The 144,179-nt window shown below is 43.9% G+C and overlaps 3 protein-coding genes across 3 annotated transcripts in view; 2 read left to right on the forward strand and 1 right to left on the reverse strand.

Annotated features, from left to right (window-relative positions):
• Positions 1–1,875: 1,875 nt before the first annotated feature.
• On the reverse strand, positions 1,876–100,255 carry LOC128300727 (ankyrin repeat domain-containing protein SOWAHC). Its single transcript, XM_053036898.1, has 13 exons — positions 100,000–100,255; positions 99,092–99,858; positions 84,020–84,052; positions 83,831–83,935; positions 45,946–45,957; positions 38,252–38,254; positions 28,676–28,765; positions 28,527–28,532; positions 19,333–19,405; positions 14,874–14,963; positions 2,571–2,597; positions 2,299–2,498; positions 1,876–2,206 (listed from the first exon to the last, which is right to left on the reverse strand). Exons 1-13 carry the CDS (start codon positions 100,127–100,129, stop codon positions 1,967–1,969), a joined length of 1,776 nt encoding a protein of 591 aa, XP_052892858.1. The 5' UTR covers positions 100,130–100,255; the 3' UTR covers positions 1,876–1,966.
• On the forward strand, positions 79,611–81,223 carry LOC128300729 (uncharacterized). The gene is made up of 4 exons (XM_053036899.1): positions 79,611–79,748; positions 80,147–80,394; positions 80,531–80,948; positions 81,020–81,223. The coding sequence occupies exons 1-4, from the start codon at positions 79,670–79,672 to the stop codon at positions 81,088–81,090; spliced, it is 816 nt and encodes a 271-aa protein (XP_052892859.1). The 5' UTR covers positions 79,611–79,669; the 3' UTR covers positions 81,091–81,223.
• Positions 100,256–138,183: 37,928 nt separating the features above from the next.
• Positions 138,184–144,179, forward strand: part of LOC128300666 (homeobox protein araucan-like) — a 74,769-nt gene continuing 68,773 nt past the window's right edge. Inside the window, exon 1 of the mRNA XM_053036816.1 lies at positions 138,184–139,393. Within this exon, the coding sequence (XP_052892776.1) occupies positions 139,346–139,393 (48 nt within the window). The 5' untranslated portion in view covers positions 138,184–139,345. The remainder of the gene's footprint in view (positions 139,394–144,179) is intronic.

Below are 144,179 nucleotides of genomic sequence, written 5' to 3' on the forward strand. Positions count from 1 at the left end.
CATCCAAAACAGGAGGTAACATTCATTCCTCTCCATTCTGATACAACCCAAAATGCAAAAGACAGCCGGACGGACTAACATTGTGGATTTACGCTACAGAGTTCAAGAGTGCACGTGTTTTTAAGGCATTTTTACTGCATTATGGTCAGCAATTTTATCTTATATGACTTTAAAAAGATTTTAACTAATTTTACAATTACGTTTTATTAACATTCAGACGATTTTTCAACATTTTGCAAGTTTTAGCCCACCTTCGGGGGCATTGCTATTGTTGATGTTGGTACCTTGGGCAGCATATTGGTTGTCACACCTTCACCAAGAAGAAGAAGAAGAAGCTCACGAAAACAACATGAGAGAAGCCGCTGCAGAAACGAACGAGTTTTATCTGCATTTATATGAAATGCAGTTGTTTACATGTTGAAAATAACAGTGAGGAGTCTTCTGCATCTTCTGCCATTGCGAATAAAGCCTTATTCGCTTCTTTATCACCGTCATGTTCGTGCAACCGGTACCACCGTCATGATCATGCTGCCGGCAGAACCAAAGGAATGAAAGAAATGAATGTGCTTTTTTACCATGATACAGGTCCATCTTGTACTAGAAGAGGGTCCTTAACCTTTAGATGATCCTTTTACATCGCACAACAGCTCCAGTGCCATCTCGCAGTGGTTAAAATAGGTTACAATTTTCATCACCGCATCCGACCTATGAATGTGCATGTGATATTCTTCGTCGTGAAAGTTAAATTATTATCGCACGTTTGGTTGCAAGCAGAGCTCTTGTTACATTATATTTGCCCCTCTAATATATTGACAATAGTTTACGTTACAATCCCAGGAAAACAAGACGAGACAAACTCATGATGGTTTGATGACGGTAATGATGATGCTGTTCCACTGGAATCAGTGTCCGAAAATGCATGTAAAATAGAGACTATTTATACCTCCATTCAATTCAGGAAACACTTTTCGCTGAGGCCGAGGCTTCAACGAAACCAAAATACATACCGACCTTTAACTGCACCATCAATTTGGTGCATCTAGCGCAAATTCATGACGAAGATATACACAGCAGTGCATATTTCGCTTGACTCCATCATGGGTGCTTTTATAGCCCTATATTAGCCCCCAATTCAACACAGACGTAAAAGACAAATACATAACATACTGAAGATTGAGACACACGCAATACGAGTTCGATTCTAAATATAGACGGTAAAATGATTGAGGGATGCATAGAAGAAAAAAAGAACCAAGAGAGAGGGAAGGGTGAGAGGGCAAAAGGGGGATGAAGCTGAAAATTTTGTTTTTGGCAGCGTTGCCAATTTTTTGGCTGCGGCAAATGTCAAAATCGGTCTAAACCCTCGTTAAAAAGACGTCTTTCGGCGGTCTAACGGCGGGCGGTAAGACCGCCAAAAGACGTCTTTTCAGTGACATTTGCGATCTGGGAAGGGCCAACACTATCGCAAATATTCTGCTACATGGGCCTCTAGCAAATATTCTGCTGCATGGGATGAACTGTCAATTTGACAACCTGGTGAAAAAACTATGCTACGAACCGGGCTGGTTTGAAAATTCAAAATCTTTAAATTGCTCGTTAATTATGTAATGTTTCACAACCAAGTTGAGCACCTTTCGTACGTGTTATGAGTAAAACGCAACAGTTTTGTTTAGATTATAAAGTTCGGAAATATTTTTCCAATTTCTCAAAGACATTATTCCTCTTGGCCGTACCGTACCATCGAAGTTAGATTGATCGTCCTCATCAAGTGTATTTCAGCCCAGATTTGCTTCATTGTGGCGAAAAAATAAAGCTCTCGCGTCGTAGTCCACTAATGTAATATGATTTATTGAGTCCACAATTTGACTTGTTTGTTTGAGTCGTTTGATTACAAAATGCTTTAAATGATTAGTAATACATTTCCTTGCGAATGTACCAAAAAGCGTAAAATTGAAGGAGAAATCGTTCAAATGTAGGTTGGTCTCCAGTTGGAATCGAACCCGCAGGCCGTATCGGAATCGGAATCACCCATCGATTCACCGTCGGGATTTTCCGACAGCGTACCGACCGGTGCCCGTATCTGGCTCGGTGTGGTCGGCATACTCTGACTAAAGTGCTCACTGCTAGGATCGTACTCGATGTCCCGCTTCTGACGTCGCTTCTTCACCGGTCCATACTTCGGCGGTGGCATGGCCGAATCTTCCTTCTGTGAAAAATAAGCACAATTGTGGCCATGAGAAAATTGTTAGCAAATACTATGTGCGTCACGGGTCTGCTTTCGGTCTTTGCACCCCTTACCGGTATGTTATCGGCCGAGCCCCAGGTTTTGTGCAGTTTATCGATGAAAAGCGTATCCGGTGGGGCGCTGGATCTAATCGCTGTCGGCGGCGGAATGCGCGTTTGGTTGGTGCCCACTCCCAGAAAGTTGCTGAACGCTTCGGTGGTTTTCTTCACCCGCACGTTCAGGGAACCAATCCTCAGGAAGCCGGAGTCTTTTTCTACATGGTACATGGACGTTAATACACGATGGCAGGCTAAAATGGGATAAAGTTGTGACAAGTTGCTCTTACCTGAATGCTTTTTCCGGGCCTTGATTTCTGCATAGAATAAAACATAATTAGTACGACGCAGGACAACAAGGGCAGAGTTTTTTTTGGGCCGGTAAGTTTAGGGTTTAATACAACGTATAAAGCGTTAAACGGGAACATGCAGACGTGTTTCAACACACTCTTTACAACAAAAAGTTTCCTGCAGACGCTGCACATTGGAAGCAAGTGGGAGAAAGATAATTAGGAAAGCAATCGCTACTAACTACTAACAAGCGTACCCGCGCCCTTAAAGTACTGCCAAAAAGATAGTTTTAGAGTGTAGAAAAAAAGTAAGAAAAGCTTTTAGATAGTCAAAAAGACGCGGACAAACTTCTAACAACTAATTACACATAAAGTGTGATATTGTAATGCGGATACTCACTTACGTTATTGCCGCCACATAATTAAATTTAGATTAAGTAGATTATACAAAGCGATAAAATGATATTTCTAAGTAGGTAGCTCGTATAGGAAGCGCTTTAACTCAACTGTTGATTGTTAAGATGCTTTTTAATTAGTCCTTAAGTATTGTGAAGTCAATCTATTCGCATAGATTTATACAATAATAAATTAGCGCAGCAATATGGCCATCCAAAGTTGTTGGTTTCGGAAGTTGTTGTTGAAGAATTTTGGAGGCATTTGGACTTTTTCTTGTTGAGAATAAACGGGTACTGGGTATATGAGATTTTGAGGTACTTGCGAACATTAAAGAGATTAGTTAAGATTCAAGATTCTTTAAAGATTGAAATTGAATCTTTGCATGATCGTTTAGTCATGATCGGTTCGACTAGCTATTGTGAGTTCTTCGTATATCTTGTAGGGCTCGTAGTGACTCTTGCGCTATCCTAAAACCCGTTGGATCATTCCGATCTTGAATCCTTGATGATTTATGAATCTTAAAGTCACTCAGAGTTGAAGTGAGAAGACTCATGTAGAATTATGAATTTACATCAGTTTCTCACAATATTAGGCATTACTCCATGAGACTACAATATGTTAGCTGGATATCAGCTGGATTTCTGAGCAAACAGCGAAACACATAGCATGAGGATCAAATGATGAATTTTGTTACTGATAGCCTGTGTGGAAAATTCAGAGTAAATTGTGGAATTTCCAATTGTCGATTGAATCGTAACGCCATAATTGGGCTCTAGCACGTGCTCTGCTATCACAGTACGGTTAACTTCCACCCTATTTGCTGCAAGATTAGACGTAGCAATGTGTGGCAGATTAATGATCGCACGGTGCGTTACTCCTCACGCAGCAGCCCGTAGAGGAAATTCTCTCCATTCCTGTCCTGGCCACCCGGGGCAGAAGAGCAGCAGCAGCAGATACTATTATCGATGATTGGATGTGTAAAGATGGAATGTAAATGCTCTTCTTTCAGTGCATTCAATCCCATTCGCAGGTGAATATTTCACGTTTTACGGTTGTTAAAGATATCCAATACAGCTCTTGTCCGTAGATGAGTACGGACTCACTGGGAGGGCATATTCATTCCCACACACCGTCCAACGTCCACAACGGAGAGTGCAACAGAGAGGCGATCTGTGCAAAAACAACAATAGAGATCACCTCGCGAGCCTTCCAACAACCAGCGAAACAGGGGTGCGGATTAAATGCTTCACGATCACCACTACGATCACCTTGCCGTGGAAATTATATACGCTGCCAACCAACCAACCAACCAACCAGTCGTTACAATCACCGCGCAATAGAGACCGGTGTGGAAGGGAACAACAACAACAAGAAAAAAACCTCCCTCTCCACCACACAGTGATTGGGTGCGTGTGCGAATCAGTGTGCAGATATTATCCGGGCTTTAATCTACTTATTAATAACCCCCCTTCCATGGCTATCATTACTACCGAACCATCGCTGCATCAGCAAGAGCGAGTAGGGCGCAGGCACGCGTGGAACCATTAAGATGGCCGCCTTTAAAAGCTTCACACTTGCCGAGGATTGTCGAATGCAGGCCAGTGGTGGGGCTTAGAGAGATCGAATTAAAGCTGTGCGTGTGTGTGTGTGTGTTTTTTTTGTATTAAAGCTCCTCCACCACACACCAATGTCAATCTGAAATGCAATAATTAAGAAAAAAAAACGCTTCACCGGTCTCATTGGAAGAAGGGTTTCTGTGGGAGACGCGTGGTTTTTTTGTTTGCGTGGATTAGCGGTTTTTTTTTGTTAGCTAGTGCTGTTTCAATTTCCTGCGTACACACTGGCACCACCGCACAGTTCTTCACACACACACACCCGTGTTTCGGTTTTGTTTTTGAATGTGTTTTTTTGTTGTTTGCTTTGCTTTGCTTTGTTTTGTGTGTGTTTTTGTAAACGAGTACAAATGTTACCGATTTGTCCAACATCCAAGATGCCTTCATCGCCACCGTGTGTACCACCGTGTGTGTTGATATTAACAGGGGATGAAGTGGGGGTGGAAAACAGCAGGGGGGGGAAAATGGTTTCAGGTGTTGTGGTTTTGTTTTTTTTTTGGTGCCCCAATTGTCTATGAACTTCGACAAATCGATGGGGTGGAGTGAAGAATTGCAATTAACTACCGTACGCAGTGGCGGATCAAACGGTAGGCGGGCCTCGCCTTGTTGAGGGTCCCAAAAAATTTGGAAATTTAACAACAGAGTTAATGAATAGCATAAAGTCTAATTAAAAAGGTAAAGAATTGGTCGAAAATATCCTTAGTGTTGTATCTTCGAATACAATATATTTTCTTAATGATTATGCAACACGTCTTAAGCCTGAGCCTACTAGTCTGGAAAAGGTGCGCGCCTACTGGCGTCACCACGGAACTCTATTGCGCTAACTGTTGCTAAGCAACCGCGTTTATCCGTGTGGCGTTCACGTCTCCAACACTTAGTATTTCGAAAATATCCTTGGATTTTATATATCCTTGGTTATATAAAACATTTGTTTCTATTCGATTAGCTATAGCGACCCGGTTACTCGGCTACGCAAGAGAAGTATGTAGTGTACTCAAACTCCTTCTTCTTTATCGGCACGACATCCTCAGGATGTTGAAGCCTACCATTTCTTCACTTGTACAAGTTTGTTGCATGTAGCGTGGTGCATGCAAGTTTTGTTGCATCGGCTGGTACTAGGTGTCACCTCTTGAAAAAACATGCTTTCCTGGTTTCGCAAATCTGAAAACAATTGTGTTGTTCATCGGCTAAAACATCAACATGAGCGAAACAGGTTGTTCAGAAGTTTCGCTGATTGTAAACCGATTGAAAACTGTACCTTGGGCGAAAAAATCGTAGAAGGCGTTGGACTAATCAGGAATCATAAATTTACGTAAATCGTAGAAAACTTGATTCAAGTAGTGGCGTTATGGTTCTCCTAAGCGCATACAAACGCATATATAACAGGTTGGCTGATAAGTCCCCGGTCTAACAAAGAAAAACACATTTTTTTGTCAAAATTCGTTTTTATTACTCAACATAGTTCCCTTCAAGAGCGATACAACGATTATAACGACCTTCCAATTTTTTGATACCATTTTGGTAGTACTCCTTCGGTTTTGCCTCAAAATAGGCCTCAGTTTCGGCGACCACCTCATCATTGCAGCCAAATTTTTTCCCTGCGAGCATCCTTTTGAGGTCTGAGAACAAGAAAAAGTCGCTGGGGGCCAGATCTGGAGAATACGGTGGGTGGGGAAGCAATTCGAAGCCCAATTCATGAATTTTTGCCATCGTTCTCAATGACTTGTGGCACGGTGCGTTGTTGTCAAATGTGAGCTCGCGCGGCACCCATTTTGCACAGAGCTTCCGCATATTCAAATATTGATGAATGATATGACCAACACGTACCTTTGATATCTTTAAGGCCTCTGCTATCTCGATCAACTTCATTTTACGGTCATTCAAAATCATTTTGTGGATTTTTTTGATGTTTTCGTCGGTAACCACCTCTTTCGGGCGTCCACTGCGTTCACCGTCCTCCGTGCTCATTTCACCACGCTTGAATTTTGCATGCCAATCAATTATTGTTGATTTCCCTGGGGCAGAGTCCGGAAACTCATTATCAAGCCAAAATTTTGCTTGTACTGTATTTTTTCCCTTCAGGAAACAGTGTTTCATCAAAACACGAAATTCCTTTTTTCCATTTTTTTCACAATAACAAAAGTTGCTTGACAAAAGACGCTCTGTCTCTCAAACTAATTGACATACAGACGTCAAATTTTGACATGAATCATTTGAAGGTTGGTGCTATATAAAAATAATATGCACTTAATACTAGCGGCGCCATCTATGTGTTGGACCGGGGACTTATCAGCCAACCTGTTAGGATAGCTTAACGGCCCAGTTACAGGGCTACGCAACAGAACTTTTTCAACACAACAATTTGACCTAGCATTTTAGTTTTCAAATGCTAAAAGCTATGCAAATCTAACCGACTGTGCATAACACAAATTATTATTACTATATAAAATTTACGTTGTTTGCTTAATGAGATACACAATGTTAAACAATCCACTAAATAAATAAAAGAATAAATAAAAAAAAATAAATCCACAAATTAATAAAAGAATCGTTCATTCGCTTATACGCCTTTTAAGTCTTTGCCGGGTAATGCATGTGAACGATTTGAGATTAGTGATTGATGTCCCGAAATACTTTCTGCCAATTTCCAGCCACCTCTTCTGCGATTGTAACGGGAATAGTTTACAAAATTAAGAAAGCACATCTTACAACTGGAAATTAACACAAGAATCCTAAAATTCATTTAAGAAACAATAAACATAAGACAATGATTGGTTGATAAATAGGGAAACAAATATTTAGAACCATCTCCAGATTGAATTAAATCACTTGTAAAAAGCAGTCAGGACTAAGCGCAAAGGGTTTGGCAAGATTGTAACAAACCGAAAGCAGCACAACTTGCAATTATCGCATTAATTATACTCATAGCAATACGATCGATTAAATCGTACAGCTGATCGGTACAGCAACGTCACGGGGACATGGTTTTACACTCGCGCAACAAATGTATCGTTTTGCAGGCAATGCCTTCGACAATAATTGCATTAAGCGTGCATTTTCCGAGCTGGTCATTGCAAATGTAAGTTGTCATAACGCTGTGCTGCTGGTTAATAATGCGTGTCACCGGGTCGATTGTTTCCGGATTGTTTTCAGCTTTCCCCTTCTCGTCCACTCGTCCACGGTGGAAACTTACCGTTCGTCTAAAGATCGAACGTACAGCGACACATCATCTTGGCGCACCGGTATCCGTGTTGTCGGCGCGTCTGTCTCCATCTCGTCGACATCGGTTAGCCGTCGATCAGCCACGGTTGTGCATCATCACACGGAGTGGATGTAAAGTGTGGCTGTGTTAAGATGACATTCACCATTTACCACTCCGTACTTGGTTCCTGGTTGCTCAACCTCAACATTAATAGAGATATGTTTGGTTTTACATTAATTTCTGCACGTGCCCATTACCCGCGGTAAGTGTAATCGGCATTCGAATCGATCATTTGCCGGAATAACAGCGTGAACCGTGGCCACGATCGTGCCAACGATAAGCAGGGGGGGGAGGGGGGTCTGCCACTGATATGCTCCATATCCAATTGACCATAAAATTACCCGTACTCCGGACTCCGTTTGCGCACTAGAGAGTCCACCGTTGGTTGGTTGGGTTTGAGATTGTTTTTATCGTTTTCCTGTGGCGCTGTTGATTTTTTTGTTTGCCGATGTGCTTTCGCATCCAGCAGGGAAGCTTTTGGGAAGGATTTGCTGGAGGTGTGTAGCGCCCGGGGGATAGTGAGAGGGACAAAAAAAAAACAAACGAAGAAACATAACTAGGAATTAAGACCTTACCCCGTTCGCCTTCGCCGTTCCATCCCTGGAACCCCCGCACATTCGTAGCTAAATGTGTGCTGGTTAAGTGTTTTTGCGTCGTCAACATGAACTTTGCTGTTCGAAGTATGCACACACGAATGCATTTCTGCAAGGGGGAGGTGGGGGGTGATGCAAAAAGTTTAAACGGACCGGAAAAGCATTAATTGCATATGCAAGCGATCCACCAAACTTGGCATGGAAAGAACCGCCGAGAAACAGAGAGGGAGAGAGACAGTAAGAAAGCATCACAAAAAAAAGCAGGGTATGAAATGTCAGAAGGCTTGCGTATTGGGGCGTAATTGGGCGTCCACGAATGTGGAGTACGTCCCTTGCCTGCACGCGGTTCGGTACATCATTCCCAAAAGGCATGCTGTGGAGCTGGACTCTCACTGGACATATTTACATATTCGTCGTTACGTCCTGCCGTCTGTTTTACGCTTGGTTGTTGTTAAATTGTTTCTCTTATTGCAAATTATTATCAAGCCACCCGGTCTGCAACTTGGTGCTTGGTGGTGATAACGTTTCAAATAAAAAAAGATAAGATACTGGCAGGAATGCGTAAATTGGAAGTTGGGAATGATCCATTTCGCACGTCTTTCAACGGCGTAACTATCGAGTGGTGAGGTGAAATCGGGAGCAATTGCATATCCTTGTCGGTTTCTGCCGGTTTGCATCCTTCAAGGATCAGGTGACGATCACAGGAAGCGATGGTTCTTCCATACGATCGTTAATGTGTCATATGTCTTCTTGATGGTAAACAACGCGGCCTTTGCAGTGTACGCCGGGTAAATTGATAATGGATATATTCATATAAATTAAGCCTTGACACGCACCCAACACACCAGAAACCCTTCCCATCCAGCTGACGTCCCAGTTGGGGAAGATGATCGATGGAAAAGATAGAAACGATCATGCACGCGCACTTCGGTTCCACTCCAAACCGGACCAACCATTCGACGCGGTGTCACAACTGTCAATCATTAAAAACAGACCAAGAGAAAGCCGCATGCTGCCGCATGGAGCAGCCGCGTGTGTGTTGTTCCGGGCAGAGGGGAGCTTTTTTTGTTGTTGTAGGGTTTCCGCGACGAAAAACTGATAAGCATAACAACACCAGCCGCGAAATTTCGAACCACGCACACCGCAAGATTGTGTTTTTATCCAACCGTCCCGCAATGTCCCGTACGGGGCCCATCAATTAAGACGGTTGGCCATCGTGTTGATCTTCCCCCCCCCATGGGGTCGAAGACACCTTTCGCGGGCTGGCAAGCTGGCGCGCAGCCCGACATGTGGTCATCATTGTTGCGGAACAAGGTGGCACTATTTGAATACGTGACAAGCTGGTATGACACGCGCGAAGCGCGATAAAGTCACATCGTTCGGGTAATTGGGGTTCCGCGGTGGCTGCAGCCGGAACGCGTCCACCTTTTGTGTGTGAAATATAGTCATCGGTGTTTATGTTCATCTGTTCTGTTGGGTAAATTGCTAAATTTAATCATGCTTATGATGCGTGCTGTCAATGCCGGTTAATGCCCATTTTGGCGACCAGATGAAATGGAAGTGGCTTTGGTGGCGCGTGTGAGGAGTGGAAAAACCGAAATGACATGGTTCAGCGAAGGATAGGGTGGCGTATAGGAGAGTAGAAGAATTATGAGTGCAATTGCACAGCTGGATCGCTGGAATCAGGTGCACTCGTCTATATGATGGGGATTTTTAGTGCTCTGCCTCTGCCTAGGACACAGTGCCTCCCATTAATCCAAAGTCTCGAATGATAGAAGTCTTTGGTTAAATTAAGTCATCGGGAATTATCGAATGTCTTGGACCAAAACGTGTCTAAACAATACTGTAAATAACTTCTGCAATTATCAACGCTTTTCTTTTTGTAGCCAGATTCTTCAGATAAACCCTAGTTGTCTTTAATGAGCTGTTAACTTCTGCTGACTCCTTTTCTATTGGACGATGTTTAGGTATCAAGTTTAGCTACAATTTACTTTTTAGATTCGTGTTTTGAATGACGTTCTTTAAGGACTTTAAAGAGAGTGATTCGTGAGAGATTCATTTGAATATTGGCTCTAATGCCAAAGTTACTATGATTCATTTGGGTAGTTCTAGCTTTTTTAGAAGGCGTTACGAGGCGTGTTCGAGAGTACTTTTAAAGTATCAATATTCTTCTGCTTTATCGGCACAACAACCAACCTCAAGAGGTCTTCATAGAGAACCCACTTCTTGCAACAGAAGCCCGCTCATATGCAGGAATCACCGCACCCAGGGATCTATGGCGATTTGCTGAAGCGCCTACGGATTAACAACTCCTCAAGCCTCGGAGCCTATGCCGGATGATTTCTGGTTTTCTGTGACTTTGTTTACTCGTAGCTGGATAGTCAGTAATGCGTACGTATCGATATTAACATCTTCAATCCTTCTCTTTTTAAGATCTTCGCCTCTTTTCTCTGTATTGACGGCACTAAAAGACTATTCGCGTTGGATCTTCCAGTGTCCTTTGAATGACATTACCAGTTGAAACTAATTCGTTACAGGATAGTGAAATATTCGCGCAATACGTGGAGGAGTTGTCAGTTGTCACCTTTTCTAGGCAAACAGACACAAAATCATCTCTGTGACACCTCGTAAACGCAAGTGTTCTCGGCAGCTTTGAAACAAGTCCTTGTGTCTGGTGATGTCGAGAGGTGCTCAAGGGTCTTTCTAATGTACTTGTGACTCAACTTTTGCTACTGCTTTGCTAAGTTTAGGAAAGAATCGATCAACGACCTTCGAATGTTAGAAGTGAATTCGTTAAAGTCTTCGGTGAAGGTGAGTAATGGGGAGTGTTGGACCCAAAGGTGTCCAAACAGTTCCGAAAATAACTTCTATAACCATTAATGGTTACTTTTTGCAGCCAGATTCTTCAGATAATCCTTCATTGTCTTTAACGAGCTGTTGCTGACGTGAGCCTTATGCTGACTCCTGTCTATTGGACGATTCGATTTAAATCCATCACATCTCAAAGAGTTCAAGAGACTGAATCACCTCACCTCATGACGAGTTTCTACCGCCTACATGAAACTAGATGTATTGTATAGAATTATCCATAGCTCGGGGCTGGTCTTAATAGCAAATTTTTAAAATTTTCAGGTTGTAATAAGAATATCTGATGTTCCGAATTTGGATCTTTGTTGTTGATCTTTCACAGAGGTTTTCATCTTTAATTCAAAAAACCTTTTTGAACATTAACCTAATGTCTTCGATTATATCGTGGTGTGTTATAATTGGCAATTAGAACAGTGCTAAGAAATAAGAAAGGATCCCGGGTTTGAGTAACAATGGTGACAATAAAATGCTTGATATTAAGACACTGTAGCTAGTAAATAAGTGTTCAAAGTAATAAAAGTGTAGATGATGGAGACACGAAGTAGAAAGTAGAAACAAAAGCACAGCAAATCACTGTTTAATCCGGTGCAGTACAAGGCGTTAAAGGCGGAAAGCGTGCAACGTTTAACTACCCTAAGCGGGAGAGTATGGGAGCTTGTAGAAGCATGTTGTTGAAAAAGTAAAAATTAAATTAAAAAACATCGAGAACACATAATATCAACTTGTGCCATTCGCAGCAAACAAAAGGGAACACCAAGTCACAAAAACACACACGCACACACAGAGTGAAACAAACATACAAACATATGGACAGATCAACACTTGCCTCCAGGAGGACGATAGGGCGTGCCAGGTGGAGAAACCGCTGTTAACCGCCTGTAATCGCATGGCTTGAATTTCTTCGCGAAAATGCAAACGATTCGTACGGGACCGGTGTGTGACATCGACGTGGTTGGGTGAGGGGGGCGAAAGATGAAAGGAAAAACACACACACACGTACATCGGTGGAGGTTTATGCGCGAGTTTGTAAGATTATAAGCATTATCCGCGTCCCAACCAGCCAACAACCGGTAAGAAATTGTTTCCCGATGGCGAAGAAGAAGAAGGCGAGGGGGGTGAGGGCAATGCCGGTTCCGGAAGTGCCACCGCGCATCCCGCGGATTACACGCGCGTGGTCGTAGCGTGCCACGGACAAAAGTCGTGGGTCCGCGGGTAGGACGCGCGTACGAAAACCCCCGGAACGTAACGATCGTTGCGCGTGACCGTGACAGAAAAGGTGTGTGTGTGGCGGGCGGCGAGAAGTTGATAAGGTTGGCAAGATCGTTCCGTTGTTGGCGCGTAAAGGTGATTAGAATGCAAATAAGAAAGAAAATAGAGAGGCGTATGAATTTTAATTAAACATTACTTGCGGGCCCCCATATTCTGGCCCCCGTGCCTTCCGATGCCCTCTCTCGCGTAGAGAACCTGAAAGGATTTAGATGGTTTTTTTTTGTGTTACTGATGTTGTTGTTAAGGGGGGCCCCTCCCTGTGTAATGGCCAATATCGGCGGGATTAGGTGTTGTAATGCCGATCGGGAATACCCGGGGGCCATACACGCACGTTTGGGGATTAAAATCAAGTACTTGAAGCGTAACCGTAGCGTGAAAAATGTGAATGTGTTGTGTGTGCGAACTGTGGCAGCAATAAGTTGCGAATAGAGCACATCCAAAGGTGGATAAAAGGTGGAATCGGCATAAAGGTAAATGTTGCAACCTTTTCTGTACACAACAGCACTAAACACATTTCGTTACTATCAACTTAAACCCCAACCTCCAGGTATTAAGGACAAAAGCTCCACAACAAAATATTTAATCGAGTTAACAACTCGATTAAGTGGTACCCGAAATCGACCGTAAAAGGCTACTGAACTGCGTATATAATAAAACGAAGCCAATAATTGAGAGTAACGACGTGACGCAATGTGTACCACACGGCGCTTTACCGTAACCGCCGATCCAGCCCACTCCCCGGGTTCAGTAGGACCCCGTTTTACGTTCGAAACAAATTGCACAAACGAGACCTTCTTCTCGTTTCGCACACCGCAATGTAAACTTGCGCTAAAAAGTAACGCACTATCGCCAAAGAGAGCAAAAAAGGGAGGGCAAAATGATGGACAAGATTGTACCAAAAACGTTATCATCGCGATAGCGGCAGCTGCTTAGTATGCATATTTTAAGTGCCTTTTTCACCGGTCATTTCTTGTCCTGGGTCTTGGTTCTGGTTCAAACAAATAAAAGCCAAGGGGGAAATTGTTGGAAAATGACCACCCCAACTCCAAACTTCCCTTCCACCCAAAGGTGGAGGTGTTAAAAAAATGAATTAAAACCATTGCCCCGTTTCGTTGTTGCAGCCTTTTGCCCTAATGATTGCCCCCTCCATAGGCACACACGCACGCACAGGAACGCTAGAATGCAATTAAAGTGCAGCCACCAGGTATTGCAATGAGTAGGTGTATTTTTTTTTTGTTGCTGTGCAGTGTATTCCCGATCGCTAGCCTATTCGTTTTGCTGGTTTATGGAACGATTTTAATTACAAAAAAATTGATAAAGACACCCCTGTTTTCCCGCGGGATGTGTGCATGCGTTACCCCGGTCATCATGCGGTCAAGACGCGTGAGTGCAACTGCGATGCAACGCGCGCGTAGTGCATTCTGACAAGTAACAGCCCGAGGAAGCAGAGGTCCGGATGGTTGTGGAGTGGTAAAAGTGATCGTAATGCTAAAAAAAAGGACAGCCAAGTAACAGCTGATTTTTACTAGAGAGAGAGTGAGTGAGAGATGGGATATTAAAGGGAAAGTTATACAATGAGGAAATTCAAACGTAAGAAAATGGCATGATTAACGTAGTAGTAATGTAAATAGGGCGGAAAAAAAGCTTCAAATATCCGAATTAAATAAAAGTAAGTAAGGCATGCAATTAATACTTTATTTTTAGATAAATATATAAAGAAAACAGGAAGTGATAAACAGGGATAGGATGCAGCATGCAGCGTGAGAGAATAATTCGTACCAACACTCGACGTTACCGGACGTTATCATCCCCGAATAAAATGCATTAAAATACTAAATACAAATCAACCACTTTGGGCACGAAAGGTTGAAAAAGCAAGGTTAGTTGGCATGGTAGGCATTGTTCGATTAGAAGATATTCGTCGCATTTCGCTTCTTCCGGAAGAAGCTCTGATTGGACCGATTGCGCCGTTCGAGCGCGCCCGCCGGTGGGCTCGCCGTAGCGGAAGAAGCGTTAGCAGCGTTACTGTTGGGGGGTTGGGTTGGTGGGGGTTTACTACGGTCGCTACTGCTGCCGGGGCTGTTGTTATTGGTATCGGCGGTGGCACCCGCCGGTGACCGCGGACCGGCCGGTGGGAGTGGGAAACTTTCTACAAAATTTCGCAGCGTCATTTGGTCGGTGGTGGCCGGCCGCTGGCGGCGCTTGCGGCGCATAAACGTGCCACCGCGGGCCAGCGGCGACAGTGTCTTCGTGGGAAGGGTGAAGAATTTCTCATGCTTAGACACTTTGCGTTCATACTCACTGCTGAATGTTGAGTCGGACACGCTGGTCATCTGTTTCTGGTACTCCAGCGGTTTCTTGCCGCTCCAGTCGTGCAGGTCACGGTCGGCTTCTGCAAGGGCGGGGGGGTGAAGAATAGTAATAAGAACGTTTAGTGTGGTGGGTTTGGGAAGTTGGAACAAGTACATGGATGATTATCAGTTCTGAGCCTTTTACATTGTACCTCAGGAGTGTAAGACAGCAAGGACTCTTTTCAGTTAGTGTAACATCTCATGGGATAATCAGAATTTTGACAAGGATTAGTTGAGACAACAACCAACTAAATAAAAACATTACAATGTTTGGAAATTTTTGGACTTTTTTGGACTAATGTAAAGTCGAATCTGATAAAATCTTAAATGGAATTTTATAATAAGTTAGAAATATTTATAGCTTGATGAGTAAAAATTCTACATATAAGCTACTTAAATTAAAGAAAAAATCGCAAGTAAATTCGAATTTCACGACACTATAAATTACCACGAATTAGTCTGCAGCGTTAGAATATCGATTCGAATCGAATTGTGTAAGTGGTTTAAGAGTAAAAGTAGTAAGCAATATAAGTAATATGAAGGTGCGTCAAATAATAATGTTGTTGCTTGACGAACTTCTATTTAGACAAAGTAGATTATTGATTTAGTAGATATTATTATAAAGACATTTCCTAAGGTTTAAGTCCTCGATATATCCTAGTAACAATAATTACAGGCAGTCCCCGAGATACGCTATTATAGCGGAAAAATCAGCGTATCTCGAATTTCCGCGTAAGTCGAATTCTGGTCCAATTTCGTTTATACTTCATAGTCACAGAGTCCATGTCCTTCTCTGCACTTAATTTATTCAGTGATCCGGGCGATTTTTAGAAAGATTACATTAAAATAAGTTAGAAAGAACTGTTTTCTGAATTGAAATAAGTATAAAAGAATCGCAAAGAAAGGTAATTTCCTCCAAATTTTCATCTATTTGCCTAGATTTTGTGCTATAAACTAGCTCAGCTGTCAAATTTCCAAAAACCGCGTATAGCGGTGTTCAGACGTACGTAGAAACAGGCGTGATCGAGCGTGAACGCTGTCAGATTTCACGCTAGCGCGACGTCGCGCCATATCCTGCAATGCAGGAAAAATGAAGCGCGACGCTGCCATCGAACCGTAAACGGCCAACTTTAAAATTAAATAACTTTTTAATGCGTGATCCAAATTGAATGAAATATTCTAGTGAAAATTAAGAAAAAAATATATCTTTTTAAATCTATAAATAGTTTTCCTCAACTCGTTTAAAATTATAAAAGAAAAACAGTGTTAATGGTTGTTTTTTCAAATATAATAGTGTTTTAATATTGAAGGTGTTCACACGTACGTTGAACGATTCGGAGCGTGAACGGCCCGTTTGACAGCGTTCGCGCCTAGTTCACGCCTGTTTCTACATACGTCTGAACACCACTTATCTCAGAATCCGCGTATAAGAGGAACCGCGTATCTCGAGGACTGCCTGCATTTTTCAATCAAATGTCATAGTAACTTAAAAGTATCTGAGTTAAATATAGTGGATTAATGATATGAAATATGCTGAACCGTTTACTACACTCGAATGAATACGAAAGAATCCTCAATTTAAAAATGGTACTTGATCGCTTCATTTTAAGTTCAACAAGAAAAACATGCAAAAGGTATTTAACGTAACAGATATATTGAAACCAACGAACACCAACAAATACTGGCCCGAGCCTCATTCAGCACACACCAAAACGTTCGGCCACACATCGTCTACTGTACTGGCATAAATCGGGACATAAACAGTTGGGTGTTGGTTGCAACGAAAGCTGACAGATCCGTCTCCATTGGAGACACTAATTAATTCATCACCTAAGCCAAAAATAATTAACCCACCACCGGAGCGGCCACAGCAAACATTGTCCGAACCGGATCATCTCCGGGTTTCTATTCGCTCGCTACCACCACTTGGTGACCAATCTCGGGCATCCGAAACGCAAACCGGCGAGATTTTTGGAAGATAATTTCACGCAACCTCCCCCCGGAGCTTCCCATTGCCTTCTGTGTGTTGCGGGCGATAATATTTATTGATGATAAATTTGTGGCTCAACGCTTTATTAGAACGTGCCCGAGAATCGGCGACAGGAGGGGGGACGAAATGTTTTGCGATGCCGCGACACCGACGCGAGATCTGTCACAAGCTGTCGGGGATCTGGCCGGTTCGGTTTCGGTTGGACCCATGTCCCAAGATGGGAGGGCAGCACCACCGAAAGCACACGCGATGCGAGATGAGGCACACGTTAGTCGAGGCGATTAGACACTTTTGCCGCGTGTGTGTGTGTGATTTTTTGTTATGCTCTCGTTGTCATTCGCATCAGTCCGGCCGTCCGGTACGGAGTTTTGAGCTAATGACGAAGGAAAGGCGTTTGGTTTTTGAAAATACCTCCAACAAACCGAAAGGAAATAGCATTGCCACGGCACTGTTGCCGCCCTCTTCAACCAAACGCGGGCCAGATTCAGGCGGCCGCAATTTGTGGATGTCAAGGCGCGCGGTTTCGGGGTTATCGTCTGTCAATCAAAACTTATCGATCAATTTATTTTCCTTATCGTCAGTGGCGGTTAGGTAACCTTTTTTTTTCAACGTGAAACGCGGTTCGTTTGCTCCTTTTTTACTCCACTCCTCGTCGTGTACAATGTAGGGGAAAAGGGAAGTATGTGGCAGTGGACTGGGTGCAGAAAGTTGAAGTTGAGTTCTGGCATGGGGGTGAGTGATGAAAGGCGAGTGACAAACGACATGGGGAAGAAATTGGGTGCACGTCCACACGATTTGGTAATTCGGACTGTTTGGTGCGGGGTCTGCCGAAGAGTGGAGTTGGAGGAATGAAGGGCTCTGCCACTTTCGCCCTTGAGAAAGGATAGAAAATGGATAGCCTTCGAACCAAAACCCCGGTGTCCCCACATTGGATGTCCGTATTTTAAAGCTAACGATCTATTCCAACGAACAGGTCACGATACATGATTCTATGCGTGTTCTACGCCATCAAACTCGTTCTTTTACGGAGTGTGCTTTAAATATTCACCTTCTGCATGGGATTCCCCCGCTAGAATGAATGAATTTTTATTTCGACCGCATTGCCCCTGGTCGGCTACCGATCATCTAGTTTTTCGCCGGAAACGATCGATGTCACGACGATCGGTTGTCGTATTAAGCATCTGCCGAAACCCATCCGCGAGCTGTCCATTGATACAGTTGGCTCATACCAATCGGTGGTATGTTTACCCCGGGCACAGTCAAACAAGAATGATTTATCGATCGTTCTCGCTTGCTGTCACGCGCGTTTCATAAATGCCGCGGTTGGTGAAAGGCGCGGTTCTTTGATGCCTTTCTCATTGATTTTTCTCAATCGACTGGAAAGTGGATTGATTAAATCGTTCGAAAAAAGTCACATCAATGTCAACCAACGCGACGAACGCTAATGAATGAGTGCATGGTTGGATACAAAAGTAGAATAAAGAAAAACACAATGTAAATCACAAAGCATTAGGAAATTGGACAGATTTGGAGAGGCGATGAAGAAAATTAAAAGAAAAGCAAATAGAATGAAAAACAATTTGTTTGAATGCTGTGGTTGTAACCTTGCTAGAAATATTTATTGAATACCCTGCCGAGGCTTAGACCAGAACCTTGGCAAAAGGAGAAGAAACATTAATTGTCACTTTTTGGTTCATTTTTTTTCGAAATCTTGACGATGAACTGGACCTGACCTGTGTTGGTCTAGAAATTGTGGAGTAGATCTGTTACCATACAATATCCGTTGGTCACTTCTGAGGCCCATTTGGGGAGTTCATAATCCAGAAGATCGTGTAGTACTTTTAAAACGGCAATTTCCGGAAGACAATTGGTGCTCATATCCCCTGAAGATCACACAAAGTACTCTTGATTTTTTATGCTCTTCAACATCAGATGGATGTGGCTGAGCTTCTTTGGGAACAAGGTCTGAGCAAGTCAGAGTTAGAGTCAGAGTGAGTCTTGGTATGGAACTTCAAGAACCTTTCATCCATGAAGATAGCAACTTCATCCATGTCTATCTTGCCTAGCAACTTCTTCACATTTGTCTCAGTTGTTCCGACCGGCAGAACGATAAAGCGACAATCTTAACTAGTGCTGAACTTTAAGGTCTTGTTGGGTATTGGAGGTTTGAACTAGACTTCTGTTTTACACAGTGACTTTTCATTGAAAGAGAAAATATATTAATAATCGACAATATCCTGGGTGAAGCATGATCCTGCCTGATCCTGTAGTAGCTATTTGAGATTAATTGATATCGTTATCGAACGAATTCAATCCTATATGTAATGCTAATGTCTGTTCTTATGTTTAATGCATACGTTACTAAGGCAAACCTTACAACTATAGGAATAATTATGCAGAAAGTGCCCTTTGATACTCACTGTACACGTTACACAGAAGCTCAAAAATGTCGTTCCGGCCGAACTGTGTGGCAATGTGAAGAGCCGTGTAGCCCTGCGAAATAAAGTAAAACCGTAAAGGAAATTAGAACGATATAATTAGAGTTAAATTGATCCTGCACAATCGTGCCAATCCCCGGCGCATGGGTAATTGATTTGTTACACCGTCCCGGGAAAAGGAAAAGCATAAAACCTCAGAGCAGCACGTGAAACAAATACTGAGCACCGGGGAAATGAGCGACACTTTAAAGATGAAGTTTTGAAGAGTTGAAATTAACAACCGTAGCGCGGATGTCAACCGAACCGGGACAGCCCCGGGACACGGGACACGAAGGGTTCACACAACAGCGGCGTTGTGTGAGTACTGTGTGTTTTGGGAACTTTGACTGACAGATGACAAAAGTTGCTCGGATAAATTTCACAGCCCAAGCCCAATTTATGCTGCCGTTTCGCAGGAAGAGCCAAAAACCAAAAAAAAAAAAGCGTAATTATTATTCCAACACACCGGGAAAGCAGCTCCACCTTGTGGGATGGAGGGGGAGCGCAGTGAGTTCCACAAAAAGAAGCGAATGGAAAACAACAAGCCGAGGGATGAGCAAAAAACAGAAAAAAAAAACATTAAATTTGTATGCATGAAAACATGCAACACTCGATGGAATTCCGGTTATCCCGGCGAATTCTGGCGAATAAAAGCGAATGCACACCGTCCAGCACACCAGCAGCGGGGGCCAGCCAGCAAACATACTGCCTACTAGCCCGTGGCCCTTGTTTCTATCGTCCTGAAAGGCAGGCAGTGAACAGGGAAAACTTTCACGTGAATTACCACGGTTAAATCGATCGCAGAAGTAGTATTAATAAAATAAAGTTTCAAATAAAAAAAAAACCTCCCATCATCACTAACGAACTTCCATACACCGTCATATTCCGGGGCACCAGGTTTCGTTCGTTTCGCATCCGCTGTAAACATCCAACATATGCATCAAATGTTTATAATGTTGTCACGTATCCTTTGATAAGCGGAACTGATCGCTTTCTGCTTTCCATTTTTTTTGTTGCCTGGCGGCCCCTGGTAGTGCGCGTCCTCTTGCTCCTGTGAACTACCCAATTTTACTGCGCCCGGGTGTGTTTTTTTTCCTCTCTCTATATTTCTGTCCAAACTGTCCCTCTGCTAACCCTTCTCCCGAGGTGCCATCGTGCGTGTGTGTGGTGCTTGTCCTTTTCGCGTTTCGCGCTTCCTGGCACTCTTTTCCGTTTGTTGTGTTATTATTTTATTCCACTTTAATGCGAACGCGTCGGTATTTTCTCACCCAGCTCGGTATCCGGCGGCGGCGGCGTGCTGGGGTGACCGAAGATTGGCTGCCGTTGTAGCACGGCGAAATTAAAAACTTTAAACCGGCAGGCCCGTGCAAGAAAAAAAGGGGTTCGCCTAGGTTTCCATTGTGCGCACAATGGAAAAAGGGTGTGGTTGGTACGGGGCGAATCCTTGTTCCAATCAACGTGGAGCAGTGAGGTTGAAACACATTTTCACAAGCACATGTGATGTACGGTGGATATGGAGTTGTGTAGAGTTGCTTTAGATTCGTTTCGTTCGCTGACAAACGGAACCACCGATATGGGTTTTTTTGCGTGCCCCCGGGTGTTACGATGTGTGTTACGATTTATTGAACTAATGTCAGGGAAAGGATGCGCACGGTACACTGAATCCATATTCAATAAGACGCATTACGGTTGGCTAATGCGGTGTGAAAACATATTGGCAATTTATTTCTTTTCATCATCTGCGAGTTCAATCTCGTCCTGATGCTGACATAAAGCCAAGGTACATGTAGGCTGTTGATATGTGACCGATTGTCCAGTGACTCGGCGTTTGGTCTAATATAGCGAAGCTGGAAAAACAGCAAGGGCTTTGAACCCCCAAGTAGAAGGAAATAAAGCCAAGAAAAAGTAGACTACTTCAAAGCAAATAGACAACCCATCTTAGCAACTATTCAACCATAAAAAACCCCAAGAATATTGAAGGCACATAACGATGGTATAGGCACTCTGGATCTCTACTCTGAATAAGCAACCACGTCCTAGCCTAAACATTGTCGCCCGGACCGGACTGTGGACAATCGAATGAAAAATGATACATCTAACATTGTACAGCAATTAGCGGCAATGTCTTGGGTTTAAATTATAATGAAATCTTAAATTTCAAATCGATTGCCGGGTCGCCGGTCATGTCCACACATGTTCGCCCACGGAAGGGTACTGGTGCTTGCACTTTCGGGCTCTCGGACAAGATTGTGGAAAGCCGATACCGTATACATAATACACCGGTTTACGTGTTTGAAGCAATCCGGGCCCTTCCCCCCCCCCCCCCCCCACGAACCGTTCTTAGGCCCTCAGGTGCCCTCAACGGATATTTCAATCGTCTCTCGCCACGGTGTGTCGGAGCAAGAAATCGTACATCTTGGTAAGCTCCACATTCAACTCCAAGATCTTGGCCATCATTAAAAGATGAGGATGCTTTTTGCTGTGCGATAAATGATGCCCTCCCCAAACCCACGCATTTGCTCTTTGACTCGCTCGAACAGTCACCGATCGTCGCCGACGGAAGAAGACCATGCTCCTTCCGAAGACTATCTAGGACCCATCCAATGGTTCCACTGTCGGCAAACAGAAGGGGGCGAACTATCGAGAATAGATTTATCTAAACAGAGTTCTTCATCAACCGTTTCGTCAACAAGCGGCAGCGAACCGCAAACGTGGCGCTTCCACACACTGTGTGTCGGCACGTTTCGTACGTTGTCGCTTCAAAACATAAATAAATAAACTCCAACAATCAATTGAATCGCTTTCGGAATGTTTCCTTCCGATTGTGGGACCACCGCGATGACCGCCAACAACCACCTCCACACCATGTGACGGCATGCGGCACAGGACTTTCTCTCACTCGTTTTCATCAGTTCCGTCATGTTTACGAGCAGCCCGCGTAAACAACCCACTTTCTGCCCCGTGTCCTCGCTGCGAAGTTGTTTCCACCCCGTTTGTGCCCTTTTTGATTTGACCCAACACTTTCACCTAAGCTACACCGTGCCCCACACCTTTGTCACCTTCGGCACAGCATCATCAGCGTGCGGATAGAGTGATCCTGCGGAGTACACCTCCGTCTAGCGCCATCGGCTTCGAAACTTCTGCAAATGGCAAAACACAGCGTCAGTGTCAGTCCGTCCATGATGGTTGTTCTTGTTGGTTGTTGGCAAACAAATTCATCTAACCGTAGATTTACATGCGAGTATTCCATTCCGAGGTAGGGGGTTCCTTTTAAACCCAACCCGTCACCTTCATTCCCATCTGCCGCCCTGTCACCGCTTTCGCTTATAATAAATGAAATATTTTACGTACGTATGTACCACCCACAACACTATTTGCATTTGCAGTGTGTGTGTGTCGGGTTGTAGAGCGGAGCAGGACGAGCTGTATCCAGGCGTTGACAAAACCTGGGCAAATGAAAATTTCCAATCAAAAAGCTTCACGTCTGCAGCAACGTCTGCGTGCCTTTGATGAGCGTGCTGGTCGTAAAACAGGTTACTACACACACAGACACACACCCCATATATTGGCCGGTGGAAAAAGCTTCGGTATGTTTACCCTTGCTTGATGCTACGAAACAGATTGGTTTACTCAGCAAACAACACCAGCCAATGCCAGAAAGCAAACGTTCAATTTATAGAGTGTCGCAACAGTACAATGTTTAATAAAATTGTCTTCCCGTGTAGTACGGTGTCCGCCGGTGTGCCGGTATGGTACCGTAGTCGTGCCGACATTTGACCGACAGTTGCGCTCTGGGCATGCAAACCACAGTCGAGAAGCAGCGATTGCAATCGAGAATTGTCTAAAACAAGAGCAAATAAAAGAAATTGATTAGTGAACGCATCGAAATGTATTAATAAAAATGAAACCACACCACCCATACGAGTCTTTAGATTCGTTTGATTAGACTAAAATTCCTTTTGCAAGATGCCTTTTCATGCTTGGTATTGATAAAAAAACCTAAAAACATAAAAAAATGAACCATCTTTTAGCAGTAAGTGGACAAAAGTAATAAAAACTTGGTAAAAAAAAACCTAAAAATATAAAAAATGAACCATCTTTTAGCAGTAAGTGGACAAAAGTAATAAAAACATGGTAAAAAAAACCTAAAAATATAAAAAATGAACCATCTTTTAGCAGCAAGTGGACAAAAGTAATAAAAACTTGGTAAAAATAAACTAAAACTATAAAAAATGAACCATCTTTTAGCTGTAAGTGGACAAAAGTAATAAAAATTTGGTAAAAAAACCTTAAAATATAAAAAATGAACCATCTTTTAGCAGTCAGTGGACAAAAGTAATAAAAACTTGGTAAAAAAAAACTAAAAATATAAAAAATGAACCATCTTTCAGCAGTCAGTGGACAAAAGTAATAAAAACTTGGTAAAAAAAACTAAAAATATAAAAAATGAACCATCTTTTAGCAGTAAGTGGACAAAAGTAATAAAAACTTGATAAAACTAAACAAAAAATATAATAAAATTGAACCATCTTTCAGCAGTCAGTGAACAAAACTAATAAAAACTTCAAAAAACTAAACTAAAAACATAATAAACATAATAAAATTGAATAAGTAATAAAAACTTGATAAAACCAAACTAAAAACATAATAAACATAATAGAATTGAACCATCTTTCAGCAGTCAGTGGACAAAACTAATTGAAATCCAGTATACGAGTATTGTCCCTGCCGGCCTGTGCCCCTCCAGGATGCTGTTACGTTTATTGCTCATCGACCAAACACTAGCGAGCTCGCGCCGGAATCGCTTGCCTTGTGGGCACCGGTGGAAAGTGAAAAACGCGAATTGTTGTTGTGCCATTTCCAGCCCACGAGATTTTGTTTTTCATCCCTCTTTGGCCACACTCACCGTCGGATGTGTGTTCCTGGGTTGCTTGTTTTGTTCGTGTGTGGCAATCTTGTAAAATGTAAACCAACAATGAACTACAGCAGCAGGGTCACACACACGCACGCACGCCCGTTCGTTATGAGATCGCGAAAACAGAATCGTGCCTACGGTCGGTTACAGTTATGAAACTTTGTGGTAGGTAAAATAGTATGGCGCTGTCAGTGTCAGTTTTTTTTGTTTTCTTGTTTGCCTACACTGGACACTTTGGGAAGGACTCGCCTCGCGGACGCTCTGTACAGACGGACGAGTGCCACCTAGTAGCCCATGAGGGTTACCGAACGGGGGCGGTTTTAAGAGAGAGATAAAATGAAATTGTCCTTCAGGATGAGCAGCCAGTGGGCGAATTATGTGTGCCGCCGTGTGCTCGACTCTTCCACGATCACTTGTGCCACATTGTGCCTGTTTATATTTATTTCTTTCTCCACTCTATTGGACACGATCGTTTTTTGTTTCTTTTTGTTTTTGTTTGAGTGGCTTTTTCAGTGGTTGTCAAATCGGGCAAAGTTGGAAGTTGGTTGGAAAAGAAGGTAAACTTTCCTCCTGACGTGATCGTTGCATCGTCCGGCTATAAACAAAAAAACAACCTCCCCATCGCTATCAGATAGATATTGGAATTATTTGGTCACGACTTTACCACCGACTACCGAAGCCGGTGTGGTACAGGCGCGGTGTCCCACTGGAAAGCTGCACCCAAAGCTGGACAACGACGTTGTCTCCGGGGTGGGATATGCGGGCATCGGAAATTGAGATTCTACTGCATGCTAACTGGATATAATTAAACAATTTTATTCAACAAATTAGTTTTTAATTCCATCTGTCCTCTCCCAGGGGGAAGGTGGTTGAGACTCGAAAGAAAGTAATATTATGCGAACGAATTCGCCAACATATCGGCGGTACCGTACGGTACACACGGTCGGTATTCGATTCGGTTTGCGGACGGACAAAACATAAGCTCATAAACAATAGTTTTACATGACCCATCGGTCCCCCGTTTCGTCTTCGGTTCGCGCGTTCACCGGTTGTTCGGTTAAACGGTTTTCCATGCATACATGCAGAAATGCATACTCGAAGGTCACGCGGTTTGCATTTTCCCGCGCAGAAAATAAAGAATGCTAGCCCGGTTTGAACCCATTCAGCTGATCTTGCTGATGCCGTGGAAGGTAGAATGTAGCGCAAAGCCTGCTGCATAGAGCATAAGCATAAACCTGTCCCTTGTGTCCCGCTCTCTAAAGCGCCCGTTTGGAGACGTTTGGTGGTAATCGTTTTCTAGCGCCAACAGCTACTTTGGCTGGCAAAATATTAGCGTAACATCATGTCGACTATACACTCCGTCCGGAATGCCCGGAACACTGAAGCCGATCGTTTCCACTCGCGCGTAATGGATAGTGAGTGAGAGCAATAAAAAATTATTAATATGCATGCATAATTTTTCACTGCCATTCAAATTAGTCGCACATAAACAATTAAGGTAAGGTGAGCCCATCTGTGTGCGTGTGCGCTTGTCTACGGCAGTAGCCGGTGGCACATACTGGTAGGCTTTGTACACACTGTACGCACCACCAGCAGGGGCCAGCACCACTACTTGTGGTACCATCTGTGTGGAAGTGCCTCCCGTGGGCCCAGGCAGCGCCGGTGCATTTTGTCGTGTAGCACACACATCGTCGGGACCAATCGTAAAGATGGTGAAGATGTTGATGGGACGACGGATGGAGTAAACAATAGTGCCGCAAAAAAGAAAAGAAACTCCATTATTTAGCGCGAAACATTATGTGTGTGAACCGGGTTCAAACTTATTGCACTGTTCTGTTATGACAAGACAAACGAGCGGTTCACTAACCTATGCTCTAGTGCAGCAAAGTTATGCGCGTTAATGCTGGTTGAGTGAATATTATTTGGTTTTACTAATTGCTGGTTTACTAATATCGTGGTATTAAACAATATTATTACGAGGGGTTATTTTGTTATATGTTAAATGACATTTGTTCGCTTCTTGCTTTACAACTATTGGCTCCATTCAAGAAGAATGGACAAGAAGTCCATTCTAACAATGACATTGAAATAGTCACAAGTAATCCTATGCTTGAGTCTTCAAGAATATCATCTGGACATTTGTAAACATAACCTAGATCTATGCAACTCCCTACGGAAAGAACATTTTCCATTTTACCTTTTAAAAAGGTGTGAGAACCATCTTGATAAAAGACGTAAAGTACTTGCATCGCGTGTCAGTCGTTGCCTTCCAAATGCTAAGTAGGTCGAGTCATTTATTAAGATCAAGTAGCTAGACTTTGTCGGACATTTTTTAATCCATGAGAACCTTCACCCATATCTTCTGGGTGGTTAGCACTGACCATATACAGCTGGCCACATATCACAATTATTCATATAACTATAGTTCATCCCTGAAAATACGGCATTGCCGTCATATTAGAAATTAAATAAATATACTTCATCCCCGGATGACTGGTTGAGCTGACGTCCTCCTGCGAGAACGTTGAGGTCACGTTCTCCTCAATTTTCTTCTTTGGGTTCTGCAGTGTTAAAACTGTAATAAGTCTTCTTCAAACACTCGCCATTCTCCGGAAGTATAAGGATATAATAGACTCGGGATCAGCTATATCAGGTGCACACAATGTCAGACGTCTTCACTGCAATGTGAAGCCTGCAGTTCGATCGCCGTTGTTTGACTAGTTACGCGTTGGCAATTCCAAATTAACTGATAATTTTATCAAAATGGCTGTTCGCCTTTGGGTAGCTAAAAATATATCGAAGAATGGTGACGAGGTGACAGGGAGCTCGAATTAAAAAATCGTATTTGCATACGTTTAATCAGGTTGACCAAAGTATAAACAGGGCTGTGCGGAAGCTCTCGTACGCTGCGCTGTTTAAATTTATCATTCTCGGTTACGATCGTCACAGGATAGTTAAAAAGAACTAGCCCACCAACGGACATAACAAGCTCCGAACGGCCATACGAAGGAACCACAAGCACCCCTTGAGCTTGAAAAGGGGGTTTTTATATCATTAAGCTTCGTCGTAGGGATATAAATAATCCCGACCGTTTGCCCCAAACAAACGGTAGGCGGATTGATGAATGAAGCTTTGATTTCCTAACGCAGCAATCCAACGTCCCCGAGTGCCGGGGCCGAACCAGTTCATCAAGCATTCGCGTTATCGTACGCAAAGGATCTTCTCCACCGGTCCACCGCATATCAAATGTTTATGATTTGACAAGAGAATAAAAAAAAAGCCCCCCAAAAATCAACACAGCAGACAGCGGCGGCCTTTTTGTGGTGTTGCGCTTATCTTGCGCTCCCTCACCTCGACGATAAACGCTTCCTGCTTTCCGACCGAACATTATCTAGGAAGGGACGCACCTTAAACGATAGGAAAAAAAAACCTGCTCTATTTAATGCGATCGCTTTTTTTTCTATCGATGCTTTTTCTCGTTTGGTTTGTTTGTTTGTTTGTCGCGTGTGTTTTGGTTTGTTCTCTTTCCCGCTAGAAAGCGATACATTTTGGGGGGAGGGTTGTGCGTTCGACTAATTAAAGCAAATGTCTTTTATACAGTTCTGTTAATGAAATTATAAAAACTAATTAGCGCTCCTGCACGAGGTGTGCTTCGCTCGACGGTAGGAGTTTCGGGTTGGTTTGACAAAGGCTTCCAAACTTTCATGCTTCCCGGGACCAGATGCCCGAAGAAAATAATGATATGAAGAAAAACCTTTCCTTCAGCATAGGGCGTTCGCTGGTGTTCTTTTCACCTTCAGTCCATCCATCCAAACGCACGGATGATACTTTCCAACTTCATCAAACAAACTGCCACTGTAAAACACAGCCATTCGACATGTAAAAACCGATGCCTTTTCCCCGATATTCGTCGCCCATCGACGACGAATCGCAAATTAAGCCCGGCTAGCCTAGCTCTACCGCATTTTATTCCTTCCTTAATGGTTGGGCTTCTGGCAAATAAGGGGACCAAAACAAGAGCCACCCAAAGCTGTTGGAAAGCTGAGCATAACATAATTGCTCGTTGCCTCATGATCACGGAGGTTAGATTATCACGTCCGCGTACCGCGAGCCGGCGGCAACGGGCAATAAAAATTTAAATATTGCTGATGAATGTGCGCTCCCGCCGCTTATCTCGTTATAGCCGCTGCTCGTGAAACAATTTTCGGCCTGATTCACTTACCCCGTTCTGATGGAGTTCGATCGAGCGGTCGAGCGGTCGTCGATGGTGTCAGGACATAAAACGAAAGGGGGAAAAGAAAAGGTAGTAGAACATTAGAAAAATACATGCGCTACATGCAGTTACAGGCTACCGTACTACGCACTACATACCGTTCTGGCGTTGACATCGGCCTTCAGTTTACCGGCCACCAGCTTCACCACGTCCTCGTTGCCATGCTTTGCCGCCCAGTGCAGTGCCGTCTGTATGGATGGAAGCAACAGAAACAAAACCAAAAAAAAATGTAAATATAAATATGTAAAAGTTACAATATGGCGAACAAACAAAAAATCGATTTAAAAAAAAAAATGGTTCCGCCATGTTGATAAGATTAATTTCAACGATAGGCGCAAGTAGAGTGGGTATTTCATTTCAATTTAGATACGATCTGGGAACCAACCATAGAGTGTTGCGATTTCATCATCGCTGATAGCTGTATCACGCTCACAAGATAAACGCCCATACATCGCGTTCACGCTTGCCATGTTTGATGATGGGAAGATGGGGCTAACAGTACCGATAGCGACGGTACGCTGCTTCTGGGTCATTAAAATGTATAAGATCTACGGTCGGTCGGCTGAAATTATCCTAACCACCACACATGCGTGCGTGTGTGGCGGCTTGGCGTCTTTCGTGATGATGATGTTTGCGACCGTTCTTCAAAAAAAAAAAACCGTGCGAGATTATAAATTCGTATTATTTACCAAACACCAATTATGGTTACACTTGTTCGTACGCCCGGAAACACGTGTACTGCGTAAACGGTTAGCCCCAAAATGCCGCCGGTGTCGGCGAATGTGTGCCGCCAGTGGTAAATGTTTCAGAATTATTCTTATGCACCTCTTGACTAAATCCTTCCGGCCGGACGGAATGATCCGCACCGTTCCGGTGTTAGCAGATATCAATCAAAGGTTTTGAGCACATGTTGCGCCAACCACTGTTAGCGAATGTTAGCGTGCCGGGACGTCATAAATCCTTCACAGCGAATCACCCTAAAATCGGTTGGCCAAACTAGGGCACTCTGCCCCTTCTGCGAGGAATAACCTCTTCGAGAGTAACGCATTCAGGTGGAGAAGTATGCGCAGAATGGAGTCACTGCCGAAAACATAACGCAACGAACCCAAACCTGATCACACGATCGACGCTATCGACAGGTGTATTAACAGATGGTTGTGCAACTTCAAAATTTCTAAACTCACTTCCCGTCATATCTAACCGAGCCGGCAGCGCGATCGCGCAGCGGATGTATCCGGCACCGATGGCAGTTTCGCAGATGCAACACCACGACGACGGTTATGGGCGGCATAAATTATCGACATTAGCGGATAAATTGTGCGCCAAAAACAAAAAAAAAAGTAGAGTGGTCCATTCCAAACAGCTTTTTACACACCTCACAGCTCGTAAATAGCCGTTGGCGTACCCGGTTTGCGGTAGCATAATTTTAGTTTATCTTTTCGCAAACCTCACCAGCTGCTGGCAGGTAAGGTGGTGGGGACATACAGGCACAGCGCTTGTGTGCCATAAACTCATAATTTATCATACGCAGATCACGTTACGCTCCTTTATTGGATGAGATTTTAAATGATTCTTTCACAAATGTGTTTATCTATATTTAAGTAAGATTTTATCAAATATGTTCAGTGATGTGGTAGAGATCTATTTTATCTTTAATGAAAATCAAACTAAATCTTAAGAGGATCAGATAATTTGACCTAAAAACAGGGAACAGAATAACTGAAGGATTGGTTTAAATTCTTGATATTATGTAATAATAAAAGCCCGTACTGGGGAAAGTGTTTGAGGAATTTTAATTGAAAACATCTTGCAAAATAAAACAATAAAAATCCAAAAATATAAATCAATAAATAACAAATAAAATTAAACAACAAATAACAAATAACAAATAAAATAAAACATTAAATAACAAATAACACATAAAATAAAACATTAAAATAAAAAATAAACAATAAATAATTCAATCAATATTAAACCAATTGTGAAACAAAGATTTATGACACTTTTGTTTACTTTTGCTGGTTTTACATGCAAAATTTAGTTACTTATTTGTCTAGGAGTAGGTAGAATATTTTATTACAATTTGAGCTTAAATTTCGAAGTACAAATTTAAGCTTTCAAAAGTCAAAACGCACACAAAAAAAGTATATTTTAAGGTACTCTAGATTCTTTAATTAGAATGTGATGTACATTCTCCACCTTTGAGCTGATAGACGTGATGTGAAGTCAATAAAATAATTACCCATAACGGGTTGTTGTTTAAGATGCTACATGCGTAATTCTTGCCATGCGTTTGGATTGGATCATTGGAGCACGATTACGATTTTCTTATTTTCACCACGTCTTTTGACGTCACGGATGGTACCAGTTAAACGCTCACGAAAAGAAACCATTCCCATTTCGTGACAAACGTGCGAGAGTCGTGTGTACTAAGAGAAGTTAAATTTTACATCTATTTTAGGACCGTTTCGTTGCTATTAATGTACTGAATTTGGTTTTCGAAAATACGAACAATTAGACACTACTTATATTCGACAGCATATTTTCCAAGTGTTTGATTTATCGGTGTATCATATTTTGAAACACAGCACAAATTAATTCAAATGAATCGTTATTTGCTGCCTTCCTCCAATCAAATACCATATTTAAACGAAATTTCATTAGGTAATCTAGAATCACGGAATTAAGCGAAATTAGAATGTCATGCCGCGCACAGCGAAGCGATTCCCTTTCTGGTGCACCAATTTACAGCGTTCGTTTGGAGGCTAAAGCCACCACTTTTATTCCACCTTTTTTTGTTCTGCTTTGCCCAAAGCAAAGAACGAACTGCCCCGGAGAACCACGGACGTCGTCACCAGGGCAGGCTAACAACAATAATGACGGCAATTATGGGACGCGATAAAAATCACTTCCAGGGCAACATATAAAATGTTAAATAGCTTCGCTTTGCGTGCTATCCTGCGCGATCACACACTGGCAACAACAACAAACTGAGGCGAAGTGAGGCTTCTGCATACGAAACATGGTTTGCTGTTTTTGCAAACGAAATGCTACAGTCTGCTGCTGCTCCACACGACGGTACACACACTCCCGGTTGGCTCGGTTGGCCCCGGGCGAGGCAAATGAGCCGTGGTGGGCAAGCAAATGCCACCGGTAGACATATAAAAAGCGTGACCACGTGAATCCACGCACAAGCGAGTGGATTTGGGTTTGGTAAGCAAATAAAACCCGCGCAAACACACAACAGAGCGAACAATCCTCGACGGACGGAGTGAAAAATATTTATGCTCTCTCGCACCGGTAGACGGACGCGATGGCTCGTGGATTGGCAAGTGTATCGTTCACAGATTTTCGGTACTGTAATGTTTGTTTTTTGAGGTTTTTTGCAAGAAATTGGAACAATTTTTTTTTGTGAAATACATATTTAGAGGTAAAAGTATGCGGGGCCGGTGCAACTTCACCCGACGCCATATGATTAATGTCTGGTGCGAGCAAGCTCGAGGTCTAACGACTGCACTTCCACTACAGCCAGCATAATGTTGAAGAACCGGCAGGAAGGCCGAACCCCACGTTGCAATGCTCTGTTGCGGTGAAGGGGGAGGACCACAAAAGTATGGCTGGCTCCATTATGCTGCGACAGATCTACTCGTGGTTACACCGCGCGCGACTCCTCTTTGCAGAACGTTGGAGGTAAATATGTTTGAAAAAAAAAAAAAAAAACAACGTTATTCATCTCTGACCGTTGATCCACGATTATCCAACATTAACAGCCCCCAAAAGCTGGGCAACAATCAGGCATCAGGGACCAAAAAACCCGTGCGTCCCTGGCGCTTGGTGTGGCGTGGTTACCCACGAGCAGTTCGCAGTCCGGGAGCTTCTGGCGACATCGGTGGAATGTGGCTGCCACCATTGTAAGACTGTCTCATTCGATTTTTGCGATTGCACATCAAGGTGCTCGCCCGAGACAGCGATCTGGCGACGTGCAGGGGACACGAACGCGGCCGAAGGTGGGAAAATGTGTGCGACGGAAAACGTTCGCGTGTGGGAGGTTTGGGAAAAGGGGGGGAGGAGGGGGGGGGGAGTAGCAAAATTTTGCAATTGAAATTGAAGTTACACGATGGCGATGGCGCCAGCGGTTCAACAGTAGCACTAGTAGCAACCATCCGACTTGGATGCTGGGACGGACAACAGCTTGCCACTGCACCGTGGCAACCCCGTGGTTTTCGGCTTTCCCAGCGAAGGACAGACGGTGACTCTCGATCGGTGATTTTGCCAATGGGAAAATAAAATGAAAATAAAATCTCACCACACGAAAACGACGTCGTTGGTGGCTGTTCGGGTGCATTTGGCGTCAGGCATTGTGCTGTTGTCTTTTTGTTATTTTTCAAGGATATGTTGCTATGCTAGCATAGCTGAATTCTAGCTGATATTGTTAGTGGAGAATTGAGATTAAATCATTTTGAGGAATATTATAATAAACTAATAACAAAGTAAGCAATATAATTAATTTTATGATGCAAGAAATATCAAGATTTGAAATAAGAATAAAATGTTTCGAATTGAACCAGGGAACTCTTATTTGTTCTAGTTTTTTTAAATATATAATTGGCTTTAATATATCAAATTAATGCTGTTTCTCGTACAGCCTGAGTTAAATCCAGTACAAACTTATTACATTATTAAGAATAATAGTTAAATAAGAAAAATGCTAATTATTCATTTTTGGATTTGATTTCAAAAATACCACGACTTCTTGGAGAAATGTTAAACAACCAACATGTTTAGCAACATGTGATGTTTGTTGCATAAAAAAAAACAAAACACACGACACGTCGATCGGTTTGATAAATGAACGCGCGTTGAACGCGCCAAGTGGTGATTTGTACAAAAATTAATATTACAACAAATGATAACATATTGTTTGCTCTTCTACCGGGGTTTTGTACGACGCTCCATACCATGCCGTACGGCACTACGCAAAACTGGCGCGCAAGAGCGCGAACAGGGTAACATCATTTTTTTTTCCTCACGGCCGGTTGAATAGAAACGTTATTTTGTCGTCGAAGACATAATTTATGTTTATTAGCGAAAAATCTGTTCGGAATCGTGTATTGTTGTCTCAATCTCGATGATGCCCTGCCGAAGATGGAGGTGGTTTGGATTGGCTTTTTCTTTTTCCGGGTCTACTGTGAACGTGAAACATTGCGCGTGGTGGTGGTGGTTGTGCTTAGAGCAGAACTTATGCTGCCGCGACGCTACTTTCCCTAGCACACACACGCGCGGGTTGCTGTGTTTCGGAAAGTTTTGGGTAAGACAACGCGTTCTTCAACCTACACCGAGGAGAAAAAAAACTGGAGTAGATAAAGAAGCAACCCAAATACGACAACAACCCCCGCGACAGCGGCAGCAGGAACGCAGCAAACCAGGCGACATCATGTTCCGCCGGAGATGTGTGCGCTGCTGCGCGAGCATAAAAGATGCTATCAAGATTTGTATTCAAATTGCACCGATGGGCACAAGACCCGGGTAGCAGCCACACAAGCGGTTCTAGCGGTCTTTGATGGTGGTGTTGTGCTTCTTTTTTTTTTGCCCCCCAACTCCCCATCGGGACGAGTTTGCTATTCCCTGGGCAGCAAGCGCTTCTTGAACGCAGCATTTTTGGCCACAAAACAACCGCAGCGTGTAACTCCGGTGGTGTTGGTGGTTGCTAGCTGGGCCGGGCTGCCACGCCGGTTCGATGCGTCCGTGTCGGGGATGGAAACGGAAATCAATTTGTTTGCTGTAAGTTTTACTCTTCATCAACATGCCGCTTCCATCTGGGAGCAGGAGATGTGTCACTATTCGACTCGGAATACACATGTTTTTGCCATTTCTGTGAGACCCTTTTTGTGAGCTTTTGGTTCGAACTGGTCGGTTTGTTTGTTTCGTTGTTGAGACACTTTACAAAAAAAAGCGTAACAAATATTGATGGCTTATTCAACGATTGATTTTTGAAAGCGGATAGGAATGTACTTATTAGGTGCGCAAGTAAGTAGCGACATTCTCTTTTCTTCAAAGTTTCAAATATTACTAATGATTAAGTTAATGTTGTTGGAAACAATGAGTCTGAGACATTACATTCCCTAAATCCAAGATTTATTGACGAAAAATAGCCTCTTCTTTTGGAACACGCTAGGATTAAACTGTTTTTCGATGTCATATGACTGCAACGGTAGAAGGATGATTCAACATCTGGAAAATACAATGCCACACATCAATCTTCAAACATTTGGAGAAGATCTTCAAACATTTTGGACTTCCTTTACGTCGAAATAACCGCTCGTCCTCGTCGAATTTCCACCAATGTCGAAATCACCGCTTTTAAAGTGACGAACCCGCGCGCAACATCTTCGCGCGCAACAACATCGCAACATCGCAACACCAGGGTAGTACAGAACCACATCATACAGACATCTTGGACAATTTTAAACCAAAAAGTCCTCCGAAAAAGGACAATTAATACGCGTGAACTTAGCCATACACTGATGCAACCAAATTGTTTGTTCAGCTTGATTTATGTGTTTTTAATTTAGTAAGTATCTCACAACAATTTGTGCGGACTACGATACCTTCTAACCAGTTTTTTGTATGCATTTTGAATATTGTAAGCTTAAGCCTGACAGCTTTCTAAATAAACTGGTAAGTTATTCCAAGTTAAATTTTGTTGTTTCTTCTCAAGCACAATTAAAAACTTGGCACGATCGTTCAACCTAACACCAGATCAAAACTATCGACACTATCCAAACAAAGTGTTCAATGTTTGACAGATACATGATGACAGTTTTGACAGTGTTTGACAGACAGATGATGAGTCCCAATTATATAGTCCTGTACAAGGTCTGTGTAGGATAGAGGTCGAGTAATATAGAGCAATTTGACAAGTAGCCAAAAGTTTGTTACACGTGATTTGACGTTTGGACGCCCTTTTCCATTCAAATGATTTGTGTGAAGTTGTGTTGATTAATCGGGATATAGTAAACAAGTAGGCTAGACGCAAGTAATCTTACACGGGCGACGAAATGTCAAATGAAATCCAAAATGGCGAACCTCTATCTTGGCTATTACTCGACCTCTATCCTACACAGACCTTGGTCCTGTATCTGGAGATATCCTCGCCTACTAAGCAGGGATGCTTAATTGTGGCAATTGTTTTAATGTTTATAAAACGATCTAACTGTTAGGACAACATGACTAAGCTTGCATCACAAACTTAGATAACTTGAACTTAATTAATTGTATTAAAAAAATAAAATTAAATCTCAGATATCAAATTACAGCTAAAGTTCAAAAATTTTACTTGAAAAAGTATTACAGTTTAGAAAGTTTTATATACAGTATCCGTGAAATAATGAATAGCTTTTCCATACATTTCTGAATGCAATCTTTTCCGTCACCATTCGCGTGTGTGTAATCGAAGAGTCGCGAAACTATCCGAACCGACCGAAGTTATGGAAGCACAATGTTATTCGATCCGCCTGTGAATCACACCGCACCGGTCCCGTGTGTGTTTTATGCTATGCCCCGTACAAAGCCGTAAGGATCTGTTGCGCGTCTTAAAGAGTAACGATCGAAATGTCATTGTTTACCATACTATACGCGGCAGGTCGGTGGCTTAAGTATTAAAGCTGCCTTACGCGCTTTTTTTTCATTATTCGCGCGTTAACGAGAAACGCAGAGAGAGCAAGAGCGAAAAAAAATGCACCCGGTAAGGTGTTGACCCGTTGCAAAAGGTGGCTGAATGGGTGTTGGGATGCAGTTTTTTCGGTTGCCCCCCCCCCATCGCACGGGTTGGTGGTGGTGGTTTTTGGCCAGGGTGGTGTGACGTATTTGTTATTTATTTGTTTTATTTTTCACAGAAGCACAGGACACAGTTTTAAATATTCTCCACGGAAGAAGAAAAAAAAACAACTTTTCAGCGCAGTTTTTGTTTGTAGCGCAAATATTCCGAATGCGTGTGGAGAATTCTTTCCTGTTTTTTTTGTGGTTTGTTTGTTTCGTTCGTCCAAGATTCCGCCGAAAGGATGCGAAAAATATTTCTTTTGTGTCGTTGTGTGTGCTGCTCTGCACCTATTTACGCTGTCCTGTCCTGTTCTGTATTTACGCTGTCAGACAAGGAGGGGGGATCCATTTGGGACCAAGGGCGTGCGTGCGTGTGTGTGCCGAGTTATTTATTTGACTCCATTTGCCGGAGAAAATGAGACGAAAATTGCCACCAAAAATTATGGAGAGTATCCATTCGGTCGCTAAAATGCCCGATCGCCCAACGCTACGGCAACTTCAAGGCACCCAAGTGACCGGATCGATCGGGGGGCAGATGATGCGGGGTTTCGGAATTTAAAGATAATCGATTTCCAAAACCGCTCCGGCTAGTGAAGATTGCACACTATGCAAAACGAGTACATTTCATTCGCGGAAGAAACCATCCTGGCGGGGTGACGACGCATCCCATTTTGCGCTTAATGTCCTGTTGCTGCTGCTGCTGCTGCTAGGGTGAAGCTTTAGCCGTAAAGGGAACCAAATTCTTGCCGTTCGGCGGAAGGATTCGGCAACCCGGGAGTCAAGAAATGAATTAACAAAGCGACAAAAAATGTTTATACACATAAGGCATTATCATCCGTATCAGTGGCTACCTTACTTTTCGGAAACCGTTCCACAGTATCGTGCTGCAAAATGGGACGATTTTTTTGTGCGCTCTTTCTTCCAGCTTTTCTTCACTTCCACCCTTTTGCCCGTGTGACCATGGTTCGCGTGAGCGACATTCTGCGTGAGCGTGGTGCTGCGTAAATACTGTTCCCGAGATGCCCGGGAATGCAATTGGTGCGGAAAGAAAAAAAGGGGAACCACGGGAAAGCAAAACGAAAGCAAAAACAAAAAAAAATCGAAATTATGCTCCCGTTTTATCAAAATTTGTATCTACAAGCAATTTATTATCAGTGCAGTAAAAACTGTTCACTGTGTAAGTTTGCGTTACAAAACCCGCCGTACGGCAGAATGCAGAAAAACCTGCCCAGACAGTTTCCATTGGCCGTGTGGTGGATCGCTGGCTTTGGCGATCGCAAAACAGCTTGGGAAAACAATAAGTTCTTCCACCCGGGGTTCCTCGGGTGGGAACACTGTTGTTTATGCTCGGTTCCCCTGATGCAGGATCGTGGAAACCGGTGGAACCTGGTAACCTGGCCGGTCGGTGCCGGTTCCTTCATCACCGATAGCTACCCCGCAATGGTCAAGACCATAGAGAGGCTTGATGAGAGCGTCGTGGTTTGCTGGAGCACAGAAGTGACCACATCGTTCTGCCCACTGAAGATGGCAATTCCACTCACGATCGTAATGCACCCGCGTTCGTTCGATAGGTGAACGAAGCAAAAAAAAAGCCCCCTACAAATACAACACTCTATGGAGGAGAATTAAAAAAAAACAAACGTTGCAAAGGATGGGAGGAAAGTGGCAAGGGCAAACCAGATTATTGATAGAGATCTGCGAATCGTAATAGGGATCGGGAGGAATCTTTTTTTTGTTTTGCTCCTCTGCGATCACCACACGCGGACGGACGCTTTCCCACCGGCAACCGAGCGTCGTTCGATGTTCGATGATAGTTTTATAGCATGAAAATGAAATCAAATAAACTAAATACTCACATACTACACATCTCACCATCGATGAAGACCCCGGGAAAGTGAGCCGGGGGATTGTTGCGATGTTTCGGACGCCCGTATCGGCAGCCGTATCGATTTCCAGGTTCATCAGATTTATGATCGGTACGAATCGGAAAACACACGTACCGGGAATGATCGGGATGGTCGGGATGTTCCACCAGCAGCATGCAGGGCGGATGGGCAGCGAAGCGAGAAGAAAAAGGGTAAAATATAAGTTTTAATAATTTATTCCATCATACATGCATTCGTTTAGGGTTATGCGTTTGCGCCATGGTTTTATGCTGCGTTTCGCAAAGGCGCATACGTTTCCTGTTTCCTGTTGTTTAGTGGTTGCGAGCCTGGGTTTCGCATGTGGGCACTGCAATTGGCGCCGGCCCATTGCAAAGCTCAATCCGATGCTAAAACACTCGCCAAGTCTGACCATCGCGTATTAGCAAAATGAGCGAGCGTTAAATTTATTTCAACTACAGCATTTGATTTATGGTGCGTATGATAACATGTTGTGATAGCGGAGGAATAAAAAAAAACACAATCAAATAAATACAAAACCTTTGCCTATTGCGTGTAGATTTTTTACCTATATGAGCCTAATACTGAGGAAGAAAAAAAAAGGATTTCTGTCGAGTTAAGCTACTTTAAAGAACTGTAAGCTTATAAGCTTATATAGAGAAAAAGATGGTACCTCTTTATTAAAAGAATGCGTTAGAAAATGTAGAAAATTTTCCCAACATTACGAAAGCTTATTCGACTAATGTTAAATCAGTTATAAGAGTAGTAATTAGACAAATCATCAATCTAACAAAACCGTCCGTCATGAGATTTTAAAAGTGGCAAATGCAAATGATAAGTTTAAATCAAATTTAAAAAACCAAAAGAAAATAAAAAAATAAAAATAGAAAAGAAGAATATTTGAAGAAATAACGAAAGGAATAAATAAAACGATGGCACAAAAAAAGTAAAATACATGAAAACATTAGAAAACCTTCAAGAATTACAATTAAGAACTTTAGAACAAACAAAAATTTTAGAATAAATATAGCAATAATGCAAACTACAAGCTACATAAACTGAGCTAAAACAATTAAAAACCTATTATAAAAACACTCTGATAAATCATCAAAAATTAGTTTCTTGGGAAAAATGTAAGATTCAGCTCTCAGCTCAGCTCTGGTATTATTATGCACTTCTGGTCTAAAATGAATGCGGTCGCTCTCACGATTGATCCGGCAAGGTGCATTTCCCCAATAAAAACAAAAAAAACCAACAAACATCCAAACACACGATTCCGTGCCGAACTGTATGCTTCTGGGCTGTCTAGCAGGTATGGCGGGCATTGGTATGTAACGATCGCCCAAATGTTAACATCCATTTCGTGGCTAAGCAGAATGTCTCAATTTCAAAACCAATTTCGCCTTCATTCGCTTGTCCAATAGAAAGCCGCCCTTCGGCATCGGCGGCGATTCTTGGGAAGCGACCGGGGCCCGAGTCGTGCGCTTTTGCGACCGTCGATCCTCGGAACCCGATCGCGGCGATGCGATTCCTTGCCTGCGGTCCTTGCTCACGACGATTAGCCCGGCGACGAGTTCCAACGGTTGCATCGCGATATCGTTCCAGCTACGACAATTTCAGCAGCACGAGATGTGACAATGCTGCCGGACGCTACTGCTGCCGCCAGGGAGCCGGAACGATTCTTTAATTTGGCATTGTCCGGTACCACCCCGTCGATCTTCACGAGTACGCCCAGAATGCCCGGCCGGGCCCGGCCGTGTGCCGTTCCGCGGGAACCGATTGTCTGTGTGTGGCGTTAGCGAAAGTTTTGGGCCGCAGTACCACAGTTTTGCTTTATTTAGATCTCTCGTCGAGCAGGTCTATGCCGTATTGTTCAAGGACCAATTTATTTGTGACCTTACTCGAAAACAAATAAGGGGCACGTTTGATTATAAGTCCTGTTGCAAATCGTGATCTTGGTATGCGATCCACCCCGATTCGGTAGGAGCTCGGATACAAGGAGGAGACCGTGAGATGATTGAGTGAGGACGGTGGAAAAAGTACTTTTTGACATAAATCATGTGTCCCTCAGCTGAAACTTTGGGACCTATGGAAGCTTTAGTTCCGTTTGTTCAGATTAATTCTTGTATAAATTCATTTTAATTCACAGTAAGAATCGATAAAGGTACAGATATGTGCACTTTACTTTCAGGAATATCTGGTTTTTCTTATGTTTCAATAAAAAAATATGATCTCCAACTCGTTAAATATTAGATTGTAGAGGCTTCTTTTGTCTAATATTGTCAATTCCATAACTGAGGAAGTAACCTTTCTAAAAACTCATAAATTTGACCTTTTTGTGTAAATCTCCTATTAAGAAATTCATATGTTAATTGGCACTAAACCTCTAGGCTAGTCATCATCGAAGTGCTTGATGCCTGCCACCATGTTTTACAATTTATTTAATCTAAACAGTGAGAAATCGATTCCACTACCACTAAACCACTCAGCAGCCCAAGAAATGATTTGTTTCATCCTGTTAGAAGATCGTCTTCGAACGTTAGCTGAAAAACATATTACACCAAAAAATTATGCCATTTCGATGCTTTTGCTTCGATCGGGTTTGATTGCAGTACCGATAGCGCGACAGGGGAACTGCGAAATTTTACTTTCATTCCAGACAGTTTTACATTGCCCAAAAATGTTATGCTCGCTATCCGTATCCGCATCGCAACTTCATCTTCGTTGACGTTTCGCCAGGAACGTGCTGTTTGGGGCCAACATACGTTCATTCATTCAATCGTATCGTTGTGCTTTTTTTTGTTTGTTTGTTCCTGTTGTCCAGCTTTGCTTACTTCATTCGGCTCGATGTAGCGAACTTTGTCTGCAGATGAGATATCACCTTCGTTCCAAATCGTCGAGAAGCCTGCCCAATCCCTACGGTGGACTTGTCAATATATCATACGTAGAGTGTGTTGGGGAGCTGTCTATGTGTGTGTGTGTGTGACTCCGTGGTTGTAAGCGATTGGTGTCCTCCGGTACCTCAATCCTGTGTCCAACCCCGTTGCCCAGTAGATTCAGCGTGAAGCATGTCGATTTGGCGTCTCAGATAGGGACAAGTATTCAGTTCGATTTCGGCAATTTGTTTCAATCATAATTCTTGAACAACAAAACGAAAAACAAAAGCAAAAAGGAACCCAAAACCACCGAGCCCAAAACCAGCCGATGATCGGACAGATTCTCTATCACTGTCCGGGAGACTCCAACGGTGGGGCCAAGAGAGACTGCCGAGAGACTTATGCTGTGCTGTGTAGTTTCGACAACACACCATGCCGTGCTGTATGTGCTTTATCTTCGCCAGCGCTCCGGTGCGTCCTTCCGCAAGACGGTGTCGTTTCACTCACTCGCTGGGGCGCACTTTGCCCATTTTGCACCACCCCCGAGCAAAGCATTTGTGAATGAATGAAAATGTTTCCTTTTTTACATTCGTTAGTGCCAGCGAGTATACGCACTGTTGATAACAACACGCAAAGAAGCAGATCAAGCAAGTCAACACAAGGTACTGGCATGATTGAAGATAGAAGCTTTGCGGGATGCAGCATGGGCGAAGAACGAAGAAGGCGAGATATAGAGCCGTAGGGACAAGATAAGCTCGGTGGATACGAAGCGCTACAGCCCCACGATCGGGAAAGCGCTGGATGCGCGGATGGCAGCGACTTTCTTCTGCAATAAATTTGAAATTTTGGGTTGGTAGAAAACGGCAGGTGGCGACTAGTAGGTGGTTTGACCCCATGCCACCACCCGAAGCCGGAATGACATTTTTAACTCTATCTCTGCCCTGCCCGTGCACGGGGTTCCAGTTTGGCCGTGGCATACCACAGCCGTGGCTACGAAGGAGTTAAGAAGCGAAACACACCGAACGTCGAAAACGATCGAACGAACCAGATACGCGTACAGGCCTGCCAGCATCCACCAAGGTTTGCCGTGGATGCAGCACAAGCGAAGGTGGAATGGAATATTTCGCGCCAGACGGTAAGATATGTTTCTTCAACTCGTTTATGATTTCCTAAAACAAAGTCATTTTCTGTACAATTCCAGACCGACCCGGCGTCGGTCGTCGTCCGTTCCCGATCCGCCCGAACGTCACACTTGCACTAATGCCCCATCCACGTGCCACCGCAGGTGAGCTGTGGTTTTTTCGTTCTGCTTTGGAAGTGGAATACCCAACGTACACATATCCGATCGTTCGCTTATTTCGGGCTGTCATATTTCTCGGCACGGAGGGAGTGAAAAATCCGTCCCGTTTCGAGCCGCGGGAGATTAATTCACAAACATGTTTTAGGTATTTTTAAACGACCGAAATCGAAGCGACCGAACGGTGGATACGTTTTAATACGATTAATTAGATTGGATTAAAAATTAGTATAATTTATTCGGATTATGCAGCAGGCATGGTCGAGTGGCTAGTGGCATGAATGTTGGTGCGGATCAGCTGCTGCAGTTAGAGATATGATTAGCGTGTACGATCGTATTCGAGCAATGGACAAACGGAAGCCAAATTGGATTGATTACAAAAGGGTATTATAGAAAACAAAAAAGGGCAATGATTTACTGTGGCTATTATCTGGAGACCCTAGGCCCTCCGGACTTTACAGATAGGTAAGGTGAAATGTTGGGTGAGTTTTGATTCATGAATGAAGCTTCAAATCGAATGAATGATTTTGAGCACCCATTAAGAAGGTTTACCAATCATTGAAGGTTCATTACAACAAAATCTAAAAGAGGTATAAAATAAGAACCTTAAGAAAATCGTGTGAGAGTCCTCACATTATTTAAAAAACTCAAAAGATTCGTTAAGCACAACAACAGGGAAATCATTTTCTTAAATGTTTCAAAGGATTGTAAAGATCAATTTAAATTAATATAGTTTCATTAGAATAATTTGTTAACCCAGCGAGTACGCAAATGAATAAAAATAAAGAAAGAAAACATATAAAAGTAAATAAAAAACTAGTAAGTACAATAATTAATGCGTTAATACATCAATACATAGAATAAAGTTATTGAAAGTTATTACAGCAAATAGTAGAAACCCTGAAATAAGTAGCAATAACACGAAAGGGCTAAGAATTCAATTGTTCATTACTTACTCAAGTAAAGAAAAACAACAAGTACCTTGTGTAATACTCTAAAAAAATGGTTTTGTTCTAAACCTTGCATTACGCACACTTCCGGTTACCAGCTGTTGTTTTGTGTGCAATCATTAGTAATTTATCTCCCATCCCCATTCTCTGTTTGTTGTAACGAGTAATACCCCTAATTTGGTCCTATTAGCTTAAATTGAGCCTCCTAACGCTCCCATTCTTTAAGGCTTGTTAGAAATGGCGAGAAGGTGTAAAGAAGAGGAAAAAATACTTACGCCCTTTTGTCGTAGAATTTACACATTGTTAACATTGTCAACGGCCATTCAGGACGGTAAATGGTCGCATTCATCCAGGTTTCGGGGATCGACATTTTTTTTGTTGTCCGGGTTGTTGTCGTTGTTGACGGGGTTGATATTTTCGTCGGCATTCATCGGCAGCAAAAGCACCCATTAGAAGACGTAGCGTAGTGGTAAGGATTATTGTTGGTCGTCGATGATACCGTCCGCAACAGGCAAAAGAGCCACAAAAAAGTGTTTGCGTCAGATCAGATGGAGCATCCGTCAAATGGGACGTGTCCGCAAAGTACACCAGCAAGAAGTTGTTGTTTGATTGTTCGCGTTAGATAGAATGTAAAATTATAGGGTTTTGTGAAATCGGGCCGATTTGATATTGCGGAAGTGCACCAAAACAACCAGATCGTACGATTGCATTCACAAATAGAGGGAAAGGCACAAGTGATAAGGCACAAGTGGAAAAAGGGAATTAGAAAAAAAAGAAGCCAGCCAGCAAACCCGAAAGGTGATGACAAAGTACCAATTTGAACGGTGGTTTTTGTCCATTTGTTGTGTGTTGAGAAGGATACACATCAATATTAACATCAAACGTTGTTCGGGCGAACAGTATTCAAGATGCAACCCCCATCGGCGAGCCGTTCCATTCGGGTGTGTCGGGGACACAGCGGCGCACGATGCCGACGATGGCAAAGATATTGCAAACAAGGCAATTTATGTTACCGAAAATGAGAGCGCCACCAATCGGTAGGTGTTTTTGTCATGTCGAAAAGTTTGATGATGCGGATGTAATATTGTGGGGTTGGTGAGTGTGAGTGAGTGTGTACATTTTTTGTGGTCATTCAACCATTAGATGACGATGATGTGTGCCAGGGGCCAGGACGAATGTGGACAGTTGTGGGAAGCGAACACGGTGTGCACAGCACGGGAACCAGTTGGGTATTTGTCGATGAATTTGTTTTACATGAAACGAGAAGAAAATGTTGTACAAAAAAAAACGAGAACATAAATGATGTTTCATTAAACGTATATAGAACATGTGCTCCAATTAGAATGAGCAAATAACAGTCGCTATCTGTGTTGTTGGAAGAAGTGGTATTCTAACACCGCCACAGAGCTGTCATAAATAGCTCGTGGCAATAAAATTATCTGCCAATAACATGCAATAAAACTAGTCTATCTTATACCAATATTTAAAAAAACTTAATACAACATATATCCGATATAAATGAAGTCTATATGAAAAACAGCATTGCAATAATAAATAAATTTAGCAAACGAATATGATAACCCGGCTTGCATACGTTAAATTTAATGCAAAACAGAAATAAAAAACTAAATTCCGCAAATGAGATTTTAATGAGCATCTCAAAATAATGTTTTACACCCTGTCAAGAAGCTTTCAAGCATAAAACACGAGATTGTACTGGATACCGGTAATTTAGTTTCGCCCGTGCTTGACAATGTGCACCTATCATTTACGCAAAACCGTCACGAAAAGGTAACATGAAAACAGGAACGAAAGTGCATAACCTAAGAAAGTATCGTTAACGACTCTGTTCGGTGCTAATTCGTTTTAAATTAATTATATCCAGCTAAGCCAACGTCCCTTACCCCAACCACGGGGCGCTCGCTCGAGGCCTGGGTGTCAGCCGGCGTCTCGTGTGCTGTTCTGCACCATGACCGACTTTATCCTGCCGTTCCTATCTTCGTCATTTATTTATTTGTTTTGTGAACTGGGCTAGGGGACCACTCATCCACTTATGAGATATGGCTAATTTGTAGTTATCTAAATGGGAAGCCTTTTTTCAAGCGGCGCATCGGCGCATACGAGGGAAGCATCGCATAAAATAAAGGTTAAGACATGGTTAAACACATGATAGTGCGGTAGGTGAGACCTTAGGCTTCCGTACGATAAAAACTGAAAAGCTCCCTGGAAAGGATAATGGAAACCGATTATGCTGGTCAAAGTGATGGCTTTATACGGGGTTTCGCGCCAAAAAGAATCAAGCGTTATTTACGATGCCTAAGAATTATGAAACTCTAGTAGAATTTTGCCTGAGAATATCTTAATAAATGACTTTCCTAAAAAGGACAACGGTATGTATGGTGGCATAAATAAATTAACACCAGCTTTCACAGTCAACACCGGAATACGGCCGTATCGATCATATATCAGGTTCCATTTCAGACCCTTCGTCGTTTGATGTAAGAAGCTGCTGACAATGTACAATTTGTACCCGTTTTTCCTTACCGTGCTGATATCCTGCAAAGAAAGAACGAAACAAAGAAAGAAACATTGTTAGAATGCAAATAGGAACACCATGTTTCGACGGCGGCACCAGAAGCAATCCGGAATGGTGGAAATGGTCCCGAAATAATGGAAACGAATGTTAACCCCACGCGCGAAGGTGTTTTCATCGGTCGCATACCGTCGCCGGCCTGTCTGTCGTCAATAAACTGTAAGACAAATCACCTGATTACGTGTTTATGGAACTGTTAAAATGGTCACGAGCTCGAGGGTTCGATGATGGGTTCGCACCTTTGCACGGACGATCCCCGCGTGTACCGATGGTTCTTTGTGATTTTTTTTAGGACCGACTACCCTCCCAATCCCGGGGGGGAGTGTAGCCTTTACCACCGTCCTGCATTATCCACCGCTTATCTGCATCGTTTGATCGCGCGAGATTGAAATATGGGAAAATTAATTTAAATTCATATTTTTACGATTCACTCTCGCGCACATCCCTCGTCAAAACACCGCGTCGGGACACGGGCAACAATTCGGTGCGCGACAGCAAATCTGCCTTGTTGACGCGCGTGAATATGTAATTTTCGAGGTTCCGGCTTTCCTCGTAGGCCTTGTTTGGTTTTTGGGTTGGTGAAAGGAAAAAAAAAGAAGCAGAACGGACATGACAAATAAGTCGAGAAAGCGCGTAAAGCCAGCAAAGAACGTGAAAAGCCAAAAGAAGAAATGAAAACAATTTCCCAACGTCAAACGCTAGGACACAAACGGCCCATATTTAAGGGGGGGCTACCAACTCACACACACAATGAAAAGCCCCATGGATAGTTCAATCTCCGGCTCGATGGTCACATGGTTAGAGCCAATAAACTACAACTCTATACCACAACATTGTGCTGAAATTTATGCATTGTAAATTATTATATCGAACCATGTTTAACTGGCTAATAAAGCATTTAATTTGACTAGAAATAACTTCATCGTCTGCGCGGGTCCCCGGGACCGAGCGGGTTTATAGATTCGTCAGCGCTTTCAGACCCCAAACACTGATGGACGACGGACACCGAAAACTTGACCGGCACGGTATGAGCTTGGAAAATGCATGCGTGCGCGCAGGAATCCATGTTTATATGTCCCCTAGCAAAAAAAAAAACCCCGGCCAGGGTTGGGGGATATTAGTCGAAGGTTATAATTGGAGTGGAGCGGTCACATCTTCGCCTCGCTGGTGAGTGTTTGTTTGCTACTCCTTCTTCTTCTTCATCTTCTGTTCCGCGTCGTGAATTCTATCCACGGTTCCGGAGCCTATCGGTCGTAGGACTTTCCTCGCGCCCATATCTCGACCAAACCCCCCGACCCGAGTGGGGTGAGTTGCGTTCTTTATATGGCCGGCAATTTACGTATAGCAGTGTATAGTTTGTTTTTTTTTTTTGTTATACTGACTCGCCTCACAACAACCATGTTTATGTTTTATTTACATGAGCAGCCGCAATAAAAAATTCAAATTTCATCCAACGACTTTTTCATATTTATGAAACAACAAACAAAACCCCACACGATTGAAATAGTTGTTTGGTGGGGGGGGGAGGGTTGGGAGGGTCCTCCCCCCTTCTCCCAGGGAGGGGAGATTCGTTCTTCTACCCCCCAAAAGCTGAAAGCAGAAGAAGAAGAAAGAACAACGAACGGGGCAAAACGAAGGGGCCACACGGCAAGCTGTCAAGCAGTTTGCTAACGGCCGGGAAATAGGTGTCGAGTCACATGTTTTCGGACCGAGCCCGCACCGGTATATTCACGTTGCGCTACGCTTGCGACACAGGTTGCGATGGGAAGCCGGGGAGACCGCCCGAAACATTCCTATTGTGGTGGCCTTCAACGATTAGTCCAATCCAACACAAAAATGCAACATCGATTAACTCCAGCTGAGCGACGAGATTATGTTATGGGCCAGAATCTTCTCGTGTTCGTGTGGCCGCGTGTGTTTGTGTGGGTCAATCGTTTTATTCTGGGTGCCCTATCCACGGCCGCCGCACCTTCCCACCCAGCTCGCTCCGAACGCTCATTTGGCAGGAACGGGTTCCTAAATTGTGCATGATTTATGATCGGCACTGGCAACGGGTCTAGCCAGAAAAGGGAACCTTTTTTGCCTTTGGCCAATAAAATGGTAGGTAGGAATGTACAAGAAAGAAGTGTCAATTCATAAATATTTGATTAATGTCAAATCTCTAATAGAGGAAAACCCAACTGGGTCGGGTCTTCGATCCGGCAAATGATTAATATTCTGATTATTCTAATTTATTCGACTATTTTACGGCACGGCCACGGTATATGTATGGCATATGGCTGATTAGAATATCTTTACAACGAGCGCAGCAGCGGAGACAGTATTGATACAGTTCAACTTTTACCACCAATCGGTTTGGTTGCGCGAGAGAATGGTTTGATAACATCGTTAGCAAGCGAAATGGACAAGAACAAAAGGTTCTATATTAAATCCACTGCTTACGATCTTCTTATGTGTTTATCGTTTGAAGGATAAAGTTGAATATGCTTCAAATTCGTATTACCTGGCATTTTTGGATCTAAATTATTTTTTTATTAAAGAACATCGGAAAACCCTTTAAGTTAAACATCCCTAAAATGTTGATGAAAAAAATCGCAGACAACTTACTAGCACACCCAATACGTAGCAAAAGAATATAACTTTATTAGGGAAACTACCCACTAACCGATTCACACTTATTGTAACACATTCCGAATACTTTAGCCATGGTTGAGCTAACTTCGTTTCCGTCCCAGCGCTGCATTTGAAACCGTTTCCCTTCCGTTTGATGTATTAAACATGCACCACACGAAAGATCAAACAGGAACATTTTGTCTTAATTATCCACATTTTGTATGTATTAATTGTTTCGTTGTAGGTTTTTGTGCCTTCCCCGGGGTTGCACGAAGCTCAAATTGTTACATGTCAAATATTATTCATGAAGTTCCAGCGACAATGGGTGTTTTCCCGCCAGCGTCTTCTGGCCACAACACGCAGCAAAAGCCAGTAGTTTCCAAAGAAAACAGCAAAGCCAAAAAAAATAAGAAGGAAACAAACCGAACGCTATGCTCTCACCACCCAAAAAAAAGGCATTCTAAAGGGTGGCAAACGGCAAACGGCTGGCTATACATATTTCATGTTACTTCATTATGAAAGCATTTTGAAAAACATTTTTAACACATTTTTATTAAAATTCTTGCACTTTATATTTTTTCCGCCGCTAATTAAAAATTCAAATGCCAATATCATTGTTTTGGCCCCGAGGGCCCGCGAATAATAGAACTGCAACGTTGCTCGGTGTTCTTCCGCCTAGTTTGACGCGAGCCAAACGAAGCTTGATTAAATCGCAAACACTGATGTCTTATCCTAGCGATCTTCTTCGTTATCGGTCGAACGTCTGATACAGTCTCGACGGTTGGTGGTGGTGCTGGACGGTATTAATTTTGCCCCGCCGTGCCCATCAAAGCCAAGTGCGCCGATAGACGCTTGAAAGGAAAGATTTGTATTTTTGCAGGCACACTCGCTCTCCCTCCCGAAAAAAGGAAAGCGCAACTTAAAACTAATAGTAGTTTCCCATGCGGCAACAATTTAGCTTTGTGCCTGTTTTTTTTGCTGCTGTTGTTGTTGCAAACAACAGTGCTGGCCGCTTTATTAACCGCAAACCCCCGGAAAGCGCTAGCCTTCCCTCAACCTGCACACAGCAACAGAAGTCACGAAACACGGTGGTAAGAGGGCAAGATTACATCATTTTGCTGGTAATCAAAATAATGATTACATATTGATGAATGACGATAATTTAGGTACCTTCATATAATAAACATTTAAGTAAAGGTATCCTGCGTATTTATTTTCCCACTACATCCCTCACCGTCCGCAGCGACGTCGATTGTGATATGTTGTTGTCGCTTGGTCGGGACAGAGTTGTCGATCACAAAAAGAAACACATACCCTTTCCTGTGCACAGGTTTTGTGCAGGGCCGCACCGTCGAAGTGCAGTTCGGTTTGATGTTTAATCAATTTTGACGCAAAAACAAACTTGCTGCACGGCCCACATCGTGCTATTTCTTCATCTCGCCCATTGCAGGTATGGGGTGCGCTATCAAAAGGGAATGTGTACGTACCGGGTTCCGCCATCATGCATGATGATTGGGAGGAAATAAAAATTAGTCAAAAATTGTTATAGGTAGTCGGGAGTGGAGATATTACGAGTCATTTTCGAATCTGCTTTGTTATTAACTTCGAATGCCGAAGTTCATTACAACCTTGCAAGGGCATCCAGTTCAAGCGCGGTTGGCTCAGCGGATACTGCATCAGCCATCTGCTGCCGTGTTTGATAACATTTTTAGAACTTAATCAACAAACGGTGAGCTACTGCAAAGCGATCTTACACGCGGTGTAAGAAGGAAAAGCCACACACTGTAAAGTACTTCTAATTCTAGGACGTGTCTACATATCGTTTTATTCATTAATAATGACCATATTGGTTAAAACTATTGACTAGTTAATTGAAAACTAAATTCACATTAATTGCGAATTCATTTTCTTCTTCGCGTGATCGATGAAAGCGCACTCCTTCCCCGCGGGGATACTCGACGAATATCCTTAAATTCATCAATTTCACATTTCTTGAGAGCTTGTCACGAATATTGGGAGATATCCCTTTAAATAGAATTTCCATTTCGAACACACACACACGCCATATGGGGAGAGAGAGGTGTAAAATAATTGCACTAGGACAAAGCAAACTGCAACACCATCGTTGAGCATGGCATGCTGTGGTGAATGTTTTGCGCACATTTTATCACATGCCTCTCTAGCAGGGTGTTGCGATGCAATGTTGCTGCAGCGTAGCTGTCACAATGAGCTACCTTTGCTACACGATTAATTTAAATTCCTTTAAAAAAAAAATACCCTGAGAAATGGAAACATTTGGCGACAAAAAAACAAATGACACATTTTAATTTAGGGTTCGGTGGTATGTACACGATAAAAAGGTTAAGGCGCAAGAGAGTTCGCTTCGACAGTATTGATCGAAACGATGCCATTTTTGACAATATTTTAATTATAAACCACAAACAGGTGCACTGCGCGATATCTTTGGTGCTGTTTGTGTTCTTAAAATGCGCAGGTACCCTTCATTAAGCGGCTGCGGACTTTCCATTTCGTTTTGTCCTCGAAGTGTCGGCACGTAGAAGAATTGCAATGCTCGGATAGGGGTCGCAACGTCCGCTTGTCCCGTTTCCGATAAAAAGCAACAGTGTGCCCATTCGGGGTGTTACCTCCACAAGAGGTAGCGGACGGTAGCTGGGTGATGCTATTTTTTGCCCCTGTCATGTGTGTTTACAAGTTATGTGGAATTATTATACAGAATGATTAGGGAAGCTGATAAACCCTAAAACATGCTGTTTTACACCCATTATCGTTGCGTTACATAATTACCGCTGAAGCTACATACACCGGGAAGATACATGGTCCGTTGTCCGTTGGGATAGGAATTCCCGTTTAAAAGAATCGTATGTACTCTCACGGGTAAAGCTTGTCGAAGATGATCAAATATTTGATTTTTTTTGTGAATAAAATGTTTATACTAATGGGCACAAGAGAAAGCCCAAACAAACAAAGACAGTGCAGCGTAGAAAATGGCACATGACAGGGGGGGAAACCTGTTCGTCTTTGCAACTGTTGCTACACTTGACAGATCCGTCGTTGACAAAGCAAACTTTTAAACCTTTAACTATCGGTTTGTTCGCGATAACGGGGATGGACCGCTGCAAGGGGAATGGAACCGATGGCAATAGAAAACGGTATGAGGTTTTTGTAACTAATCGTTTGTTCGTAGCACACACACAGCTCAACCTCGGATTCTCCCGTCAGTCAGGGCAACTGCAGACACTTTGCAATGAATTTAATGCATTTGCTAGATCTTGTCACCTATGAGTGTCGGAGACACATCCTCTGCTCTGCAAAATCCCTTCTGCGTCCCCGGCTAGCAGCGTCCATTGCACAAACCCCGTCCCCCGAAAGCCCTAAAGGGGGCCGTACGGCGCGGCTACGTCAGCGAGGTGCACATCAGTTGCTCGAGAACTTAGCCCGAAGCACGACGTGTACACCTCGAGAAGCAAAACTCGTCCAGTGGTATCTTCTCGGTACATGACAGTTCGGTAATTTACGATTTTCTCCCATCGAATTCATCTTGGAGAAGCAGTTTTTGCAATATATCTTACCTCCGTACTGCGCGCACACAGCGCCACACTGTGTCCCCTGAATCCCTGCTGTGGTTGCTGCTACAGTTGCAAATTAGAAGAAACAGAACGATGTGGGAATGGTCGGTGGTGCAGAGTGCACCGGGGCAGCACCACCAACCGGCTAGATTGTGTTCTGTCTTTCGCAGTACTATGACGTTGCTTTCACCTCCCAGCGAGCCGGGGGGCTGGCATCAAGATCAGGAGCAAAGTGTGTCCTTTTCCGATACCATCTTACGGCTTCTCTTCAGGCGGAAGGAGAAAGGAGTCTGTTTCTTCGTGCAAACGCAAACGATGTAATATACACAGCGAAACTGGTTCTACATCGCAAATGCGAAAAGGGTTTAATAGCTGCTCGGTGCTTTGTTGATAATGCTGTCCTTCCGGTTCATGGAGTTCCAAGTTTTGCGATTGATTCCACAGCACAGTGTGATGCAATCGAAGAATGTGGTCGAACTTTAAATTTCAATCAATGAGGTATAATTGTTTAACATATTTCACAACATCTTGGCAAGTGGAGAATGTGATAGACGCTACTGATACGTTTTGTCCAATACAAATCTCCTTTACGGACCATAGTGCACGGAGTTCTTTCTCTTCCCGTTTGATAAGCGGTCAAAAAGCCCCAGTCAGCCCATTTACACTTCCAACCATTAGGCTTTCCGCCAAATTGGGGAAGGCGTCGATACGAAAGGACTACTGTACGATTTGATACCATTCCAACAGATGACGATGCCGATAGCATATCGTCGGCAATGCATCTTCCAGAGCAGCACGATGGTACCGAGGTGGCCTCCTGTCGAAAGATGCTGCGCTTCATGTTGTGTCTCGACAACGCTAAGACAGTGTTATGCCTGTCAGACAAGCTCGGCGTCTAAACAAAGCACCAAGAAGTTGCAGCCGTGTGCCCTGCAAAGAAACGTTTGGTTCGGCTGAATATGCGAAATGTGGAAGTTACACGCAGGGCGATGGATTTCCATATCCATTACGAATGATCTGCTGCAATCTGAGGCTTATGGCTACATACACCCCGTTAGGTAGGTAGGTGGGTAATTTCTGTATTATTTCTACATACCATACCGTTGGCTGGTGCTGTGTTGGGCGCGAAATCATGGCCCCATTACGGCTGTGGGTTGTGTTTGTGGTTTGGGTGGCCGGAAAAGATAGATTGCCAACCGGACGGCAGAATGATGTCTTGGCCCTAGGCGGCAGTATCTTGCAAGGATTTGCAGGTCCTTAAGAACCCAACAAATGATATAATTCAATCTGCAATTGGTGACGGTTGAATGGAGAAGCAGAGCGGAGTCGTTGCAGACTTCAGGGCAGACTTCAGGAAGGCTAATTTCTTGAAGACTCAAAGCCACTCTCAAGGCTCTGCAATTATTATCTCATTTAGTGATTGGTGAATTGCTAGCGCGTTAATATCAAGTGCTTTAAGATCAGCACTTATGTCTTGAATCAATTTATCTGAATCTGAAAAGATCCGTCAGAATAAAAGTTGATGTAATGACGTCAATAAAAAAAATAATTTTAGAAATAATGTTTAAAGGAAAATCGGCAAACATTGAACGGAGAAACCTCATAAACAGGCAGCTGGCAAGACCAAAACCACCACCGATGTCCATTTCTGGAACGGTTTTGGAAAAATAGCAACTTTCCCTCGCCCATACAACAAATGGCGGGCCGCACCTATCGCAACACCGGGCGGGACACAATCTGATCGCAACGAGCTGTATCTCATCCTCTCTCCTACGCAAAGATGCATTCAGTTTAATTTATAGATTTTGTATTCCACATGGTATAAATCAAAACGACATAATTAATTGATAAAAATTACTTAATTTTAGATTTATGTCTCTTTTTATTCGGTCAAGCAACAACGGTTGTGCGCGGGCAGTGTGTTGCAGCCCGAAAGACCTGAATCTTGAAGGCGCTTTGCGCCCGCAAAGATCGAAGCAAAACCGGGGGGGCAAAACCGAGAACGGCTGGATGTGGCGGATGATCACTGCAGTGCTCTCGGGGTTCTACTCGCGCGCAACGAGATACCCCATGAGCCCGTTTCCTTTGTGCGGCCGGTGCAAGAGCGACCGCTTCCTATATGTATCGTACAGCTGTGAGCCACACAGGTGAACCACAGGAAGTAAAACATCGCAACAACGCCGACCGGACCATAGTGTACGAGGGCACTGCGGCTGTGCGGATCCAGTGCAGCCACTCCGTATATCTGTATCGTATTCAATGAAGCCGCCACCGTTGCCGAGAGGGGGTTCGTCTTTTCTTAGCTGTTTCACGGAGAAACATAGTCCTTATATTTAAATTAGATTAAAAAAGGGTGTAATGATTCGTCATAAATCACGAAGCAAACGCAAACGTATGCCACCCAACCGAAGCTATTAATCAGATGTGAAATGTTGATAAAAACCGATTCACCGTAAGATTCTACCGATGCTCCATTATTGAAATGTTACCGGCGTCTTATCTTTGCGCCGCGGTGACTATGCGTATACAAACGTCGGTGCGTCGGTAGTAAGATGAATGGGAGTGCGATGAATTAAGAGCAGAAAATATACACCAAACGGAATCCAACAATGTATCCTCCATACGGTTAGAAAACTAAGGATAGCGATTTTGAGTTCTAATTGATTTATTGGACTTTGCATTCATTTTCGAACCGATTCCAACCGAAGCATTTCGGCGATTTTCATACGGATGCCAAAATTTGTTTGATATTGTTTTGATGGACGATGTTGGATAAATGTGTGTTTTTCCTATTCAATAGTTTCTACTTTATAAAATCCTTATCTGCTATCACATCACTGCCCGATCAATATTTAAATCTACAAAACATTGAATAACGGAAATAAGAACAACTCGTATGGTGGTTTCTGCTTACTACAATCGATCGAAAAAATAAGCTAACTAAATAAAACACACACGCCATTAAGGCGAAGGAATAAAGAAAGGCAAAAATCAATGAATACCGTCCCTTGTTCGACGCTTAAAACACGCTGTGAGAAGAAAGTTCGATAACAAGCAAATGCACTCAAGATGCTAAGCGCAAGGAATGCTGTTATTGGCAGTGCGACTTTTTTTTTCCTTCCGTTACATTTTGTTTTTGTTACGCTGCGGCCTGCGAATGCCATCGCTCCGAATCTCGGACAATCCTTTCACACTGGCCCCCTGCCCTGCCCTGCGCTGCGGGCCAGGCGACCTGTGCCCGGCGATGCAACTAAACACCGCATGAACCGCCGTTGTACGGGGGAAGCTGCTGCTGCTGCTACGATATATGGTAATGGTCATAAAGCTAAACGCTTACAGTTCATAAAACTGTTGTTACCGCGCGCGCCATTCGCTGTGACTCGGAATACTTTACACACGTGATAGTGTTGTGTGTGTGGCTTTATATTATTATTTGCACGAGTAACAAAGGGACATTGTACTGAATGCCCTTAAGACGGTACCGTACGCAACAAATGACATGGAACAGTTTAATGTACTGAAGTTTAACAAATATTCTTAACATTATTAGATTACATCTCGATGGATTTTGTGTTTAATTTTGAGAATTTTGTTTAGAATAACCAATAAAACATCAAATTTCAGTTCCTTCACATCAATAATTTAATACTAAGCTACCCAGGCGGCACAATTGTACGAATAGGCTAGCTGTCAAACAGATCAGCCTATGCTTCCCGTATGTAGATATGTGCGTGGTCGCGAGCGTGCCTGTCACCCAGCTCATCATCGTATCTTTGTCTTTAGTTTCTTTGTACCTTGCGTTGTTTGGCTACAGGTTTCACTCTACGTTCGTAAAGTTGTAGTAGTTGCAGTTTGTGAAAAGTTTATCAAAGAGCGCAAAACAACTGACCAAAGATTGTGCAACGAATATGCACCTGCAAGTAAGTACTTATTTCATGTATTGGCTGGAACTGTTGAAAAAAAACACAGTTTCTATTCTATAAAGACACAGTTTCTATGTATCATAATTACATTTCCAGGTGGCACAGGGCACAGGGAGCTCCACTGCAGGAACTAGCAGCAACCGTAGGAAGACGATTTCGGCACACGGACAAACATCGAGGACGAGGACAATGCAATACTGGAAGTAGATGATCATTCCGGTGGGCATCATCATCATCATCATCATCATCATCCTACGTTCGTCGTGATAGAATGTTCCGATCTTGTGTTCCAGTTTCGGTCAGGCTGCCTGACTAGAATTATTTTAAAGATTGTGCGGATATGTATTGTGATATAAAAACATTGTAGTGAAATAAAATAATGAACAAAACAAACGAAAACCAATTATTTTCATTAATATTTAATAACCTTGAGAAATAATAATTATTATGAACCTTGGGGGAAGCATCAGAGCTGTCAATCTGAATTGTACGAATAGATCTTCTTCTTCGTACCCCTTAATCGTACAATTGCAATTGCTCTAACCGGTGCACTATTAGTACAATTGTGCTGCCAGGGTATATTAGCTAAGCTGCTTATAGGAATGTAATAGAATAACAATTAATCTGTTTTAGAAGCATTCGAAAATTTTTTATTTTTGTCTCATAATTACGGCCGATTATAAAGCCTGACTGTACATGTAAGTTTGTCAATGTTGAATTTTCATAGGGAAATTAAAAAAACCAACCCTTATGTTAAGACATTGTAAGCTCAACAGGAAGAGCTTATTGGTACAAGAATAACAGTTTTAGAGTAATTTTTCTTCGAGATCTCCCCTGATTGCCTCGTGGAAGTGAGAAACAAAGCCGGAATGAAGAAAAGAAAATGGCAGCAGGAGCCAGGCGGGAGTACGGGAGACCCGGGGCTACCGGGTTCTCCGCCTCGCAAAACGTCACGAATTTTGCGCAACCATGTTCTCGATCACTCAATTTAACCGTTCCTAGTGATTTGCGTTCACACTGCATGTTCGCAATTGCCGCGATCGTGCAGCACCGGATCTTTCGCGGGTGCTTATTATACGTCATTATGCGAGCCACCGTGCCACCACCTGTGCGCGCAGTAACAGATCCGCGATCGTAGTGCAAGGGATGAATTCCCTTGCTTTGTTTTTGCTCCACCCATCGTCAAAGCCACCCAAGTGCGAAAGGATACATTTCCCCTGGGGGGGGGGCCATTCTTAGGGCGCCTGGGAAGATGCGCTTGTGTGCGCCAAGGGTGGTGCTCACCCGAGCATCCGACAGCGCGTTTGCTTTATCATCAGCACCACGCACAATTCGTGGCAGGATGCGCCAACGCTGCCAACCGCCGCCGAAGCAAAATAGTAATTCATGTCTTATCAATGGAACACACAACGCGCAAGAGCGGTGGGCGCGGGCGCGCGCGCCGGTTGGAAGGATGTTAATTCTAAAAAACACAATTTTTCTACGAATTATTCAAATGAATTAACATCATTTTTGTTGCCATGTTGGCTGCATTACACTATGTAAATTGCACCGCACGTACGCTGGATAAATGGCGCACCCGGGGTCGGGTTGGGTTGGGACGGGCAGCGGGGTAAAATGTTTTACGCGAGAAAATGCGCGAATGATGAGTAGCCAGCAACCGCGCAACGCGCTGTTTACATTACGGCTCGAAACCCATACGACGAAAGCTAGACGCATCAAAAATTACAACCTATAGGTCCGCACACCACTGCAAACGGGCACAACAAGCCCAAGACCGGGCCGAGGCGAAACAACGCGAAACGAGATGCAAACAAAAATAATAATAATATAAAAGCGCATTAATGTTAGCATATAAAACAATTAAATTCGCGCGCGTACGCATCAAAACGGAAACGCAGCCGGCGAATGGCCGCGTCGTTGGGGAGGGGGGGATGTGGAACACCGGTGAAAAACGCCAAACCGTGCGATTTGAAGGGCAGCAAAATGAGAAACTTGTCTGCGCTTCGGCGTCTGCTGCAGACGCGCTGGAATCTCGATCGAGCCGGGGAGGGGGAAGGGGAGAGAGGGTCTGCGTGCACGAAGGCACCTTCGGTGGTGATCGAAGCCCTCCCCCCGGGGTTGTTTTGTTTTGTGAGATCCGAAGGAAAACTGTTACGCGAGCTTTTCTTTTCCATGTGCGCGCTCGGAAACGCGAAAATGATGTACCGCCCGGTTGTACCCCGTCTGGGGTTTTCTTGTCTTGATGGCCCAACTGTGCTGGGGGGGCCTGCAGGACGTAGTGTGGCGGTTACACATTTGGCGTTTCCGATGGGTGCGTACGGTTGGGTGTGCTTTGCGTACATCATCGAGACCACGAGGGTGCGCGCATAGTTGCATTACGATTGCGTTTGCGATTGCCAACATAATTTGCCCCCCCCCCCCTCAGCCCCGATTGGTCTGAGGGCTGATGGACTTGCACAGGGACAAAACTGCATACGTGCCTCGCATAGCATTGCCGGACGCGTGGAAAAGAATACACTGAATGTTGATTGCAGGAACCTCATTTCCACATACTTTTCGTATCATTTCGCTACACCGCGATAGATCGCGAATCGAAAAATGTGCTATCGTTTCTCACATTGCAATTAAATGCTTACATGGCGCGATGCACTTATTGCTCAGCTCGAAAAAGATAACTTATGTTAAACATGAATGTCTGCTATTGGTGTAAAAGCTGTGTTTCTGTGCTTATGTTTTGTTTGGCTGTTTAAGGCAGACGGTTGCAGACGTAATATTAATATCCACAAGCAGCAATGAAGCATATCACTCGTGTTTTTTAAAAGAAACGAACATTGAGGTAATTTAATTTAATTAACTGTAAGCCCTCTACAATAGCTCCAAGGACTTGGTCTGAACCCTTCTCCTTGATGCAGAATACTTCTAAGCGGTTCGAGATCTGTCACTTTCCATTCTGACAGATGCCTCATCACCATCTCCACAAGAACTACTAAGTATCATACAAACTGGTCAAGAAAGACTTCACGGGCAGGGTTGTTTGGAGTCATTCAATTGATATAACCAACCTAGAGCTGGAAAGTCTAATTTATTGTATGGTAGTCATAGATCTCGTCATTTTCACAAGTTCTTCTAGAAATACGAGATCAAACCTCAAGGATTGAGAAATCACCACTCGAGTCCAACAGAAAGATTTTATCTAAATTTGGATAGAGCCCATGCTTCAGAAGCGTATCTGATTATTGGAATTGTGGACAACGCCCCTGGAGGTGTCATTATGAAAAATGGAAGTAAAATAGAATAGCCGTATCGTCAGCAAATTACAGGATGTGAGTTGTCTCATAGAAGCTGATTTCAATCCCCGAGTCTTGAAAGGACCTCTCAAGTGCTAAGTTGAAGAATAAGCAAACTAGCTTAGCTCCCTTCGCGCAGATCCTTGCAGATAGCAAAGGACCTTTGAACGTTTTCCATCTACCATCTCTACCTGAGAAGTGCCACACTTTATTCGAATTTAAATTGGAATAAAACCATCGAATAAACCTACAAACCATCGAATGCATAAATCCAATCGGATCACCAGCGCCCAATAAACCGCAACACCATGAATGCCAAGATGGAGAGAGAATTCGCAAAATTAATTGTCAAATTGTGCTAAAATGCGGGAGGACTGCAGACGTGTATGCCGTACAAGCGCACGAAATTTATGGCCACCGAAAGAAATCGTCGATATCGCCGGTTTTGTCTCATCCTCTCGGTAGAAATGAACGTAACAAACCCGGGGCAATTCAAACTAGGAAGACAAATTTTGGCACAAAAAGAGAATCCCACTTTAAAAAAACCTAAAGAAACCCGTACATTGGACCGTTTGGACCTGGTGGACCCGTTTGTGTCCTGGGCATCATTCGCAGAGTCGCAGCATAGAATGTGCAACAAACAGAGCAGCGCGTCCATAGCGGCATGCCGCCGCTATTGTGAATTTTAATTACCGCGTTGGCTGATGAAAGATTTATACCAATATTGTTGCTGTTGGTTCGCTTGCCATCCACACACTAAGGTAAGATATAAATATCAATGGGTGAACAGCTCTGTCACTGCAATACCTAGATTCGGGTTTGGCCATTATATTGCCCTCGCGCATGGATCACGAGGGTCAAATTGAGAGAAGCTATTCGAATATACCCAATAGAGATGTTTTAGACTTTTAACTGCTTTTCCAATTTCTTATGGAACGAAGTTGAACGTAATTGTTCACCTTTGACCTGACGGGATAATCCGTTATTCTCGCTTTTTGAGAAAGAGTTTGTTCATCCGCTTCCTCGTCGATTCCATTTTCGATGATATGATAAACAAAACACACGAAGCGCAATATAACCAACCCGTTTTCGTATCTCGAAAAACCCACTGGATTAGTTCTCCCTCGTCCACATGTGAACAACACACAATAACTCTACTTTTATGCCTTGGATGTCAATTGATCGTGACAAAACGATAGGGAAATGGAGTGCAAAATCCTTCGGTGACCGAATCGTGTCGGCCACTTTGGTGTCAAACGATCAGCACAAACCGGACTAGATTTTTTCGCCGGGCACAGTGCTCTGCAGCACGTTCAATTGCAAGCAGGCGCACCATATTTATCTACGATCGTTGGGCACGACTTTCAGCCCTAACACATTGGCGCCCTAACAGGTGGAACGCAAATGGTTCGTACGCCGGTACCTAAGCCACCAGTTGGCGAATAAGTTGTACTGGAATTTTGATTCGTTCAGGCGATTTCACCAGCGCAACACTTGACGTGTTGGGATGTATAGTCCCAGCGTGGAATCTGGAAAAGGTCATCGCGTAGAAAAGGGCAGGGGAGTGCCTTTCAAAGCATAATTATTTCTCTGGGATGCACCTTTTGATGCCCTTCGATTAGACCCGATACTTTTTTCCAGATGCTGAAGACTTCTGAAGTTCAATTAAATAATCTATAATACAATAAAAAAGAAAAAAATTAATTTGTTCGTTCATTCATTGTTTTCGACCACCATTTCAGTATTTCGACCACCGTCCACTGATGCATTGCCAACTATTTTGAACTTTATTCGATGACTATTTTTGTTCAAACTAATGATTATATTACAACAAATACTGATATTCCAGACGCTTCACAGCCATCTTTTCAGGGCAGTTAGTTAGAAAAGTTAAAACATTACATAAAACACCACAGTTCTGTGGTCCTTTACTCGGCGGGCGTGTATTTCATGTTCAAGGGAAACATGCACGCACACTCACACACATTACGCACTCCGACCTTTTGCGAAAACTAGCGGTCAGGGTAAGGGTGTTCTAACTCCCGACGGGAAATAATTCTAATTTTTGCATAAAAAGCTTTTCCCCACTAAACATTTTCATTATCAAATGAAGCGAACACCATTCCTGTGTTCATAAATATCCCAAACTTTTTATGCACACTTTGGCAAACACACACACTCGCGCACACAATTTTCCGGTGGTAAGATTGAACATCGGGAGAGAGTACGGGTCCGGGGGACGGATCAGTTCACATAAACTCCCCCGAAACCTCGCTTGGGGCTGACCGCTTTAATTAACGCATCCTCATCTTCCTTCGTGTGTCATGGCATGAGATGGAAAGGGAAGGCAGTGGCATGAGTTAAAACGAAATGTAGCTTGTAATACCGGGGCGATGGTCCACCGAAAGGTAAAGCTGACCACTTTTTCGACCATCGGCCACCGGGGAGTAGTTGAGCAGCGCCGAGTACTCTCGTGCTCTTATGGAAAAAGGCACTTTTTCCGGTCGCTCAATTCGGTTCGGTCAACCGAGGGGCGCCGGACAGGAAATTGGCGACCACCGGGTCGTACTGTGTGTGTGTGTGTGCGCCCGGTAAAAACTTCCGGCACAAAAATGATGTAGCCCCGTGTAGCCACGGCTACGCCACAGAACATGACCAATCTGCTCGGAGAAGGGGCACGGAACGCGGAGAGTACAGTAGTGCGCTTCAGTACCGACAGGCCCCGGAACGTTGAAAGGTGGGGAACATATGTGAGACCACATCGTATACTACATTCTTAGCCGAATAGTAGTAATGAGAACAAAAAAGCAAACGAACTTTTTAAATCTCCCACTATTAATCTTTATGGTTAATCAAAATTTATTACCACCGTTGCCTGTTTTTTTTTTTGGGCTATGCAATAGTTCCGCTCCGGTGTGTGGCTGGAGAAACTTTTAACTGTTTCTCGGAAGCTGATAAACTTTAATGTGCATGTCCGAAGAAAGTTTGCGCAATCGGTACAAATAAAAAGAATTTTTAATCCTTGCATGCGTATGGAATGATTTAAGACTATTTGAGAGATCGTAGACGTAATGCAAAATATCTTTGGACAATGTCTGACAATGTAAAATTGAATATTGGATGAGTCTGAATCAGATTCCTTAAATCTTGAAGCTCGAAATCGAACGAAGGACTATAAACATTCATAATGAAGATTTCCAAATCTTCAAGATGGATTTCAACATTCAAGACTCATACAACTCTACAAATCCTGTTCACATAATTCATGAGATTTGTAAAGAGTTGTCTTTTCTAAAGAGTTTAAAGAGTGATTTAAAGATTTAAAGAGTTGAAACTTTTGCAGTACGAGGTACCTCATGGAAATTTGCAGTAATCTAAGATATTCTCGTACCTTGAGAGTATCTTCAAAGTTTCATTAAATGCTTAGAGATTGGTGAATATGTTGGAAGAACATCGATGATTTTAATGACTCCTTTCAAAAGATTCATTTAAGCATACCAAAAAACACCAAACGCTTGTCAACAGAGTGAGAAACACAAGCGATCGGGTTGGATGAATACTTACTAAATGATTATGTTTACCGGTTAATTTAATTGCAAACAAAACGTAACATCCGCAACAAAAAAATGCTCACCTTGGATGATGGATATGCTTGCGACATTCTACCATTTGCCGATCGTTCAGCGTTTCATCCGCAATTTCGCCCAACCGTGATCGTCACTGTCATTATATTACCGAGATGAGCGAATTGCCACCGAACGATGACAATACGGTGTAATCTTACGCGAGAAAAACCCTCCTACACCACACCGTTGCCGTGGCCAATCCACACCGTTCGTGGAAATGAGCTGTGAAGCGCGTTGGACGCACGACTCGTGGCTAAAATTATCATCCTTCCACGGAATCTGCCAGCAAACCAGCGACGCGCGTTCGTACGTTCGCGCGCATAACAAGGATGAGGGATTTTTAGTAATTAGCATCGCGTCAACCGTATGGCAAAAAGGAGGCAAACGCGTTCCTCCTTCACAACACGAGCCGGAAGTTAGCCGAAAAGAGTCGCATCTTCTGCAATGTTTTATTAGAACATTTTCCCAGACCGCTACCGGTTATCCACACAGACACACAGAAACACATTAGCTTCACACGGTAAATTTGGGCAAACGCATGTAGGCAGCGTGTGACAGAACGGGAGCAGGCCAGAATTCTTCGCCCTATCACGCGCGCCTGTCTCTCTTTACGAACGAAGAAATATGCAAATTAATTTATGACAAACTGTGAATGCCCATGTATGTGCTTCACTAGCAGCAGCAGCAGCAGCAGCAATGCCATCAACGAGACGTTCGAAATAAAAACACCACGCTGATGATGATGGTGATGAACAACGAAGGTGCGGGAGTGAAACTGAAACCCAAATGAACGCCAAAAGTCGGGCGGAAAAAAAGGGAAATAATTAAGCTAATTTATTGGTGTGGCGTAGCAGTACGTAGCGCACATGTGGCACAGGGTACGGAATGTTAAAAATTTTGTATAAATCTTCTCGCTGGGTGGAATCATCACCCGACGGGGTGTACGGTGAGAAAAACCGGAGCATTACCGGATTAGCCGGTGCGAGTATGTTAATTAGTGTGGTTTGAATGTACGTGAAAATGGAAAACCCTTCAGCTGAACAACAAAAAAAAAAAACAACCCCCCAAGATATGATCCAGGCTCATATCTTTAATATTTGACTTCTGTATGGAAATAAAAACAAAAAAATCGTTATTTTAATCAAAAGAAAAGCGCTTTTTTCGATTATCGAAAGAGACACATTTTCTATCTTATTTGTCGCACCACGTTTGTTTCGACAGATGTCCCAGTTGATAGTACATTGATTATTTGTCGTACGGTAGCGATCGGTAGCGATCGCCTTTCGCTCGCATTGCCTCCACCCAACGATGGAGAACGATTACACAAACTTTTCCCATCGTCCCATCCGATGGCGATATTTCGAAATAGAAATCCTTGTATCACTAAACTGAAAACATGTGTTCAGCTCAGTTAAACACACTTCCCATTCCCGGCGCTGTCTTCGAGAAAAGTATGATAAACGCGAGTTCGACGTTATAGTTTTTGGCCATACTGAAGTGTGTAAAAGATGTTTTCCATTCGATTTATAGCTATCGCTGTCTCTGTTTTTTTCGTTCCTTTAGCAGATTTGCTACTGTTCTGTTACTCCGCTCACAGCAGATGCTCTGATATGTGAGTGAGTTGTAAATGCTACTGTCATCTTTTGCTGTTACAGCTTTCTCCTCCTCCCTCGGGCACGGTTTCGTCCCATCGCCGTAAAAATCCCTGAGGTCCCGTCGGTCGGGGTAGAGATTTCATTTCTACTGGTGCTTTCCCTGTTTCCCCCGGCGGATGATGCTTTCCCTCCAGACGACAAGTGACAACCCCAAAAAAGGGCTAATTACTCATTTTTACTGCTCCGATTCGTGCGCTAAATCATCTTCTAGCCACCCCAATCCCGATTGCTGTGACCCACAAGACGATGGTTTTGAGCCACGACCACGACCTAGATGGAGGAGACCACACATCGCAAGAATGTGGCGACCGCATGATGTTGGATTTGGTCGTACGTCTGTATACAACATAGTTGAACGCGATAAAAAGTGCTTAACGATCGAGCTGCATCTGTGAGAAAGCCGGTGGCCAGTCTTTCCTCTGTGGTGTTTAATTATTGATATTGAAAATTGCACAATATTCGAACAATTCTGCAGGTAAGAAAAGCACCACATAGCACCAAGTTTAAACAGTAACACTTTTCCATTGAATATTAGCAAGATCACCGGCCTAGGTCCTGCCTAGCGTTCGGTGAATGAACCGTCCCGCGGAAACACAGGCGTAAATCAGCTTTTATCGTTCTCCATGTCAGAGTTCGTATTTTAGTCTCATTTATCTAAAATTGTTTGACATATAGATAATTTTATGGCTGCATCTTGTCTAAACAGTGCCTCTCCTTTCCCGTTTTGGCGCGGGCCATAAATGCATTAAGCATCGCTTTTTTTTGTGGTGTTTTTTTCCCTTTTCATTCCCGGCTGTTGTTGCTTCGGTGTTCCACCACGCGCGCGCCTGACTAAACGGTGCCGCAATCAAATCGAAAAAACACGGCGCAGGGTTTATTATCGGTTGGAACTGCTTTTATGTGGTTTATGAGCTCTAGTGCTGCAGTTAACGCACCCCGGGGTCGGGGAAAAGAGCCAAACTTTCCACTGTCCTGTGATTTCCGCGCGTGTGTGTCTTCCCTGTCGGTTTGATGAGCGCGACGTTCTTATTTTCCCCATGCCCGTACGTGACACACCCCCACACACACACACACTTAGAGGGAGGAAAAAAGACCGTTCTACGGTGCAATACGCATGTAAAACAATAAATTTTCTTACCAAGCATATTTCAACGCATTCCTAACGTGACTGTGCGGTGCCAGGCTTCGGTTGGTTGACGCTCGTCTGTTTCGTAATTTACGACCCTCGTCCCGCTTCTTTCCCGGTGTGTGTTAAAAACATGGTGAATATTTCAAATGTTATGACAAAAAACGTACAAACACAGACATGAGTCACGTATGGGTGTACTACCTAATGCCTGATTAATTCAACTAATTATGCATAATTTACCAAAAATCTTTAGTTGCGTTCCGTCACCGGCAGACCGGTGTGTGTTGCATCGATTGTTGAGCATGTGCAAGTAAATCCCACCTTCACATGCATAATGTAACGTGTATCGCCGGTACAGATGGGTAAAATTATATTTTATTAGTAGGGAATTCATTTTAAAACAATCGTACGGTAATTGGCTTAAATGCGTTGAATGATCGTATGAGTCGTAAAGTAAAGTATAGTGGAGTGCCGATTATCCGTGCTCATCCGGTCTCAACATTTGCCGGATAATCGACGAACACGGATAATAGGCACATATTCTGTTTATTATAAAATTAGCGTATAATATGTCATAGGTACGTCTTTTTTAGAGTAAAATTTATTTTTTCCTGTGTGTTTTATTGTTGCAAAAGAAGTTGTAGTTGTTTTTTTTAAGAATTTGAGCTCATTTTAGCATATACCATTAAGTTTTTAAATTTTTCCGTCAACGGTGTTGTAATATGTCAAATTTCCTTTGGAACTGTCATTTCTGAGCGGCACGGATAATCAGGCACCCGGATAATCGGCGATCCACTGTACTCCTATCGATTAGTACTTTTTAGAATAACCAACAATGTAATCCATTGTAACTAGCAGAAACGACCTTATGTATCGACTGACTACAATACGGTAGTTAATAAAAAGCTCAAGAGAAAGCAAACCATACTTGCCTGCTGCAAACAGTCCAAATGTAAGAGAAAAACGTATTTTTCCTTTCGTATCCATCCGGACAAAACTCTTGCAACGGAGAATTTGGAGTATGGAATAAAGTAGTCATGGTGGTGCAAGCTGCCACGATGGAGGCACACCACATCGGACACAAAAAAAATGGCTCAGATAACAAGCAAGAGCGAACAAAAGTAAAAGCACACGATCGCCTCAGGGATACAAGTTGTGCTAGAAAAATTTCTGTTATGAAAAAACAACAAATTATTCTTGATACCAGGGAGCATAATGATGATGATGATGATGTCGATGGTGATGCTAATGGTGAATGAAAGCTGCCCTCGGGCGCTAGAGCCATAGAGCCTAGGACATTTTCGTGGCTAATAATGATTTATTACGATGCAGATATTTTTACTGTTCACTTATTGTGCTACATCGTCATTTAATCCGTTTAAAAAAAAAATAACATTCGATATTCTCGAAAAAACCAAGACTTCATCATTTAAATGTTTTAAAATAATCCTTCAGTATGAAAATATTGTTCCCATACCCAGCCGTGCCATATGCCACGGTGACTCCCATTTTCCATAAGGGTTTATGCTTTGCTAAAAATACCATTCGCGCGAAAGTACGATGGGCCAATCAGCGTTCCCGGTTGTACCAGGATGTTAGCAATTTTATGACAAAACAAACATCATGTCATACCTAGTCAAAAGTCGCGCTAGCGGAAAGCTGATGAACGAAGACATTTTCGTAACGAATTGGCACTTACACGCATGTATCCATACACCTTGTTTAATGCGATGTCACGGCAAAGTGACAACATGCAGTTCGTGTGGAACGGTTTTTGCTGCCGCAATGAATGATTCCGCGGAAAATGTCGGTGTGAGAGATCGAGACAGACACTCCCCGAAAAAAAAAAGTTGAACATAGAACATAAACATGCATCTTATTAAATGCATTAAATCACAGCGACTAATGCGGACGGTGTAACTCAACCTGCTGCAGCTGCAAAAAACTGCATCCTGTTCCCTATACAGCGCTCTAAATCGAATACGAATCTTTCGATTTGATGCACATACCCCGGTTTTCTTTCCCGATTCATACTTACACCGAAATTTCGAGCACACACCATGGTTGTAAATATGTTTACGCTTGTTTTTGGCTATACGGCTAGTTTGTCACGAGGTGTATAATTTATCGATTCTTCACCAAGCTGCTGCTGCAGCACCCGGCTCACCCCACAGAGCACCGAGAGTGGTTTTGTGGCCCGGGGTTTCGTGTGCTTGCCCGCGTAGTGTCCGCGTTTGGCATCCCGGCCCCCGGTAGGTAGCATAGGAGTTCATCATGTTTAACGTCGTGTTAGACCGAATGTAAATTGTAAGCCCGGGTGTTTACACAGGGCAGCATTATAACAAGCGGCCAAAGTGCGCACCACTATCCCGGAGGCACCGAGAGGTGCGTTCGCGCCCCCTCGTGGTGAGAATGTTTTCAATTAGAACGACAAGAAAGCTGATGCACTGATAGCAATTAGTAGGAATTTTCTTGTAACCACAAGGTTCGGGCAGCGCGTTATTATTTCGCTTAAATTAGAGAGCATGCTAAAAATATGCCATACCGTTGTTTAACGTCATTTTGGACTTCAAATTAAATGCCGTAGCTGGATTGGGCAACGGTAGCGTCGGGTACTTAAGCGCCGCCCAGCAATGGGTTCAAGCAACTTGGATCGCTATCGCAACAAACCCTGAGAAATAAATTATTCGTGTGGCAATACAATAACTGTGGTCGAAAATAGACATTGAATGTGGTAACGTTATGGATCTAGACGAAAAGCTGATAAAGCCCGCTTCAAATGTTAACCTAACTTCCATTGCTGTGTCTTCGAACAGATTCTTTATTTATGCATTTTCCCACAACACAAAACGGGGCTGACTTTTCACAAATATCGTCAAAAAAAGCCAGAAATAACAGGACTAGGTATCCTGAAGTTCAAGAAGAAGATATACCGTGCGTTACTGATTCGGCTGACCAGCCACTGCGTGTCTAAGCTCAACTATTAATTATTTAATATAAAAAAACGTTTCAAAACCAACTCCAAGAACTCATTAGGCACGAAATCTTCCGTTAATAACAATATAATAAATAAAGAAACGATAGCACGACCAAGACCAAAGTGGCGTGTGGGAAAGTGACTGAGCAACATTGTAACGTTAACACCATAGAAAGGACCCAAAAAGCAACTCGCTTTCAGACAAAATAATAACCTGCGCACGATACATCTGCCAAAGGTGCGTTTTCGCCTCCATTCAATAGAGCGATAAACAAAGCAATCATTCAGAGTGCTGGACACGAAAAGCGGGCCAAAAACTGGTCAAATCTGACAACTTTCAACACTTCACAACACAGGCTGTCTGCGCACCAAATCGATCGGCTACTAGTAAGCACATATCCCGATGAGCAGCACAAAAAGTTAGTCAATTAGTGCTAATTTCGGTAGCGTTAAGCACCATTAAAGCCAAGCCTTTGCTGCCCAGCCCTTACCCGGGGAACGGGCGGACGAATGGCGTAACACTGCAGTCGAAACGGACAACCTCGAGCAAACAACGAACAGGACCCCGCGTTCGAAAACCTTCCGGGTGCAACATTTTGTGCAGCTAAATTGATAATTTACATTTCGATTCGTTTCCAAACGCAGGAGTTCGTTTTGGTCGGACTTTTTTTTTGTTTCGCACTGACTCTCCCGAAAGCCCTTAAAAGTCCCTTCAACCCTCCTGTAAGTCCTAACCGGTCCCCGGTTGGGTTACTTTCCGTTATTCGTACTTCGTTCGGGCCCTTCGGCCTTTTTTCCCGAAAGCTCGTTATCTTGTGTCTGCAAGTGCACTGCTTTGGGTGTGCATACCACACTCTAATAATAATGCCCGGAGTCTGGTGCATTTCAGCTTTAAAGCTAAAGATAATGGATGAACAATTGTACGGGCGCAATCTTTGTCTTGGGCCGCACGTCCATCCCCACACACTTGCGTGTGCCCGCTAATGCCGTGCAGTTGGTCCACCATCCCGTGCAAGGTGTTTGTTAACAAGAACCTTCACCACGCCGACGGCACGATGAGAGGTTGAACCAAGAAAGCAGTGCTTAAACCCTTCAATGGGCGAGGAAAATATTGATCTTCAAAAAGGTGTTGGAAAATGCATTCATAGTAAGCATAGTAACACAGAAACATAAAATAACAACACTTCCAATTCAGCTTCGATTATTGAAGGGTTATCCGTTGGGGGCCAACAACGGTATGAATATGTGTAAACAGGACAACTCTCATAATCTCAACCCGTTCTCTCCGAGGGCATTTTATATTGGAAACACATTTTTCACCAACGCACGCAGCAGTGCAGGGCAGCACCACGGCGGCCCTCGGTGGGCAGGGCAGTACCGGACAAGTTGGTAGACTTAATTAAAGAAAATCGATTTAGGACTTGTAATTGTTTGTATTTCAATTTGAAGGATATATATCTCTCGCTCCACGTTACATGTGTTATTTATTTGCCGATACCACTCTTTTATTTGGCTGCCGATGGCCGGGAGAGATCCATCCAGCGCTGTCCAAACGCCCAACGATCGACCCGGGATTGTTTGCCGTCCGAAGATGCATTGGGTCAAGTCTGATGCAGTCCGGTTGTGCACATAATTATTTTCATACTTTTTCATACTCGCCCCGAACGCGACGTTGAACCACGCAACCGCACACGGTGGCCGGCTGCCAGAAATGTGTAGTAGTAGCAGCAGCCACCTAACTGTGTTCAACGATGCCCCGAAGGACTTGTTTCCAATCATAACTGCCGTCAACTCGATGCAGCATCGATGCAACCGGGTGGGGGACCAGTGCGCGTATGTGGCCCTCATGCAATCATGCGTGCCCATTTAGCAACTAGTTGTTCCGCACACGTCCTCCCGTGTGTTCGATGACAAACAGTGCCAAAGGAAAGGTGTCGGGCGGGGTGGAAGAAAGTCTTCGTGAACAAAAAATAACAAAAAAACAGATAATTTACCGAGTTTTGCTTTGACTGTCTGAAAATCAATTTCATCGGTAGTTAGCTGCCACTTAAAACATGGCTACCGGGAATTGATAAATATGTAAATAATAAATACTTCCTGCTTTCGCCAGGGACCGACGAATTCTTGCGATGATACACGGTTGAACGAAATAAGCTTATATTGTTTTAAAAATTTTTAAAAAAGGACTTAAAGCTCCTTTCAAAATTAGCGACTTTTATAAAAGTTTTTAATCGTTAAGTAAAATGTCAGTAAACTGTCTTCAAAGTAGCTAAATTAAATAGACCCATAAACAAATTTGCAAATCTCAACGTTGAGCATACTTGCGAACAGCCAATTCCATCGATCTGCCCTATTAGTAGCAGCTTAAACAGTAGCAATAGTCCTTTGACATCTCATTTATTATCTGCACGAACGTCTCGAAGCCTCACAGAAGCACTTTAACCCGCGATTTGATCACGGACGCGTGATGGAAACCCAAGACGACGTTATGGCAATAAATAATGCTCAAATTATCTAATAAACCCAACTCTCACAGCTTCTCACCAACATATCGTACACATTACGCTGTTGGACCACCGCTGCGGCCTCAAACAACTTCTCAGCTTTTCCACGGCAGTTCGAGGTTGCTGAAGATGACTTAGGCGTTGCCAGTTCCGTTCTCGCAAAGAGGGCTGCACTTGACTAGTCTAAAACGCATAAACAATCTCTAAGATAGAAGTACGAAAAAAGAAAACAAAGATAGTCAAACGGAGAGCAAGATTTAAGAAAAATGTTCAACCACGTCAACCAAACGACAGGCCTTGGACAGTACAGAAAGCAGGCCGAAGGCGCTTGAAACTGCGAGAAAATATGTGGAAAAAAATGGAAAACAAAACTATGAATAATAGGTTCTACAATAGTAGCGGCAGGAACAACCAGGCAGCAGGGCAAAGTAGAAAGCAAGTATATGCAAAAGGGATGGGCAAGAACAATTCAATGGATAGACGGCATGCACACGGCCATCAAGAACCCAGAAATGTGGGAGGGAAAATGTTGGAATAAAAAAACCCCAGCCAAACCACCACCAAAACGAGAACGCGAACGCAATATTTTACTTCAAACAGCGCATAAATCATTTCGCTGCTGGTGCGTCTTCGCTACGGTGGAGAGAAACCCTCTGCTTTGCGCAGTATATCTTGCGGCCAGCGTGTCTCATCTGTTCTAATTTCTGTCTGTCTATTTATTTTTCTTTCAATTCCTCATTAACCACGACGAGAAAGACGTGGTAGTGGGTTCACGCGACCTGATACTTAACGATCGGTCATAGGTTGCGCGGTTTTATGTCTTATTTGTTGTACCAACGCTGAATAGAGACTTTGAGCGTGAAGGTCGTGGGTACGTTGAGTATATTGTTGCATGCAGATTTCCCTCTAATAATCAAATGATTATGCACAGCAAAAAGCGTTCATCAGGATAAAATGTTCTTTCGAAGGTATAAATATATTTGCATTCGGCATACGTTCCATTTCCCGCTGTACAACAACAGCCAATGGACAGCATCACATTAAATCATTAACAGGCGTATCAGGGTAGCCTTTGGACCGTGACCTCCTCCTCTTATCCGCAGCATCCGTTTTAGCAGTGGCTTCAGGAACGGTGCATTGAGCTGCAGTCGAAATTCGTACATACCTGCACGAACAGCCAGTTGCCATTGCAATAATCATCGATCACTCGGGCTGCAGCAATGAAGACCCTGCAGCAGTTCGTATTGTTCCGTGCGGTTCTCGTACCGCTCTGCGGCTTATTGCGGTGCGAAACGCGCGCCCGCGAACCCGGTCCTTGCAAAACGGTTCCGGTTTTTGTTCTGGCCAATACGGCAGCATTTAAATTTATTATCCGCAATTTACTTCGATTACGAGTACGACCAACCTTTTAATTCGATGCGATCTTTTTCAATTTCGGAAATTTTCGGTAATCGTTACCGGTGGGGCCAGACGTGGCGGAGGGGCAAAACAGTAGAGTCCTTTTTCGAGGCCTTATGCACAAAGATTCGCCCGTAAAGCCAAACCGGCACGCACTCAGCCTCGATTGCGTAAACCGTAAACGAACGCCGGAGAACCCGACCATAAACTTTTCCACCAACACTGACCACACAACCGAATCGGGGAAATTTATTAATTTATCAATGACTGTTTCCGTAAACATGGGGCGTTCAACATGCGAACCGGGGTACCATTCCATTCAAAATGCAGCACAGCACCGTACGATGTACGAAGTGTGGTCTGCAAAACTGGGCACCACACCGTATGCTGCCGGGCGCCCGTACCGTTTGTGGTGAGGCAAACCTTCTCACTTGCGCCATGGAGCTTCCGCGATGCTGATTTCCATTCATTCTTTTCGTACGGGGCCCGTTTTGCGTGGCTAGTACAAGTGACGACGATGCACACTGCCCAATTGGCAGGCAATTCAAACGCACAACCATCGCACAACTATTGTATGTGGGTTTGAGGTGGTCCAATCGTTTGACAAAGGCACAGTTAGTGGAAATTTAAGTCTTTGAAGCGTACGTTTAGTATTGAAATATTTAATATTTAAATAAATTTAAGTATAGTTCCGTAAAAAACCGATTAGATTAGAAAATAAATTAATATACAATAGAATAAAATAAACATAAATAATAAATAACAAATTTCTCACTGGAGAAAGTTTGATGAATAAATTGCGGATATGTAAATATTCCAATATTTTTATTAACTTCTAGAAAAAATTATTCCAAAATTTTATCTCCAAGCATCATTGTCACATTATGCAAACAATCATACATGGTTGCGTTTCTAATGGTGGTTCTAATTGCTGCAAGCAAGAAGTAATGAATTCGGAAACAGACTGTTGTGGTCAAACTTTTGAGAATTCAGGAACGATGCAAGGACATGCCGGGACATACACCAACAATCTCGAATTACGACAGTAAACGCAGTGGTTTTCATGCTATACGTCGTAGTATGTTGCATCGGCACTTAAGATAAGACCGAGATTTAAATGAGGTGCTCAACACAATTCGAAAAATGAATAAACAAATTGTCAGAATAAAACTAAAGTGTCCCATACTGAATGTTATTAAATATCCTTCCGAAAATTGGGTTCATTAAATTATTTAATTTTATAATTTTCGCTGCAGGATTTTTAAAACAGTTTAACTATTTAGAATATTGACGTTTGTCTCTTACTCCTATTTGATACGAATGCAGCTTCCGACGACATCAGGTTTATGCCATTACTCGTAGACGATTCTTTTCTATTGGGCATGCTTTAGATAGGAGAAACTTCTTGACAAGTTATGGTTATTACGTGCGTGGTGAATATTAGGGAGTATTTACACGTACATAAATCCATGCAAAATGAGATTCTTCGTTCCATATCTCACTGGTTGCAGGATCATATTTCACTACCCAAGTGTTGTTTGGTGCATTTTTGCTTTTAATTTATATAATATTATATATTTATATAATTTATAATTTTATTCCCGATTCCAACGACTTCTATAAATCTTCTATCTATTGCATTTATGGAAACGTAACAGAGATTTATAAACAGTCAACTGTTTCGTATAAAATCGTTTCATTTCGTACAAAATAATCTTGCAACGGACGGTCTTGCTTTTAAAACAAACAACAAAAAAAGCCAAATCTCGTCTGATTGTTCTCCACTTTCTTGGGTATTTTTTTTATCTTCTACAGCGCTCCATACCTTTGCCCAATTATGTCCAGTGTCATCTTAATCATTGTCGCGCGCATGACGGCTTGATGGACTGTCGGACTTCCATTGTTTTAGAGGCGAAGCTTGTTTAAAGTGCAGCAGATGGCGCCAAGCAATCAACATCCACAGGTTTCCTTCATGCGGTGTTGTCATTTTCTATGCCGGCCCGATTCGTCCACCGTCTTCTTGCCCAACTGCACCGACTACCGAGCGAGCGTGTGTTGCTGCGAGGCTCCAGCTCCGGACCACCTTTGACGCCAGGTCACATAACTCGACGTCGTTAGTGTCGTTTAACCTCCGCCGCAACGAAGAAACAGAACGACGCGCAAAACGGATAATCTTACGCTTTACTTTTCCATCAAACTCTGGGCCCAATCTTGTCAGGGCACTCGGCAAATTTCGTTTCGTGCTACGTTGACGCTGCAGGCTGAAAAAATGTCATCCAAATGCTACATGTCCTCATGGCGGTTGAACTGGTTTGATTTATTTCGTTTGCTTCGTATGACTTTTTGTTCTGGTTCCGGGGGTTGGGGAGAGGATTTTTTTTACCTACGCAACATGTCAACCATTACCAACCGGAGCATACTATTGCCAGGAGGTCTTATGAGCAGGACAATTTATGTCGGATCGACTCGAAATGAATTCGATGCCGAGTACGGGTGTGTGAATGTGTAGGAGACTGTATAAGATGCATGCAATCGATCGATCGATGTTGGGGCAGTGGTCCCACGGAAAAGGCCACAAAAGAGGCCATTTAAGCCGAAATCTTTTGTTCGTTGCAACATTCTGCACCACCTCCGAAAACTGTCGACGTTTGCGTCGTCCCGGGCCTGCCGCTTACTTAAGGAAGGAAAGACCCCTACCCGGCCGCCGCATCGGTGGTGGAGAAAAATGACTTTTCCACAAGATTGGTTGGAAGCTGTCACACGTCTGACACCCTAATATCTATTAACATGTTTACGGCGTGGCCGAAAAACTAATTCATTACCTTAGTGCTTCCGATACCAATTTTTGGTGGTACAATGTTTCTGGGATTGGGCCGAACCGAACCGAACACAACGACAAAGTGCTCTTTTTATAGACCAGTCCGTTTGGCTGCGGCTCGAACGATATTTGTCGCATGTTGTAGAAGATGTAGCGCTGCTACGAAAGCCCATGTTTCAATTTTTCTCTGGGCTGGAAGAAACCGGAAGCTGAAGTTGACCAATTTATTTGTATTGCGCTGCTCATACAAATATAAATTGTGCAACATCTATTCCGAGCTGGACACGTGTAGGACAGCAGAAATAATGCTCTATTTATATACTTTTACATACTTTTGTTTAGTTGTACCTCATAACCAATTAAAATAATTTTTCTTAATGTGGATTGAATTTTACACTAATTGTACCAACATTTCCAAAGACAATGCTGCAAATTTATCACTTTCACAATTAATTTCCTTTTACGGTTGGTTAATTATTGCAATAATTCATGATAAAATCATAAAAACCAATCCGTACACAGATCCGTGTCGTGCACTGAGCAGAATAAATTTAAAAATACACCGCACGTGGTCTTTAATATGGCAAAATTTCACTTTTACCACTTGGTGGAAGACATCACGGCGCACGGCAAGGATTACACTTTTTCCATAAAAACCTGTTTAGCAAAACGGAAAAATCTGTCCTCCTAATGAACACACTACGCGATGTTTACCAACGACACACCACTTCCGAGAACGAACTTCAGCCTTGCCGTACGTCGTCGGGGGATGAGCGAAAAACATTAAACCATACAGAAGACATTTAATAATTTTTGATAATATTAAACATAGCTGGTAATAAACATTTATGTACGGACATAACTGCGCGCTTGCTGCTCCATTCTCGATACCTCGCAAGTGTTTTACCCCCCTGACGGCTTTTCCCAGTGACGACGCGCCCGGTCGTTAGCAGGACGACTTTAGCGTAACTGGGCCAATCACATGGACGGTGCCGGAGCGGTGGAAAGCAATTCGGAAAGAAGCTGGCTGAAAAGATGAATATGAATTTTAATGTACTCATCATAAGCGCCAGCGTCTTCGTACGAATAAGCCTGCGCCTGCTTAATGATCGTAAGCACATTGTGTTCGGTGTGACGTCTACCTCACCGGATCATGTTCCACGCATCGGGGGCATTCGGTGGTATCAGCAGTAATAGCAGCATAGCACAACAACAAAGCCTCTTTCTTGTTCTGGCTTTCTTCCGTCCTCCGCGAACCCAAGCAAACCCGACGACAGCGTCTATTTGTTGTACAAGTGATATGGCAAAACATATGACCCAACGTGTAGGTACGTGGATATTAAAAATGTGCTGTCGTCCCACTTACACACACTCGTCCGCCCAAAAACGGCCGCAAGGCGGACGTACGTTTCACCCGGGGGTTCCAGGGGGGGGGCGGGTGTGAGAGACAGACGGAAGGATGGATGACACAACACGGCAGACACGCGGCACTAGGCGCGCCCGGAGGGCCCCGGCGAGATGGTGCAGTTTCTGCGAAAGGAAAATTTTAATAAGCGCCACTCGTATATTATAAATACCGAGAAATAACCATATTAACATGACATTCCTCTCGTATGCTAATGTTATGCTTTATAGATGATGCACTCTGTGTCGTACCACTTACTTTTGCGCCATACTGCCAAGGTATGTATTTCAAATACCAATTTCGGTGCCAAGCAGCAAGCAGCGAGCGGCTTCTGAGTTTCTAAGCGCGCCACGAAATGGGATTTCAAGCCCATACGGAGTTACACGTCGTCGACTCGGTTACAGATTTGTTCTTTTGTTTGGCGCAACCAACTCACACCACGCAACCGACGATCTTACTTCCCCCGAGAGCGCTACGCGGGGTTGCAAACGAAGGAAAGCAACGTGTAAATCGGCTGACTGAGAGGCTGTGGTCCATTTTTCATACCTCTCAAGTGGTGGACATGCCGAAATGCGGTGAAAAACTTGAAGGACTGTTTTCGATGCCAAGATCTGTTGCTGTGCCGTTCGCCTCCTGTTGAACCTTACACTTCACTTAAGTGGAAGATGTAACGTTCTACACACCACTTCGGCCAGTTAGGACGCTTTTTTGTTTTGCTGTCCTCAAACCTTTTTTTCCCCTTCTCCGCAATACGGTGACACATGATGCTGTTTTAGAATTCAGGCGCCTTAAGGATGTGAATGCAACACTAGACAAACATGGTTGGTGCCGTTTTGAGCAGCAAAGCAGCTCATCTAGGGGGTTTTTTCCTCGCTTTTAAGCAGAAGTGTCAGTTTACAAGAGGTATCGATTTCAATGGGTCATAAATATGGACAGCTTTAAAAAAGGGATATATTTGCATTGCTAGTGAGAAGTTGACCAATCAGTACTTTGTACAAATAAATATGAAAGTGTCTTGAAACAAATAGAAAATATCATTAAAGGAACAAAAAATACTTAAAACAACACAGTTTTTAATTCAAAAACAACAATGATCATGCCATTCAAAAATAGATGTTAATCAAGAGGTTAATTTTTGGCCGTTACGAATAATCACCACATCTCAAATAGAAGAATACATGAAACATAAACACAATACTATGTAAAGTTCTGTAAATAGAAACATTACCCTCTTTTTTAAGTAATTAACATGTAACTAGCCCTACACTTGCCCTTTTCTGCTAGAGACTGCTCATCTCGGGCAAGTGTAGCCCGAGATTCCGAGAAAATCATCTTCAAACTACAAGTGACACGCTCGTACGATTCATTCCCATAAATAAGTCTTTCGGGTGCTGGTTAGCTCGGGCCAAGCAACCATCGCACAGTTCAAGTGCTCACGACACGTTGTTCGGTTTGGGTTCTCGTTAAACAGATTTTTCTCTAGCTTCCCAGCAAGGCAAGGACGAACGCGCAACATAACGACTGCGACTTCTAGGAATGAACGATCGGCACCGATCTTCACCGACTTAAGTGGTCCATTTCGGTAATGCGTCTAGCTAGAGAAAATTGAGCGCTAAGGGATTGTGCAACATGTTTGTAAACAGATGCTTCCTTCTGTTTTGTCCTGCGCCGAGTTGCCCGGACGGCCAAGAACTGCACTGGGATAATGATGATCCTGACGACAATGACAGGGGACGCAACTGCACATGGCCTTTTATGAAGATGATCGAGTTATGAGCATGAAAAGCGAACGATTGTTGTGTTCCTCAAGAGATGTTTACACATGTACGAAAGGGTCCGATTTTTTGACGAAAATTCTTCTCAATTTAATGTTTTAAAACTGTTATTATTCTATATCCTTTAAATTACTAGCCACACTTTGATCCACGCACCAGCCTGAACCGAGATTTACTGTCCCCGCACATCCGCACACCTAGCGAACTTTGCACAATCGCGACAAAAGGGGTGTCGGAGCTTATTTATGGTTGCATTTAAACATGTCACAGCAGCATATGGGTGCGCTTACACTTTAAATTAAGTTCGTGCGGTATAATACAAACTAAATTAAACAAAATGTGGGTGTAAATCCCCTTAAGTGCGCCATCTCCAGCTGTTACCCTTTTTGTGTTTTACCGCGCCACCTATTAGGCGAGGCGCAGGAGCGACCCGGGGGTAGCGGTGTAGTGTGTTGCGGTGGAAGATACTTTATGATCTTGGACGGATTCCGGTACCGGGTACCCCCAACATCATGCCATTTCGCTTAATTGCTCGAGGGTGCCTTAAATTCACACGCATCTCCCACACACGTGCGTTTGGTACAAAAGTTCCACATACACACGCCGCACCGAAGTGGTGTGGCCGATGTTAATGTGTTCCAGCGTCACTGCTGGTCGCTCGCAAGATGCGTAAGAGCGTGTGAAGTTCGGGCTTTAACGGTACCATATTGATAAGATTCCTGTGCCTGCGGGACTTCTAGCGGAGAACATCAACTCTGTATCAGCTCAAAGATGCAGGCTTATCACCAAGCATTGGCAATCGGCAATCGTTTCATAACATTGGCTTCACACGGCCTCACTATCATCTATGGTCACTGGATGGTCGGGCGTGTTGTTGATTTCCGTCCCAACTACATCCGAACTGCTAGTTTGTGCGGTGATTTCCTCCGGAGCACAGGCATTTGATTTGATGTCCGCAACGCAGTGAACGGCAAAATGAGCAAATTGTTGAAATTGGGGTTTCTTGGTGGAGGCAAAATGGCACAAGCCATGGCGAACGGATTTATTTCCGCTGGTGAGCAATAGTTGTCCAAAGTGTGTTGTCCAACTGTGTTGTCCAAGTATATTGCTTTATCAAACGTAACCCAAATCACGGCACCGTTTTGCACCGTCTCGTGTGACCCACTATCAATTGTGTAAACAAAACTGTTTCGCAAACAATAATAAGCGAGATCAACTTCAGCTCTTGCATGAAGGGTATTATGAGTTTCAAGGATTCCTTGATGTTTGATAAATGTGGTCTATTCATGGTTAGAAGCTCAGTATTCTGAAGTTGGAAGGAATTGGTGCCTAAATATATCAACCTCCAACCAACCAACCTCATTATAAAGTTAAATAGCACAATGCTCTTATTCCAAGGAAATACTGAAATAAAACTTAATTAAAACTTCCAAAATTCCAAACTTGTTGCAGGACTCACACGAGGGGACAGCATGACGGCAAGCTTCCATCCCTCGGACCATGCCAACATCGATGCGTTCAAAGCATTCGGTGCCAAAACGTACGTCGAAAACCTCCCGGTGGTGAGCGGTTCCGAGATCATCTTCATTTCCGTCAAGCCCACGGTCGTCTCGAGCGTCCTGGAGGCCGTCCGGTCCGCTAGCGCCGGTAAACTATTCATATCGATCGCAATGGGCGTAACGTTGCGCGAGCTAGAAAATGTGTGATTATTTACCCTTTTTGTGCCTGCATGATAAGCCAACCTCCCCCCTCAAAATCAATCGAATCGATCGCTGATAACGTGGGATCTTTTCGGGTCCCTTCTTGTTGTTTTGTATGATTCCCCCTGCACATTAGTCGCTTGAGTCTACGGCTCGCGTAATACGAGTAATGCCAAACACGCCCGCTCTGGTCCGGGCCGGTGCCTCCGTGTACGTCCGTGGAACGGCCGCCACCGATGACGACTGCAAGGTGACGCAGGCACTCTTCCAAGCCGTGGGCACATGCGAGGAAGTCCCGGAAAGCATGATGGATCCCATCACGGCCCTGTCCGGCAGCGGTCCGGCCTATGTGTTCGTGATGATTGAAGCGCTGGCGGACGGTGCGGTGCGGATGGGACTGCCGCGGGATCTTGCTTACCGGTTGGCCTCACAGACGGTGCTCGGTTCCGGCAAGCTGGTGCGCGAAACTGGACGTCACCCGGGACAGCTGAAGGATGACGTTACGAGCCCGGCCGGTTCGACGGCGGCTGGCCTTTCCCATCTGGAGCAGAGCGGTAATGGAATAAATGCCGAAACAACCGTTGTTGTAATGATCGTGCCTAATGCGTTTTGTCTCTCATTCCAGCCTTTCGACACGCTGTCAGCGGTGCCGTCGAATCGGCCACTGTTCGATGCCGTGAAATTTCCAGCAAGTGACAACAGCCGCATCAATCATGTACCGTGTTATATCCTTTACTCCCGGATTTGCGCTATCAGCCGGGTGAGGAACCGTAAAGTGATCCTTTAAATACTTACTTAGTAGTTACGTTTGTGTACATTAAAAGCAATCGCACCCGCAATAGCGTCAATCATCGTTGGCTTCTCCTTCGGTTGACGGGTTCGGCAAATAGATCCGAATGTAACACGCCGTGTACGTACTAATTTCCACGCTCGCCGTTCGCTCTAAACCTTGAGTGTCATCGCTCAAAACGCTCGCACGGGCCCGCAAAGCTGACAGGGAATACTTTTATGTTCGTACTAATAATTTGCCTAAGAATGCATTATCCACCGAAAAGCGCACGCACACGTCAACAGTGGCGGTAAGGGGTTCGGTTTCTAAACGGGGTGTTTGCAGCTCGTATTCACCTTTCCTGCCGCACACACTCACACCAAAATTATTCATCATTACAACTTCGGGCACTCATCATCCCCAACACCCTTTTTTCCATAACTCATCCGTTCATACGGCGTCGTCTGTCGTCGTGAGGGTGGAGGGCGCTAATAATGCATCACTGATGTTTGTTTTAAAAATATGTCCCCTTCTAAAGAAGAGTATCTTTGGCAGCTACAAAAGCAGTAGCGACCGTTTTCTGACGCGATCGTTACGGGTAGAGATCGTTGTAAGCGGAATGATAAATTTGCTTTCCCCTTTCTCGTACCCAAATTAGAGTATTTTTATTCCGTTTGTCACATAGTGGAACGCCGATCACCGTCGCTCCGAGGTTCGGAGCTAAACAGCGCTCTTGTGCTTGCGTCCTAAATGCCTTCTCATAGCCATATCGTGAAATTACAAGTGGGGAGACATGTTTGGACGCAAAAGGTATGCGAGTTCCTAAATTACGGAAGTGTCCACGGAGTGGCACTGTGTGGCAGCATTAATTCAACCGCCCTATCGTTACAAACGTCACTCAACACCGATAGCGCACTTCTTGAAGACTTCAAGAAGGAAGAACCGGCCATACACTATAACGACCGAAATGAGCCAAAGAACCGCTACTGTTGCGGAGGACGTGAGACACGCACGGTTAATTTACGATACGGATACGGTATGGGAAACGGTTTTCCGTTGCGCCCTCAGCCCCGAAAACCAAAGCTGTTAACCATTTCTCTCGGCAGCTTGTCTCCGCCTATTGCAGTTGACAAACCAATCGAAAGGAAAGCCGGGAATGCGCGATTCACATGCGTTTGGTCTGTGTTTTTGTTTTACTTGCTCGGCGTTCCCGGCGTTATTCGTGATGCTCGTGGAAGATATTTACGGCCCAATTTGTGTGACATTGACGACGTGCGGTGTCGGTGGGAAAAAGAGTTAACGTCAACCAATGTTCATCAAATGCTTATTCCTTGCGGAGTACTTTCATTGTGCGCAGGCACAAACACACACACTGCGTGAAAATCGTGTCGATGGTAATAATTATGGCGTAATGGCAAATTTTGCTTTTGAGATTATTTTGCTCAACTTTCATCAACATAAAATCGTTCATTTTGAAGGTACTCAAGGCTGAAATAAAATTCAAAAGTAATATAAACAATCTTAGTATAAATAAACATTTTAAAATGCTTGCCACTAACAGTAAAGCAGATAATGAAGTTGATAATTCCTAAAAACGAATTGTCAAAGATCATGAGTTCTAAATGTTTGTCAGAATTCCAGAAATTGGAAAGGATTCTAAATCCAACTTTGTCTCCCCAACTGAAAATCCTTGTTGATAATAGGAAAGATAAATGATATCAAGCTGAAAACGACTGGAAACAATAGTATTTGCCGTTTTGAAATATTTAAAATTCTACTGCAAACAAACACCCTCCCCCCGCTATAAACCAGCCATAAAAGTGATAAATTATCCCTTCGCTTTAATCCCTTCGTACGCTGTTCGGACGCACCCGTGGAATTACGTGTGATCCGAATAAATATACTCGCTTTGGGATGTATTTTTCATTGTTGTGTCAACAGTGTGATCGCTTTACGTCAAGAGCAATTGATCAAGCGAGAACAGCCCATCAATGTCAGTGCACCGGGTACGATAGGTACGGGGGAAAAAAAGGGCTGCGAATGGAAATGTTCTTCAGCTTGAATGATTCAGCGCCGCGAATGATTTTTACGAACCCCAACCCGATGGTTACGGTTATGCGCATGTCGAAGGAGAAAGTAATGCACCAAAAATAGGTAATTTTTGAAAGAACAAAATATGGCCTTTTGTATGGCCTAGAATTGGCTGAAATGTTTGCTTTGTTTTGCTTAAATTATTGCACCATAAAATTGCACTGCCATGGGTGAAAAACTGGTCGCCATCGCAAAGTGCAATCTGCAAAACAATAAACGCTTTAACTTGGCTGCTAATTGCTTAATTAACTGTACTACTATATCATTTCCATTCGATAAAATTAAAATGCTTGTGACAAATTTAATTGGGTACGGTTCGTTGAATCATTTACGCCCAAATACGCGCGGGGTGCTATCGATTTAATGCACTTCCGGTACCCATCGGATCGAATCAGCCGATATCGCGGATGACACCGGGCCCAATGGACGCGCAAAACCCTCCGCTGGTAGCAACTCCCATTCTTTTATGTCACACAGGTAATGGACAATTGAAATTGATTGGTATAGACCTAAACAAGGTGTAGCTGGGTGATGGGCTGGTACCCATTACCCTGAGTTATGTGCACATGCACTTACCTGCAGTTTAACCAAATTGGGATGCTCGGTGGACAATTTCGCCAGCAGCTGATAGTCCGACTTTGCAGCAGCTATTAACCATTCTTTTGCATTTGGATGTTGCATCTATGGGGCACAACCGAAGGGAAATTGTATTTAGATCATTGCACATCGGATCTCCACCTGGGAGGGATACGGTGTGGCACTTACCAAGTTGTCAGCATTGAGCGTTTCCTCGGTGTTCTGGAAAAAAGGAAAACAAATAAAAACCCCGTAAGATCATTACTACACACATCGCGAACAAGTTGCTTCAAGGTAGACATTCTTGACGAGTGGAAATTATCATACATAAATCAAAGAAAAGGAGTGAAACAAAAAAAAAAAACAAGCACACTTCGACGCAAACAGATTTACAGCGGAAAATTAATACAACCATCGAACAAAACTGTTGCGATAAGTTCGACCAAAAACAAAACCGAAGCAGACACAAAACGCATAAAAGCAAAGGGTAATATGTGCGCGCACAGCTCTTCACCGCTCTCGCAAAGAGAGATCATTTCATTTGCATACACGTCGACAAATTGTAAATCAATTGCAGGACGTTCAGCCGAACCGAACATCGCTCTCTGGTAGGGGTTGTTTTTCTTTTTTGGCGCGTTCGTGCGTTTACACGAAATGGCAGCAATAACCATAAAAAGTTGAATATTATTAGCCCGCTCGGGCTACAAACGGCACGGGGGGATGCATTCCAGAGATCCGGTGTAAGAAAAACCCGCACATCGGCTTCGAATTATCACCGACACCGTCTGTCAACGCACCACCCGATGGGGTCCGTGGACCGTTGATTGTAGCACATGTAAAGCCATTAAGATATTGGTCCGTTTGATTGTTTGTTTGCTTGCACTTTGAGCCGAGGTATTCGGTTTAGTATTTCTCCATTTAATTATGCTTAGAATCCGCAAGGTGTTTGGTGCTTTTAAAGTGATTAGTAATAACAATTAATTGTAATGTATAAATAAACAAATAAACAGCTCTTTTGGGAAAATTAAAAAAAAAGGAATTTGTTTGTTTCAATATTTTATTTACTTTGAAAATATTTCCCATCAGTTATGCTAAAATTTTTCGAATAGACATAAAGCATGTTAACATCGACAAAACTGTGCGCAAATGAAGACTTCAGCAAACTTTATACATGCATGTTACCTTTCGAACGTATAGCAACGGAACGACATGTTTCTATTACAAAACGATACATCCAACAAATGGCAACTATCATCACGGACACCAACATTCCACCAACATCGTTCCCGACCACAGCATCCAACCGATACCTTTCAATAGACATCGCAAAACAGAAAAATGTACCCTATTGATGGTGTACCATGTTCACCGTACGATAGTGTTTAACTTTCAAACGATACATCGATGTACGGTTAGAAACTTCCGAATATCGTTCATTACAATCATAGTAAAAGTTTTTGGCCCCGAAAAGGACACCAGCGGTATGCGCAAACCCCGAGAAGAGCGAGACAGACCATACTGTGCTGCCTGCATAGTGGGAATGTTCGGATGCCGCCGTCTTTTGCTGCGTTCTTCTTTTTTCCGAGGGCCTCCCATACACACCTGACGGACTCGTCAAACTCACCCGTCCATCGTTTGATGTTGTACGGCGTATATGGCATGCGCAACGATTTTCATCATCCACCCCGGCCAGCAGCCGGCACACACCTAGGTGGTGGGCCGACCTAGGTGTATCTCCACCTTCAGATGACGATCCTGCGCTGCGCTACGTACCACCGTACCGTACGCCAAAGATGAATGTTACCGAAATGTTGCGAAGGTGTGGAAATTGTACGCCAGTTCATTAGACAAAGGTATCCACAATGTAATTCCTTTTCATGATGGGGCGCAGCACCCCGTCACCCGACACCAACCTCTCTGCCTTGCTTTTTGTGCAGCCACGGAGAGATTACGGCCACTGCTGTCGTTTCGTCGTCGACAACTATACTGTGTCCGGGTGGAACCGTCCTTCAGCCGAACCCCGTCGTGTGCTTGGCAATATGACCGCGGGGACTAATGAAGAGCATGTTCGGGTGAATGACTACAGTTCCCCTACCATCATCATCACCATTGGCCATTCGCCCACCCGAGGTTCCTTACGGTGCTGTCGAGCACATTGAGTGCTTTTCGAGGTACGTCATACTCGAACCATATACGCAGCACGCTAGCGATCAAAAGTTGCCAACATTGTTTTCTAAAATATTTCATAACATTTCATTTAGTTCAGATTTTTCTTGCAATAACGAACCATCCTTAAAGAGAGTTCATAATTAAGAGATGTACTTACAACACGTCTTTATCAACTAATTTAAGTACAGGTAGTCCCCTAGATGCGCTATTATAGCGGACTGCTATAAACCGGAAAAAATCCGCGTAACTCGAATTTCCGCTTCAGTCGAATCCTGGTGAAATATCGTTTATATCTCAAAGTCTCAGAGTCGACTTTCTTCTCGGCATTTAATGTATACAGAGAATCAGGCGATTTTTAAAAAAAATACATTAAAATAAGTTTAAAACAAATGCTCTATGTAACATAAGAGGTATTTTCGACCAATTTTCCACAGTTTTGCTTAAATTTTGTGCTATAAACTAGCTCATCTGTCAAATATCCAAAAACCGCGTATCTCCAAATCCGCGTATAAGAGGAACCGCGTATCTCGGGGACTGCCTGTATCAAAATAAGTTAAAAACAATTGTTTTATGTGACACAGAATAGTATTTTTGAATAATTTTTCACTTTTTTGCTTAGATTTTGTGCTATAAACTAGCTCAGCTGTCAAATTTCCAAAAACCGCGTATCTCCGAATCCGCGTATAAGAGGAACCGCGTATCTCGGGGACTGCCTGTATCAAAATAAGTTAAAAACAAATGTTTTATATGACACAGAATAGTATTTTCGAATAATTTTCCACTTTTTTGCTTAAATGTTGTGCTATAAACTAGCTCAGCTGTCAAATTTCCAAAAACCGCGTATCTTCGAATCCGCGTATCTCGGGCACTGCCTGTAATTCTAAGTTCTAACAATATTTTATAGCACCTTGCCGGCACACATAGCAGAGTTCATCCAGAGAGCAGAACAAATTTTATCACTACTAGGTAACTCCCATCTTGGCAAATGGATCCTAGGCCTTCCGTACCCCAACCATTCAAACGGCGCAATGTGTACGCACTGCAAAAGACGGTACCACCGTACGAGGGATGTAAACTGTGATGGACCGGCGGATAGAGTAGAGCTTCAATTTTCTTCTTCACCGTTTTGTAGGCACAAACTGGATGTTAGCAAATATTTCATCAAAATGTAGTCTGTTTTTTTGGGTAAAAGCGACAAACAACCTCCAACCACGGGTAGTGTCTGCGTGCATCGGCATACGCAGCATACGGCGGTATGTGTTATTCTACGCAAAAGGGGTAAGTAAACCCCATTTTCGCCTGGAACAGCATACACACGGTACCGTTCCCTTGTACTGAAGTTGCCTTTGCATATCCGGCACTCCTGGGAGAAGGTGGATGAATATATTCGGGCTAGATAATCAACCACTGTTGCCCATCGTAGCCCATGTGCACAGGTTAGACGAATCCTTTCGCCAACGCCCGGGCCAAACGGATCATCCCTTACGCTACGCGAATTGGCTACCAATCAGGGCAGGCATCACACGCATATAGCTCCAGAGCGTGTTAGTCCCATGTTTATTTGGCTAGTTTCTTTTGTTGCTTTGTATCTACAACCAATCTGCTCCGAACGGCCGACGCATCGTCAACCGGGCAAAAGATCGGGGGGTTTGTGCATTTTCCCGTATCGTATTCGGGCTTTTCAATCCGGCCCGAAGAAGTGCGTTGATTAAGTCAACGAGGGTTAATTTGCATACATCGAATATTGAGCCTGGATAACGGGTTGCACCCACCGACCTGCCCCACACCACGTGCACTATCTGTCAAATTTAATACACATCTGTTCCAGGGGGGTGGAGGACTACTCCACCTTTCCATTTACATAATCTATGCAAATGCCAAGGAAACTCGTTAATTGTCTACGGCATCATTCCGATATCCTGGGTGTTGTTGGGGCAACGTAGAAAGTTTCGAGATAACAGCACAGATTGTAGAACGATTGCCAGAAGCAAGAATTTTTGCAAAAGAATCATCTACTGCCGTATCTCATCCAGCAGTTCATTAGAGGATCCTTGCTCAGCCAGGCTAACGATCGATATGTAAGATTCGCGTCAAATCTTTCGCGCCTGTTATCTCCGGACTGGCGAATTCGGCCACCGGGGAAGGAGCCTGGGAGTCTGGGGGAGTGCGGAGCGATGGACAGCACACCCGACAACGTACTTACGCGCTCGTCTATCTATAAATTATCCTACATGTGCAAAAAATGTAAATTTTACCCAACATGCGTGAATAAAAACATGGCGTACTAATTACACACATTGCATTTAAATTATGGCGTCCGCGTGGAAACGAAAATTAATTTTCGCGGAATATAAATTAACTGCAGTTAGCATTCGAGCCCCGTGTGTATAACGATGTGCCCTGGTCCCGGCCACACACACACGGACGGCACGCTAAACCTCCCCCTGGTGGGGGGGAGGGCGCGCACTTTTGCGACGCAACTGGGCAACTACTCTACTCGTCTTGCTTCAAAATATACCAAAAACCCCGGCCCCGGTCGCCACACGGTGGCGATGATGACGATTCGGTGCATTAACGGCACTGGCGAGGACGCGAAAAACAGTGCAAGAGAATGGGGGTTTTCATTTGACGATTGTCTGGCCCTGGCCACACTTCCCTGTCCGCTTGACACCAGATTTACCACACACATACCGGGCAACTACAATTACAACGGTCAAAACGCACGCACGCATACCAGCGTGAACCGAAAAGCTTAACAATCCATGAAACCATCCAGCAGGAGGAGGATGAGTTAAATGATCTTTAACTGATTGCGGTTAATTAACCGCTAAACATTTGTGCGCAATAATGATAGCCACTCTAAAAACATGGAACTCAAAAACAAAGTAAAAAAAAACAAACCCCGCGCAAGTAAAATATAAATGTACCACCGTTTCGTTTGCGTTTAAATAGCAACCTCCTTCGACCAACGGTGTTGTTTGCTAATGAAAGATCACGATCACACAAGCAGCTCAAAACAACCCCTAATACTGTGAAAGTAGTCAGTTAATGATAAGACAGAAACGCGCAAAGTGTAATTTCTTTCATCAATCATTTTCTTACGCTTCAAATGTTCTAATTTCAGTTGCAGATATAGATAACTTCATCGTAGAAAATAAATCTTCATCTTCTCTTCGATATGCATGACTGCAAATGCTGCATATGCTGGAGTCATGGGAATTTTCGTGAAATTTTCCCAAAAATAATGATCTATTTGCTTTTGATAAACAAACAAACGAACTCCCTTGTAAAGTGGCAACGCTTTGGGTCTTTATTATCCGGAAGCAATAGGCACGATCCGGCCACAACCGCTAATTGAAGGCGCAAGGTCCTGCGGTACTTGACAAACCGGTCCACCACATCACGCAGCACGCACGCAACCAAACCACAAAAGCACAAGTGAGCGCTTCCGGAAGTGCCCTTTTTGGCATCCACAACGGGACGTTTTCCCCTTGTGGCGATAAGTGTGCCAAATTGTGTGCCGCCATCAATTAATTTATTTCAATTTTTGGACACTGCACCACCGGACCCCAGGTATGGGAAAGAAACAGCAGCGCTCATCTCTCTGCTGTTCATTATTTGCTACCAGCAGCAAATGGTAAATGGTAAACTCATTATCAACCACTCGAGCCGGTACGCGATACCCGGGCTAGTTGAGGGTAGTACACTACCTACCGAAATATCCTTGTTTTCCGGTTGACTGCAAGCGATAGAATAAGCGCAACACTCAAGTGGCTCTTTCGGGATATGCGGCATGTGCCGCAACTGATGGGATGGGAGATCAGAACAAGCAAACAAAAAACACTGCAACCATCATGCCCGGGGGCCCGTTAGCTGTTTTGCATTTTATTTAAAATCATAATGATAATAAACAGCACTATTAAGTGCATCGCACTGGCATGATGATGCCTGCCTCCGTTCGTCTGAATATTCTCATCGTTAAGAACAGCGGTAACAGTAGCACGGCTTGATCTCGCCTTGTTCTGCTGCCATCGAAACGCCTGGGAGCGTGTGCTGGGTGTTGCGCGCATCACCGGTAGAAGTCGGCACTTGAACTTTTGGCACAATAGTTTATCCACAAGGACTTTCCGCTCCGCCCCGGGTTTGATCCGTACCCGAAACCCACCGAAAATGCGATGCGTGCGTGAATTGAGTTCAATCACGGAACGGTTCGCTGGATTCGAATCACCATGTAGCAGGGGGACGGGGTTCAGTTATTTCAACCGTTTCCGGCATCGGCGATGGAGTCCGTGCCACTTTTGGCTTGTTTCCGGTTTCGAATGTCTCCCGGCACCGAACAAGAGCCAGCGGTGCACAAAACGGTGAAAAGGAGTTTTTTTGGGAGGCCCCCTTAACCACATTGCCGTACTTCGGAAATACATTTCCCTCCCAGTCCCCAGTCCCTTTTGCCAAAAGTTGTACAACTCTCCTTTGTCAGCTTTACCACGAGAAAACGTTCGTTCGGGGTTTTCCGCCAGGGTTCCCAGAAGGAGCCTTGTCCCATTACGCTACTTATAGCTAGTTTTTCCACGCAACTTTCGTCCGCATAGCTAGCCGGGCCGCCGTGTACGCTACGGCAAAAACTGCACGTCGTCTCCCCAGTTGGCACTAAACACTCGCCTACCTTTGCTGCCGTTTGCTGTGCTGTATGTGCCCGCTGCAATTTGCATATATAGTTGACGGTATTAAACTTATTTGCTGCAAACATACCTCCCCGCATGCAAACACACAAGAGAGATCGTGTAGGATCGGTACCACCGTCACCGGACTCGTCTTTTCCCCACTGGGCAATCCTCCGTACGACACCAACCGTTCTCCAATGTCTCGCTCGGTAGACACACATGCAGGCAGGAGCGTTAATATTGTCACTGTTGCAAAAAGGATGTCCTAAAATAACCTCCGCCTTGCGACACTGGCAGACACGTGGTGGACCCGACCGGAGGTGGTTTATTTGGGAAACGGAGGATTCCGTTTTGTCAAGTGTCGTGTTCGAGTTGGGAAGAGAGAAACCATTGCATCCTGTGTGTTCGGTGCTACATTTTATAATCGTCGTTCATAACGAGAAACATCAGATAGTAAGCCGATTTGTGTGCGGGGACAAGGCTATTGTTTTTCAACCCAAACAACCCACCCACCCCCACTTTCGTGGGGAGTCAGGAAATGCTTTGCGGGAGAGCTAACGGACCGGCAAGCACACAAATAGAGCAACATGTCCCGAAAGGAACGTGTAGCGCTTTAAGAATCCGGAATCCGGGACTTGCTTGCGACGTGCTGATTTGTTCTATTAAATGCCCAACTATTGGTGACAACTTTTCGTACGATTAAGAATAGTCTGATTTTAAAGCTGTGAACTCGCTTCGGTATGTCTATTCCTTCCAATAGCGCTGATCAATGTCTAATGATGCTGGAATCTTCACATTCCTTTAAAATTTTCCGAAATTTCCTTACTAATCCTATCTTAATTTAATGTCTGAAGTTGTATTGCTGAACTCTTCATGTATACGTATACATTAAAACCGCTCAAATCCCAAGAATTCCATCAAAAACAATGCTACAATAGGCGAAACGTTTCGCTCTAATGGGCACAGCACGGACAAGGCCTTTACGGATGAAGTTTGATGGATATTGTAACGCACACGAAAGACAAATATTTGTAGGTTTTAAATAGATCTCAAACATGGATCACTGACAGGACGGGAGAGCTGCTGGCGGCGTCGGCCGCGCACAAAACAAATCTAAAGTGGATAATTTTTCATCAAAAACCCCAGAAAACGATACCCCGCCCGTATGGCCCAACATCACCCAGCTATAAACGCGGGTGGCCCGCTCTCGTGTGATCCCGAAAAGTCATGTGTCGCATCCTTCACGGCATCCGGACGCGAACATGTCACGGATCAAGCGCGACCTAAGTGTCTGCTGGCTGCTATTATCCGGCTGCTTTGAATTGAATCCTCGGGAAAATCTTAGCGATGTCGCACACACAGCCGTATAAGAGGACTGTAACAAATGACATAATTTCCTCAAAACTATTGACAGACTCGTGTCAATTGTTGTTTACTCAAGCGGCGATGAAGCGCGCTTCACCCACGACAACAACCGCCGCCGATGCCAGAGAAATGTTTGAAAATGAGGCTATAATTCATAAGACACGATACTTCAACGCGCGTACAACGCCCGGAATGGGACCGATCCACGCTAAGCCGGCTGACGATGATGATGACGGCGGTGTTGACTACTAAAAATAAACCGATGAATTCATCACCCATCAGCCCTGCGCCGGGGGCCCGGTGTGCAGAAGCGGTTGACAGGCGATTCAGGCACGGATCGCGCACTTCGCTCATTGCCTCATTGGACAGCCGAGTGTAGAACGGCGTACGATTGGAAGACCTGGGCCGTGGAAATCACAGCTGTTCCGAATTTTCCCGAGTTTCGTGTGACATGCTAACATTTTCTTTACGATGAAGACAACGCGACAATATACAATAGCAATTAACCATGGTCGTCCTTCTACCCGCGTGGCGGCGCCACCCTTCCCCCGTCTCGACATTAATTTTCCTCCTATAATGAATCGACCACCTACGGCTCGGTGACCATCGACCAATGCAACCCCTCGTTGGCTTGAAGCTCCTTGCTAAAACCCGCGGTTTTCCTCCGGTTCTCGGTCTGTCTCGGAAACAATCTCTCTAGCATAATGGACTGCAGCGTGACATGGACACGGTCGTCACGGACCGAGATTTGTCGCTCACGCTCAGGTTTCCATCAGTCTTCAATGCGTTTGGCATGAAACTTTGCCATCGGATTTTCATCTTGGACGGAAAAACTCCTCCCTTCCAACAGCTCCACTTGCAGTTCGTGATGAATTCATTTTATTTAAATTTAAATACAGCCAAACAAGAAAAATTACCATACGAGCCCGTTTGCGTTTTCCCTTTGTGGCCAGGGGACAATTCCCAGCTGTTGTGTGACAACCAAGCTGACGGCTGTAACAAACCGTAGGACCGTCACACAACGATGTTTCAAACCTTGTGCGACGCGGCATTAAGCAAGGACGATCACTGCTTGATCCATCTCCCGTTCGCGAATGTTGCCGTTTCTTGCCGTTTGCGCCATTGTTTTGTAGACTTTTCTGCCCCGGATGCTGCGCCATTAAATTGTTTCGAATCGGCAGGTTACCCATTTAAATGTGGCACATTTGCCCCATTTTCTACTACTGCCGTGGACCGTTTTTGCGGAAAATGTATCCTCCACCCCCCAATTTTTACGTTCCCTTCCATTGCGCTTCCCGGTTGTTAATGGTGATGTCGAATGTTCGCAGCTTGCATTAATCTCGCCGAAACGCACGTTATAATCGTACACCGGCCGAGAGAGAAAGAAAAAGTTATGATTCGTCCTGGGGTTTATGATCGAAACAAAAGTTCGTTTTTCACTTGCCACTTTCTCAAGAAACATAAAAAGTTGAATTTTAGAAGCATTTTACAATACTGGCAAAGCAACATTTTACAGCATGTTTGTGCGCTACTTTCGAATTCTTGAAGGTGAGAGCATGTGTGGTGCTAGAATGTCTCTTAGGAATTAGGAATTTCCTTCTAGAAATCTTCATACCCTCAAAACGCGTTCTTAGGATAAAAAAAAAGCATTATTCATTACTTCAATACATACGGAACTGGTGGAAACACATTTCGCAACATATTCTACCACCGATTGAAACATTCAAACGCTGCCACAGTGGCCCCTCATGTTTGGGGCTTCACAACAACAACAACAACAACAACAACAAAATTACCGTAAAACTTTAACTCGCAAAACGTTTTTAATACGTTGCTATAATGCCTATCATTAAAATCATCAACTAATGAATTCAGTATTTCGAATACGAAATTAAACGCGCAATAACGACCACATCATTAAATCGATGAGCGAAAAGAGCCCCCGTGGGCTAAAAATCACTAAAAGCGAGACGTGAAGGGAGGCCTAAAAACGAAACGAGAGAGACAGAGAGACAGATAGAGAGAGAGAGGGAGACATAAAAAAACATAAACCAAAACAGAACTCCTCCAGAAATCTTATCTACCGTCAAAACCAGTCGCCCAGGACTCGATCTTGACTGATTCCACATCGCGTTGGGCGCTTCTTCGCTAAATTCCTCGGGTCGCCACCAGCACAACTAACTCCAACATTTAACGTGCCTAAAAGTTAACCGCTCGGACCGTGCCCGGATAAGTTTTGCATTTCTTTCAGCATTTTCCAGCGACGTCAATTTGGGGAGGGTTTTTTTTATATTCCAAGGAATACGCGTCACTACATTTGAGCCCGCCGGCTACGGTTAGGAGAACCAATCAGCGAAAAGTGCATCTTTGCTGAGGGTAAACTGTGTATATGATCGTATCATTTACTAGCCATTGGGTCCCTATAGCCTCCCTAGACATTGGCAGCTCGTCAACACCGAACAAACATGCGTCTCTTATTTGTAGCCAACGTTACATTGACACTTCCACCGCACCCCTTCGGGCAAGGGTCGAAGACGGAAAAAAACAACCTAAACCACAAAAGCATCCTTGTCCACGCGGCCGGGGAAGAACCGGACAAGCGTTCACGTGCCTGTGTATAAAGCAAACCTTACCACAACGAATACCTCCCATATGGGCAGCTGCAACAACACCGCCAAGGAAGGAATCTGGGCTGTGCTGGGGCACACATTTACGCGCTACGGTGAAAAGGTCCTCCCGGATGCCCTCGCCCGGCATCCGGATCGTCCACATAGAGAAACCGCTCACTCGAACGAGAGAGGAAGCATTTGTTTTGCACCGTGTTTACAATCGCAATTAGTTCATGTAAATTCGAAATCATTTGTAATTGACATAATTGAGACTGGACATGCAATTACGTCGAAAGATTGAAGAACTTTCAGGTGAAAGGCCACACGAAATATTATGACCGGCGGCCCGGTGGACCTTCCTCGTTTCGTGCCACCCGCAGCAACGGGGAGCGTGCGCGGGCGCGCGCGCTCTCGCTCCTTTGGTCCTTTTCGGCCCCGGACTGCGGACTGCGGTGTCTAGAAACCCCGCATGTGTGCGTGTTGTTTCCACATACTGTGCGGCATTGACACCACAAGAAAGCGCAGATCGAAAATTATCCATCCGGTATCGGGGGGGACCGCCGCAGCAAACCAAACACACAAGACAAGACCACCGAACCCGCTCCGAGTGGCGCTCAATTGGCATAAACGATTTCTGCCAAGGGTACGCGAAATGAGTTAATCTGCCCAAACGCCTAACGGCAACTCGGGACGCACACACTTCAATACTGTGCGCTGCGTTTTTTTAAACCACCAGCGAATGCTGATGATGATGATAATGATAATGATGATGAAAACACTTCCTCACCAGTTCCGACGATGGCCACGATAAAACGAGAACATTCCAAGATTTCCGGAGAAAACGGAATCATTACGGGGGTTTCTCCTTACGACCCATTCGAATCACCTGCACAAGTTACCTTGCTCACAATAAAAACACACATTTTATTTCAATAAAGACGGGGTAAATAAACCGTCCCTAAGTAGCCGAAATTAAGTTAGTTTAAAGTCCCATTCTCGATGCAATTGTGGTTCATTCAACAGCATCGCTTCCCGTGCCCGTTCTAAAGGTTCGTCCGAGATACACCCGTCCGGCACCCGGGCGTTCGGCGGCGATCACCACTAAAATGGGGCCTTTTTATTTATTCTCGACCGCTGCTAATTAGAAGACCCTTTGGCGCGGTGGGCCCTCCTCGCATGCACGGGGTTAGATAGCCGCATTTTGTGATTGATGCCCCCAACGGAAGCGATAGTGGGGCGAAGAATGGCGCCACTCATCAATGAAGCATTTTAGGTCCCGGGATCGTATCGCATTCTTTGATTCAATGGCTTGGGATGGTTTTGTGAATGAAAACATAAAAAAAAAACAAACAAACAATCAGATTCATTTACGTGGGCTTAGAGAGCTGCTACTGATTTCATTCATCATTTCGGTGGGCACTCGCCGGAAGTGCTAGGGAGGTTTCAAAATTAATCAACTGAAACTACTCTACGTACGTTTGAAAGGTGTGGAATCGCTGAGATTTCGTGTAAATCTGCCTGTCAAACAGCGCTACTTGATCAATCCCTCTGTCTAAAAGTGTCTGTCGAGATGGACTCACAAATCTCGATACTTTTTGTAGTAATTTTCACTTTTTCATTGAATTAAGTTATGGAAAATATGTACTATATTCACGATTTTATTTATCAAAAATGTAACTAAGAGTTTGTTTTGAGCTTACATGATTTTTGGATAGAAAGTTTGACGTTAAATCTCTGAGAATGGAGTTCGTCTAACCTTAAAGTAAGGTTAGGATGACCCGATGGTGTATTGGTAGCAGCACCTGTCTTCACACGACAGGAAAGGTCCAAAATCCCATATAGACTAATCCTCCGTACGCAGGACTGACTATCCAAACTCGAGTAAATAAAATCAAAGGAATCGAGAAATGCCAGGCATCTAGTTCTCTTGAGATTTATGTACCAATAGAGACGAAGAACCTTTTTTATTCAAGAAAAACGGTTGTATTGCTTATAACTAAAGGTAACTTAATCGAAGATACAATTCACATTCGTTTGAAGACATTTCATTCTTTAAACAGTGAAAAGTCATCTCATCCCGGGTGAACTCGGCCAGAAGAACAACCTTAAGGTAAATTAAGGAAGTAATTCATAAATGGCAGGTTTACTGACAAGAAAGACTTCATTTGGTAGTAGTGTCCCAAGAAAGAAGTAAGATATTTCTCATGAAATTAGGGCGATTTTGTATTATAAATTGCAACATAGGCATTTTGTTAGTATTATGAAGGGTGTATCATTCAATTTATTTCAAAACAAGGAGTCCGAATAAAAAAAAACTAAAAAATATACAAGATCTACAACTCACATTCAGCAAAAAACGTTAGCCAATTTTGCAAATCGCACTTGAACAAAACATTCCCCATTATTAGCTCGCAGAGTGTGTTCCATTTAGTAGGGCGTTTGCGTGGACAAAACATGCTTGTATTTGTCAAGATTAATGCATGCGTCGTAAAACAATCATTTTGATGCCATCCTTTTATCGCAGCCCAAATAATCGACACATGTTCCGAAGTCGTCCGAAATGAAAGCACGTGATGACGGGGCAGTTTCGCTACGCCTAGATCACCAGACCACTACGGCAGCACTAACGATCGATCGATCGATCGATCGATCGAAGTCACAATGCAGGCGATAGGTGCGTTCAACCTACAGCATCACCATAATTTGTCTCCAGCTGATATTGGTGAGTCTACTCGAAACATAAAATAATACGTCCTGTGGACTATCGTGAAACCGTTTAATCCCCGGGTACGGTGACGGTGCAACTTTTCTGCTGCAGGGAGCATAGATTCATGGAAAGGAAAAAAAACATCACGATGACCTGCACGATCAACTGGTCTACATACATATATATTCGGTTGTGCTTGGGAATGATAAATTAAGTTCGAGACACAGAGACCACTCGCGGTGCGCTGTCGAAGGTAGAGGTGATAACATAAGGAAGGATTCGGGCCAGGATAGCTAAGCCTACGCTGGCGATGAACGTTCCCGGCCACAGTAGATCGAACGCTAAGCGATCGAGCAAAACGATTTTATCAAATAATTAAACTCTTCTATAGTTATTAATTACGTACAGCGTTGGAATGAAAGACGCGAGTGCGAAAGAAAGAGAGAACGAGATAAAAAAAAAACAAATATCGCCAAGTAAGTTAACCGATCATTTCCCTCCGGATAAGCAGCACAGGTATCTGCGGTTCAATTTTGGTAGGCACGCACCAGACGAATAGGCAAATGACACAAAACCTCTTTTTTTCCCCCATTGGGAGGTCGAATCTCGCCTTTCATCGAGGTAGGTACACGCGGGATGATGACGGCTTGCTAAATGGATGCCTCGCCCCGCTATTTCGAGCAGCATAATTGAAAATCAATAAATCGTATTCAATTAAATAGAAATTAATCGTGCGCTCCGATGGCCAAACAATCGCCTTCTAAGTGATATTGGGTAGCCGATCCAAGGATCCCCCCGGTTCCCGGGGAGGGTCCGCTACTCGCGGACAGAATCGTGACAGAAGGTGGTTCGGTGGAACCGTTTTGGAAGCGACCACAACACTAGTAATAATTTATAGTTTTGACAGCTTCGTAAGCTTATTTGTTTTCTTCGTAGACGTGTTAGCATCGTACGCTGTTCGTCCCATCATCAACCTGGGGCTGTGCGCCTCAAAGTAGTTAGCAGCAGCGCCTTGGAAGAAGGTGACGAAACGGGTCACACGCACAGACCTGTACGGCCTTTCGACACGGCCAGGCAAAAAAAAAAACATCCGTGGGCACAGGAAGAAAGGAACTACAAATAAAGATGCAGCGTCACTGCTGAAATAGGAACGCCGTCAAAATGCCATTTTCTCACCGGGGGACGAGATTTTGGGCTTTTGAAAAATTGATATTATTATTGAATGTTTTACCATTCAGCTAGTTGCCATTATTAACATTTTTAACACGCTTGTACATATATTTGCGTTTTGCCACGACCTGTAGTGGTTCCCATCATCACTAGCTCCAGCAGTAAGGTACACGCCATGGTACGATCACAGCTTGTGTTGAGCTGTTTTTTTTTTTGCTTTGTCATATCCTTGCTTCTCGGTAGGTTTGCAATGATTAGAGACTTCGAAGCAATAGAATTGAAGTTACTGATTTGGTGCAATAGCACGCGAGAAATTCAACATTGTTTAGGTGAAATTCCTTAAGTGGTATACGAAGTGGCATAGTATTAAGAACATTTAAATCACAATCAGATCCTCATAATCTCAGCCAAGTTATGAAGTTTACAAACTTAGAAAACATGACTTTGAGATCAACAGGTTTGAAGTTGTGAGTCTGTACCTTTTAAATGGAATATCTCTCAAACTTTGGGGATGGCATACTTCATTATTAACATATTTTAAACTTGCAGAGCATAGGAAAGCAAGATGTTGAACACTTACCTTGTCCGGTTTCTTTTTCCCGATCGGCGAAGGTATCTTGGCCTCCTCTTCCGATGCGAATCGATTGAACTTCATCATTTTTTCCTTCACACTCAATTTGTTTTCTTCCGACGTTACCGAACCTCTGTCCTCCGTTGTCGCCGCACTGGCCACATTTTCCTTATTTTCACTCTGGCACTCGCTCACCGAATTGGTCGATTTTTCCTCGATCGAACTTTGGCGTGAATTCGACGCGATACTGACCCCAGATTCGCTCATCCTCTTCCGGGGAGGTATGGCTGGTGGGATACCTTCCTCATACGATGCTAGTATGTCCAAGCTCAGCTTCCGACCACCATCCGGTGGAAGCGGGCGAGTATCGTTGCTATTCGAGCGCACCAGCAAAGCATTCACTTTCCTACCGTCCACATTGGCAAATTCACTACCGAAGCTTATTTCTGAACCACTGCGTATGTAATCGGAGCTGTTGCGCCGATTCAAAGCGATACTGCCACGAGGACTACCCTGATATGACACCGTGTCCGGGGACACCACCGGAGGCGGACGGTATGGTGGTGGTTGGCGCATCGGCGACGATTCACTATCGGACGGAAGCATTCCGTAGGATCGGGATGCCGGACTCATCGGTGCCGGTGTTTCGGGGCCAGAATCATCCGGAGGGATGCCATTGTAATACTTGCGGCGAAGAACGAGATACTTCTCTGTGCCTTCGTGCTTTACGGAAGCAATTTTGTTCACATACTCCTTAAACCGTCTCCGGGCTTCATCTGTTGCGTTAAAAGAATAAATAAACAATGTGATTAGTTCGCTGCAACGTACGACTCACACCCGTTCCGTCACACTTTTATCAGGTATCAGTTTAGGCGATAAACGATGAATCAACAAGTGTTTGTACCTGCTGCACGTACCTTGTGTGTCTTTGTTTGTGAGAAAGCTGCGAAAGTGCTTCACCAACATATGGTTGGTCAGCTTATAGTTGTTCTGCACCATAAATTTTCTTATTTCCTCCATGGAAAGTTCTTTCGGTTCGTTTTCCATCGTTAAAAGTTATGAAAACACTTTACACTGCACACAGCACAAAACAATGTAAACAAACAAGCGAACTTGGCTGCGTCGTTGTGAGGCGGTTTGTCGGAAGTTAAGACACTTTAGCGGGTATTTAAAGGGCAAAAAATTATAACCGGATTGAAATTAACCAACTGTTCACGACAATACACGTAAAATAATAGAGTTTTTTCGCGTTTTAAGGCTACTTTTCGCAGCCACTGCACAGCTGCGCGTCGTTGAAAACGTAAACAAATGGTTTTGACATTCGCGTTTCGCCACGCACGAGTTTTCGCCCAGCGCCCATAAATTCGCCGCGTTGAAAGAGAGCGAGTTTACAGCGGCTGTGTGTTTGTACAGCGGTGCTCCGTGTGCCGCATCATTTCGGAGCAACATGAGTTACATTACCAGAAATAATTGCTGTTTGTTAGTAAAAACTTAAAATCGCACAAAGCAGGTTTGATAATTATTTAAAACAAAATCAAAATAAATCATATACACCAGAATGCAGTTAAAAATGATTAATTACACCCAATAAACGGGATGGAAATATCGCCAACACGTGAACAGCTTACACCATGTTACACTGGTAAATTTCAACGCTTCTAAGCCACACAGTTAGATAAATCGGTTTCGTCTAAAGCGTTTCGATCGAAATTAATAATACTAGACCCTTTCATGTGCTGCCCGACATTATGAAGCGCTCAACAGCAGCGCTTGATCGACATGAAGATGCACACAGAGCCAAGTGCAGCCGCAATACTTTATTTGGTAACTGGCGACGCATCACTTGCACATGAACATTAGTTGCCATGTAGACGCTATTAATAAAAATTTGTCATCCTGTTTGCAGATTTGCAATCGAGAAGTCCTTTTCATTGCCGTCACCCTGCTGGGAAGGTGCGGCTGCTCGTCTGCGTTAATTTCCGACCAGCGCGACAGCATGGTATAAAATTGTTCGTAAGAGTAAAAATAACACGTCCCGCACGGTTTGCATCTCAATCATGAAGCCGGTATTTATGGGCTTAGTAGATTGAGGGAAATCACCGCCATGTGGCCAATTCCAGCCGACGTACTACTGCAAGAGGAAAAGCAGAATGATTGCTGTTTTCGATCTCAATTTATCCCCGTCAAAGTCAATATCGCGAGCATCTACGATTTGAAGTAGTCGGGCAAAGCACCGGGTGTGAATTAATTATGATTTGTTGTCTAGGTGCATCTTCAAAAAGGAGGTCTAACAAACCAACAAAACAAAACAAAAACTAGTGATTGCTAGAGCTAAAACATAAAATGTTGTACAAAAAGAGAAATGAACTTTAAAATGGCACGTGATCGTACTGATAGTAGGACGGATTGAATTGTTGAAGCAACAATTAGGCAAGCTAATTTATTTTATTTCTAGTGCAAATTTTCGTGAAAGCCCAACGATGGACGTGGGGTGCGATTGTCTGCCTACCGTACAGTGTCGCCAACGTATAAAGACCTAAACGCTGGGCGCAGGCCTTTCGAAAGTAATCATCACCGCGATGCTAAATGATCGCGCTCCATTTTAGTTCACCACTTTCGAACGATTCACTGTCCACCGTTTTCCACCCGCCGCCTCCGGCACGCTCTGGTGCGAATTACTACGCGACCCCAAACCCCCGAACGGCCCGGACGGCCGGGGAAGACCACCAAAAGTGATCTTCCAAACGATACGACTAATTAAAATTATGGGGACCCAACCAAACCAAAAACCAGGCGCTGTGTCGCCTGCTTTGCACACGTACTGCGTACCCAGTGGCAATCTTCGCGGGCGACCTTTGCTTTTCGGCTGGCCTCCGTTAATTGCTTCAACAAGACGTTAAATCCCGTTTCGTGCTATTACGTGACATCAAAATCGTTCATCCCCCTTTCGGGCGCTTCCTCCAGGATCGTCGCCGCGCTTTCCGGCGTTTTTCTCGCGCTCCTACTCGGGGTTGATTTTCGTTCGTGCTCTTTGATGACACTGGGCGAAGGTGTGAAGGCAGGATTGAATGTTATAAGGAATTGATCCGAAGGCTAAAAATAATCTCGGCTACCGAAATCTAACACCACCGCATCGTCTTGTTTGGGTAAATGTTAAGTCATTCTTAAAGTTTGTACGTCTCTCCGAACGGGATGCTTGCTAGACGTCGTGTGGCAACAATTACATAATGGAAAACACCTCTCCCTAAAACCAAAAAAAAAAGAGCATTTCCAGTAGCAATATTATGTATTGCTGCAAACTGCAACTGCAACCGATCTGTCGTCCAACCGGACCGGAAGTCAGATTTTACGCCGTGTATCGCCGTGTGGGGCACTTGTATCGGTCGGTTCGGTTTCTTCGATTGTGGTCGGTCGGATGCAATCAGTGGTGGGATCTATAATTTATCATATTTATAGATTATTTACACACAAATGGGCAACTATTCGCTCATTAATTATGAAGCCGAGCATCTTGAAGCGGAGATTGCACTGATTTGCCTATGTACACTGTTCCGAGTATGTGAGTTGGCGAGAATATAAGGGGTGTTAGTGTATCACCGTCTAAAGAAACCGATAAGATTGTGCTCCACTTTCGATATGTGCCCATTTCAATGAGTGGTTGAGTGGTTGTGCTGTTCGTATGCAATGCACTTTTGCTGTGTGCCGATTTTAGACAAACTGTTCTTAGTCTTTTTCTCGTAAAACTACCCCTTACAGAAAAAGACAGATGTCTTCAGAAATTATTCACAAGAAACAGATAAACGTGAGCAGAAATAAAATTATGTTTGATCGTCTTAACTCAGCGGCATTTCTGTTCAATGTTGGCTTTTTTTTCTCTAGTCGTGTAAGCAACACTACATCTGTTGTGCTAGGTTTACAGTATTTCTCCTCTCTTTTGTTACATTTGCCGCACCGCACATGAAAAAAAAAACGATGTTTTGCATAAAGGAAGCGTACACAACAACAAAAAAAATAATTAAAACACCCGCAACACGAGAAGTGACGCGCTGGGAAGCTTTGTGCCAAATGCGCGTCGCCCGTTGTGTGCCGTGACGTATGAAACAGGAGCCTGCTCAATTTCTCTCCGTGACATGTTGCCGTTCAGCCTGCCTGTAATGTAAGTCAAACATCACCCGGTACGGGGTCGGTTTCAGAGCCATTGAGCAGTTTGAGAAAATTTTCCAATAATTATCCTCCAAACCGGGCTAATTACCGGGGTGTCCTTCCGAGAACGGTTCCGGTGCTGTTTGCATCATTTTGCCTCAACCAGACTGCGGCACGACATCTTGTTCGGCATCTTGTTCGGAGATGAGCGAACGCGCATCCACGCGTCATAGACCGGGGGATGGCCGGAGGTTTAAGAACGCAGCCGAAACGCCGCGCACCGTACCGGAGTGCGGGATTTCCTTAAGACACCAAGACCAAGCAGAAAAGAAAACCCCCTCAAAAGCATGTTGGCAATTGTAAAAGGTCTCATCAGAGCAGTTTGGAAACATTTCACTTTACAACCCGATAACCCGAACGTGGCGGTTGTCAGGCCAGACCTTGTGAAACTTCGTCTTCAAGATTGGACATCATCCCAGCGCAGACAATTCCGATCCATCCGGGTGCCGTATTTCGGGGGAAGCGGAAGTCTTTAAAACCGTTTACCATTATTTCCCTCTCTCGACACGATGGTTACGATTCCTTTACGGTGGCGGCTTCACGTTTGCGAACGATCCAAAGGGATGCGATGGTGGTCAATGGGACCAACTGAGGCCCGCAACTTTGATGGCGCTTTGTGTTGTTGCGGTGGCTTCCCTCCCTGTGGACGTGGCGATAGAAATGATCGGCGACGGATCGCTTCCAACCGCGCCAACGGAAAAGGGTTGCAAACGGGTTGCAGTCAAACGGTCCCAAGCAAAAGGCTAACACAACCGGCGAAAGATTCACCAAAAACTAAGGGCACCTTCGGTCAACCTGATAGACCCCGACCCTTGCGGTGTGCTTCCGGCGAGCGCCGTAAGGGTTGGAGGCAGTTTAATGAATGGTAAATATTACGAACGCCGTCGTCTTGAAACACTTTTGCCTCGCCTAGAACATACGCGGCGCCTACGATTGTTGACCCCGTTTTCGAATAAACAGGGAGTTGGGGTAACCAGAAGTAGAGTGTGAATGCGTATAAGGTTTGTTGCGGTAAAATGGGTAGAACAGATAAGTGCTGCGAACATGTGGACCACGATGCGGAAGCGGTCCCCTTTTATTAAACCAAAGACCATTGACCATAGACGTTAAGATAGCGGTATTAAAAATACAAATTGATGCGGTCAGTACCAGCATAGGACAAGTTGTTCTATCGTGTTGTTTTTTTTTTGCTTTTTGTCGCGAAAGACAGAAAGACTTAGAGGCTATAAATGGGAATATTTTTGATCACACTTTTGTGCCGCTCCCATCCCAAGGGGGGGTTGCATTTATTTTCCGGTGCAGGTACGCGCTAAGTAGAACATAAAATGGTATTAAGTTAATGGCAAGTTCTGGTAGCGATTTGATGACTTCATGGCATCTGAATGCGTTGCTTTGATGGTAAAATGTTACCACGGGGTTGTATCCTCCAAACTAACCTCAAAACGCACGCGTACCGTAGATGGATAACACTGAAATTCAATGCAATTCTAGTTTCATTCCGTGCTGAAACTGTTTTGTAAAACATTCGGCTTAGTGTCGTGTAAAAGAAAAGCATGAATTTCATGTGTTCTTTTGTGTGTTTCTTGTAAAACAATAATGAAACCCCTCACTGTCATGCGGAGGAAACAACTGAGCAGCTTCCACCAAGTTATATTGCCACCCTGTCCAGTAACTTCGCGCTGGAAGGTGAAATTTTATATTTTAATGGTTATTTTATTAACAAGGTACTGGGGTTGCGTTTTTCTCCTCACCCCGTTTTTTTTGCAAACACTCGCATCCGTAAATCCCAGCGTCCTGCACTTGTGAATGCAACGCTCGGGAAACGTTACGCCATTTGTTCGCTAGATCTTTCCACCGCCTTGAGGATGCCGTAGTATCCACCGCCGTGTACTGTTCAGCTTAACTTAACAAACTATTTTCGGGGTTTGTTTTGCACAATTTCTACCGAAGCCCAGTGCGGAATGGCGGAACAGAGTGGGTCGTGTTTAACAGGTATTGAACATATTTTTTGGTTAGCTTATGGCTAGCACGGGATAGCCAAGAAAACACGATAAACAAACACCGGTGGAAAGCGGTGAATAGATGCAGGTATAACTGCAAGCAACCGAGCACTGGAGTGGAGTTGTGTAAGATTTTGCAACAAAAAAGTAAATAAAACAGAAATAATAGCTAGACCATGGATTTGTGCCGTGTATGAAACACAATAGCAATCTTACATTTACATCTGGGATCTCCAAGGTTTTTGGACTTAAGGATTTAGATATAAAAGAATTTGATATAGGAGCTATTTAAAGTCTATCTCAAAATAATTAAATTATTTCAAAGTTAATTGAAATCTTAAATTTACTTTACGTGGTTTGATAGTGAAAAATAACACGGAACAACAACTGGAATAAGTTAACTTAAAGAGGAGAATATCTTTTATTAAGTACAGGCAATCCTCGAGATACGCGGTTCCTCTTATACGCCGATTCGGAGATATGCGATTTTTGGAAATTTGACAGATGAGCTAGTTTATAGCACAACATTTAAGTAAAACTGTGAAAAATTATTCAAAAATACTATTCTGTGTCACATAAAACATTTGTTTTTAACTTATTATAATACAGGCAGTCCCCGAGATACGCGGTACCTCTTATACGCCGATTCGGAGATATGCGGTTTTTGGAAATTTGACAACTGAGCTAGTTTATAGCACCAAATCTAAGCAAAAAGATGAAAATTGGTCGAAAATACCTTTTTTCGGTCACATAAACAATTCTTTCTAACTTATTTTAAAGTATTCTTTCTTAAAATCGCCTGATTCGGTGAAAAAATTAAGTCCAGAGAAGGAAGTCGACTTTGTGACTTTGAAGTATAAACGAAATTGCACCAGGATTCGACTTACGCGGAAATTCGAAGTTACGATAGCGTATCTCGGGGACTGCCTGTACCTTCGTTCTTCATGTTTTCAAGTAAATGTCTGTTTATCGCGATAATTGTTAATCTCGTTTCAATAAAACCACTAATTCCGCATCAAGCTATAAGATCTGTCTTTCACTGTTTCCCATCAAAGCATCGATGATTTACTCCTCTTTGAGTTCACTTTAGCGGACAAACTGAAGCGTTGGGTAATGTCTTTATAGTTTCTCAATATTTCGACAATTACTACAACTCGGTAAGGGTTGTACCTTCGCCAAACTTGTGTGACTGTGATTTGGATACAATTCCATAGATTCCAGAGAGCATGCAGACGATGCTGCCATGGCGTGCCAAAGACCCAAAGACCAGCGGAAGGTACACCGTGTCAACCACATGTGAGTGAGCCATCGCAGGCGGACGGCCGTCCGGTTGGATAACGAGTTATGTACACGGTCACGTTCCGAGCGACAGTAGTCGGTTGCTGGCCGGATACGGCACGCTCGACCCGATGTCGGCACACAGGCCCCGGAGCGGAGCGGGAGGATTCAGTCATTTCAGGATACTGCTTGCACGAGCGCACGTGCGAAGGATGCGACCGAAAGCATCGGAGCGAACGAGAACCGAACGAGTTTTGGTACATAGCCGTTGCGTTTATGTACGCCTCGGGACATCCGGCCGAAGCCGAAAAGCGACTCCGCTCAACTCAAGCCAGAGTCACCGGCACTGGGCGCCTGTGCCAAGGCAACACGAACCGACCCCCTACGCACTTGTCCCCGCTTGTCACGCCCCCTCCCCCTCAAACCCAAATCCTCCCTCGCATAGTCCACTGCTTTCGCTCGCTCCACCGTGCACAACGAGCACAGGAAGGATCTCGGTGTCCACAGCATCGGGCCACCCAACGTCACAGCATATGTGAGCTGCGGCAATGAGTCACATTGGCTAGCCTTCAGTGCTAAATTGCATACGCAGCAAGTCAAACATAAATAGTTTTTCCGAAAATAACCAACATCACCTGTGCTATCCGCTGTGTCAAGTGACTTCCTTTGAGGATCTATAGACGACGCCAAAAAAAATTAACAACTTCGTTGCTGATCGTGCAAAACACCCGGGGAAACGGACCGATCCCTCACAGGAGCTAGCAAGATTTTTCGCAGCTTTGTTGCTGTTTTGCTCACGCGGCATAATTTCACCAAACGCCATAAATTGTACGTCATCGCATGCATAAAACGCACATGGAACAGACCGAGTCCGAGTGGCCGAGCGGTGGTGATGCGATCGCGAGCAATGATCGAGCTTAATAATCGTTTCTGGTCCGCGGTGCATCTGCTCGCAACGGTTAAGTAGCGGTTTCGGGTGCGTTTTGTTGTACCAGCACCGTGTGCACCCGTTGAACACCTTTGACGAATGTTGACAGGTTGACATGCGTTGGACATGATCATCGATGGGTAAGGCAGCTAGCAAGAATGCGAATTGTCCGTCCGGTGCGGTGTTCTATGCATAAAAACGTGATGGTGCCGTAGGTGCGTCACAATAATACGCGTGTTAAATTAAGAACAAGAAAGACATCAGCAACAGCTTGCTTGCAGTTGATCGCAATAAAGGTGATGTGTGAGTGTTTTTTTAAACGGATGGTGTACGTGTAAATGTGAGTTATGTTTATGCGCCCAAATAAATGCCTGGCTACTTGGATGCTGATGTGCTACTAATTTAACCGATAAATGTGTAACTGGTGAACATTTGTTTGGTGTATTTCGTGCAGTTGTTAAATGATTTAGAGAGAAACACATTTTGCATTGTGATCCGCCCGTATCTTGGTCCCAGCATGGACATACCGGGTGTCACCGAGCACTGGGAGCTGGAGGTGAATCCACTCATGCAGGAAATGCATGCAGCTCATCGCGAAGATGAGTATTTTAATCCCCAGGAGGTAAGTGGCACTAATACACAAGGCGCGGAGCAAAACACAAAAGGGGTGAATGATAATTAGCTCTGGTTCACTATACGCCGCCTTTAATAAATAATCCCACCATTGGCCGTCACACAGTTGTGGAAGCGCTGGCAAAATGCAGCCGAGGCTTCTAATCCGGTCAATATTCATAAGACGGTGTCAGGTGTTACGGTTTCTAATTACACGGGAAAATGACCGAAACAACGGCCGTACAGGCAGTTACATATTAAAAAGTCTTTTAAAAGGTAGATTTCTCGACCGCAAACTAATTCTCCGTACATCGTTGGGATTAAATGCCTGATATAACCCATGCAGTTGGTTTTTATTGATCATCTTTCATAAAAATGGGGCATGAACTTAATTTTGGGGTATATCTGACCATCATATTTAGATTTATTATTAATGTTATACTTATACAGTAATTTTCCGAGTTACAGAAATTCAATAATCTCAAAATTTTTACAGTTCGTGTAATTTTGTATGAGGAATTTATTTTTTTTTGGTCAAAATTAAAATTTTCCCAAAAATACGTAACATTTTTAAATTATAAACATACATTTTGGTAAAAAACTAACCTAATAGTCAGAATAAACGTAAAAATATCAAATATTAATGAAAAGAAGAAATTGATCTCGAAATACTAAATATAAACGATATTATAAGGGAATTCGAGTTACGCGAATTGCTCTGGAACGCATTATTCGCGGAACTCGGGAAAAGGCTGTATTACATATGGTACCATTTATAATTTTTAATTCAAATAATTCTAGAATAAAGCGTACTTTTCTCGAACATAAAATACAACATTGCAGTCAGGTTCATAGTATTCGTTGAATACAGCATGAATACGAACTTATTCTACAGTGATGTACTTCTAAACAACAGAAGAATAAAAAAAAGCACACACACTCACAAAACTACTCCATCGACCGACAGCGTACTAATTGAGCTGTTTCTAGTAAAACAATTCCACAACAAAGCACCAAACCATTTAAGCAAGCCAATGCTCCTCAAAACCATCCACGCATTACATTGTTGATTCGGGTTTTCCGCTATCCCTTCGGGCATTAGACATGTAAGCGTATTTTCCAGCAGTTTTCCACCCTCGGTACGGTACGGTAAAATTGTTGATTATCCGTACGAAACGACCGGTAGAGTGATTACCCTAGTTTATTAGTAGAGAACGGGGTCCCCGCAACAGCTACACCGGCTTTGTGCTAGCGATCGTCAGCAAAGGCCGCGGGGAAACGCGGGGCATCATTCCTGGCAGCAGCATGTTTCAACAACTTTATTTTTATTAACCCATTCGGATCATTAATATTCCCGTAGTTGCGTTCGGGAAAAGCACTCGCTGCCTACGCATCTTCATTAGGAAGTTTTGCTGTCGATGGTTCCGAATGGTGAAATGGTGTGCAGCGTGGAAAATATTTGAAACATGGATGCAAATTATAACCTAATCAACGGCACTGCCGTACCATGAGTTGCCGGAAGGGGGTTTTACGGGTTTCGTACTCGGCGTTTAGAAGGTGGGAGGACTGTTTTTTTGGTTCTGTTAGCAGCCATTTTCATGCTCATCCGCTCAAGCCGGTGAAATTGGTGAAACTTTTCGCTGTGCCATGGTTAGCATGACTGGGGTAGAATTTTAAAACAAAACTTATCATACGTTGTCACATTCGAACCACATTATGAACCCGTTCCATGCAAAGCATAACGGGAAAGGATGTTGGGAATGGTTCGTCGGAAAATTGAGAATTTTTCTCCATTTTCTTCAAACTATTATACAACAACTACTTATGCTAAGTGATGAAAAAAACATGCGAACCCAACTAACAATTTCTGACTACAAATTGAAGATTTTCCCAAAATCAGAACAATCCTTCATACTACTTGTCATGTTCGATAGTACTACTTTCTACTTTACATCGTACACACATTAGAAGATCGTAAAGAACGAACCAAACAACAGTAATAACATAAACAGATAGTTTGTTTCGCCACGGTTTGACGGTAATCAAGATGGCTAGAGACAAACGTACGTTCTGCTTCTGCCCGTTCTAACGCCGCTTCCAACCAGCTCCGCCGCCCTGCTAGCCGACGGCCCGAAAAATCAAACAACACCACAGTTCACACACCAATAGTTTACAACCCTGCGACAACAACTACGAACAGATGTTGTTCGCTTCCTCCGAAATTGGTAATACTTTAGTTTTGTGGTCGGCAAACAAATTTATTGACTTCGTGCTCGTAGTACTCGTATAGCCCGGTGTCCGGGGAGTCTGTACAACCGAACGCGAAACACCCGGCAGAAGGGCCACCCTGAATTACCCCCGATAACATGAGGCCAGAGTTTTCCCTGTGTGCAGCAAAAAAAACAAAGCTGTAAAAAGAATGAAGCTACTCCATCCTTTCTTTCTTGCCCGCAAATAATCGGCTGACCGAAATGAACGGACTGGGTCTAAAGAAAAAAAAACACACTCCTCAGCGCCACTCACTCGCACGACAAAAAGGACCATGTACTGGCCCCCGATCCTGGACGATCCCACGGAAAACCCTAGGCCCGGTCCATCGGTCGGGCCGAGCACAGTGACCGCTGAGTGGCGCTGGGAGGATGGGGAAACAAAATAACCATACAAGGAACGCGGTTGACCACGATCGTTCTGGTAAATGTCCGATTCTCCGATAAAATCGTAGAAGTTCAGCGTAACACCGGTGCCCGGAATACACCCTCGAAAGAGCTCCATCATTTGTACATGCGCCTGTGTGCTCGGTGCTGTGCTGTGGCTGAGCCCCCCGGATGTATACAACCTAACCCGACCCCGCTTGCTCATTTTTACCGCGCGGGACCGTCAACGGGACCGCACCCGGACCGGACCCCGTATGCAAGCCTAGGTGCCTAGGATAAAGGAGTAGAATAAATTATTGCTCATGTACGTACACTTGTCCCCGTAGCCAAAACCAACCAACCAACTTTTGGCATTCCGGTCCCGGTTTTGTACCGTCTTGCCACACCGATGGGTGTGGGGACCGTTTTTTTTTTATTTTGCACTTTATCCTCACCGGAGCTGGAGCGATGGCCACTGCCTTCAAATGTGAGAATCCTCGTGAAATTGTTTATAGTAAAAACCTGGCTGGTCACAGCTGGTTAACTGTCCGAAGTTTGGTCCGGCAATCGGACCGTTGGTAGGTGGGAAAGTTGTAGCATTTTGATAACAACTCCCCCGATGGTCAAATATTCAGCTTTCAGTGTTTTTTTTTCGGTACAAGTAGAAGCCTTTATGTTGAAGCAAAAAAGAGTTGTTACCATTCGGGATGAAACATATTGTATGAAGTGTTTGGGGGTTTTCACAGTGCACACTTCATTCGAATGAAGTTAACGACTATTAGGCAAATCGTTAATTAATCTTGTTTTTTCCTTCTGGTGATGTGAGTATTTAAAGTTGTGTTTAAAGTTGTCGTATTATGTAAATAAAACACAAAAACAATTGACAACGTTTCTTTTTGAATGTGTTGTTAACAACATAGTAATTTTGTTTGATATTTCAATTAAATAAACTAGTTTTGATCAGTTTTCGTGATTTAATCACATTTTTTAATTAATTTGCAACATTCCTTTTTTTGTTTTTATGTTTTAATAAAATTTTTAGTAAGTTCTTGTTGTGACTTCCATTTTGTAACACTTGTCAGTGAGGTTTTTTTTGCTGTTGCTGCTTGAGCTAGCCGCAATGCAAATGCACTTCAATAAAGCCCCTTTCCGATAATATTGCACCGTACACAAACAAAAAAACACGGTCACCAGTTTTTTTTTTGTAACGCTCCAATCGCACATTAACGCGAAATTAAATGCATTAAAATTAATTAAAATGGCCGCCACCGGAACACCGCTCCGTCGGGTAAATATGACAGATGATTGCTAATTGAGTGCGGATGGCAGTCTGTGGTCGATTGGCAAGCCCGTTAGTGGGAGGCCATCAAAAAAAAAAAAAATAGTCCATCCCATGTCCATCTCTGCGTTGATCCGCGTTTTCCCGTGCACCAAACGTGTGTAGTTTCCGCGTCAATAATTCGCCGTCGCGTCACTGGATTCTGGGGTTCCGCTTGCAGAGGGGGGGAGGTTGAAAAAAAGTGTATCCCCGAAACACAGCCCGGGTTTCACCTTTGCCTATTGGACAATCATTTTAAAATTTTGCTCAACCACTCAGCCGGAAGATGTCGTTTGATTACATCAATCGTTCAATATGCTTAATTTCACATTAATTTGCACTCGGCCGGTAAATTTGGTGCGCCCGCGACTGTGTAACTGGCACCCGGTTTGGGGTTGCATGATCGAAATGGGATTTGTGTCATCCGAGTGAAAAATACTATTTTTCTAGCTACCAGACGTGCGCTGTAATGAGTGATTGAGCATTGCAAAAGGAAAAACAAATCCGTATCATAGCAAATCGAATTTTTATGTTGTGACAATTACATAAACGTTTTTAAAAATTCTATTTAAAATAAATTTACTTTAAAGCTTTAAAAAATATCCCTTTAATAGCCAACGGGCAGTGGGGAGGAAAACATTCACTACCCTCTCTCTCTCCGCTGCATGGAACATGTTGTGATTTTATGCCTCTAATAAGTACAAGCTCATTTGGGTGCAGTTGCACTACAACTGCACACTCAGGCAAATAGTTTTTGTCCCGCCGGAGCGGAATCCCATTAATTCAGCGTAAAAATGCAATTTACACCGAAACAGATTTTTTTCCCTCCCGTGGCACCCAGTATCATTGGCGAAGCGGATGATTTTTTTTCGTGGCCCTAGGTTCTCCTTTGTACAAACAATACTCCTGCTGGTACAGGTTTCTGTCAAATGCATTTCATTTTTTTTTGTATTACAAAAACCACCAGAACGATTATTTCAATCCAGCGCGCTTGGCTTTATAGTAGGCTACCTTTTGTGTTTTTCCGCGTGTGGGGCCTATTTTTTAATTTATGCCCTTTGTTTTTTTTCCTCCCGATCGATCCTCTATCGCTGTCTTCTTTGCTTGATTGTGCACACGAGCGCCCATGTTGCTCTATGCATAAAATATGGGCTTTAAATACATTTTTGTTTGCATCCCACTTTCGAGCAATAATTATAATTCAATTTCCCTACCGGTACGGGTGGCGTACCGTGGCATTATTTTTGTGCGATTTTTTTCGCCGGCGTTTTGGTGGCTTCCGATCGATGGGATTGAAATTGAGTGTGATGCTGAACGGAACAGGAAAAAAAAGGAAAGAAAATCCCATTTCAAATCTAGGGATGAAAAAAAAAATTATTGCCCTCATTTATCCCTCTGATGAGAATAAAAAGCTGCTGGCTTTTGCATCAGCAGCTTACACGATCACCTATCACCGTGTTTTAAGCTGCAAAATGCAGCCCATCGGTTGTTTCATTACCGAGGAAAAAACGGCCAATAACACTACGTGTATGTTAATGTTCCATAATATTTAATAATTAAATACTTTTTCAGTTTAAAAATGTGAAACTGTTTTTTCGCTGTTTATTGTTCGCCAAGGTGTTGTGTGTCGCAAAAATTCGCATGCCAACGGTGTCAAGTGCCACAGAGTGTGCTCAATCCGGGACGGGCAAATATCGCGACCCGATAAATAATATATAAATAAATAAATAAATATATAAATAAATAAACGCAGGAAAAGTCTCATGCATTTATAATGCACCTAACGCGGCATTGATGCAGATTTATTTCGCCACCATCGCCCGGGAAGGTGTGTGCGATCAGGCACCGCGAATGTACGTGCAGGACTGCATATAAACTCACGAAATGTGGGAGGTTTTGGTTTTTTTGTTTTGTTACTTCACACCGTTCGAAAAGGTGCATCGAAAGGGCCTAATTGAAAAACACTCAACCTAAATCAAACACACTTACCCGGTCACGGTGGCAAGCACGGGGCAATTTACCCGCTCGATGAAACAACGAAAAACCCCGTGCGATGAGATCGATCGACTCGCTGCTGTACGACAATATACGTAGCTAATGTGCGACTAGAGCCTGCCTGCCTGAAGGTATTTATTTTTTCATGAAATGACGAATGGTGAATACAGCACGACGTTACATTTGCCCATCCGTCCCCCAAAACATGGCTGATAACGAGGTTTGGCGGATGGGTGTGAAGGTGCCTTAACTCTGCCAAATCGCTTGATTGATGTCTACAATTAGGACGCAGTGTTATCAAATGTTGCAAATCGATACAAAAAACGGTACAACCGTAGTCAAAACGGGCGAATAAACGAGACGTATTAATTATGAATGCTCTTGAGATCATGCTTGCAGCTGCTCATTTAATATAATTGCATACAAATTCGACAACTGTCTGTTTGTTTGTTTTTGCTCGAGATTTTACACAAAACTATTGCAATTTATGCTAGAGATTGTATTTTTTTTACTTGCAGTACAGCAAAGTGTAGAGCAGCAGAAATAGTTCTGTTTGCAGAGCATCTTTTTTTTATGTTGCCTTCGCTCCACGATAACACGATAAAGGTGGAACCCGACGTGACGTCCCTCGCCTTGCAGGAAACATCGTCCGTGGTGACATTATTCGGCTTAAGAGGCGCTAAAGCGCTATCCTGGAGAAAAAAAGGAAACACTCCATAGAACAAAAAAAAAAGCAAAATCCACAGGAGTCTGCGGCCGCAAAAGTAAAGTGCACCCATTATGCGAGCAGAACGATATTTCGTGTATGTGTGATGGGTCTACCTATTTTTTGTTCGTCACCCCCGGGGTAGTATTCTTTTGCATTATCGCTGCTACTATTCTGCTGCACGGCGGAAACACATATGCTATGTTTCCCGGCGAGGTAAAACATAAAAAAGGCGCTACCGAATAGCGAATACTTGAGGCGCAAATTAACGGTCTTCACACTGCCGCCGGTTTGCTTCGCTCCACTTTTCGGTGAGGCGACAGCCTCACTAGTCGTCTTTTAGATGAACCCAAAACAAAAAAAAAGCGATCCCAAAACTACCAATGTGCAGAAAAAAAAAACACATCAAAATGTGGAGCAACACAGTGCAAGTGAGTGAAGTGAGCAGCTTCTACCGTTTGGCCCATTTCCCGAATACGAAGGTTCCCCGTGTGCGTGTGTTTATGGTCCGTACTTTTTTTTACGATCGGGATAAGTAAAATGCACTGGCTCTTAGGCGCGCGCAAGATGTAACGTGCATAATTTGATTTAATGGAACTAGAGCAATAAATCACGTGGTACGAAGAGGAGCCACTCTGAGTGCTTGTTGCTCACGGTAGGATCCTTACGGTGAGCAGAACTTTGCTGTGTGTTGTTTGCAATTTTTCGACACCAAAGTTCTGCCTAGCCTGCTGTAAGAATGAAGGTAAAAGTTCGCACGGGGGAAAATGTTTTAATGGTGTATTTGAGTATTTGCAGCTTGAACCATTCTACAACAATTAAGATGAAGATAACGAGACACTTGTTGCCGCGGGTTCGGTAATGCAAAGCGTGCCAAATAACTCCTCGACGCTCAACACAAATCATACACTGATTCTTTGATTACAGGGTTACCCGACGAACGATTGCCAACCCCCCGGTGAAGTGCGGTTTATAGACCAATTTTGCTTTGATGGCACACAAATGCACACCGCCGTTGACTGTACCGTCCTGGAAAGGAGCCGAAGAAGATCCATTTCCCGCGGGGTAGACAGTGGAAGGCGGGCAATAAAATCGGGTGTAAGACTGGGACGTAAGGCATCATAAAACAATTATAGTGCGTGTTGATTATGGCTAGTAGTAAAAAGGATTTGGTGTGATCTTATTCCTAGCTTTAAACTCGGACGAGTAACGCCAGTAGTAACAGCCACCGCCCTTTACATCACTCTCTCAACCCGACCGGACCGGACTGGGGTGGAAAATGGGTGCTTTTCGGTAGCGGGCTGGCAGAGAAATAATAGTAAAACGTTGCGGTCCGCTATTAATTTTGCTCGGGCATCATAAACTAAAATTTGTTGAAATAGCACTTTATGTGCCGGAATCGTAATAAAGTCACATTCCATCAAGCGTCGAGCAGACGAGCCTGCTGCTGCCTCGTTTAATGTCCTGTTAACGATGCCTTGGAATGCCGGCCGGGAATGGAGACCCCTGCCTTAAGTTAATGGTTACCGCATCGGATTATTATCTTTGAAAGCGCAAAAACACAACATAATAACGATAAGAGTGTTGATAAATTGTGGGCACTGATATGATTAGCTGGAATTACCCAATAATCAACCAACGATCGAATTTTACTGGGTGTACATATAGCTCTGTTTTTCGAATAATAGTTGAAAACTGTACTAAAGAACTTTTTTAAAACAACGAACTAGTGTTGGAGGAATCTTATCCAGAGTTATGAATATGAATGAATCTTTGAACAGAATAAATGAATCTTAATCTCTACTCCAAAGATTCGTGAATCCACCAAGATTCTTAAAACCTCAAGGATTTCCTTAAATGCTCCTCAAGGAATTTTACAGGAATTGTAAATCTTTCAAATCTCTTCCAATAAATTCAAGAATCGTTTCAGAGTTGATGCCTGATTTGAATGACTCCTGACTAAAGATCCATATGGATGACTCTTCTCGACAGCTTCATTAAGCACAACATTACAATAATATATTAGGATACTTTGTATAAAAAATTAATATTATCTAAGAATTAGATTATCAAACATTGCATTCCAAAATTTCTGGTCTATGATGACTCACTCAACTCCCGGAAAGGATTGTCGGTTGTCATGCCAAACTGCAGCAGTTGCAGCGAATTGTGACGACATTCCTTGGCGAAAGTGCTGCCACATCCCCTGCAGTCGTCCTGTAATCGATCATCCGTTTGATCAGTCTGGTTCGCTTTATCGTACCATCCCTATCTGCTGTCCCCGTAAATCCACAAAAACACCGTTGTCCGTCCAGGCCGGTGCAGGCTAAGCAAATCCTTCCCGGTCAGTCTGACCCACATCAGTGCGCTTCCGTAGAAAGCGCTGGGCAAATGGCGAAGGACACTTTCTTAATTACGATCCCTATCAGTAGCAGACGGGTGTGGTGGACACAACAGTCTGGACAGCAGCAGCAGCACCGAGACCAAGCAAATTAATCTCTCCGTCCTGCGCTGCTGTCATCATTGAAATGTATACCGCGATCCCGTCCAAGTGGCTGGCCCAAAACCCCTACACACCTTGCGGTGTGGTTGAGGCGCAAAGGCGCAAAGACGCCAGCGCATCTTCGGACAACAAAAAAAAAAGGTCGATCGTCGGGATCCTCACCGGAAGGTGAACATGAGCTTCCCAGTTTTTGTTCTCCCGTTGCATTCGTTCCCTTTTTTTCGCCTCCGTCTGCCCAGGTCGAGCTGCCTTCTCGTCACGCCTTCCCGTCGTTCGGCGCTACCTGTACCGGGGAACGCGCACGGTCCCGGTGCCACGGTGGAAAACCGTCCCGGGTCCCAGAAAAACGGGGCACCAGAATTTTTGAAGGCATTTATAATCCACTAATTGTTTGGCGCCATCCAGTTTTGAGCCGTGGTGCTTCTCGCTCGCTCCCACTGCGAATGCGGATTTCCATTCGGAGTTTCGCTTTGCTCCATTCTTGCGCTCTCCGGCGGAGGCGAACACAAGTCGCAAGACGCCGTCGTCGTTGTCTTTCGCTTTTTTTGGTCCCGTTCTTAGGTTCTTAGGTAGAACCGCTCCAAGGATCGTGGATGCAGTAAGGAAGCGCCAAAAACGGACGGTCCCGCATGGTCCACGGCGGACGTAGCTTTTCATAAAAATCGTGAATCTTTCCTCCGTTCGCGCGCGCGGGGCGCTTGACACCCGGACAAGCGTGGATACACGCCACATTCGAATCCACCAACCTCCGGGATCCTTCCGGGGTGGGGTGGTATTTGGAACATAAAAGTTTAAGGTTTGTTTATTGTTTCCCTGCCCATCCCACCCGAGCTCTGTGCCGGGTTTTATGTGCGCCTCCTTTCTTTCCTTTAGCCCTCCGTTACCTTTTCGAAGCGTGCTCTCAGCACCTCCACCGGGGTACCGGACAACTCCAAACACTCCGGCACTAGTGGCTTCGGTCCAGTGGATTCGCCAGCCCCATCATGACCCTTTTGTAGGCCCGGTGTAACCTCCACTTCCCCGGGCCCATCCGAAACGGGCAGCGTCTGGGCGCAAGATTTTATTGTTATCGTTGCGTTGATGTTGACCATACAAATAAAATTATATTATTTTTTATTGATGGTTCTTTTTGCCTTCTTTTTTTTTTCAACGCCCCATTCGGACCTGTTGCAGCGTCCCTGGGCCCTAACACTGCGCCGGGCTATGGCTGTGTGTGATTCCGTAGGCCGTTTCAGCCTTTCAGTTATCGTTTTATGTTTTGTTTTAGCTGGCGCTCATCCTACTTGCGTGCGCTTGTTAACTGCTTACTTTAACCTCTCAGTTTCGGACGGGAGTTTGCTGGCCATGGGCAAACCATCCACTAAGGCTCATCATCTTCCTCTATTGCACACATCAGTGACACTCGGAGTTTTGTCGTGGTGTGTTTTTTTGCTTTTGCTTTCGTTATTGTTGATGCGTTCTCGACCGCTCGTTCGTTCGTTCGTTCGTTCGCAAGACAAGACACCGACCAAACCGCAAGAGGTAAGAAGCCCCCGGTGCCCGGCGCGACGGTGACACCCGTGGTTCAAACTCTCCGCCGGAGGTAAAGTTGTTGAAATGGCTATTATAAAAATCACATTTTTATGTATTGATTAATTGACGCTGTAAATTTTTGTGACATTTTCTGACCAACCCTCCCTCGGGCCTGAGTGTGTGTGTTTGCGCACCAGTTTTTCACCCGGTCAGGTTTTGGTTCGGCCACAAATAACTTCCCGGCTTGGAGGCCGGCGTATCAGGCCGACGCGATTGACAACCGTCTCGTCAATCATTGAGCACGGGTCGATGTTTGGCGTGGTCGTGACACTTCCCCGTCTGTTCGGTGAGTTGCGCACAAAAAAATAGGTTAGGGTTTGATAATATTTACCATCACACTCGCAATCAGCCATTGCAAGTTGCGAGAATTTATTGGATAAATTCAATTTGATAGACGAAGTTCAATATTTTGTCGAAGTTCTAGCTGTTAAGTTAGGTTAAGATTCACAAGTTCCTTCAAATGTACTAAAGAACTTTTTTAAAACAACGAACTAGTGTTGGAGGAATCTTATCCAGAGTTATGAATATGAGTGAATCTTTGAACAGAATAAATGAATCTTAATCTCTACTCCAAAGATTCGTGAATCCTCTAAGATTCTTAAAACCTCAAGGATTTCCTTAAATTCTCCTCACGGAATCTTTGAGGAATTGTAAATCTTTCAATCCTCTTCAAATAAATTCAAGAATCGTTTGAGAGTTGATGCCTGATTTGAATGACTCCTCGTTAAAGATCCATATGGATGACTTTTGTCGACATCTTCATTAAGCACAACATTACAATAATACATTAGGATACTTTGTATAAAATTTGTATTATCTAAGAATTAGATTATCAAACATTGCATTCCAGAAATTGATTGATGCAAATTGTCGTCCAAATCTAGCTGCTTACACATTTATTTCCATTCTTTGTTCGAAGCAACAGTCAGTGGATCATCCATGTTTCGCCCGCTGTCCACGCTATCTAGCACACAGCCAGTTCGATCAGGGAAGTTTTGTAAAACACTTTGTTCGGTGTAAAAATCCTTGAAACACATTTGCTTATCATATCGTCCCCATTGCTCTAAACCGTTTTGCGGAACACAATCAACACCGTCCTTCATACGGCACAGATACGATCGCCCCGCGGGGACACTCCGGTAAGGCTGCTACCAAATTATCCACCGAAAGCGGCCACCGCCGCAATTCCGCTGGACCGGTTGAGATGCAAAATGGGTGAAAGGGAGAGAGAAAAAAAAAAGATCGGTACAGGAAAAACACTAATGAGACACACGGCCCAAAAACGGCCGAAACTTGTTGCAGAGGGTGGCCCACTGTCCCAGCCTGTTCGGCCATTTGCACAACACCGTGAGACCATGTGAAACCCGGCTGGCTTTTGTTTCCCTTCCTCACCCTCGAGACCCTCGAGCGGGGGCCAGTTCTTCGTGGACGGTGCGTGCCTTTGCGGGGGTGGCCGGCTGGAACTCCCTCCTGCCCCGATGAATGCACCGGTCTGGCATCCGGACCCCCATGCGACGGCCGGCCTATAAATTTACATAATCAATGCATCATCAATTGCGGTGTAGTCGAGGTCGAGGTCGACCCCCAAGCGCACCGGGATGGATGCGAACGGTGGCGCGAAGGTGGCCAACGATGGACAAGTGTAGGAATTGGGTGTAAAATATGAAAATGCATAATCAAACGTCTTTTCGCCAATTCGTCTGGTGCCTATTGGCTGGGCACCATGTTCGCCGTTTCAACACCTACAGCGTAATCTGTTGCAGTGCTGCTTTAAGTGTGTCTCCGCTGGGGACAGCCCGGTGATTGTTTCGTCCGCGTCGCTCGTCGCCGCAAGATCTCGGAAGAAAAGATGTCCACCGTCCGTAAAGCAACGCGAGCTAAAACAAACAACCGCGAGGTTCGTCGCTGTTGTTGTCCAAGTGAGCCACCAAATCATCGATGGAAGTTCTCGCCCTCGGAACGTTCCACCGGGGGTTTTTGGGGACCTGTTTTGGGGTGAGGAGGGAGTGGGTTGGAGTTGCGGTTTGAGTATGATTTGTTAAGCCACCGCCTCAAGCAGCCAGCCTGAAAGTCCGACGTTCTTTCACCACCAGCATCAGCCTACCCGGCCATAAGGCTTTACACGTTACCCGGCTGGAAGCAATCCATCGTTACCCTACCGGTTGCTCCAGTGCCACGGACCACGGACAAACGGGGCTGTAAAATGTTTAGGTTTGGTTTAAAATAATAAAACCTCTCACAGTCATTTGTTGCACTTCGGGGGGTTGTTGGGAAAAATTAAAAAGAAAAATAACCGAAGAGATTCAATTTGGAGTACGCAATGCAGTTTTATTGAGCTCGTCGCCTGGCCGGAGTCGTCCAGGTTCGCAAACCGCGCGGACTTTGCGTTTCGCGCGAATCCAGTTCCTTCCGCCAAGTGTGTGTGTGTTTTTATGTAGTCGCGGTTGTTCTCTCTCCTACGGTAAGCAACCAGAGAACTGGCCCTCCAGAGCTGGTAGGTATTTGCAAGACGCACCGTGACGCCATGCGGTCGGAACCGGTCCAGCGCGTCCGGAGCACCGCGCGGAACGTGCCGGCAGCGACGAAGAAATGACTAATTCCATAAACATTTATGTCTGTTGATATTGCACTTTTTATGATAAATATATTTAAATGAGCTCTCCGTGGCGATTGTTAATGGCCGTTGCGCCGATTCCAACTATCCTCCCAGGTGAGACACCAGGTGAGGCGCCGTGTGGCGCACTGCTGAAAGAAAGCACTACAATAAGGGATGCAAACAAACCACCGGATCTTGGTGGGCCCCGAAAAGTTCCCCCAAAAAAAAAAAAAAATGGTTACTACTCCTTGGATGCGAGGATGCGACCGGGTTGTCCGGTGCCCGCGGGCCGGAAGAATCCTCGTCAACGGGAACGTCGATGATGCGGTCCTGATTGCAATAAATAGGTTTTTGTGTACTTTTTTTTTCCTTGTTACCCACCCTGGAAAGAAATCTTTGCCAATGAATCTTGAATTGGTAAAGATGTTAATTTGTTGACTCAAAATGAGAGAGAAAGAGGGAGACTAAACCAACGTCTAAGTGATTAGTTCCCTCGGGGTTGGTGTACTCAGAAAAATGACGAACAACGGCAATAAAATTCCTTTAGAATAAAGCTCTTCAAAGATATTTTTCTTTACTACTCAATTCTTTATTTAAATGTTGCAAAGTTCCTTTCCGCTTTATTCTTTTATTAATTGCATAATTGGATAAATCATAATGGCAAATTACGGGCTACTCTTTCTGAGTTGTTCATTGAAACACCTCATCGAAATGCATCAATCATCCTTTCAAACAATCTCAAAGTAACGTTTGAAGACACTTTAAACACCTGGTTAGCGATGGTGCTTTCTTTTTCCGCCCCCTTCTCGACAGCCTTTACGATCGCCGTTCACGAGCTGTTGATCACTGCGGCGAGCGTAACAGTCGATTGTCCATGAAGACCTAGCTGCGTACGCGTAGGTAATATTCCGATGCAAATTAGACCATCGTTCATCTCCACCCGGTGCAGTCCCGCCACTCGGTTGCATTTCGCTGCACTGCCCAAACAATAGACGAGCGGTGCGTAGGGTTATTGCGCCACACATCAGCGCTAATGGACGGGGCTGGCTCGCTCGCCAGCCCGTTCGCCAATAATAAGCGTAATAGTAATAATAAACATCCTGCTACAATGGTTCAACCTGCTGGCGTTACAATCGTTTGCGCATGTGAGGCGGAAAATGGTGGCAAAAAAAATAAATAAAACGAACTACACAAAAATGAACGATACGTAGCGACGGGCGTAGAATGTGTTTGGTTTGAGATCATTTGGAAACGAACGTAAATAAGCGTGGTAACAAATATTACTGCTGCCAAGTCGTTACCATTCGAGCATTCCGAGGTCCACGGCCAGCCCGCGTGTTGTCAATTAATGTGTGTGTTTTGCAACAAAAGCATTATTATTGCTGCACATCCTCGGATCGCGCCCGGGAGGCTAAGAACGGTGTGTTAAGCTGTTAAGCCTAGCTGCCCTAGTGCCCATTGTACGACACTCCGCCCTTTGGCGAGACAAGATGGATGCCCGTTAGTGGTGTTTCGCGAGGTTTTTGCTCCGGATCCGGATTTGGATTAATACCGTTTTGGCCGTTTCGTACCCGTACCCGGCCCGGTACGGTTTGTTTGTTTTGATTGTTTATAGCAGTTGTTTGCTGCACTTCCCGTTTCGCATTTGCTTGTTACGTATCAAAAGGGTAAGAGGAAGTAAGAAATAAAAGATGATGAAATATAACACATACGCTTATTGCACGACGTACCCCACTAGCCGGTGCAACGGTACCATAATGGTACCAGGTAGTAGAGATTTGTGCGCTTTTCTTTCGTATAAGATAGTATAGTTTCCTGTAGCAAGCGAGCTGGATGGACCGTACGTATGGTGCTCGTCCGAATCGGGAACTTTAAACGTATGGAAACCCATTTTGAAGGTTTACGGCACACTAGCGTCAAACTAGAGCAAGATCTTGTAAATAGGCGGATAGTTATACACCAAGAGTTGGCAATGCAACGACAAGTGTAAGAGATACAGATCGTTACTATAACGTACTTCTAGATGACAATAAATAATGAAACATATAGGCAATATGTCATCCGAACTCAATTTAATGGGATGAGTTAACATTATTATTAATTTTGATTATTTCGTAAAATTAGGATTTTTAAGAGCTGTTTTGAATAATTTTCTGGAAAGATTAGAGTTCGAAAAATTCAAAAACTCGTAATTTATTCTGTCAAACTTAAGTTGAAAACTGATCGTTCTGCTCTCATGCTGTAAAACAATCAGAAGATCATAAGTTTCACAATGCATTATAATCCAGGGGTAAACAAATCTTAATGCAAACAGTAAAAAGCTTTGTAGCTCTAGATCATTTTTTCCGAAGGATTGGATATAAGGACACTATTTTCAATTTGACATGTTCAGAAGACGCGATATCTAAAGAATAAAGAATTATTGTTTATATTAAATGTCGAAAATCCATAGTGTTATGGTCATTTATTATCCTTTTTTTGAAAAATTTGTTCCTCATGTATTTCGTCAATTTCTACTTTTTCGCCTTGATATTATATTACTCGCCTTATACTGCAAAATACAGCAAAATCGACCGAAATTATTCTTTGAGAGCCAGTAATAGCCCTAAAGGCACTTTTTGAATATCATCTGGCATCATTTACAACAGGGTGAACACATTTGTTAAGTAAAATACAGCTAATTTTATTCGTTAGAACGGCTTGACCATATTGACTAATTTTACCACATAGCCAGATAGTCAGTCTTTGCTTTGGACGGGATTTTGGTCCGGTCCGTTCGTGTGAAGATCGGTGTCGCTACCATCATGCCATCGGGCCACCTCCTTGTTTGGATCACTCGATTGGTTACAGCTTTTACAATTACTTTTGAAAAATTAAAATCTTTGCAATAATATTTTATTTGCTTAGATGTAATTAGTTAAAATAATATAAAATGCACGATTATATCAGTTCTGATGTTGAGAATGTCTGTGCAATATCAAAGTATTGTTTTTGTTTAAAATTAACAATTATAAACGAAATTAGCAACATTCGCATTATGCTTTACAATATTTAAACTCGTCTTGCCAAATTGTTGTTTAATTGTTCTTATTGTCTTTCAAATCCCAGGGGTATGCAACATATTTCAAATATCAAAGTGCTAAGGCCATTGTAAATTAATATAAACTCGCTAATTCTACACTTTAAACCAATAAATCATGGTAGTATTTTGCATTGAGCGACGTACTAGAATGGAATACCTCAGCGTATCGATCATAATACGGTTCGCATCGCTCAATTCTAGGCTGATTGGAAATCCCAGCATTTTAACACATTTTTTCCCCCGAAATTCAAAGCATCAAACCGCCCTTCACCACAACAAATCAGTCCCAAATAAACAAAGTCTACAGCGGTTGTGTTGTTGTGTTGCGATACGAAAAATCGGTGGTATAATTGGCGTTGGCTTTGAATACTGTTAATTACTTAATTGCTGCTTTTGAGCTGCCTTCCTATTGAACCCATTGATAGATATTCGATCATAATCAATTTCCTCCCAAAAGTAGGTCCTATCCTTCAAGCCTTCCGATGCCTTCCGCCGTCCAGCACCGGCAAAAGGTGTTTCGGGCGGTTCATTTCTTTTGCCCCGCTGTCGCTGGAATACGACGACCTGGGGACCCGACGCGGGACTCGACAGCGATGGGGTGGGGGGTTTCCCCGGGTCCCGAACGTCGTCAAACGTCAAGGTAATACATCATCGTCATCAAGGCGTTCGAAATACTTTTCACGATCTCTTCCCACCGTTGTGTCACCATCGCCCAGAGCCCAGCCCGTCCGGAGGCGGCCGCAAACGCAAACACGCAGTCGAACGCAGTCGGGTTCGGTGCTGGAACGGTTGTGACAGGCCACCACCGCCCGGACGGGTGGCTGATGATTGAGGAGAGTCGATTGAAAAAGTGCGGCACTTTTATTGATAATCTAGTGCCTTGTCAACTGCCGCCAACTGCCGCTCTTCATCTTCGTCGCTTCGTCGGGCCGCCGCGAAAAACGATGGCGATGGCGACGACAGCCGACAGCAAGCAATCAATATTGGTCCGCTCATGCACACGGTCCTCCCCGCCGAAAACGCATAAGATGCCGCGTCGTTCGTGCGTCCCACATCGTGCGCTCCTCCTGCGATCGATCGCGAGTGATCGCTTTAACAACCGTCTCGGTTCCGTCCGCCCGGAACAGCACGAACATATCGTGCTCACGCGGGAAATTGATAGCTGACGGGGGCCCCGTTGTTTACTTTGTTATCTTTAATTCATTTACCGAATGTTTACGCCCCACGATAAGGATACGCCACTCGGCGTACAAGTCGTCACAGGGGCTGTGAGCTGTGAAGTTTTCGCCCCAAAACCATCCATTCGTACCTGCGGCCGGTTGGAAGGACCTGCGTACGGACGGTCGTCGTCGTCGTCGTCATCGTCGTCGACGAATCATTTGCCATCGCTGCTAATCCACTTTGACGACAGACGAAACCGATTCCTAACGATCTTTGAATCGCTTTCGCTTCCCGAAACGCTAGAACGGGAAGAACAACAAACTCCGAATCCAATCGGAAAGATTCCAACGATGGTATTCGAGAGGAAAGGACACGGGAAAACAAACGGTCAGCAAGGACGCACGGAACAGCTCTAAGCGCAATAGGTAGCAATGCTAGGTAGAAGACCGCAACCCGTACGAAAAAGGGTAACGCTAATGAAAGACACATCAACGGTGACCATCCTGGTCAAGAAAAAGTCTCTCCGCATGTCCGCCGCGGTTTCCGCATCCTTTGTCCCACATTCTACGTCTCGGATTTCAGGTGTCCGGTGCAACGGCAATTCGTAAGTGGCGTCGAACGATTCGGGTGCATCCTTTCTCCCTTTTGTGTGCATCGATCGCTGCAGATGCATCACCATTCGGGGACAGGGTCCCGTCCGTCCGCTGTTGACGTCTTTGTTGTTGTGGTAAATTTAATCCGATTTTCCCGAGACCCATTTCCATTTGTCCCATGTGCCCATTAAAGTGAAGAGATCGTACGGCGCACGGTAGAATTCTTCGGCCCCGTCCCGGTGGTGGGCTTAAGATGGATTGAGTTTTTGCGAGAACAACGAGAAAAAGATTTTCGTCGGATTTGTCTGACGCCATCATTACGGAACAGATTGCGGACAATCGATTGTGCGGGCAAGATAACTACCGAAGCCTGTACGGTATTTCCGGTCTGCTTTTGTTAGGGCCCCGGGAACAAAGGTGTTTTTGGTGCTCAGTTTTGCGCAAATCCCTGCATTCCCGTGGTAAATCCGACGGGGAAGAGTAAATAAAGATCTTACTTTTTGGTAAACGATTAAATGATTCATAAGATTTGAGCATTGCCGGGCTGAGCTGCTCGTGTATGGATGAGGATCTCTGTATCTTCGAAGCCGTAGCCGTCTCTGGAGGCTGGCTTTTATTCGAAGATTATTCGGAGATTCGTTTTGCGAGAATTTGTAACGCGTAAGCGGTACGATAAGCGAACATTCGCAATGATGATAGCCTGATCTTGATAGATGAAATCATATCCTTTCACACCAATCAACACAGAAGCCACGATTTGTGGGACAAATTGGTGCATTTTGAATGCATTTTACTGTGCTGGAGAGACTGATAAGGAACTGAATTATTTCACAATTCCATAATTGCATATTGTTTGCCGACAGAGAGATACGAATAGGCAGACATTGCTGTACGTTATCGCACGTCACTCCAGTTCTTCCCGAGTTCTGGAGATTTCTATCGCTAAGATAATCAATTTTCAATTATTAAATTGGCCAAACAAAACATCAAGTTTTGCGGAACAAAGAAGAATTCTTCGATTACCGATGGCATTTTGGTTCGCCAGCGGACCTCAATCGAACGTCCTGCGTGTCTTCTTTTCTACAAACCGCTCGAGAAAGGCAATCGATTATGCGTCATAAAGGGGAACAGAAACATTAAACTTTACTATGCCAAACCACAAATAAAACAAACAAAGTTAAGCATAACAGACGCGCTCCGTTTCATGGGTCACGACGGTCAGGCACTCATTGTGTGTTTTATTTTTCTTTCTCCTACAGTAGCGCTTTTCTTGAGAGGAAATTTGTGTAATAAATTTGATTGTTGCGCACCGTACCCTGTGCGTATCCGGTTCGGCAGGCCGATTATATGGATGTGTGGAGCGAATCTCGAGTTGCTTTGAGAAAGATGTTGGTCAAAGGTAAAAGGTTCCGTTGCGTCTTTTTGGCCGAATTTCTAGCGCTAGCGGAAATGGTACTCCAGGGCGGGAAAAAACCAACAAAAAGAAGAAGAAGGAAAACGAACGGAAAGAGGCTGAAACGGCAACAAACCGGGATTCGCATAACGGGCAGGGGGAAAACATTCCCCCCCCAAAACATCATCCGTAGCGTACCAAAGAAGCCAGAAGCATTTTTTCCTGTTGCGTCTTCGGTTTTATAGGATCATTAATTTTATGTTTATGATTTATGATTAATTAATTAATCCATCAGCTCTTTCACTTCCCCCCCGGTTCGGTCAGGAGCCTCAATCACAGGGCTCAGGCTGTACGGATGTTTGGATAAAAGCGTTTAATTAGCTGACCGGAATTGGCGCTTCCGTCCGGTTCGATTTCGTCGTAATGTCCCTGTGTCTTCATTTTCCAATGTATGTACTGCGAAACTAAACTTCTGTGGTTAGAGGACTTTTTTTAGTTTTTTGCTTCGATTTAATGTGGTTTTACAAAACTTTTCCAACAAATTATTGTTTAATTCCTAATTTTAATTCTAAGTTCCATTTATCTATTTACAATAAACTTAGTTCAAAGGGAGATATACCGTCAGTGTATTTAAAAATATCCACCATTTGCTTTATTGCATTTTACGAAAGATTTATGTAAAATTCCAAGACCAAAGTTTATTGCAATTAATCAAAAGGTCTGGCGCAGAATTTACTCCAAAATATCCTCAAAATTCTGAAGTTACAGTTATATTTTTAAAATTCAGACAATAATTACCAATGTTCGAACATTACTTTGTTCAAAATTTCTTGAACTCCTTCGATTCCACTGTTTTACAATTTTGTTCCAGGAATTCTTCACCCAATTTATTAGAACTTGACGAGAGATCTTATTTTTTACAATGCTCCTCTTTATTTTACAACCGAAAAACAATTGATGTCTAAAAAATGTTTTTCTCCTTAAAAAATCAGCGAATTCGTCATAAATTGAAATATGAAGTATCCAACTCGTCAAATAGTTTATTCAAGTATCTGACTAAAAATACAGAAATTACTCATCTTCCGATTATTTTAGACGAAATCTAAACATAAACCGTCAATTCTGATGTTTGTTAATTTAATTTAAAATTAATTTCTAATTATTGTCACTTGACTTAAAAGCTCCATCAAGTACAACACATTGCCTTCTTGGAGTCCTTTCTGCTCTTTGCATTAACTGAATCCGCTTCGATCCTTCGGATCCTGTTCGAACATAAATTGCATTAGAGTGAGCAGGGTGAAACATAACCAGACACCGTAATTGAAACTAACACGATTGTCTATTTTTGCATCCACAACGCTAGGTCAGCAAAAAGTTGACCTTACGGTTATGCAATCTAGCGACAGGACATCACTCGGCCCAGATGCACCGGTAAGGCTACCGCCGGATGTGCAATGCAATTTAAGTCAGGTTTCAATTTACGCTGATTACAATAAGCCTTTCGTCTAGCGAAAGTGGCACAGCAACTGCAGCGGTGCTGCATAAAAATGCGAATGCCCCACGTGAACCTGCGCGACCATTCCATGCGGTCATACGTGACCACAAATCTCATATGCTTCGCCCCAATCGGTTTGGTAAAGGCAAACAAAAACACTGCACTGCAAAAACGCGCAACATGCAACACAGAATTGCACTACTTTACACCCGAAAAAGGAGAAAATGGAGAGAAATTTGCAAACTGCGGCTGAAAAAAGATCGCCTCGGTGCCACAGAAGAGCCACAGCATACATTTGCACGGGTGGTGCAGATTGGGCACAACAACACCAACAACGACGACGACGATGAAAAAAAAAATCGAATGTTCCCCCATTGTAAATCACCCGTTGCTACAGAACAATAAAAGAGCAAACATAAATTAAGTTTTCGGATTTTTGTTTTATTTGTTTTTTTTTTTCACTCTTCCATCTCGTTCCATTTACTCTCCTTGCTGATTATTTCACCACCGTTGGGTTTGCAGATTTTCAACTACGGACCTCACACGTCCCGAGGTTGCGCTTACACTTTTTTTGTCCCTTTTGCTATTTCTCCATCGTTTTTTTCTTTTCTTTGGCACGCACATGTTTTACTATTCTCGGTCCGGATAAAAATGTCCCGAAGAATGAAGCAACAGTGAGAGGAAAATAAAAAAGAAATGAGCCCAGAAATCCCTTTGACCCATTCATCCCCGGTCTGTGAGGATCAACGGCAGCCGAGACCGGCCACGGGAATGAAAGTGTCTTTCAGATTTGTTTTATGCTTTTTTGGGTCCTTTTGGTTTATGATTGCGAGGATGCAATTCGTTTTATTTGCCCTGCGAGCTGCTACATTCCCTGATACTCTCGAGCTCTGGTCCACTGCCATCACACACAAACACACTTCTAGCACCGAGCTGTTGACCACTTAGATTGACTGGTTCTTGTACTGTTTTTGCTTTTTGTTTGGTCTTCTCTCTGCTTTGGTTGTGTTTTGATCTCGTTCACACTGTGACCCATTAATAGCAAATCCATTGTTGTGTTACAGGGTGCCGGTGTGGCAAAATTCCTCACGATTTTATAGCAGTGGGCGATTTTTGGGTCACCAGGCAGGGCAGGGGCAGGGCAAACGTGACACTGCGCTGTTTGGCCGACTGCTGGGACGATCATAGGCCGTGGTTTTGTGTTTGTTTTTGTTTGTTTGGAAGTTTTGATCCCGGTCGACACGGTTGGGAAATGAGACGACACTTTTAACGCGAGCACGTTCGTTCACTGCCCATTCCATCAGGTTTAGATCATTTTTCATGCGAATGAAGGATTCTTTTAGATGCCACCTTCGACCACACGCCGGGTCGTTGCACGATCGTTGTTTGTTTTGTGCGACGGGGTTACCTTTTGCTAAAACAGTCTACCAGCACATGGGCGACGGCCAGGACAAATTGGCATCGAGATAGGTGCAAGGATCTCGCCTTCTCAGAAGCAAATAATGATCATCTGTGCTGTTGCCATTTTACCACCGCAATCAGAACGGGACAGTGGAAAAAACATGTGTGTTTTGCGCACCGAACGTCGTTGGTGGTAAACAGAGCGATCACAGGAAGATTGAGCTATGTGGTCTAATAATATTGTTACCTTAATGTTTGGTCGACCACAGGACACGAAATTCGGATTCAATAGTAGGAACAAAGCCTGTACATCGGGAAGATGCAAAATTGTGATACTTAAAAGAAAGCATGCAAGCATATTATAATTTGTAATAATGTACCGTATTTTAGCGTGTATAGCGACCCCCTGTGTATAATGACCCCCTAAATGAGTTATCCAAGATTTTTGTAAAAAAAAAAAAAAATTATTTTTTTTTAATAATTGGAACAATTTTATTGTTTCAATAAATTTAAACATTATAACTCGTAATACTCTTTCATGTCTTCCTCACTGGTGTTTTCCAAACATTTTTAAACCATAGATTCATCCTTGTCTTATCCATCTATCCTTTTATTTCAACAAAACGACCTTAATTGGACTTTGATCTTTTTTGACCTAAAAGTGGGTCGTTATACACGCTAAAGTACGGTAATAATTTAATTACAAAAAAAGGATAACATTTCAAATAATATTTTACATAAGGAAGATAAGACTTAACAGCAAATCATCATTTATCACAATACCTTTTCATCCATTGTGGTAAATCTAATTTACCGTGAAATAAACATCGCTCGAACGATAAAATAGCTGCTGCTAGGGCACCACATTTCGAAGGCGTAGTAGGTTGTGATTTCGCTGCTATGGTAATCAAATTCCAATACTCCAATGCAATAGACACAATTGCTTTTCGATTGTACGGACGAGGAAATTGGATCCACTTGCCCAATTTCCGTCGATCGACTGCTGTCCGCACGGCTATCCCTGGCGAATAGGCGACCAATCATTGTACGATGTTATGACTTATGCTTGAAAGGGGCTCTGGGCGTCCCATGCCTTCGATGCGCTCCATCTCGATATCCCGAAAGCGACCATCACACGAACGTATTGGCTAGTGGCAATAGAGCGATAGATACATAAGTGGATCAATTTGCCGTATCGAATGGTCTGCAAATTCCCTGCGCCCACGTACGGCCAACTGTCCCACGGCCGGTAGGAACGGCACTATTCAATCGGCCCTACGATGGCAATCAATCGAAGACTCGTGGACCCCGTCCCGTCTTTGTCACTGTGTCCCGTTCGGTCCGTCGGGGGGGCGGGCGTAAAATCGATTGAATTAAGAAGTGGAAATCGGGTTTTTAGGGATGTGTCTCGCACAATCCCTGCCACGGTGCAGTGTGTGATGCCATGCATCATACAGAAACATGGTCCGGGTGTTCTTCTTCGAGAATGGACTTTTCGTGCGGTACTACCGGTCGACTTCCAACCGGCAGGTAATACCTGTGAAAATGTACACTTGTTCGGTCCGGGCACCGGCCCCGTCCTGTCCAGCTGTCCTGGTGATTCGCCATCGGTTTACTGCACCGTAGCGTTGATTGGGATGGATGGCAATCGCTTATCTCGAAACAGCGATCTAACGAGATTTTACGATTTCTGACCACACTCTTGCTGTTCAAGCTACCGTGGGGACATCCGTTTGCAATCTTGCTGCTGGAGGGCCATCGACTACCGTCGGTCGGTAGAGATATTTTGCATTTGGAGGTGCTATGGGCTGCTTGTGGGTTTTAAATTGTTAACACCCAGTATTTGTTTTGCTTACTTATGATTACATTTATGTATGTCGTGTTTATTTAAAAAAATGTTAAACATTTCAATAAAACTTTATCGGACTGTAATGAAGTTTAAGTTAATGAAATATTTAAATTATTTTATTACTGATAAGTTATTAACACATTTATTTATTGTTAGAAAAGCTTAAGAAATTATGCACTATTTGGTCGGCTAATTAAGTATATTAGATTACTGTAACGATAATAATATTGTAACTCTTCCGCTTACGATGGGGAAGGTTCTTTAAAAGCGGGGATAGTTTTAAAGTTAATCTACAGAGATATCTCCGCATTTCTGTAATTTTTCTCACCTTCTTTCCTTCAAAATTTTATAAATTTTCAAATCTTTATACAAAAATGAGTAATACCTGCACAAGTTGCAGAAATTGGGAAGGATTCCCTATGTACCAGGGCACATTTCAGATTAATTTGAAAAGAGTCCAGAAATGGCTCCAAACGTCTGTAAATTTATTATAAATTCCATAATGCACAGTTAAAAGTTTGATGAAATATTCAAACTTGATCCAACATTACTCAGTGTTTGTATTAACATCAGTGAGTCATCAAATCATCACTCTTATACTCATTCACTATCGCATGGAACTAATACGCGTATGGTTCATAATACATCCATGCAACATGGTTTATTTCACGGAACGATGTAACAGTAATGATCGCAACACAAAAGGGCAGTAACGGAAGCAAAAAAGTGCGTAAGCAAATTTTCATCGCTATTGTCACTCTCATCGTGAACAAAACTTCGGACAGCGAGGCAGGGACTTGCTGCCTGCAAGTAAGCAAACCCAACCTAAGGCAAATGGGATTTTCCCTCCCCGTTTATCGCGTCCTAGCATGGATTACTTTGAGCAAGACTTTGAGCGACCACTGGATGGGGTGACGCAAAAAGGTTCACAAACTAGTTCACAGGCCCCAGCGCCTACTGTGTCGTGCAAAACGGCGTTGAAACAAAGCATAAAAATAAAAATCTCTCCACCACACGGGAACGGAGGCAGTTTGGTGGAAAAATTGCGACCACCGAGCGCAGAAAACAGGGCAGCCGGTGCAATGGGATTTTTCACCCTTGGCCTAAAGGCAGTCGACAGTCGTCAGCAGTCCTTCCAGCGCCGGGTAGACCCGGGAGACCGAGAAAAGCACTTGAGCGCGCACGGGATGATGGGCCCGGGCTAAAGAGCATTCGTACCATTTCTCGCTTCTTCATTGTGCAAGCAAATAAGTGTTGTTTCGTGTCACCTGGAAATGAGATCTCGGGGATATTGGTCGCCCATTTGCTCTTCATGCTGCAAGGATCCAGTGCCGATGCGAGTGCAACCGCTCAGCGGTACGGTTCGGCAGCAAGGATACCGAAGGATACGCAACCACTGTGACAAACGCAGCCTTTTCGGGGATAAGCAATGGCAATTCAAACCTCGCACACACAGCACACAAAAAATACATCCAATTGCGAATGTGAAACAGCACAGCCATCACCATATGCGCCGGCAGCAGCAGCTCGGGACCAAGGACCTCGGGATTGGTTCGCAAGCGAGGGTAAACTATATTTACTTTCCTGCCCGGAATTGTTCCTCAAGGGAGTGCAATCATCATCATCAGCATTGCCGATGTCAAGGGTTTTGGTTGACCTTTTTTTGTTCCTCCCAAGCATATCCTTTTATTCGACCAACACACCAATCGGTTCATCGGTGGAGCATCGAGAAGTAGAACAGCGAGAAAGGAACGAAAAAAAAGCGATCAGCAAGTACGGGACCGAATCGGGTTCGAGGGCAGCAGAACAGAAAACGATACGCGCCTCAGTGGGATAAAAATTTGTTTACTCATCGGATTAAGTTAGACGATGTAAAGATGATGTTAATCGCCATTTGATGGGATTATTTTATTTCGCACTCACTCACGCGGGGCCATGCGGGCATGGGATTGGATTTGATGCCACATTTTTTGTCTGTTGTGCGACAATGATGTCAGGTTAGGTGCTGACGAAACCATTACTTAGCGCAAAATGGTGCATGTAAGTGCTAAACCAATTGCTTGGCCAATCTTGTTTCGACAAAGTGGTGAGGTTAAGTGTTCAATAAACAAGAATGCGTTGTTCGGTTGATGTGTTGATGAAGATGAAATTATTTATAACATCTTAGATGAAGATGATATTATTAGAAAAGGAATAAATAGCAAACAAATAAAGTGTTAAGAAAAAAACTAATGGAATTTCTCAAGAAGGTGTCTAATCTGTATAATTGTAGAAATGAAATTGAATGCATCAGAAAAATGTGATAAAATATCCTCACTTCATTCTTCTTTTTAGGCTTTTCTTTTTTCTTTTTCTTCCTTTCCTTTTCCGTCTTCTTTTTATTTTCCTTCTTTTTCTTCTTCTTATGCTTATTTTTATTCTTTCCGTATTCTTGTTCTCCTTCTATTAATATTTGTTTACTTCTATTTTCCATTTCTATTCTTCTAATATTTGAGTATATTGCAACAAGAAAATATAAACTACAGCTCAAGCATTCCATCTAAAAAACTAAGTGCTAATCGCTCAAAAGAGAGATCTGAAACATTCTCAACATCTTTTGAATTACTAGGTTTTATTGAATTTGTCACGTATTTGTTTTGTTTATGTCCATCGTGTAAATACTGTTTTATAAATCAAAGTTTTTCGATTAAAATTTTAATCATGAATTAGCTTTATTGACTTTGATTGTCAAATTTTTACGATATTATTCAATTAACTATTTTTTTTAAATATCGTTAGAACGGCCAGCCCATATTTCTCAATAAACTATTTTGATGTAGGATAAATGTTTGAGCTCAAAACCGTCATTTCATGTCATGCTCTGCGAGAACTACCATCTAAACTTCTGAGGAATGAACGAATTGTTACAATTATTTACGTGCAATTCAAAACATTAGATAAAGTAGTACCGTCGCTCACTTTCGATAACGTTTTTTAGTATTGATTTTGTCACTAACATCAAGTCGCTATCGATCGGAGAAAATGCGATCAAGTTGTAGCAAACATCAGCAGGCAACCGGTATCACTTTACCGATGTTGTTTTCCGAACATTTACGCTACTCCTGCTTTCCTTTGTTTCGTCCTATTTTGTCTCTGCCGTGCCCTTGTGTCTGCCGAAAACTAGGCCTAATACAACATGTAAATGAACATGGACGGGAATGACATGCGAATGACAATTTCAATATTGTTCGATTGGAAGTAGCGGGACAAAAAGTTCACACACACGGCTGTTCTGCCCTCGTTGCCCTGCTTGTTTTACCTTTGCCGGCTGTTCTTACATCTGTCTACAACGATCCCCGGTCTGTCCCCGGAATGGTTTGCATTCGCCAAACAATGATTGTGTTTAGTGTGCCAACTGTTATACGGTTCGATCATCAGTCGCGACAAAGATAAATGTTATTGCAATAGTAACGAATGGTAGAACAACTCAAGTGCGATGTTTGACGATGATAAAAGTGCTACATAAAAGAGCAACAGTTGGGTGTAAAATGCTTACAAATCGCAAACAAAACAATAGGAACAATATTGCATAAAAATTATAAAAATAAAAGATAACAAGAAGAGAGAGGAACTCTATTCACTATTTCGTGAACAGAAAACAAAACTGAAAACAAAAAATGGTAAAAGGACGAACCGGAATAGGAAACGTTTGGCAAATTTACAGCAGAAAGATGAAAAGGGACACAAGTACGATAAATCTACACATGTTCAATTTAAAACTCTTGGCTCCCCGCGTGTACTCAACGGCTTAGCAGCAAGGGATAAGGGATAACAGGATAGGATGGTGTCCCTTTATCCTTACGAGTAGCAACAACAACAAAAGCAGGGACACTCCGCACCGTTGTCTGTAGCGAAAACAGTCGAAGGACCAAGAATCGGAAGAGAAAGTTGCTCTGTTTGCAGCGGAGGACGACGACACATCGGGGAAACGGGGAAAAGGATTGTCTACAGCCCATGTTATGTCATAGTAGTATTCAATTTTCCTCCCTTCCGCTGCCCAACAAGCGCCGGAAGACTCACTCCCTTCAATCAAATCTACGCCACACTCCACGACCCCGTTCGGCCATTCGGTCGTTTCGGGGCTGATTTATGTGCTCCGCAGCGGAATGTTTTGGTTTCGGTACTCCGCCTTATTCTGTCCAGACACGCGTCCAATTCCGTCCGCAGGCGTTTGGTGCTGGAAGCAAGCACCCAGCACACCGTACGGCGGCATGATCCGGCGGGAACTGAATGGTACATCTTATCAAACGACCGTCGTATCCTGGTCGCTTTGTTTTCGGATACCCGCTTGACGGCTGAGATAGGAATATGGAATAGATTCTCTGGCACCCCCTATTTTTCCGGTCGGGCCACTGACAAGGATATTCCGTGCGAGAATGGCACACGCCGCGCGAGAGCCTGCGAGAGTCCCGTATCCTTAGCCACGGATGCTGCGAGAGCAGTCCTGCGGGAGTAGCCGAACGCATTTTCCATCTACCGTTTCGAACTAAAAGGCGGTTTTTCTGGAGCAAACGCAAAACCCAAAACAACCCCCATTGAATCCACCGAAATCGAGCGCATGAATGAAATGCTTCGTTTTGGTTTTGTTGCCTTTTTCGCACCGCACCGCGAAAGGCGCAATCGCGCGAGATAAAGTTTGCGCGCGCGAACAACACGAAAGATGTGTGCAAGGGTGGGAGGGTGGGAAAACCCGATCGGCTTTTCCTTTTTTCACACCCCTTAGCGGTTGTGTGAGCGAGCGGGAGAGTACGGGAGCGACTGGTGTGATTCGCGAGAAGAGACGATTTTCTCTCACTCACCCTCTCTCTCCCTCTCTCGCTGTCGCTCTCTGTCTCGCTCGCTCGCTCTGCCCGTTCGAAGAAAAGCCATTATTCTCCCCTTATTTCGGGTGGTGTTCGCACAGGAAAGGGAGCGATGGGCGTGACCAGCGCACATAAACTGCCTTCACATCCGGTGGGCGTGCTCAAACGCGCCTATGTATTGCACGCCGATTGGCCGAAAACGAGAACGCCCTCCGTGCTGGGCACCGGGGGTTGCCTTTTCCGGTTTTTGCCTAGGCCAACTTTTGCCCGCTGCACCGAGCTGGTTTTTGGGGGAGAAATTCAGTTTCCGACAAAACGTGATCAAGTGCGCATCGTTGCTGCGCGCGTGTTTTTGGGTTACGGGCCACGACCACGGTACGAGACGACACACGGCGTTTCGCAAAACACCGGTTGTGTTTCTACTTTTCCTTCCTTGCCCCGTTTGTTTATGTGCTCAATTCGGAATTCGGGTTACGCGCGCGTGTGTTTGTGTACGAGTGTGTATGTGTGTGTGCGGGTATTCTACCCCTTCGCTTCCACCCATTGCCCACGTGCCCGGGGAAAGTGTCCTGCGTGACCACCCACACGCGGAAAGAAGAAAAATCGTGCCGGTTTATTGGAAAATTCTTTCCACCCGCACAAAAACGGCCCCAGCAAGATTTGTTTTGATATGCGCCAGATGTGAACGCCAGTGTGTGTTTCAGTGTTGCTCAAAGAACAACAAAACCGCGAGTGAACACAATACAGCGCTGGTTGGCTTCGGTGAGCAAAGTGTGAATGAGTTGAACCACCCCTTCAACCCTCCGCGGTTTTGGGAAAATATTCTGACGCGAGAGCGAGAGCACGAGAGCGCGGGTGAAAATTAAGGAACGCATATGAGAAAGAGCATAAGAATTTCCGGTACCGCAGCATCTCCGGCAAACACCCATCGCCTGCTAAAAGAGGAACTTCTCCGACGAGCGAACATCGCAGCATCCTTTGCTGCTGCCGGGCAACAAAACACCGCTTGGCCTACTGGGCAACCAACCAACAGCGCTGGTGACCAGGATAAGAGCCATCAGGAATCCTGGACCGGCGTGCGGACGAAAAGCAACACAAAACAACCGCATCCGGAATATACCGGTCCGAGGTTCGGTTGTGCTTCAATTATAGTTTGTTTGGTTCCCCTAGGCTATCCGCCCAGCTCCAAGGAGTAGCAGTAGCAACATTACGTTAGTTGTGATACGTTGTTCTTTGCGTTTTGCTCCGTTCGCTTCAGCTTTTGTGCGGGGAAGTTGTTACTATTTCTGTTATATTGTTGTTATTGTTCCCTCTCGCGAGTTTGTGTTTTTGTGTGTATAACAGTGAACATTCTTGTTGACCAAAAACAAGTCTTAATTAACGTAAAGCAAGATGTCCCGGTAAATCAAGTGCTCACAAAGCGGCGGTAGACACTCAAAGATCAGCTCCAAACAACTGTCAAAACTGACAGCAAAGCTTGCGTTGCTGGGTGATTCACACCAAGAAGAGGAGGAAGAAGAATTAAATAGAAAAACAATAATGATCCCAAGGATAGCATAGGAACGATAGGACTTCTAACCATTGGATGTCATCTATTCCCTCTGTCTGGCCGATCTCGGGTGTCTGAGGTTCCTGTTGGGCAAACGACAACCGTGGCTGTGGTGGGTGTACATTGCTTGCTGGTGAAAGTGTACAAGCCGGACAGGATCATGTATCCCGCCGTGCAATTGGCGCCAAAGGATACGACGACCGCAACGGTGACGACGGCCGACTTGTCGGCTACGGTACGATAAGACCTTCGGAAAATGGAGTAAAACCTCAGGAAATGGTCGTTTACGGAACATGGTGAATGTTTATGTGTTTCGGTAGTGATTGTGCATTAGGTCTCCGTTTTGGTTTGGTGAAGTTGTGCGTTAAATTGAGTCACCCAAAAAAAAAAAACAGCCACGAACGTACTCGCAAAGAAGAGTAGTGCAATCGATCGGTTTATCATACTGCAACCACCTTATGCCATTGTGCCAGAAAACGTGTGGGAACGTAGTAGTAGATTGAGAAGAAGAAGCGAAAACAAAAATACGGAAAGGAACGCACGCATACAGGAATAATGGCCGCGTACGCACAATTTGGCTACACATATCCGCCGGCAAGTCAGGTAAGAACTAGAGAGGCAACAGCAACTAGGTGACCAAAAAAGTGAAGCAACGTCGTCCCACGACCAATCTTCGGGGATGTTCAAACAAGGCTTACAAGGTGTTTGACTTATTGAATGAAAGTTTGCCCGATGCTTTGAAGGAGTCAAACAAGTGTGTTTGACTGTGCTGTTTGGGTTTTTATTTGTTTATGAGCTTTTTGGGGTTAGCCAAAGCCAATTGAAAAAGGCACGTTCCCACAAGGGGATAAGTTCGAAGGGAAAGTATTTATATATGTGGCCTGTTTTTTTTGGTCCTTTCTTGGGAACACCGGGCCATAAGGCAGATTATAATTTGAAGCTCGATCGTAAACACTGTCGACGGTAGGAAAACAAAAACCCGGCCATCAAAGTGTTGTTGCTTTAAGCCCGGTCTCATTTACATCTCATTAGAAGCGTCAAATCTCCACTCCGATAGATTATGTTGTACGGCAAGCATCATTAAGATACCGGCACAACTGACCAGAACTGTGTCCAAAAAAAAAACAAAAATTGTAATAGTAATGGGTGGGCCTAATGGGTGGTGAAAAGTGATAAAGAAATGGACCTCATGTACGCAAGCCCTCGATGTAACGTTCGTCGAACGAAAATAAAATTGCCCATCGGGAATCATACTTTAGCACGACCCGAAATTTCAATTACCAACCAATAGGTTGTCTTTGAGTCGTTCTCCACGCAACAAGCAGTGCTTTCAGCATTACTTTCTACCTTAACCCGGGCACGCTCCGTTTTCCAAAACCGAGTTCCAGTTTCGCCAATCCATCCCGGGGGGAAAGGGGACGGAACGACGGCAAGCGAAAAGCCAAGGAAAAGTCGGCAAACCGACGATGGTTCTTGTTTTTTTTTTCACCGGGATCACCATTTTATTCCCACCGCGTCCAGTCAGCGTTCATTAGCGCGGCCAATCTCTTGCCAATTTTCTGCGCGACATTTGTGCCGGTGGGTCGTACCGAAGGGTCCGCCGTCGGTGGATTTGTTCGTTTTTTTTGTTTCTTTTCTACGGAATGGAATGAAATGAATCTAAATCTCGCTCGTCCTCACGCTCCAATTAGTGATGGGTTTTGTGGAGCGCACCCACGGTTCCGATCCGGTTCCGGCTAGTGTGACTCCTATTCCGATTCCGGGAAAAAGAACCGCCAGTTCCGCTCAGAACCGTTGGGATTTGTTTGGAACCGTTCGGAACTGTCCGGAACCGTCGGAGTCGTCTGAAATCGTCGGAGTCGTCTGGAACCGTCGGAAACGTTTGGAACTGTCGAAATCATGTTCGATCCATAGACCATGACCAAAGGACGTCCACGGGCTGTCCAAAAGCCACAAAGTCATACAAAAAATCAAAAATAAATTTTCCTGGCGAGGACTGACGGTACAGCACTAATTTGTACTGGCCCACAGATTTTTTTAGAATATTTTCTAATGGTTGGGCTTGGTACTGACTGACCAAAAGATTTGAACTAACTGACTAACCCTTCCCCCTTCTTCTTTCGCCACCCTCTTCCTTTTCCACCATAATCCAATTCCGACAGTTCCGAATGATTTCGACGGTTCCGGGTTAATCCGACGGTTCCGATGGTTCCGAACGATTCCGGACGGTTCCGGACGATTCCACTGTTAAAACGGTCCCGACTGTTCTGATTGCACTTACCTTCTGGAACTGATTCCGACAATTTTTCGAATCGTTCGGAACCAACTCCGCTTTTCTTTTTTGCCCCATTGTGCCCATCACTACTTTTCCAATACACGGGTTGATGTCCAGTTTCCTTTTTGTCACCCCCCCAAAAAAAAAAACAGACGAAACACGGTAATTCACGGCCGTAATTTCCCGATAACCGGAACAGAAAAACTCGAACTCGAGCTAACGCATCGGTTGTGATCATCATCAGCGTTAGCAAACGGAGCTAAACTGTTGTTTCAAGGCGTTGAGATCGTTTAAGCTTTTTTTCGTCTTGTTTGAAAGGCAACTGTGGAACTGTGAAATTATTCGCGTCACACACATCGCCGGCACTCAATTTTCGGCATGACCGAAAAGCAAGCGAATCAAGGAAGTAGCACACACAAAAAAACAACACAACACAATGTCCGCAAGAAAAGCGAATGCATTCGGCCGTAGCCAACGCAAAACGTCATCTTCCACTGCCGAACGTCAACAGCTTTGCGACAATGCGTGTGGATTTGTAGCCGGAGATCACTAAATGTGCACGAGATGTGTGTGCAGGGGAAAAAAAGGGCGACGTAGCGTATCTTGGAAGTTGCAGTTAACAAAAGGCTTTCGAGCGAAAGGGTTTTTAGCATCGCCACTGCCACTGCGCACGAAAATCCCCCCGGGAGACCGCGTGGACTTGGTTTGAGCTGCCGTTTTCTGCTGCCGCGCAGCCCTTACGATGCAGCTTGCGTTGAGATTCAGGCAAGTGACATCTTCTTCACCGCCCCTGGTGGAAACCTCGCTCGTTTCCACTCCTCCAGCCAACCGACCGAACCGAATTCCGATGCAGGCCAATGTGTGCGAGCGAGTAGTGAAAAGGAATCTCATTAATTAATTATAATTTAAGACGAAATGAACCATGCGACAGTTCCGTCGCTCTGGTTTTTGCTGTGTGTTCCCGGTTTTTTATGTGAGTTTTACTTTTTTTTGGTTGTTGGTAACCAACCGATTCCATCGCTACTTCAGTTCGCGACGGGTCTTGAATGAAGATGCTAACCCGGCCGCACTTGATTTTCGCAGGTTTCGGGCAGGGAATCGGAAAATTGAGCACCTCAGCACAACGCACGCACCGTTGCGCGCATTGGACGCACTGCAGAAATATGTTCTAATTGAATTTACCTCCTCCAATTCCAATGCCGGCGCAGTACGTAGCGCCCTGCTCGGGTGTGCAACTTCACCCTTGGAATTTGACAAAACCCGTCCGAAACTGCGGACGATCAATTCCATTGACCAGCGGTTGCCTCAATTGACAATGCGTGAACTGTTTTCAGCGCTCACCAAACCAAACCACGAAGAAATACACGCAACGAATCGCAAATTGACCGATCGCTCGATCGAGCGAACGCCAGCGGGTAACTGTGCGTGGAATGTGTGTCCGGCTTTGCTATACGAAGCGAAGCAAAACCAGCACGGCGCACCGGTGCAAAAACTTGCCAAAATCACGTACAAATCAATTTAATTAATTTACAATTAATTTATCAATGTTCAAATTGATAAATATTTATACTAACCACTGGATTGGTAGCGGGCGGGTGGCGAGAGGATGGATGCGAGAAGGGGGTAAGGGAAAGCCCCCCCAAAGCTAACGCGATCACGGTCACGCAAAAGGCTGCCATCACCGCAGGTTTCGAACGCCGCGCGCGCAGGTGAGATCCCAATCGTGGTTGATCTTGCGGGGTTCGTCTTTATAAGGGATCGACCCTACGGGAGGCCCCTGGTCGGGTGTGTGTGTGTTTTTTGGGAGCCCGAACAGGGCAGTCGGGTTAGCTTCATCAAATAGCAATCAATAATATCGTTAATAACGACATCAGCAGTTCGATACGCTGGTTTAGAAGAAGATGTTAATAATTGACCAATAGTTGTTAAACAATCAATTAGAATACATGGCACAATTAAAAAGTATTAAAATTAAAACATCTTTCAATTTTTATAAAATATTTGGACAAATAAAGATACAAATTTAACAGCTTATAGCAACACCAAAATGTCCTCGAAACGACAGACAAAATCAGAACCGGAATGTCTCTGCTGGAGACTTCCACAAACGTGCCTGAAAGCAATGGAAAGAAATATCCTTATGCTACATTTGTAATAGTTTTGCCCAAAAGATGCCACACGTTCATGACCATGAACCGGAGCAGGAATCCTGGAGAGCAACCCCTGTGACAATCCGGGATGGCACATGATCTTGGTCGTGGCAGTGTGAATCCGTTGTCGCCACATGGTTGCTGTGCGCGTATTTTCACAATCATAGAGAGATATCCTTTTTAGCGTTGTCCTGCGTCCTCAACGTGTTGTGCCGAAAAAAACCCTTCAAAAGGAACAAAAACTAAAGCCATTCCAATAGTCCAGCCACCATATGCTGCACTGGGCTGGCTGCATTCGCTTCAATCAATAGTGGCTCTCATTCAACATGCCACGACGACATGCTTTGCATCGAACGCAGGCATGATGTCATCGGAAAAATTTGGACCACAGCACCGTCTGGACAAATAAATATGTCAACATTTTGTTTGCGTTCCTGTCCGACGTTGGTGCTCGGTTTTTTTTGCTTGCTTGCTTGGTCTGTCTCTCTTTACATTCCTCACGCGCTGGAAGCGTCGGGACGAGTCTTTCCTTAACGTTGTTTTCTTGGGCCCAATTTCATTGCAATTGCAATTGCATCTGGGCGCATAATGCAATATTGATCTTCGAGTAGGGGGCTCTACCCAGTAGACTTCCCGGTGCGTAAAACGGAGTGCTTCGGCACGCAAATATGCACTTAATCGGTAGCGGTGAAGCTTAACAACAACAACGACAAAAACGCATCGCCCAAAGACGTGCGAGAAGTGTCAGTCAAGCAGGGTGACGATCGACGAGCAAACAGCATCACACCTCAAGACTCCACCGGTGGCATGGGAGCACAATCCAAGTGGGCCCTCAATTGTGCTGCGGGCGGATTGTGCAGTAATTCCCACGGGTCATTCCCGGCCTGGCTGATCGATATGCTGAGCGAATGAGACGCGATTTGGAACAAAAAAGAGGCATAATAAATGGAATGTCTATACCGGG

The sequence above is a fragment of the Anopheles moucheti genome, chromosome 3 (assembly GCF_943734755.1).
Source record: "Anopheles moucheti chromosome 3, idAnoMoucSN_F20_07, whole genome shotgun sequence".
NCBI lineage: Eukaryota > Metazoa > Arthropoda > Insecta > Diptera > Culicidae > Anopheles > Anopheles moucheti.

Excerpts from the sequence above, each read along its gene's own strand:
- LOC128300727 (XM_053036898.1), bottom strand. The coding sequence starts at position 100,129 with ATGGAAAACGAACCGAAAGAACTTTCCATGGAGGAAATAAGAAAATTT. Across the intron at positions 84,053-99,091 it reads GGAAAAAGAAACCGGACAAG|AACACCGAGGAAACGCTCAA; the intron begins GTAAGTGTTCAA and ends CCTTTTTTCCAG. Across the intron at positions 83,936-84,019 it reads CGCTCAATGCTGACAACTTG|ATGCAACATCCAAATGCAAA; the intron begins GTAAGTGCCACA and ends TGTGCCCCATAG.
- LOC128300729 (XM_053036899.1), top strand. The coding sequence starts at position 79,670 with ATGAGCAAATTGTTGAAATTGGGGTTTCTTGGTGGAGGCAAAATGGCA. Across the intron at positions 79,749-80,146 it reads GAACGGATTTATTTCCGCTG|GACTCACACGAGGGGACAGC; the intron begins GTGAGCAATAGT and ends AACTTGTTGCAG. Across the intron at positions 80,395-80,530 it reads CGTTGCGCGAGCTAGAAAAT|TCGCTTGAGTCTACGGCTCG; the intron begins GTGTGATTATTT and ends CCTGCACATTAG.